At 42.8% G+C, this 144,179-nt stretch overlaps 4 protein-coding genes across 4 annotated transcripts in view; 1 reads left to right on the top strand and 3 right to left on the bottom strand.

Moving 5' to 3' along the window:
* Positions 1 to 32,181: 32,181 nt before the first annotated feature.
* On the bottom strand, positions 32,182 to 40,265 carry nenf (neudesin neurotrophic factor). Its single transcript, XM_007905041.1, has 4 exons — positions 39,963 to 40,265; positions 38,142 to 38,202; positions 36,650 to 36,753; positions 32,182 to 33,483 (listed from the first exon to the last, which is right to left on the bottom strand). Exons 1-4 carry the CDS (start codon positions 40,263 to 40,265, stop codon positions 33,307 to 33,309), a joined length of 645 nt encoding a protein of 214 aa, XP_007903232.1. The 3' UTR covers positions 32,182 to 33,306.
* An 865-nt stretch (positions 40,266 to 41,130) lies between these two features.
* On the top strand, positions 41,131 to 55,635 carry pacc1 (proton activated chloride channel 1). The gene is made up of 8 exons (XM_042333581.1): positions 41,131 to 41,235; positions 44,522 to 44,618; positions 46,072 to 46,278; positions 48,687 to 48,841; positions 50,518 to 50,660; positions 51,424 to 51,568; positions 52,398 to 52,505; positions 53,399 to 55,635. The coding sequence occupies exons 1-8, from the start codon at positions 41,188 to 41,190 to the stop codon at positions 53,558 to 53,560; spliced, it is 1,065 nt and encodes a 354-aa protein (XP_042189515.1). The 5' UTR covers positions 41,131 to 41,187; the 3' UTR covers positions 53,561 to 55,635.
* Positions 55,636 to 58,608: 2,973 nt separating this feature from the next.
* Positions 58,609 to 108,452, bottom strand: ppp2r5a (protein phosphatase 2, regulatory subunit B', alpha isoform). The gene is made up of 13 exons (XM_042333018.1): positions 108,130 to 108,452; positions 81,911 to 82,107; positions 71,466 to 71,567; positions 70,539 to 70,631; positions 68,288 to 68,418; positions 67,843 to 67,902; positions 66,569 to 66,677; positions 64,277 to 64,330; positions 61,758 to 61,808; positions 60,812 to 60,931; positions 60,569 to 60,696; positions 59,915 to 60,016; positions 58,609 to 59,399 (listed from the first exon to the last, which is right to left on the bottom strand). The coding sequence occupies exons 1-13, from the start codon at positions 108,287 to 108,289 to the stop codon at positions 59,249 to 59,251; spliced, it is 1,458 nt and encodes a 485-aa protein (XP_042188952.1). The 5' UTR covers positions 108,290 to 108,452; the 3' UTR covers positions 58,609 to 59,248.
* A 31,422-nt stretch (positions 108,453 to 139,874) lies between these two features.
* Positions 139,875 to 144,179, bottom strand: part of dtl (denticleless E3 ubiquitin protein ligase homolog (Drosophila)) — a 14,892-nt gene continuing 10,587 nt past the window's right edge. The window contains exons 14-15 of the mRNA XM_042333702.1: positions 143,092 to 143,879; positions 139,875 to 141,447 (exon numbers count right to left, since the gene is read on the bottom strand). Of these exons, the coding sequence (XP_042189636.1) occupies positions 141,385 to 141,447; positions 143,092 to 143,879 (851 nt within the window). The 3' untranslated portion in view covers positions 139,875 to 141,384. The remainder of the gene's footprint in view (positions 141,448 to 143,091; positions 143,880 to 144,179) is intronic.

The following is a 144,179-nucleotide window of genomic DNA, read 5'->3' as shown; positions in this document are numbered from 1 at the left end:
CATGGTAGGGCAGGGCAGGCAGGGCAGGGTAGGCAAGGGAGGGGAGGGCAGGGAGGGCAGGCAGGGCAGGGCAGGGAGGGCAGGGTAGGCAAGGGAGGGCAGGGCAGGAGAGGGCAAGGTAGGCAAGGGAGGGCAGGGAGGGCGGGCAGGGCAGGGAGGGCAGGGGAGGGCAGGGAGGGCAGGCAGGGTAGGGAGGGCAGGGTAGGCAAGGGAGGGCAGGCAGGGAGGGCAGGGCAGGAAGGGCAGGGAGAAGCAAGGCAGGGCAGGGTAGGGCAGGGAGAGGCAGGGCAGGGAGAGGCAGGGCAGGGAGAGGCAGGTGGTGTGGGGGGTCTGTGTGTGGGTCTGTGTTTGTGTGTGTGTCTGTGTTTGTGTGTCTGTGTGTGTGTCTGTGTTTGATTCTGTGTTTGATTGTGAGTTTGTTTTAAAATAGACATTCGAGCACTTTCCAGCAACCCCAACTTTTAAAGAAAATGAAGGGGAGGGGGAGTGGGCTGTCCAGGTGTTTTAATTGGCCACATCATAGCAATGCAGATAAGGTGTGTGTGTGAATAGACATATACGTAAATATATAAATATATATATAAAATACCCACCTAATCTAATCGGATATTGATTCGTGAAGGTATATTCTTGGTTTACAGCGGGTTATATAAATCCAATCGCCCTGTTTACGATGTTGGGCAGCAGTAGTATTTATTCCCTAATAAACTGGTGATAGTGTCAGTTGCATTTCGGAATAACACAAATCCATTCAAAAATTGTGTGTGTGGAGGGAAGGGAGGGAGGGAGAGGGAGGGAGGGAGGGAGAGGGAGAGGGACGGAGGGAGGGAGGGAGGGAGAGGGAGGGAGGGAGGGAGGGAGAGGGAGGGAGGGAGGGAGGGAGGGAGGGATGGAGGGAGGGAGAGAGGGAGTGGGGAGGGAGAGAGGGAGAGGGAGGGAGGGAGGGAGAGGGAGGGAGGGAGAGGGAGGGAGGGAGGGAGGGAGGGAGGGGGAGGGAGGGAGGGAGGGAGGGAGGGAGGGAGAGAGGGAGGGAGGGAGGGAGGGAGAGGGAGGGAGGGAGGGAGGGGGAGGGAGGGAGGGAGAGGGAGGGAGGGAGAGAGGGGAATGATCAAAAATTGAAAGCAAACTATTAAAAAAAAAGTTCAGTAAAGTTCCCAAACTCCCAAAGGATCGATCTACTGTATATATATATGTGTATATATGTGTATAGTATCGGGTTCAACTTAACGATAGTTTGTCAGGTTTGTGGGACTCGAGCGGTCAATCAGTCACATTGTTGGGGATTATATTATATTATATTATATTATATTATATTATATTATATTATATTATATTATATTATATTATATTATATTATATTATATTATATTATATCGTGTTTTACTGAATACGATCACCAAAAAAAAAACAACCCCCACAGCCCCAAACAGCGTCAAAACAGTGTTGGATGAATCTCTTTTTTTACACTCACAACACTCACTTACTCACTCACTCACTCACACAGTGATGAGACTCAGATTTATTGATATCGACTCTGTGATGTACCACAGATATCCCACAGTGTGAACAGCAGTCACCGACCACTCTGCCTTCCACCCCAAAGGCACTGCGACTCCCATTGATTTATTTATTGTGGTGTATTTTTTTTAAAATATTTCTCTCTCTCTCTCTCTCTCTATATATATATATATATATCAGAAAAGCTTCTGAAATAGCCGTTGCCTGAGAGAACGAACGAGTTGAGTTGAGTCGAGTCGAGTCGTTGCAGTTAATTGATTGATACAGTCACCACCGACAGAGCCGAATAAAACGTCTGTCGGGAACTGAACGGCGGCGTTTTTTTTTTGGCCGATACATTACTGATCAAACTGCAGCCCCTTCCCCTTCCCAAAGGGTCTGATTCACTCACAGCCACCCACCCCCCCATATACACCCACACCCCCATATACACCCACACACCCATATACACCCACCCACACCCCCATATACACCCACACCCCCATATACACCCACCCACACCCCCATATACACCCACCCACACCCCCATATACACCCACACACCCCCATATACACCCACCCACACCCCCATATACACCCACCCACCCCCCCAATACACCCACCCCCCATATACACCCTACACACCCCCATATACACCCTATACGCCCCCATATACACCCTACACCCCCCCATATACACCCCCACACCCCCATATACACCCCCACCCCCCCCATATACACCCACACACCCCCATATACACCCCCACCCCCCCCATATACACCCCCACCCCCCCATATACACCCCCACCCCCCCATATACACCCACACCCCCCCATATACACCCACCCACACCCCCATATACACCCACCCACACCCCCATATACACCCACACACCCCCATATACACCCACCCCCCCCCATATACACCCCCACCCCCATATACACCCACACCCCCCCATATACACCCCCACCCCCCCATATACACCCACACACCCCCATATACACCCCCACACCCCCATATACACCCACCCACACCCCCATATACACCCACACCCCCCCATATACACCCACACACCCCCATATACACCCACCCACACCCCCATATACACCCCCACCCCCCCTATACACCCACACACCCCCATATACACCCACACACCCCCATATACACCCACCCACACCCCCATATACACCCACACACACCCATATACACCCACCCACACCCCCATATACACCCACACCCCCCATATACACCCACACCCCCCCATATACACCCACACACCCCCATATACACCCACACACCCCCATATACACCCACACACCCCCATATACACCCCCACACCCCCATATACACCCACACACCCCATATACACCCACACACCCCCATATACACCCACCCACACCCCCATATACACCCACCCACACCCCCATATACACCCACCCACCCCCATATACACCCACGCACACCATATACACCCACCCACCCATATACACCCACACACACCCCCATATACACCCACACCCCTGCATTTACACCCACACCCACCATATACACCCACCCCACCCCCCATATACACCCACATCCCCATATACACCCACCCACACCCCCATATACACCCACCCATATACACCCACACCCCCTCATATGCACCCACACACACCATATACACCCACCCATATACACCCACACCCCCATATACACCCACACACCCCCATATACACCCACACCCCCATATACACCCACCCCACCCCCATATACACCCACAACCCCCATATACACCCACACCCCCCCATATACACCCACACCCCCATATACACCCACACCCCCATATACACCCACACCCCCATATACACCCACCCACACACACCCCACCCACACCCCCATATACACCCACACCCCCATATACACCCATCCACCCATATACACCCACACACCCATATACACCCACACCCCCCCATATACACCCACACCCCCATATACACCCACACCCCCATATACACCCACACACCCCACCCACACCCCCATATACACCCACACCCCACCCACCCACACACACCCCACCCACACCCCATATACACCCACCCACACACACACCATACACACCCCCATATACACCCACACCCCCACCCACCCACACCCCCATATACACCCACACCCCACCCACCCACACACACATACAAAAAAGGAACAAATATATATATATATATATATCTGTGTGTCTATATCCAGATATAACCAAACTCGGGGCAAATGACTGCAGGTTCTCGGCATCTGATGATAAAGCCGTGTATTTTGCGATCACTGAGCGAACCTTTTCGGATGACTATAAAACGAGGATTGATTCAGTTCTCCTGAACCGAGCGGTCCCGAGGCTCTGCCCGGGGTCTGTCCTCACTGTTATACACCCCCCACCCACCCACCCACCCACCCACTCACTCAACCACTCACTCACTCACCCACTCACCAACCCACTCACTCACCCACTCACTCACCCACCCACCCCCACCCGTCCTCCAGCAGCCCACCGCCCCCACCCACCCACCCACCCACTCACATCACATCCACTCACCCACTCACTCACTCACTCACATCACATCCACCCACCCACCCACCCACCCACCCACTCACTCACTCACTCACTCACTCACTCACTCACTCACTCACTCACCCACCCACCCACCCACCCACCCGTCCCTCCAGCAGCCCACCGCCCCCACCCACCACCCACCCACCCGTCCCTCCAGCAGCCCACCGCCCCCACCCACTCACTCACTCACTCACTCACTCACCCACCCACCCACTCACTCACTCACTCACTCACATCACATCCACCCACCCACCCACTCACTCACTCACTCACTCACTCACTCACTCACTCACTCACTCACTCACATCACATCCACCCACCCACCCACCCACCCACCCACCCACTCACTCACTCACTCACTCACTCACCCACCCACCCACCCACTCACCCACCCACCCACTCACTCACTCACTCACTCACTCACCCACCCACCCACCCACCCACCCACTCACTCACTCACTCACCCACCCACCCACTCACTCACTCACTCACTCACTCACTCACTCACATCACATCCACCCACCCACCCACTCACTCACTCACTCACATCACATCCACCCACCCACCCACTCACTCACTCACTCACATCACATCCACCCACCCACTCACTCACTCACTCACTCACTCACTCACTCACTCACTCACCCACTCACTCACTCACTCACTCACATCACATCCACTCACCCACTCACTCACTCACTCACTCACATCACATCCACCCACCCACCCACTCACTCACTCACTCACTCACTCACTCACCCACCCACTCACCCACTCACTCACTCACTCACTCACTCACTCACTCACCCACCCACCCACCCACTCACTCACTCACTCACTCACTCACATCACATCCACTCACCCACTCACTCACTCACCCACCCACCCACTCACTCACTCACTCACCCACCCACCCACTCACTCACTCACTCACTCACTCACTCACTCACTCACTCACTCACTCACCCACCCACCCACTCACTCACTCACATCACATCCACTCACCCACTCACTCACTCACATCACATCCACTCACCCACTCACTCACTCACTCACCCACTCACTCACTCACTCCAGGTGTACAGAACCAAAGAGAAAAGCTTTGAAGGTTTTGAGTGGTTTATTTCAGTATTAATATATATTATATTATATATATATATTTCTCTTTTTTTTTGTCTTTCGAAAAATCAATGTGAATTTCTCCACTCTAGAAGTCCCCCCCACTCACCCCCTGTCGCTAATCAATCGGAGGAATTTTTTTATTGACCGCTGGGAAACTGCAATTGACGTCCTGGGTTTGCGTAAGAGACCGTGTGTTTTACACACAAAAAAGGAAACGACATCAGGAACTCAACCTCACAACCTCACTCATGTAAGTTCACTTCTCGATTCGTTCATTACTTGACCCTATTGTGGAAGTGTCCACCAGGTGTGGACTTCTCGCTCCCTCTCTGTTCTTCAGGTAGTTTATTAATGTTAGTGATTTATTAATTGAATTTATTTATTTCATTTATTTCCTTCATTTATTTCATTTATTTTATCAATCAGTTATTTATTAATCAATGTTGTGCAGCAGTAACGACGACACCAAATGACACTTGTACAGCCCAGCGAACCTTCACGTCGGAAAGTCGTCCCAAGGGGTCTTGGACCCCATCTGGGAGTTGGGGTCAGAAGGGGAGGAGGGCGAGAAGGGTGGGGTTGTGTGTGTGTGGGAGGGGTGGGGGGGGAATAAGGTTAAAACAATTTTTATAATAATATTAATAATAATGCTAACATTTGGCATTGCGCCTCGCACCATTGGTGGTTCGCCCACAAAAAAATGCACAGTCCATTCACTTTACGGTATATTGTGTGAAGCGCTTTGAGACGTTTCGAAGTTGCGATAAGGCTCTGTGTCAAATTATTATTATTATTTCACATGGGAAGGTGGTCTCAAAGCACTTCATGGGATTTCCTGTGAAGTGGAGTGTGTCTGTTTCTTCCCTCCAATAGTTTAAATATCTTACTGGTGGAAGTTTGACTTGAGATAGTGTACGTTATATATAACTTTACTTTGGTTCACAGAGATTAGAGATGTTTAACCAAAAAGGAAACAAATATTTGCATGTCATAGCATCTTATTACCTCCTTTACATTAATTGCTGTCAAATGTCACTACTGTTTTGAGGGCAAATGCAACAGCAGTATTACACCCAGCAAAGTTCCCACAAACGGTCATGAGGTGATTGACCCATTGATCTGCAAGAAATTTGCTTCCATTTTTCAAATACTGATCATAGGATCCTTAACATCCACCTGAAGAACAGGGAGAGGGGACCATGATTTAACAACTCCTCCGAAAAATAAGAGATCCAACAACCTAGTGCTGCCCCACTATCAGTTTCATCTTAGTTTTTAAGATTGAATCCCAACATGAATCCTCGACCTTCGGATTCGGAGGCGAGTCTGGTTACAACTGAGCCAGCCTGACACCTCTCCTGTCAGCAATAACAGATTCAACCTTGAGTAACCAACAGGTTAGTTTCTCTAAAATCAATCCAGGTGATAACTAGCCAGTAATACAAAAACAAAGTCAATCCCTTGTTTTTTCAGCAGCTGAATATTTCATAGTAGAATTTTTCTTAGTCTGCAGAAATCTGGAACTGACGACCTCCCACTCTACACACAAAAATATTGGAAACTCAACAGCAATACCAGCACATCTGATTTTATTAAGTCTTAGTTAGGTATTTATATTAGATATGGATCTCCGTGAACTGCTATAGTTTTTAAAAGGTTGTAACATTCATAAGGTAGCAAGAAATTTAAATGAGCTATTTGTCTATTCAGCTAAATGGGAATGAAATACGAGTGGGTGAAACACTCGTACAGAAGACTTGTTTCATATTAGTCACAGTTGTTTTCGTTAACCAGGAAAAACAGCACATTAGTGAATCTCAGAGAAGATTACAGTAAGGAATACTCAGGGTTTATAATTTGTAGTATATCGTTACTGATAAAATGTTATTTGATTATCCTTTCGTTTTACACTCACAGAAGATGGACTTTGTCACAGGCTCGACGATAAGAGTAATCTCATTATGTTACTGTGCAATATCAAATTGAAGCATTGAATGTCTGGGATTAATACTAAAGCTTGTGTTTAGCGTATGGAATATGTCTCATTTTTACTTCATTGTTGTCTTTTATGAAAGTTGTGGGTTCAACCGCACATTGTGTGTCAGCTTGACTCAGTGGTAGTGCTCTCGCCTCTGAGTCAGAAGGTTATGGATTCAAGTCGTATCTTGGGACTTGAACTCACTAAGTCTAAGCTGACACTCTGATTGAGTGCTGCGGTGTGTTGGATTGTCGGAGATCTCGCCCTTCGGATGAGACATTAAACTGAGATCCCGTCTACCTGTTCAGGTGGAAGTTAAGGATCCCGTGGCACTATTCGAAAAGAGAGCAGAGTGTTTCCCAGTGTCCTGGCTAACAATCCCCCAAATAACTTTTAAACATTAATTTCCTGGCTGTTTGTGGGACTTTGCTGTGGTCAATTGTGCTGCCGAGTTTTCCTACAAATACACAGTCATTCCATGTCACAGTAATTCCTGTGAAGCACTTTGAGACGTCCTTCTGACAAGAAAAGGCACTATACAAAATGTAAGGATTATTTATTATTAGGATTTGGGCACCTCGTTCAGGCTGACCCTCCAGGCAAACACTGAATTGTCAGAGGTGTCGTCCTTTGAATGAGATATTAAACTGAGGTCTGCTCTTTTAGGTGAATGTTAACGATCCCAATGGCATTGATAATAATAATCACCATCATAATAATAATAATAATTCTATTATTATTGGATTGATATAACAAAGCAGCGTTCAAGTTTCATGTCTCAAAGCGCTTCATAGGATTTACTGTAAAGTGTAGTGACTATGTACTTGTGGGCGAATGGGGCATTTCTGCAGTACTGTATAGGAGAGTTTTCCTGGACTGCGAGAGTCAAGGCGAGAGGCAAGAGTGTTACCAATTGAGCCAGGCTGACATCTAAATTAAATTGAAAAGAGAAGAGAGTTTCTACCAATGTCCTCGCCAGTACTCCTCCGCATCAATTGATCATTCATTCATTTGATCGCTTTTGGTGGGACAAATTGACTGTCGCATTTGCCTATGAATATGCTTGACAGCAAAAACCTGTGAAGCAGTTTGAGACATTTCAGCACTATAGGTGCCATTCTTGAAGACTACAGGAGACGTCTGACTGCTAAAAGCCAGTTAAAAGCCATTTCAGGAAGTTAGACCAACAGGTTTTAAGCTATCTGATTTTCAGTCATTGAATAGATCATCAATCAAATGTTTATGTCTCACAAATCCAGTTCAACCGGTTTAATTTAATCCAATGGCAAAACTCCTGGTCACGTTGTTGAAACTTTATAAAATTGACATAGATGATCGGAAACATATTCTGAAATTATATGTATTTCGAAACATAAATGAGATAATCTGGATCTTAACTCTGGAAGCTCTCTGATTATTTGCACTGGAGCCTCTCTATTATAATTAATTTTGAAGCCGCAGAAAACGTGCGTTCAAACAGGAGGCATGTTACAGAGAAATCACCCCAATTATAGGGCATATTTATAGTTAAGAGAGACATGGGAGGAGAGGTGGAAATTCCACCTGGCTTTAGATTTATTCAGCATTTTCTTCGAGTTTCAGAGCATTGAGAATTTGGCAGATTTTTAAATTCAGTAATAACTCTGAAGCCGGTTTCCTGTAGAAATTTGCAGAATTTAGTTGCAAAATTAAGTCTTTGGAACCGTAAAACGAAATCGTGGATAAATACAGCACAGAAGGTCATTCAGCCCGTCGTGTCTCAGAGCAAAGTAGCTGCAGTGGTTGCCTACAAAATACACAGTCACTGTCGCAAGCGCCGTGACATAGACTCCTGATGCGAAAAGCGCAATGTGAAATGCAAGATCATCAGGAAATTAGGATTAGGAAGACTCAATAGGTTTCTGTTCCCTAGAACGGAGCATTACATTGTGAAGTACAGAAATCGAAAAGTTATTGCAGTGATTGGAAGTGCTTGGAGCTGTTGTTTATTCTGGCGAGCTAACAGTAACATTCATCCACCTTTAAGTAGCTAAGTCAATAGCGAATGTGTTTTCCCTGCCCTCATGGTGTTTTTGTGCTAGGAAAATCAATTTTGTTCTGTTTTATTTGGCAAACTTTTGTGAGAGATCCTTGTAAGAATGTCAGGTTCTGCATTGCCTTTGGGGAGCAAATGTTTCATGTGTAGCTGCCAGGTGCCAGGTTTTGGTTTCCCAGTTTCATTCCCGTTTCAATGAAGTATATGATAAAATTTGATCAACTAAGTAGTGCTGGACACACTCCCACTGGATTAACACATGCAAATAGGAATCGTTTTGAGAAGACCTTGTCTTATTGTCACATGTGGTAAACTGGACTTCCCCTAAGGAACGCAAACATAGTTGCTCATCCATTAGTAGGATAAGCTTCCAAGAGGAATTGGTTTTCCCGCAAAATCTAAATTTTGGAGCAGCCTTTCTATATTAGGCAGTTTAACAAGAAGGTGCAACCTGTAATGAGGACAAATAAATGCCTCACTAGTTTTAACTTGCTGTTTTCTAAGACCTCAGACAGACTTCAAGAAACTTTACTGAGGTATAATGAACAAGGCACAGGTTTCCCATTGCTTAATAATAATAATAATAATAATAATAATAATCATCCTTGCATTTGATACAGCGCCTTATCATGTCTTCGAGATGTCTCAAAGCGCTTCCCAGAATACACTGTAAAGTGAATTGTCAGCAAAGTCATGTAATTGTAAGAAAGTAATGCAAGCACTAGTAACCCTTGGTTCACTAATTGGAGCTTTCTTGATATTCGTTATCCATTCCTTAGTTATACAGTGCTTTATGTGTTCAAATGAGTTAGTAGTTCATCTTTCCAGTTTTACAATTATTGTTTAAATAACGAAGAATACAGAAAAGAACCTCAAACTCCCTCATATTGATTCCTGATCTTTTAGCAGACTGCGGTAGTTACATTTCAGTTCGTAGGTAGTTATACAGAGTTGGGATGAAGTATAAAAAAACTGGTCAAAGACTAATTTTATATTATTTCCCTATTGTTCTCACATTTAAATGCTTCCATGGCCTTGCACCTCCCTATCTCTGCCACCTCCTGTGACTCTAATTTTCGAATGTCCCACCCATCCTCTCCCCCAAATCCCTATACTTCACTGCTCCCTCTCCCGCTTCAAATCCCTTTCTTTCCATTGCTCTCCGCACTCTCTGGTTTCACGATACGTTTGGAAAGGCGGCATGTGTAGAACTAAAGACTGCTGGGGTTGGGTGCAGGGGTGGGGGTGGGTGGGTAAGAGGGCAGCCATTCTCCCCACCCGTCCGATGACCTCCGCCACTGTATTTGACTGGGCTTTTGGCCACCTTTCCCCGCCCCTCCCTATCTCCTGCCCTCCTCGGGCTCCCACTCTTCATCTTCGAAAATCACTTTCAGATGTTCTCCCAACCTGAAAGGTGCTACTACGTATGAGCAACTTGTTGTAACTGTATTTAGAGTGGTGGGGGGTGGGGGGGTGGGGGAGTGGGGGAGGTTTACCAGAGAAAAACATCCTTCTGGCAGCCTCTCAGTAAAGAAATACTATCTGATGCCTGTTCCCGAATTGCTGTTTGCAACTCTACATCCATCTTCTTTGTTTCCACAGTCTTGGTGCACCCAAAATTATTGAGTTTACTTGTTCAATCCCATTTAACTAAACCACACCAATTGAACATCACCCATAATAAGCCCCATTGAATTGATTAGCTTTAGTCTGCATCCATTTCAACTCCTTGGCAGGACATGGAAGGGCAGACCAGTCACTGGGGCTGTGTCTCCTCGCACTCAGCTCCTTTTAACCCTATAGGGTCGGGTGGTCCTAGCTGGACAAGCAGCAGGAAAGCTTGCAAGACAGTGGTATGAATGGCGATATGTGGTTTCAGCTGGTTAGACTCTAGCAGTTACCCCAACACACACTCATAACTGTCATTGCGAAATATACTTCTCATAATAACATCTATAGATTTGCATTTGCAAAGTAAACACGTATCAAAGGTTGAAGTGGCTAAGAATCTAACCCAAGGAGTTTGGGATTGGTTGGATGGTTGCCATAAATCCTTTGTTTCACTCAAACCAGGCAGTTGGCTCCAAAACAAAAAGTTGTAGCCTGTGGAGATCTGCAAATAGTTTAGATGATGATAAACCTCTGAGCTGAGAGCACGTAGTTCGAAAGGTACCAAGACGGAAGCAGTCAAGAACACAAAAGAAACCTTTAGGTGCTGGTGAAGTCCATTGTAAAACCTGGAGCAGTTTATTTTTGTTTTATTCTGCTTTTCCCTCAGTGAACCAGATAAGAGTTCACCGAGTCAGAGAAGCAAATGCAGTTGACCTAAACATTGATATTTCTAATGAATGTCAGGAAAAGGGCCTTTGGCTTAGCTAAAGTAGTCCTCTTTATGAATTACCTGAAAGGCTGGTGGAAGCCGGTTCGATAACAACTTTTAAGAGAGAAGTAGATAATTATTTGGGGAGGATAAGTTTGCAGGGCTATGGGGAGAGAGAGTGGGAGAGTGGGATCGAATTGGAAGCTCTTTTCAAAGAGAGAACAGACACAATGGGCCGAATGGCCTCCTTCTGTATATTGCTGTATAATTCTATGAACGCCAACTTCAACTAATATCTAGAATACATCCCTCCACCCCTTTGCCCCACCCTACTTCTGTGATCTCCAATGGTCATACTACCCAGTCCATTTCCTCTGCTCTAAAAAAAAGCTCTACTGTACATTATTACCCCACCCAACCCCACCCACCCAATCCTGCACACGCATTTTCTCCGCCCTATCTGTAGTGGGCAAATCTTCAGCCACTTCGCCTCTGCTCTCTGAATTCACTTCTCTAAATCGCTCCACCTTGAACATCCCCTCTCTGCTTTCAAAACCCTTCTCATAAAGTACCTCTATGACATTCATATGGCGGTCTTCAGGCAGGGTAGCTTCCCGGGGCGCTTGACAGTGGCGGAGTCTGACACCGAGCCAGGGGGAGAGGTTTATGTTGCTTCAACTTTATAACACCTGATGTCAAACAGAATCCAACCAGATCAAAAACACGTACTTTCTTAAAGAGCAAATCAGTGACAATCTGTTTTCCAAATGATCCGTCCAGAAATTTCTAACAATGTAAACCAGATGCCCAAAGTCTTAGTTGGCCGATTAGTCCGTTCAGTACATGTTGTGTTCACCCACGTGCATGGTCAGTGCAGATTCTTCCAGAGTCGGTCTCCATTTCAGTGGCAAACATCCCGACCTGCTTTCGGTCATTCAATATGGATAAACACACACATTTACGTTGTTATTTCCTGCTCATTTTCACCCTACTCTACATCAGCCAAAATCAGTGCTCGCCACATTGCCATTTAGCTTTTAAATGTTATTGATTGTAATTTCTGGCTGATAATATTCAGCAATCATCACCAGAGATAATTATGATAGTATGATAATAATCCTTGCATTTGATATAGCGTCTTATCACATCATCGTGTATATTTCGCCCACAAAATATACAGTCAATTCACTTTGCATTATATTCTGTGAAGCGTTTTGAGACGTCTCGAAGACGTGATATGATGCTATATCAAATGCAAGGATTGTTATTATTGAGACGTCTCAAAGCATACTTTACAGAATGTACTGTAAAGTGGATTGACTGTGTATTTTGTGGGTGAAATGTGGCAGACAGTTTGCGCGCATCAATGCCCCACATATTTTATTTGGGGGATTGTTGGCCAGGACACTGGGAGAAACTCCCTTGAGGCTTTCAGCCACTAAAGCATGCAGATCAGTACCATTATAAGTGAAAATCTGCTAAGGTCAGTAAATTACCAACAAGTGGAGAATAACGCCTCGAATCCTTGCTACTTGTTTGTGTTTGTTCCTGGAGGGAAAAGGAAGCTTTATTTTATAGCTAACCAGGATGAGACCTGAGCTAGGAGTACCCAGCAATGATTAGCTTTCACAACACTGACAATCTCCAAATAATAATAATAATGATCTTTGCACTTGATAGAGCGCTTTTCATGTCTTCTCGACGTCTCAAAGCGCTTCACAGAATATACTCAAAAGTGAATTGACTGTATATTTGTGGGCAAAACACGGCAGCCAATTGCGCACAGCAGCGTCCCACACAAACAGTCATGGATTGAGCGGCCAATTTTATTATTGTTTTTCCTCTTGAGGGATTATTATCAGGCGTGTGGAGTAAGGAAACTTGCCCAAGGTTTCTCCCTACCGGGAATCGAACCCAGGTATCTCGATTGCGAGGCGAGTGCTCTAACCACTGAGCTACAGGACTCTTACAATTATTATAATGATTATTATTATGTTATCATGTCCAGCCCTACTGCCATCGGAGGACCTGAATTGACGTAACAGTGCAGCTAAATATATCCATTGGGCAATTTGTAAACACTTTGATATTGACATAAAGACCAACTGGTATGAACATCAACCAGCAAAGGTCACATCAAAAAATAACGTCACAATATTCTAAGACTCATAAGGGCATACAGATAGAACAGTAATCTGTACTAAACCAGACATCATCATTAAAAAAAAAATATTTTGCATGCAGTACCATTGATGTGATCATCCCAAGTGATTACAACGTACAAAATGAGCATGTTGACCTACAAATTGAATGCGGACGCATGTGGCTGTACAAGGTGAGGTTGAGTTCCTCTAATCATTGGTGCAACTGGGACTGTTAATAAGACAATTCAGAAATGGCTTGACAAGACACCCGAAGAACAAAATGTCCACCTCTTAAAGAAAGTAATTATTTTGGGAAGTTCAAATATACTGTGTAACATTCCTTAAAGTGTAACGTGTCAGTGATATGTCAGTGACATAATAATAATAAAAATAAGAATAAGAATAAGAATAAGAATAAGAATAGTTGCATTTGATACAGTACTGGAAGATATCTCAAAGTGCTTCATAGGATTTACAAAGTGTCGTGACTGTATTTTGTGGACAACCTTTAGGAGGGAAAAATCACTCCAGAATATAAATACAAACTTAACTGCCTGCCTGTTGCACTGGATTAGTAGTACCTGACTTATTGCAGGTAGGTGAAACCTTTTATGATCACGTAACTTGTGGTAACGTATTACAGTAGAATGTTATTGGAAGGTTTCAGTGGCTCATCTCCAGCTCATAAAGTAATTTTACTGATTAGGTTTTTTTTAAATAATTAACCTTGTACATTTTGTAGAAAGCTGAGGAACTTACGGTCCCAGACAGTGCTCTCAGTGGCAAGTTATGTGGTTATAGCTGGTTAAACTCCAGCAGTAACCCCAACACACACTGGGGGGTCCCCAAGCCTTGCCTCTTGCCAACCTATGCCAAGCACTCTCCGGAGGCAGTCAAGTGGTGACTGTAAACACTAGATGGGGTCCTGTAGGTTATTGGTTAGAGCACTTGTCTCGCAAAGGAGCGGATCTGGGTTCGATTCCTGGGCAGGGCAAAACCTTAGGCAAGTTTTCTTACTCCACACGCTTCTGTTTACTTAGTAGTAAGTAGGAAGCCGGTTGTTGGTTGATTGGTGGATTGCTTTCCGGTGGTAATAATCCTTCAAAAAAAAATGTTTGCGGGAACACTGCTGTGCGCAATTGGCTGCCGCGTTTCACCCACAAAATACACAGTCAACTCACTTTACGGTGTATCCTGTGAAGCGTTTTGAGACGTCTCGAAGACGTGATAAGGCTCTGTATCAAATGCCGGGATTATTATTATAAGTAGGGTGTGTCCCTCCAGGGAGAGGGTGCGCATTCCATTCTAGACACTGAGAAATTTCCATGTGTAGGTGGCATAGATATGTGGGACTCTCAGTGTGTTCTCCCTCTGGGGATGAGGAATGCAAGGCATGTTGATTAGTAATGTTTTGGCCATTAAGACTTAACTATGTACTATGTGTGCAAAGCATCGACTGAACAGGAATCTCCAAAGAAAACCCTACGGTTCTGGGGCTGGCATTTCAACAGTTTGAGCTAAACGATGTGGGGGTGGGGTGGGGAGGGAACAGTATCAGCTTGCAGTTATTATTTTAATATCCTTTTGCAAAGCAGTTTTATCTGCTCTTGAGTTTCACCGACAATCACATGAGCGGGCAAGTTTCAGGGCTGTGCAGGCAGCTTGCCTCTGAATTATGAAACGTTGCTTTGAAATTTTACATAATGGTGTTAGTCAGCATCAAATCAGCCCAGGAGTGGAGGGGAGGAGGTGGCGTGGGGGGGGGAGACGACAACCACCACAACAACTTGCATTTCGTATTTCGCCCACAGAATATGCAGTCAATTCACTTTACAGTATATTCTGTGAAGCGCTGTGAGACGCCTCAAAGACCTGATAAGGCGCTACATCAAATGCAAGGGATTATTATCATAGTGCCCTTCACTCCGGACAGAGTCTCGGAGTGTTAAAAAACAAGATATAATAAGTCATTTTATTTTTTTTTGCAATTTTTTTACCTCCACCCCCCCCCCCCCAACCCACACACATCCCGAGACGATCACAAAGAAACAGCTGCTGGATGTTAAGTAACTGCTTTGGAGAAGAACTGAAATCAACTTAATTGGAAGTCCTGTAAATCTGCCTGTAAATTGCAGGTTCTGGTTTCCTGGAACAGGGCGAGTTGACTCATATATAGGGGAGGGGGTGGAGTGGGGGGGGTGTTGGGGAGGGGGTGGAGTGGGGGTTGGGGAGGGGGGTCATTACAGTGTGATGCAGCCCCAAATATTTACGATGTAATCATTGTAATCCAAATGAAATGGTGACACTGCGGAAAAAACACAGCCACTCACTCACACACACACACACACAGAGAAACAGCAGCATTCGGTTTCCATTCCCCATCTGTAGATGTCAGTGATTTTCCTGAAGGCTGATTACATTGATTACTCATTCCCCTCTCCTTACACTTGATTGCTTTCTTTCTTTCTTTCTTTCTTTCTTTCTTTCTTTCTTTCTTTCTTTCTTTCTTTCTTTCTTTCTTTCTTTCTTTCTTTCTTTCTTTCTTTCTTTCTTTCTTTCTTCTTCTTTTTTTCTTTCTAGCTTTCTAGCTTTTTTTCTTTCTAGCTTTCTAGCTTTCTTTTTTTCTTTCTAGCTTTCTAGCTTGCTTAATGTTAAGACGGAATAGATTAGGTCGGTGGTGAGGAGAAAGATGATGTCTTCATGTCATTCCCAGCACATAGATCACTGTCAATATTTAACGTGGATCGTTTTATGATATCGATTGGAAGGCAAAGCAAAACCGGGAATGTGTTAGTCAGCAGCCAATCTGATGGTTAGTAATTAGGGTGGATTAACAGTAAATGGTCACCAGACAAGTAATGCAGTGTTACACTGCAAGGTTTACTGTAAATCCTTCTGGCTGGCGAATAAACAGTCCAGAAGGTGTTAAAAAAAGGGCAATGCATTGGAACAAAAGTCAATGGTCACTTCCTAAAGCCCACCTCTGTTCTGACTCAGGTCTACCTGGGTGAAACAAGACTGCAGGTTTCATGAAAGCGAAAGTCTCATGGCTGGCGAGAGCGAAACCGATTTGTTCCAATTCCATTAATCTGCATTATAATCCATCTCTCCTCACACACAGTCATTGAATTGACTCTGAGCCAGAGTGCATTATAAAACGAAAACTAACCCAAAGGTCAGTGTGTGTTACAGTGTGAGGCTGACAGATTGCATCAGAGCCTGCTGACTCACCCTATTTTTGTGCTTTTGTTTTATTTCCACGTGAAATCGTGACACAAACCATGAAATCACTAAAGCATGTCAGGTGGTTGATTGTCTGGCAGCAGAATGACATTCGGGCACTGACGACAGTGCCATTTCTCAGCGAGGTGATTGTATTGATTTCAATCTAATTGACCTGAAGCTGTAAGATAAAAATCTTTTAGTAATAAACATGATAATAATCCTTGCATTTGATACGGCATCTTATCACGTCCTTGAGACGTCTCAAAGACCCTCCACTTAGATCCCGCCTTCGACCGCCCTCCTACCCTTACCTTCCCTGCCCTCCACTCTCTCTGATCCCAACCCCCTGCTCGGGTCCAAATCCCTGACTGTCCAGCGCCATGGGAAGGTGCTGTACGAACGTAACTTGTTTTTGTTGCTGTCTCAAAGCGCTTCACAGAACATACTGTAAAGTGAAGTGACTGAACTTAATTTAATTTAATTCTAAATTAAAAAACAAAGCAAATTGTTTGTGAGGGTAGACATTACGAGGAGTGGTTGACTTGCACTTAGAAGCAATAGATAATCACCTCTCAGATAATAAAGGAGAGATGAAGTCTCGCGCTGTTTTTTTTTGAAGAAAAACTACTGCATCTTAAGAATTGTAAGTGCTTTGCAACCAGGAGTTTTAATTTGCCCCACCACAGTAAATATTTAACCTGTCAGTGCCAAAGGGTGAGTGATCGGACGTAAGTACAGTGAGCGAGAGAGAAAGAACGAGAGAGAGAGAGAGAGAGAGAGACAGAGAAGATAAAGATGACAGGGAGACTCAGAGACTAGCACTGAGTATTTGGGGCAGGTGGGTAGATTTTTGGGGGGTTAGCCAGGTATCTGACATCTGACACGGAAACCCATCACTTGCTTAGGAGTATCCAAACGAAACTGGGAATTCCATGCATCCCACCTACGCACGAAAATCCCAGAGATAAATTGTTGGAACGGAATGTGCTCTCTCTCTCTCTCTCCCTGGAGGGACACATCCTGCTTACATAATCCTGGAAAGTATTAGGCGGAGGTTGGCGAGAGCCAAGCCTTGGGGACCCCAGAGTGTGAGTTGGGGTAACTGCTGGAGTCTAACGAACTAAACCGCATTGATAGAAAGGGGCCTGCACAATATGTTATATGATGACAATATAACTCCTAATGAAAGATGTTTTCTGTTAGTACAGCACTTTGATGAACTGATATCTGCTCTGTTTTATATCCACATCGGATCCCATCCAAACAAATGTAGATATTGAGGATGATGAATGCCTTGTGAGCCACGGAATAGGTAACGTACATCAGCACATGAAACAGTAAATCTGTGCACGATATGAAAGGAGAAAGAAAAAAATATTAGAGTGCGATTAGAAATCGTTCTCTGACGATGTGTAGGCAATGTGAAGCAGCTGTCAAAGAGGTTAATCAAGTGAAAGGGAGAACTTGAGGTTGTTTGATTATGCAGCGAGAGTTCTCTGAAAAGGAGAACTATAAAAGGGGACAGGGAGAAGGTAGGACAGCTAGTCCAAACGGATAACTGTTTCAGAGCCAGCTCAGCCATGATGGGCTGAATAATAATAAATAACAATAATAATCTTTACATTTCTTTGCCTTCTTACGATCCAAACCTTTCATGTCGAGAGAACAAAGTGCTTCACAGGATATAATAATGATAATACAGCACCGTATCACGTCGGAAGGATTCTCAAAGCACTTTACAGGATTTACCGTGATATGGAGTGACTGTGTCTTTGTAGGCCTATGCGGCTGCACAGTTGCACACAGCAATGTCCCATAAACAGCCATGAAACGGGTGAAACAATTTTAATTGGGGGATTGTTAGCCATGAGAAAGTCCCTTCGCTTTTTCGAATAGTGCCATGGGATCTTTAACGACCACCTGAACAGGCAGAGTGGACATGAATCTAATGTCTCATCCAAAGGACAGCTGTAATATGCTGTGAAGTGGAGGGGTTGCCTATTTTGTGGACAAACACGGCAGCCAAGTTGCACACAGCGATGTCCCAGAAGCCGCCATGAACTGGATAACCAATTTTATTTGTGGGGGCTCGTACCCACAACCTTCTCACTCAAAGGAGTGAGTGGGCTACCAGCTGAGCTCGGCTGACCGCTGAGGCCCTCCTGTGTTGTACGTTTCTGTGGTTGTAAAAATCTAAATGAGTTATTCTAACCTTTGGCATATTGATGGCACTTTTGGGCACTGTGCAGTCCAAAAGATACTGATAGTGGACATGTGGAACATACTCTCATCAAACACAGTCGAAGATATGTCAATTACTCCTTCAAAAATAGCTGGTTATCTATCAACTTGGGAACGATGCTGGAAGATACAAGGATATACGTTCAGATTTCATGGGACATAGTGATTTCTGTGCTGCTGGGACTTCAGGAGATGGGAGGGGTGGGGTGGGGGGCGTGGGGGTATATAACAACAACAACAACAAATGACATTTACACAGCACTTTTCACGTAGGAAGGACATCCTAAGGCAGTTAAAGACAGTTAAAGTTTTGCACCCGAGCTGGGGGATGGAATCAAGAGGGTTGGAGAGTAGGGGGAGGTGGGGGGGTGGGATTGTGGCCAAGGGCACGGTCAAAGAAGAAGGTCTTGGGACGGGCCTTGAAGGGGGCGAGGGAGGAGGCGAGGCAGAGGGGTTTGGGGATGTAGTTCCAGTGGGTGGTGGAAAAAAAACTGAAAGCCCGTACGCCAATGTACGTATGTCATGCAGAACAAATGTATATCAGCAGATACAGAGACTGGGGTGGAGTCCTTAGGGAGTAGATTTTGTTTGGTCTGTGGAAGGTGTGAGCGATGCCTGAAATATAAGACACTGATGGAGTTCTGTAGCTCAGTGGTTAGAGCACTCGCTTTGCAAGTGAGAGACCTGAGTTCAATTGCCGGCAGAGGGCGAAACCTTGGGCAAGTTTCCTTACTCCACACAGAGCCTAATAATAATCCCTCCAAAACCAAAAACAATAATAAAAAAATTGGTCATTTTCAATCCACGACTGTTTGTGGGACATTGCTGCGCACAATTGGCTGCCGCGTTCGCCCACAAATATACAGTCAATTCACTTTACAGTGTGTTCTGTGAAGCGCTTTGGGACGTCCTCCCGACGTGAAAAGCGTTATATCAAATGCAAGGATTATTATTATCATTTTACAGCGAGTGAGTGGTAATGGGTCGACTATAGGAATAAAACATTTATAGGGTTGGCTGTGGCTGTTTGGTCCTGTCAGCAGCCAGGCCTGTGCTGAAGGTGTTGGAAATTGCTATCAGCTGTTTGAATACCTTCAGTAAAGGGATGTTTCAGATTAAAAATGAGGATGTGCAGCCCAGGAATGAGGTCATATTGAATGGGTAAATCTCAGAAGAATGTTAAGCATTAAGCATACTGCGTTAAGTGAAAGACAGGGCTTTGCATCTACTCACATTATTATGTTTTGTTCACGGCTTTTCCGAGTGGAATAATTGCAGTCATTACAGATTTATTGCATTCATTTCATGAACGTTATTAAAAGGTTTCACTGTTGTGAGTATATATTCATAAGCAGTTAAAATAACAACAACAAACAACAAAACAACATTACATTTATAGAGCGCCTTTCAAGTCGGGAGGACGTCCCAAAGCGCTGATGTTGGGGCCCGAGCATGTGGGAGGGGTGGGGTAGGGGTGAGGGAAGGCAGAGAGGTGGGAGGGAGACCAAAGGCACGGTCGAAGAGAAGGTTCTTGAGACCGGCCTTGGAGGAGGCGAGGGAGGAAGCGAGGCGAGGGGACTGTGGGATGGAGCTCCAGAGTGTGGGGGCAGAGAGGCTGAAAGCCCGGCCACCGATGAAAGGGCGGGTCGGGCGGGAGACATGGAGCAGGACGGAGCCCGCTGAGCGGAGGGAGCGGGCAGGTCGGTAGGGAAAATAAAATTGTAACGTGGGAGATCTGGCAACTCGTATTAAACCACAATGATGCAGGAGATAAAGCTGCAGCTTACAGCCCAAAGGCTCGCTGCTTCAAATCTCGGTTTGTACTGAGTTTTGCTGGTCTTAGCCAGGGTTGCAATGATAGCCATGAACTTGAAGACAGCACTGAGGTTCACTATAAAAGGTATCATTGACGTATGCTATCAACATGTTTTTTGATTAGCTACTCATGATATTGATGGAAACAACTAGCAGGAAACTAACTAGCCATTAAACGTGTATTCGCATATACACACATGTGTATGTGTGTATTATACATATATAGTATAAGTATATTTTTAAGAGAGTGCAGTCAGACACACATACTCATACATTCCTTTTAAAAGAACACTATAGACTGGAACTCGTTTATATTTAATGTGTAAAACAGGTGCAAAATGTGTAAAATGTGTAAAACTTGTTGATTCGAATCTTGGGTTTGCACTGAGTTTGCTGGTCTTAGCCAGGATTACAACGACGGACAAAACACAAAACACTGCAGATGCTGGAAATCTGAAACAAAAAACAAACGTCGCTGGGAACACTCAGCAGGAAAGGCAGAAATGTCTGTCTGTGTTTCAATCTACATTTCACATTGGATCCTTCGGTTGCAAGCGAAGCTTGTGTAATATATGTATATAGAAAGGAAAATAAATAATACAATGCTAATGGGAAAATGAGCAAAATAGGAAAATATAGCAAACCACCAAATCAAAGCAAGGAATGATCAAATAATAGAATTACGTATGTTTAACGCAGATCCAGATCTGAAAAAGTCTAAAACAAAGAACCTTATTAGGATGAAAATGAAGACAATCAAACGCATACAAATATATTTTTAAAAATTGTTTATGTAACTATTTCATATTGATTCAAAGAATATATATCTTTGAGACGTGGTAAAGGAATGCCAGGAATGATTCTGACAAAGTGAAACTTGACTTGTGTGATATAAAGAAACTGAAAACTTGAAAAAAAATTCCCAAAAATGTACTTATCACTGGCAGGAATAGTTACCAAATGTGCTTGCCAATAATGATAAACATCTGAACTGAAATGATGCAATCATAGAAACTTTGGAAAACAAAGAGCGCCAAGAGCTACACACCCAAACCTGTGTTTCCATCGCTAATCAGCACGTACAGTACTTGGTTAACAAGGAACTGAGCAATGTCGTGGTAGGGTGTAAGCACCTCAGAAAACCTCATCCCAAATGGATGAGTCATCCAGAAAAACTGTGTCTTGTGCACTCATATGGAGTAATAATAATACTTCCATTTGATTATGGCGCCTTATCACATCTTCTGGACATTTCAAAGCGCTTCACAGAATTCACAGAATATACTGTAAAGCGAATTGACTGTATTTTTGGGGGCGAGACAGTATTTTCAAGGCTGAGACTGATAGATTTTTTTAAAAAATAGAGGGATTAGGGGATATGGGGGATAGGGCAGGTAATTAGAGTTAGGTCAGAAGATCAGCCATGATCTTATCGAATGGCGGGGCACAGGCTCGAGGGGCCGAATGGCCGACTCGTGCTCCTAATTCCTTATGTTCTTATGTTCTTATGAAACGCGGCAGCCAATTGCGCACAGCGGTGTCCCACAAGCAGTCGTGGTTTGAGTGACCAAATTATTGTCAAAGTATTATTTTTGAAGCAAAACTAGCAATGTAACCCAAAGAACCCCGAAAATGTTCTGCAATCCTGAACCAACCCTGAAAAAAAAACTAAATGGAAAGTTAGTGAGAAATCAAGAAAATAACTGAATCCAACCCAGAAATAGTAATCTTTCAGGAATTGGAAAAGATGAGAAAACCCTGAAACATCAAGAAAAAATCACGAGGAATGAAAGAAAGTAAAACCTGGACAATAATGGGGTCTAATTTGTAATATTTGTTACTGGATTTCTTAAGAAAAAGCCCTTTAGAATTCCCATTGGGCGTTGAAATTTTGCACAAAAGGGGGTAGTTAGGAGACGTGGTGCTTTGAAAAGGAGACAGAATATCCGTCATATTGGCAGGAAAATGCAGCTGGCGCTCAACTCTAGGCCTGCGTTGATTTTGATTCTCTTGCTTATTACTGCGTGTCTGTCTCGCTTATACCACAGACTTTAAGTCAGTTTGATGTAAAGAATGCCTCAAATCAATGCAACATCTGCAGTAGAGTATAAGCAAACCCCTTGGGAAGCAAACTGTGAAATTATTCATTACAGCATGGTTTAAAAAGTTCCCAGCTGGTGCATTACATGTGGTAATAATAATGATAATAATAATCTTTGCGTTTGATCTAGCGCTTTTCACGTCTTTTAGACGTCTCAAAGCGCTTCACAGAATATAGTGCAAAGTGAACTGACTGCGTATTTGTGGGCGAAACGCGGCAGCCGGTAGCGCACAGCAGCGTCCCCACAAACAGCCGTGGATTGAAATGACCAATTTTATTATTGTTGTTGTTTCTTGAGGGATTATTATCAGGCGTGTGGAGTAAGAAAACTTGCCCAGGGTTTCGTCCTGTCGGGAATCGAACCCAGGTCTCTCGCTTGCGAGGCGAGTGCTCTAACCACTGAGCTGCAGGACTCAGTGGTATACAGCACGTTTGGTATGCATGTGCAGTGGTTCTCTAGGCTCGTGATTGAATGCAATTAGCCAGCACATTGAGCTCTACACATAATAACGATGATAATAAATAATAATGATGATGATAATGATAATAATAATTATGACAATAATAATCCGTTCACTTGATTTAGTGTTTTTTACATTGGGAGGATGTGTTAAAGCACTTCACAGGATACCCTGTAAAGTATAATGACTGTGTATTTTGTAGACGGAGATGGCAGCCAATTTTCATGCAGCAATGTCCCACAAAGAACCAGTTTGATGTGGGGAATTGTTGTCCAGGACGTCAAGAAAAATTCCCCTCTCGGCAACAAAAACAACAACAGATGTGCAGGAGTCTGGAGCCAACTGAGCGAAGACGGTGGGAGGTGGAGTGGGGAGAAAGCAGATTGGAGAGGTATGGAGGTATCTTCTCTTTATGCATTCTGCCACAGGATCTTTAACTTCCACCCGAACAAGCACAGAACCTCAGTTTAACATCATAGGAACATCACCTCTGGCACTGCAGCACATCTCAGCACTGCACTGGATTGTCAGCCTGGTCAGTGCAACAGAGGTGCTGAGGAGGGTTGGGTGGGAGAGGAGGAAGGAATCTTCTGTGAGAGCCACCGGTGAGACAACCAGATGTTTCTTGGCAATTGTGAGCTACCATTTTCATTCAGAGGCAAAACTGCTGACACATGCAGGTGTGGACATATTTGTGAGGGCATATACCCTGGAGTGTAATTCTGCCAGTAATCCAGTACTTGGTGTGAGTGAGTAATCAGCATTTTATGTGGTCAGATGTTATTGGTTTGTTTGTTGAAGTTTGTGGTTCACATTTAGCAATGACCTCATTGGATTACAGATTGACCAGAACTCAATTGCTTATAAACTAATTATATTGCGATTTGAGTCTGGTCTCAGTTGACACATTATTTACAGCGTGGATGTTACCAACAGAAAGTCAGGATCTTTGAAGTCTTGTTATTTCTGGTTTGTGGGATGAACAATCAAAAAGTCAAATTAATTTTCTCACAAATGATGATAGGGCAAAAGGGGGTTAAGTTGCCACCTACAGATTGCGAGCAACTTGCTCAACCACAAAATACACACAGCCGCATCACTTCACAGTAAGTCCTGTGAAGTGCTTTGAGACATCCTGACGACGTGATAAGGCGCTATATTAAATACAAGGGTTATTATTATTATTACAATCGCATCGATCGTTCCCCTTCAAAACACAAGGCAACGGTCATTACAGCATTGGTATGGATTCTTCAGAGCAATACAATTTATCATGTTCCTAGGATATCAGGGGAGTTGGGGGGGTGGAATTGTTGGCCAGGAGATCAGGAGAAACTCTCCCTACTTTTTTCGAATAGTGCAATGCATTCTTCTTAATAAATGATCGAGTAACTCGAGTCCAACCTCCTTAAGTTAGCTTGTTTAGAAGAAACACACTCAAAGTAATGGTCAAGTACACTCTACCAGAAGCAACAGAGTCTTGGGCTACAGAGGAGCTGTTCAGCCATACAATGAACTGGAACGGGGTTAAGCGCAAAGGGATAAAACAAATCTGAAAATAATCCCTTGGATCAGGGTGCACAAGATTTGGCTGAGCCCACGCAACATGGATTCTATTTCCTCCTCCGTGTCATACGATTTCTCCTTGGGTTTCTCCGGAGACGCAAGAGAAAATATCTTGCGTCTTTGGAGGAAGAGCGACGTGCAGTAACATATCATTATTTAGACATTGCGTAACAATTGTTGTGGGGAAGGGGCGGAGGCTGAGGAGAGCAGGTTCGAGTGAACTCAGGTAGCAGCCTCATAGACTGGGGATTTCCCAATTTACAGTCCCAACACAATCCGCAGAGAAATTAGCTCATCATTAGTGGTCATGTGCATTACACTGCAGAGTCTTTACAATTACACCAATTATATGGCTGTTGTGCTCCACGCTCACGGGGGAAAGAGCAACACGCACAATAACGTGACAGGCTTAAGTCTTTCAGCTCCTCGACGTCGAGTGAAGAAACACAAAATGGCTAAATCAATTCTAATCACTAATCATCGTAATAATCCTTGCATTTGTTGTCGCAGCCTCACACCTCATCGAGACTTCTCAAAGCGCTTCACAAGATATATCGTGATGTGGTTTAACAATGTATGTTGTGGGCGAAATGCGGCAGCCAGTCATGGCACAGACAGCCATGGAGTGAGTGGCCAGTTTTATTTGGGGGGTTGGGGGGGGGGAATTGTCGATCAGGACACCGGGAGAGAGAGAGAGAGAGAGAAACTCCCTTCTCTTTTCTAATAGCACCGTGGGATCTTTAACGTCCACCTGAACAGGCAGACGGGACCTTGGTTTAACATCTCATCCCAAGCACGGCACCTCCGACAATGCACCGCCCCCCCCACCCCCTCAGCCCCAGCACTGCACTGGGAGTGTCATCTTAGACTATTGGCTCCCCAGTCCCGACGTGAGGCATGAACCCAAACCTTCTGGCTCAGAGGTGAGAGCGCCACCACCGTGCCAGACTGATACCATTCTAAATAACAAAAGGCAAATATGTTAAAAAGCCTTGAAATTTCACCCCCCTCTGTCGCTGACTCCCCACCGCTACCCCCCCACCACCCCCCCCGTCAACCCCACCAACCCCCAAGCAGTTAATTTCCTCAGTCACGCTTTCTTCACCACTCGAAGATGGACTATTCTATGGTCGTCCTGGTTGAACTCTTCAGTTCCCTCCCCAACTCAAGCTGCTGCAGACCATCCAGAACTCTGCAACCTGTGTCCTCTCCCGTGCCAGGCTCCGCGAGCTCATGGCCTCAGCCCCACTGGCTCGCCCATCCCGAGCAGATTGAATTCCAGGTTTGTGTCCTGCCTGACTGTAACAAGATCACAAGAGAGGTTCAAATGAAGAAAGCCCTTCAATCCCATTTGATTTCATTTTTCCAACCCACCGTCTCCCGTTGCAAAATCAAACCCTTTTTCTTTAAAAAAATTAGTTCAACATCCTGTCTTCAATTATATTGTTTTGAGAAATTTGAAGCCCCTATAAATGTGCCGCTTGTACTTCCTTCATTAGAAGTCATGGATGTAACACATATTTTCCAGGATCCCTTTTATCAATCGGTTCCTTGAGCTTATGTATGACCTTTCTTTTACTGGCATTTACAACATATTGTGCTGTGAATATTTACAAGACCAGTGAGTAAGTCCTCACTCACAAAGACAATGTGAAGCACATTTACCGTCTCAACCATTTCCTGATCCACAATGTGGTCCTCTTCCTTACATCCTCTTAGAGCAGCGAGTTGTTCTTTAATCTGTTTGCCACAAATATAATTGAAACATTATTTTAATGCTTGCTCATTGACCCTCACAGTGGATTCTCTTACTTCCACTTTTATCCTCTTTGTTGGCTGGGGCTGTTATGCAAACCATGTGTTCAGGTAATGGCTCAGCTTGTTCTCTAGATGGCTCTGCGGTTGGAATTAATCCAAGGTCACTGTTTGAGTCAACTTTGAAAGCTTTTTATGCCTTTAAATACTGTAATTGTTGCTCCTCCATACTGTGTTGGTGGAGAGGTTTGGCAGCGATCGTGGCACGACAACAAATTATATTTGTGTAGGGTCGGGAGGACGTCCCAAAGTACTGAAATAAATACAAGGAATACATTATGAAACATTACAAGCTTTACTCTCCCATTTGCTTGAAGACTCACGATTGATCTTTCCTCCGATCATAAATGCAAGAGTCCCTCGTTCTTCCTCGTGTATGATGGACTGTTACACACTAATAGACAGGCAATGGAGCAGGTCAGCATGAGTGTGCGAGTAGCTTACCTTGCTGTCCCACAGATTTCTTGTACTTTATGCCTTTCGCCTTTGAGATGTCTCAATGAGCCAAGGTGCCTATCAAATGCAAGGATTATCATCAGTGTGTGTGTAAAAATGTTGATTTTCAAGTAACGTTCTCCGACTTTCGAACTTGATACACAATCAAACCAAGATCGAGTGTTTTTAAATAATAAAATCTTTACATTTGTTGTAGCACCTTTTACTTCAGGAGGACATCCTCAAGCACTCCACAGGACTTTATCGTGAAGTGCAGTGACTGTCTGTTGTAGGTGAACGCAGCAGAAAATTTATGTGTGGCAATGAACCCACAAACACCATGAAATGAACAATCAAATTTATTTGATCGACCTGATCAACCCCACTCTCTGGAGCTCTATTTTGGAGTCCTTATGACTTGCCCCTTTTCAATCACCTCCTTTACGGTCCACCTCAAGACCATCCTCATTGACTGCGCCTTTGTCCGTATATTTCCTCCACCCCTCTCCCCCACCCTCTCGGGCCCCCCTCCCACCCCACCCCCAGTTCGGGTGCACCCCATGGACCATCCAGTGCCTCGAGACCTCCTCCCAATGTGGAAGGTGCTGTATAAATGTGTAAGACTTTACTAGCTCTCAGAGTTAAGTGCTCCTGTGTGAGGAGCACTGCATAAATGCAAGTTGTTATTGTAAATTTGTTGTTGTTGACCAGGACACCGAGAGAAACTCCCTTCCCTTAATTACAGACAAGAAAAATATTTCAAAGTGATAATTACATAGTTACCATCAAATATAAAATAAAAAGCTATCAGACAAACAGCTCAGTGCATCTCCCAGTCAGGAACAGTCCAGAAACATTGGAAGTTTCCCAGATCACAGTTCAATGCTGCCCCCAACTGCTCTAGAGCAGAACAGGTTACAATAATAATAATACTAATCCTTACATTTGATACAGCGCCTTATCACGTCCTCGAGACGTCTCAAAAGCACTTCACAGGATATACTGCAATGTGTAGTGACTGTATATTTTATGGGTGAAACGCAGCAGACATTTGTGCACAGGGGTGAACCACAAACACAAACCACAAAGTGACCAATTTAGTGTCAAAAGTATTATCGTCGAAGCAAAACTAGCAATGTAATCTAAAGAAACCCGAAAATGTTGTGCAATCCTGAACCAACCCTGAAAAAGTTAAATGGAAGGTTTCCGAGAAATCAATAAAAAAAAATGACTGAATCCAAACCCAAAATAATAAGTAAGGAAACCGGCCTATAGTTCCGCTCTGCTTGGGTGTAAAGCTTAGGCCAGTTTCCTTACTTACTATTTCTGGCTTGACTATGCAAACTCCTTGCTTGTCGGCCTCCCCAGCTCCTCCCTCCATAGGCTGCAGATCATCCAGAACCCATGTCCTCTCCTGCTCCAGGCTCCGCTCCGTGACCCTATCACCCACATCCTCGCCCGACTTCACTGGCTTCCCATCACACAGAGGATACAGTTCATGATCCTGGTCCTCGACTTCAAAGCCCTCCGTGGTCTTGCTCCCCCCTGCCTCGGCGACCTCCACTAATGGCGGGCGGGCCTTCTGCCACTCTGCCCCCACCCACTGGAACTCCAACCCGCAGTCCCTCCACCTCGCCCCCTCCCTCGCCACCTTCAAGACCCATCTCAAGACCCTTCTCGTCGACCATGCTTTATCCCCCACTGCCCTCCACCTTCTCCCACCCCGACCCTCAGCTCGGGTGCAAAACTCTATCTGTCCAGCGCCTTGGGACGTCCTCCCGACGTGAAAGGCGCTTTACACGTGTAATTTTTTTGTTGTTGTTGTTGTTGCCTGGGAATCGAACCAAGGTCCTCTCGCTTGCCAGGCGTGTGCTCCAGCCGCTAAGCTGGAGGATTCCCAATATTGCAGATGCAGTTTTACACTGAAATTGGAGAGGGTACAGAAGGGGAATTTCTAGAGAAAGAAGCGAAACCCATTCAAGTAAAAACAATCTTCCGGAAACTCGTGGAGTCCTGTAGCTCAGTGGTTAGAGCACTCGCTTTGCAAGTGAGAGACCGGAGTTCAATTCCAGGCAGAGGGCGAAACCTTGGGCAAGTTTCCTTACTCCACACAGAGCCTAATAATAATCCTCCAAAACCAAAAACAATAATAAATTGGTCATTTTCAATCTACGACTGTTTGTGGGACATTGCTGTGCGCAATTGGCTGCCGCGTTCGCCCACAAATATACAGTCAATTCACTTTACAGTGTGTTCTGTGAAGCGCTTTGGGACGTCCTCCCGACGTGAAAAGCGCTATATCAAATGCAAGGATTATTATTATTATTATTATAAACGTCAAAGTCATTTTGATGAAGGGTGAGCGGAACGGACATGGAAAGCAAGGGCATACGTTCAAAGCGATCGAAATGACCAACATTTAGAAAATGTTATCATGAAGAACACTGATTTTAAATCACATTTTGTGTCCTTGCCTTTTTGACTCGCGATTAATCATTACATCCTCCCACACCCAGCTCTTCCTCTTATGTTAGCTCTCCTCTTGCTGACTCACAAGGACACATTATACATTCCTTCAGTGGTGTACATTCCTACCAGCTCTCTTTCCGTGTAATTTGTTTTTATTTCACTTGTCATAAATTCCCCTCGATCTTCACCTCCTCTGATTTCACAAAATTCCTTTTCAGATTCTTTTCAGCGGTTCAGATTTTTTTTTAAAAAAGACTTCCTGTACAGATCCAGGAAAGAGTACCCGCGATGGGAACTGAATCCAGGAACAAGGATGTAAAGAATAGGTATGAAGTAAAAATATAATAATGCAAAAAATCCTTGCATAGCCCCTCATCATGTCTTCGAGACGTCTCAAAGCTCTTCACAGAATAATAATAATAATAATAATAATCCTTGCATTTGATATAGCGCTTTTCACGTCAGGAGGACGTCCCAAAGCGCTTCACAGAACACACTGTAAAGTGAATTGACTGTATATTTGTGGGCGAACGCGGCAGCCAATTGCGCACAGCAATGTCCCACAAACAGTCGTGGATTGAAAATGACCAATTTATTATTGTTTTGGGTTTTGGAGGGATTATTATTAGGCTCTGTGTGGAGTAAGGAAACTTGCCCAAGGTTTCGCCCTCTACCTGGAATTGAACTCAGGTCTCTCACTTGCAAAGCGAGTGCTCTAACCACTGAGCTACAGGACTCCAAAGAATACAATTCACAGAATACACTGTAAAGTGAATTGACTGGATATTTTGTGGGTGAAACGCGACAGCCAATTGCGCACAGCAGCGTTCCCCACAAACAGTGGTGGAAGCAGGGAGATCAAGAGTGCTTTTATACACTGTATTCACTGTATTGCTTTATCTTGGATTTTCTGGGAATGTATATTTTTCTTTCTGGGAAGGTTTTCCACGTGTGTACTTATTCCGAAAAATAAAGAGTCAATTGTGTGATTAAATCACGTGTAAGTACAACAACAGCTTGCATTTATATAGGGTTTCTCACGCAGGGTTAGGGTCCCAGAGACCTTGTGTAATAATTGTGCACAGGGGGAGTTAGGGAAGTCATGAATCACATAATTAACAACCAACAAAAGTCATCCTTGTAAACGCGGTTCTTCTTGCAGCCTAATGGGCACACAATCTTTTAGTTTGATAACCGTTAACTGGCGGGGCTGCCGTTCAGCTGCATTTTTACCAATTTGCCCTCGTGTGAGACCGTAGTCTCCAAGCGGCCTTCCGTTCACCTCGACTTAAGAAACGACTTGTCTCTGTCGCATCAATTTTCATTGCATTAAAAACACTCATTCCCTGCTCGTTCGTCCAGTCCTTCTACCCAACACGCATGGAAGTGGCCCTCATGAACAATTTAAAATACATCATTTGCCAATACTATCACTGTGATACATGATTTCTCATTATCAGTGTTAACCGATTGCTATCTATACAATCTGTCTCTATAATAATAATAATATACTGACAGGGGTTCAGTAAAGTGACTTGCAGGTAATAATAATAATAATGATGTAAATGCAGGAGCTGTACATAGAAATGTCCCAGACTACTTTTAGATGGGGGATTGTTGACCATGACACCAAGAGAACCTCCATCCTCTTTTTGAATACCAGTGTCACAGGATCTTTAACACCCACCTACATGGGTTAGACAGGTTTAATGTCTCATACAAAGGATGGCACCCCCGATAGTACAGCACACCCCCAGCATTGCATTGGAGTGTCACATTGGACGACGAGATCAAATGTCTCAGGGATGTGAGTGCAAACCATTCGAGCCAAGACAACACCTATCAAGCCTATTCAAATCAGCAGGATGAGGGCTCGTTTCAATTGCAACATCTCATCAACGGTAGATTTTAAGCTTCTTTAAGATCATATATTCTTTATCCCACCTGGGGGTGAAATTATTACTTCTCTTATTTGCCAGAGCTGCGTTGGGACATTACATCTGTTCCAAGATTTTGGATCTGCCGGTCATTAAGAGTACCCAATGTGCAGTTGTTAAGTGTGGATTGGTTTTATTCCCAGTCCCAGAAGCAAATCTCACTTGACTATCCACCCCCTTTCCACCTGCTCACTGAATGGAGATATTTATGAAGCACTTTGAGGTATTTTCCAACTGTGCTTTGGTCACGATTCCCAACCATCCTCGGCTACACTGAGTCTCAGCTCAGACTCCCAGTCGGCTCTGTGAAGTGTTGGGAGACATCCTGTCGCCATGATAGCACCGTAGAAATGCAAAATTGTTGTTGGAAAGTGCGAATACAACCACAAGGTGCGCAGACATTACACTCGCAACTCAAAATAGCTTTTTCACAAAAGTCCAATTGAAAAGGTAGGTTTATATTGATTCTGGGAACTTACAGAATGCGATTACTAAAGATACTTCCAACTTTTAATTTAAAAAAGAAGTGCTTTAAAATGCACCTTAACATTGGGGAAAACAACAAACTTCAACAAACATAAAACTGTTGGGGAGTGCTGCAGATTGAAGAATTATGTACATCGTCGCTGTGGTAAAAGCCGGGTCTCTTTCTTCCCTCACCTTCTGAAGCCTTCAGCTTCTTTTTCCTTCTGCTACAGTACAGTTCCTTGAGTAACAAGCCCATACTCTGGTACATTGCCCTAATAGCCATCATCAGCCTTGATAAGAGCGATGGAGGCTTATTCAGCTGGGAAGAGAAAGAATTCCCGGTGAACACAATCCTGGCTTCAACGGATGTGCACATATGTGCCCGTCCAACAGAGTAACAAGCCAGAGCTGGACCCTGCGAAGGCCAACTGAAGCTCTACTATCTGAGCTCAGCTAACACAGATCAGGGAAATATCAGACCTGGGACCTTCTTGGCTCGCACCAGAACAGCTCAGTTACTCAGGAGAGGTGCCAAAATGTATATCTGACTGCAGTATTGATTAGCTCTCTCAGACTATCTACCTTTGCAGCCTCTCCAGTGGCAAAACTGCACGTCTCATTTTGAGAGCTTTTGTGACTGCAGACGGCAGTGAAGTCAGAACAGTATCATATGGGTTCACCAGGCAGATTGTTGTTTTAAACCCTGCTTTTCTATTCAGCCATAGAGCAAAATTTCGGGAAAAAAAAGAGGTTCATGGGTTATTAAAATAAAGTCAATACATATGGGAATACCTCGATGAGACAAAGCTTTTTTTAACATTGTTTTTCCCCAAAAGGATAGTAACAGAATACAAATTCAGATCATTGTCTGTTAATTTGTTTTTTTAAAATATTAAATAATAATAATAATCCTCGCATTTGCTACAATGCCTCACCATCACCGCATAAACGCTTACAACCCCTGCCAAGAAGATTCTGTTCTTAATCTGAATGAGAAGGACAAACAATTACAACAGTGTATAACAAACCACTACAAAATTCAGCTCCAATACAAAATGCTGGAGCTTGGTCGAAGGCTTCACTCAGAAAGTGTGTCAAAACTCTTCCTTAATGTTGAAGTGGGGCTGATCTTCGGGCTTGAAGTCAGCGTTGGGAGTGCCGTCCGCATTCAGGATCCGGCGAGATGTGTAGCCAACAATAGGATACTTTGCTTTGTACACGTTGTTGAAGGTGTTGTCAAGAGACTGCAATTCATATTCGCCAAGTCCCCTCTGTCAACACAAAGCGAAGGGGGGAAAGGGGGGGGGGTTGGAGAGAGGGAAGGGGGGTGTGGGGGGAGAGAAGGCAGGAGAAATATTTAAAAGCTATTACAGGAACCGTGACTCAAAAGGAAATAAAACAGCCACGAGATATCCATGCAAAATAGAAGTTATTAAGCGGTGGCTGATTTGCGCTAACAGCTCCCCCCCAACAGTGGCGAGGTCGATGTTCTTTTTTTAATATCATGCGTTCCGATTACTTTTTTTCCCCCCCCACCTCTTAATTTTCTTCTCCTTTGGCACGTGCCTCGCTGCCCCGCCCCCCCCCCCCCACCCCACCCCCACCCGTCTAAGTGGGGTGAAGTTTCCACCAACGGCGTTTGCCATCTGATGCGAGCCTTGGCAGTGAGTGTCGTTAGGGGCACTCAACCAGAAAAAAAGGGGGGGGGGGGAGTCACGGCTCAGACTGTTAAAAAGGGGAATCACAGCTAACACCCAACCGCCACACGGAAGCACAACCAGCAGAGGGGCCTGAAGGGAGACCGCGAGCAGGAGAACCCTGGCTGGCTTTCCATTTCCCTAACTCTGGGGAAGACTCGGGACCATTTAGCCTCCACCGTCCGGCCCCTGTCTGCGACCAGAACGTTCAGCCAGGGAGCTCCGTCCACTAACCCATCAGGCTCGCCTCCCCATATCCCAAATCCAATGGGTGCTGAGGAATTACTCGAAGAGTAGCTCATGACTATCCCTACTGAGTGGATAAATGCTTGAGGTAGTTTCTGAACAGGTTACGTTGTGCTTCGTCCCCGGTAATAATAATAATAATAATCCTTGCATTTGATATAGCGCTTTTCACGTCTTCTCGACGTCTCAAAGCGCTTCACAGAATACACTGTAAAACCAATTGTTTGTATATTTGTGGGCGAAATGCAGCAGCCAATTGCGCACAGCAGTGTCCCACAAACAGTCGTGGATTGAAAATGACCAATTTATTATTGGTTTGTTTTTTGGAGAATTATTAGCCTCTGTGTGGAGTAAGGAAACTTGCCCAAGGTTTCGCCCTCTGCCTGGAATTGAGCCCAGGTGTCTCGCTTGCAAAGCGAGTGCTCTAACCACTGAGCTACAGGACTCCAGTAATAATCATATCTTACAGTAATGATCATATCATACAGTAATAATCATAGTACAGTGATATATATATATATATACTAAATGGGTGAATTCCAACTAGCATTTTAAACACAATAGTCAATTCTCGACAGGAATGAACCTTGTATTAGTACAAGCATCCAACTGATTTTTATACTCGTCTCCTTTGTAATAAGCTGAAAATACATTCATTTAAGTACTTGAATAAAGTATTGGATGACAAAGGATTACTATTTCTCTTCCGTGACGATAACTCGTCAGTACGCTATAGTTTTGGGGCGGACTGGCACTCACCAAGCATATGGTTTAAAAGATTAAAATGACAAAAACGTGAAGCAAGATATACACGTGCGATTGTCCCCACAGACAGCAAGACAGTAAAACGTTTTTCCCCCTGTACAGTCTGTTTGACGACACGACATCGCCTAAAGCCGATTCCGTTTACCACCGATGAACTTGTGCCTTGGATGAAGTTCACCCTCCCGAGTTAAGTTTGATTTTTTTTTAAAAAATGAAGAAAATTGTGATTAAAGAATTCCTTAATACATTGCCCAGAAGACAATTCAGCAGCTTCCACCGATGCTCACAAACACGCTCTCTATTCTCCCACTAAATTCTCTATTCCTCGCTACATTAGGACACAAAGATCAATTGGTCCCACGCTGGCGATTGAGGAGTCAGTACGTGGAACAGACATGGTCTCTCGATGGTGCATGCGAGCTGCGTGGCATCGATACTGCAGGGGTGGGTCAGGCATTAAGAGCCATTTGTCCCCGGGAATGTCATCCGACGGATCACGATGCGACAATTATCGCCCGTGACCGTAAAAAGCTGAGAGTCGGACAACTATTCCCTGATCCGTCTCTCTTTATCCACCTTTAAGTCGCACCTGAAAACCTATCTCTTCCACTACCCCTATGGTCAAGACTTGTGGAGTCCTGTAGCTCAGTGGTTAGAGCACTCGCTTTGCAAGCGAGAGACCTGGGTTCAATTCCAGGCAGAGGGCGAAACCTTGGGCAAGTTTCCTTACTCCACACAGAGCCTAATAATATTCCCTCCAAAACCCAAAACAATAATAAATTGGTCATTTTCAATCTACGACTGTCTGTGGGACATTGCTGTGCGCAATTGGCTGCCGCGTTCGCCCACAAATATACAGTCAATTCACTTTACAGTGTGTTCTGTGAAGCGCTTTGGGAACGTCCTCCCGACGTAAAAAGCGCTAAATCAAATGCAAGGATTATTATTATTATTATTAAGGCACCTCCTCCTAACCCCCTCGTCATTTGCTTGGCATCCAACCCCACCCCTGTACCATACTCCAAGATGTTATTGTACTTGGAAGGCCACTGAGTAAAAAAAACAAGGTGTGGTTGAAATACTGAGATTGGCACAGAAGCAGGATCAAGAGCTCACTTGGGCTGGAGTTTAACCAGGTCTCAGGGTTGCTCGACCGAATGTTAATCCCTACAGCTTTTTTTAAAAAGGATCGAATCATTTAGCACTTCCATATATTCACATTAACATGGCCAAAAAAAAAAATTCTAGAATAAGCGGACACAGACAAGGTTAGAAGAGGAAAAGCCCCAGACACTTGCGGGTGTAATATTTTACCCGGAGCATGGTGAATGTATGGAAATTGATGACCCGTGGAATTGGTGGAGGCAGAATATGTCAGCAGATTCCAGAGAGGGTTAGATAACGATGCGGTGAAGGAATCTATTGAGGTAGGTTTGGGACAAGTAGTACAACATTATTTCAATGGAACCAGACGGGCAGATAATACTAATCCTTGCATTTAATACAGCGCCTTGTCACGTCTTCCGAGACGTCTCAAAGCGCTTCACAGGATATACTGTAAAGTGAATTGACTGTATATTTTATGGGTGATAGGCGGCAGCCAATTGCGCACAGCAGCGTCCCCACAAACAGTCCCTTATAGGACGCAGCTGCCCAATTTCCCAGTACAGGATGTTCAACTCCAAACTATTGAAAGAATGAAAGACAACTGAAGGATTGAAAGACTCACAGTGTCGTGTGTGAGGTCTTTGGCTCGCAGAGACATCTTTGCTACCGCTCGGGTTGAATCCTTCCCTGCCAGCTTATTGTAAGGCGAATCTTTGCCGTAATACTCTGTAGGTCACACACACAAAAAGAACTTTAAACAAAAAAAACAGCCTTTATTGCAATGTCATTATTTTCTAACTCAATTCAGCGCTGGTAGCAAGTGACCCAGTGAAAGAAACTCACCTGACAGAGCAGTAACTGCCCAGGTATTTAGCATTAGTTCCAAGTTCTGTATTTTCACAAAATACATGTAATCTGTGAGCTGTGGCTCTGTCCCCGCCTTTAATACCCTCGTACAATAAAACTCATTTTAATCGAGCCTTCGCTCGCTCACCCCCTTCAAACTCTTGCATCCTTTCCCAACGTGTTCAATGATCCCCACGGCCTTTGTTTAAGGGCTCAGGATATTTACCCCTCGAGGCTAAGAAAGGCCTTTCATCCCATCCAATTTACTCCTTCCATCCCGGAGGTCCTCCGGATCACCCCTTCCCTCTGCCTCCTTCAAGGTCTGCCTCAAAACCCTTCTGCTTTGCCATTTCCCCCCCCGCTCCACCCCACCAATCCCCATCCCCATCCCAAGCTCAGGTGCAAACCTTGGGGTGTCCATTGTCTTGGGACCTCCGTCCAACATGAAAGACAGTGTATAAATGTAAATTTGTTGGTGGAACAATAGTTGGACTTCACACGGCACACGACTATATTACATCTTCCCGGACGGTGTCCTTGAGTTGAGTGCTGCGAGACTTTAGGACTGCACATTTCTACGTTGAATTATTCTCAGTGCATTTCACACATCGATGTTACCTCGAAGCGTAGACGCTGTTTATTATTGACGAGAACCCGACAATCTCTCTCCCACAAACAGCAATTTAGAAACAAATCTAGTTTTATTCGATAACATTTGATGAGGGAATAATGAGTAAGAACTGCGTGCTCTTAGGAATCATTAGAACATTTCAGCGCAGGAGGAGGCCATTCAGCCCATTAAGTCTGTGCAAATCGTGGTATCTTTTAACGATCCCTCTGGACTTACCAGAACAGTCAGCTCTCCAACCCAGCCCACCCCCCCCACCACCACCCACCCAAGCCTCGAGCCTCCTTGTGTCACTGTGTTACACTCAATAGAAAATGGACGGTAAAGGATTTTCTACGGCAAAGAGGAAAACTTCAGGACAATACAAAATGACATTTATATAATTATAGCGCCTTCCACGTCGGGAGGACGTCACAAGGCATTGGACAGTCAGGGATTTGGACCCGAGCTGGGTGGGTGGGGTAGTGGGGGTGGGAACAGGGATAGTGGAGGGCAGGGAGGACAGGAGGGTATCAGCTGGATAACTGGAAACGTTCAGCTTTCATATCAGATTTAACACAATACTTTGCTAACATAGGGTTTGAGAGAGAGAGAGAGAGAGAGAGAGAGGAGAGAGATGTACATCCAAACTAATCCTTACCCTTCCCTGATGTGACGTCAAACACAACTCCCTTCACTGCCATGTAGATGGGTTTACCCTCCTGGAGAGAGCAAGACAAAATATACAGTCAAATCGGCTTTACAGTGTATCCTGCGAAGCGCTTTGAGACGTCTGGAAGACGTGATAAGGGGCTGTATCAAATGCGAGGATTATTATTATTATTATTGTTAAGTCGATGGTTAGCGGCCAAACTGAAAAGCTTTTATTTTATAAACGGATGAATGGACGTTCTGTGAAAAGTTACGATCCTTCGCTGATTGCACTCACGCCCATCGTTTCGGGAAAGACTTTCATAAATGCTTCACATCATCCCGTTGGGAGTCGAAATGTTTGGGTGGTTTTTTTTGGGGGGTGGGGGGTTTCGGGAAGTGTCTCCGGTAGGTTTTTGAACTGGTCGGTGATTTTAAACTGCAGAAAATTCCCCCTTGACCCGAGCTTCGCGGCTTTCGGGTAGTGTTTTCTGTCAATGGGAGGGTATCTAGTTGTCGATAAATGGTACTACAAAAATTAAACAGACAAGCGAGGCGAGTGGGATGAGAGAGCGAGACCCCCACCCCCATCGTATGTCTGTCACACCAGCGGATTTGACCGCAACTCGCTGGATCCCTGGCTGATCTTTGCCCCCGGGGTGGGAGGGTGGGACTGGAGGAAGCTCGAAGATCGGGTCAGACGACCCCACGGTAAGGATAAAGTGCCGACCCACCCGCGCACACACACCCCCACACGCACACACACCCCCCCGCACGCGCGCACACGCGGGACATTAACACGAGGAAGCTGCTGCCACCGCACCGGCCTGCGGAGAACTAACCGGTCACGCGCTTTACTGGTGACCAGCCCGTTCCACGTCCCCGTCTACCCCCCCCACCCATTCCTTTTGCGAAACCGCCCCCTGAAAAAGTTTCGCGACTCGGCGCGGTTTTCGTTGCGTTGTTGGGGGGGGGGGAGAAAACACCCGCAAAAAAAACAGTTCCAATGGAGCCACGGCAGCCCCAGTCCATCACACACCAAAAAAAACACACGTCGACATTCTGGGTGTGTGTGTGGGGGTGCGGGGAGGCTGGGGGGGGGGGGGGTTGGGGGGTAGTGTGTGGGGGTGTAGGGGGGAAGTGGGGGAGAAGGGAATGGAATAGACGCTTCCAACAATGGGAGTGGGAGAGATTGAGAAGAACAACGATCGGAATCCTTTGCCTCATCACGTCTTCGAGACGCCGCGAAAGAATGCACCGCAAACGACCACCGACGACGACAACGACGACAACAACGACGACAACGTGACATTCATAGAGCGCGGCTTTCTCGTCGGGAGGACGTCCCGAGGCGCTGCACTCTTCCTCTTAACCCTCCGCCTTGCGCCCCCCCCCCACCCACTCCTTCCTTCCTTCCTTCCTTCCCCACCTTCGGGTCGCACCCGAACACCTTCTTCTTCTTCTTCTTCTTCTTCTTCGACCTACAAGTGCCTACGGTCAACCTCCCACCCTCACCTCACCCCCCCCCACCCACCCCGGGCTCGGGCATCAGTGCTCCGCCACCCTCAAGCGCCCCTGAGTGAGGGGGCGCTGGGTACGTGCAAGTTATTGTTGAGCAGGGTGGGGGGGGGGGGGTGGGGGGGATGGGATCAGGAGAGTTGGGAGGGTAGGGGTAGGCGAGTTAGGGGGATGGACCGTGGGGGTGGGTAGGGGAAGCCGGGCAGGGGGACTGGACTGCCTGATGGGGGTTCCAGCGAAGACGGTCAGCTCCAGCAGTCGATGACCCCCCTCCCCCCCCCACGCCCTGCTCCGAGGGGGAGGCGGGGCTCACCTCTGCCCCGTTGTACTTGGCCAAGTCCTCGTCGGTGAAGAGCCGCACGGCTTCCCGCGGGGCAGGGCCGGGCTCCGGGCCGGGGCGGTCCTCCTGGCCCCAGGCACTCCAGACAGCCACCGCACCGATCAGGGCCAGGGCCAGGGCACCGCCACCGGCACCGGCACCGCCACTGGCACCGCCACGGGCACCGGCACCGCCACCGGCACCGCCACGGACACCGCCACGGGCACCGCCACCGGCACCGCCACCGCCACCGCCACCGGCACCGGCACCGGCACCGGCACCGCCGCCCCCGGCCATCTGCCTTCTCTTCCCTTCTTCTCTTTCTTCCCTTCCCTTCTCTGAGCGCCTCGGGACGTCCTCCTGACGTGAAAGGCGCTTTATAAATGGAATCTTGTTGTTGTTGTTGTTCTTTCTTTTCTTTTGCTTCTTTTCTTTTCTTTTTATTTACTCCTTCCCCTCCTTTCCCTCTTTGCTGTTTGTTCCTCTTTTTTTTCCTCCCTCACTCACTCCCTCCCTCACTCACTCCCTCACTCCCCCCACACACACACACACACACACAGATACCACCAGGAAGGACCCAGTCAACCTGTCACTCACTCCAACACGGTATCCAATCACAACCCTCCCTCTGGGCGGGGCCGGGGGCGGAGTCAGGGGGCGGGGCTGTGCGGGGGCGGGGCTATGTGGGGCCGGGAGGCGGGGTCAGGGGCGGGGCCAGGGGCGGGGCTGTGCGGGGGCGGGGCTATGTGGGGCCGGGGCTGTGAGGGGGCGGGGCTGTGGTAGTCAGGGGCGGGGCTGTGTGGGGTCAGGGGGCGGGGCTGTGGGGGTCAGGGGCGGGGCTGTGGGAGTCAGGGGGCGGGGCCAGAGGGCGGGGCTGTGGGGTCAGGGGGCGGGGCTGTGGGGGTCAGGGGGCGGGGCTGAGTCTCGGGGTTGGCGGTGATTCAGTGGCAGCGACAACATCGCCTCCCGGGAGTGGGGGGGACGAGGCTCCGTGTCTCGGTCTCTGGTGTGGGCCCCCGGTCCCCGGTCTCCGGTCCCCGGTCGCTGGCCCCCGGTCCCCGGTCTCTGGCCCCCGGTCTCTGGCCCCCGGTCCCCGGTCGCTGGCCCCCGGTCTCCGGTCCCCGGTCTCTGGCCCCCGGTCCCCGGTCTCTGGCCCCCGGTGTGGGCTCCCGGTGGCCTCTCGAATGGCCCCAGAATCACCGACTCCACAACCCGCTCCATGGCCTCAGCGCTGATCAGGAGAGACATCGGCGGAACCTACACTGAGGTCAGGGGGGGGGGGGGGGGGCAGTGAGGGGTGGGCTGTGCTGGTGGGTGGTGGGAGCGGGGGGGGGGCGGTGGGGGGGGGGGGAGGAGAGGGGAGTAATAATCGCTTCAAAAATAATAAATACTAATGATGATGATGATGATGATGATAACGCGGGGCTTCGGTCCGCGGCTGTCTGTGGGGGCGGTGCCGGGGCCGCGATCCGCTGCCAACCTTTCGCTCAGCGCAAAACCCACAGTCACTACACCGTGCAGTGCATCCCGCCAAGCGCTTTGAGAGGCGGCTCGAAGACGCCGTGAGGCGCTGTGTCAAACGCAGGGATTATCGTTATCATTATCATTATTATTATTATTATTATTTTGTGCTTCATCATCTCACCCTCTCTCTTTACTTCGGTCCAGAATCATCCGCTGTCCCGCAAACCGTGGTGTTTTTTTTTTATTATTATTATTATTATTGTCGTCGCCGTCGTTGTGGTGGTCGTTATTTTTTTATTGCGGTGGTTTTTGGTTATTTTTGTTTTTGCGCTTTTATCGTTTTTTTGCCTCTGACGGTTTTGTTATATCTTATGGTTTCGCGGTGACGTTATGCGCTGCAGTGGTACAATACTTATTATTTCATTGCTGTCGTCGACGTTTGTTTTTAGTCTGGCAGATTGCTGGCTGGAACGCTCGGAGAAATGCTCCCTTCTCCCTTTTGTTTTGAATAGTCTAATGAAAGTAATAATAACAACAACAATAATAATAATAACATTAATAATCCCGGCGTTATGATACGGCGCCTGATCACCTCTTCGAGACGTCTCAAAGCGCTTCGCAGGACACACTGTGAATAATAATATACTGTAAATAATAACAGCAGCGGTGTCTGTAAACACAATGATCATAGTAATCATATACTGTAATAATAATAATAATAATCCTTGCATTTGATATAGCGCTTTTCACGTCGGGAGGACGTCCCAAAGCGCTTCACAGAACACACTGTAAAGTGAATTGGCTGTATATTTGTGGGCGAACGCGGCAGCCAATTGCGCACAGCAATGTCCCACAAACAGTCGTAGATTGAAAATGACCAATTTATTATTGTTTTTGGTTTTGGAGGGATTATTATTAGGCTCTGTGTGGAGTAAGGAAACTTGCCCAAGGTTTCGCCCTCTGCCTGGAATTGGACTCAGGTCTCTCACTTGCAAAGCGAGTGCTCTAACAACTGAGCTACAGGACTCCACAATACTGTACTGTAAATAATAATAATAATAATCCTGGCACTTGATACCAGTGCCTGATCACGTCTTCGAGACGTCTCAAAGCGCTTCGCGGAATAGACTGTACAGTGAATTGACTGTATGTTTTTGTGGGCGAAAAAAATATAAGGTCGATGTTGAACACCCGACCCAAAACTGCCTCAACAACGTCCTGACGAGGGGCTTGGTTCCTCGACTCCCCCCTCCCCCCCCCCTCTCTGCGTAATCCTGAGTGAATCCGCGCGGTGATTTCCGGAGGTGGAGGTGGAGACTCGAGTGACTTTATTGCCGGCGACCGCACGTCCCCTCGGATGAATCGGAAGCGTTTTTAAGGTCGCGGAGCGGGGGAAAGAAATTCGAAAGCAGATTATTTTGCGGAGGTGTGTAAAATTGGGGTTGAATCCAGGGAGTGCGTTGTGAATATCCAGGTAGCTCTGATCCGGGGGCGGGTGAGGTGGAGGGGGGGGGTTTATTACAGGATTTTATAGACTGGCGTTTGGCTCGGAGATGGAAATGTACGGTCTAATGCGGAGGCAAAGCCGATTTTGTGCCGCGAGAGGATTTAGAGAGAAAGGAAAACTTTTCGGCTGCTGGAAAGCTCTGCAAAGTAATGGAAAGTTCTGCCGCTGGACGACAGGTTAATGAGGATCGGTGAGCAACAGACGCTTCGGGTGTAACCCTTCTACGGAATTGGAACGATTAGACTGGAGAAACCCCACGTACCGGTCGCGCCTAAAGACCTCCCTCTTCGACCGTGCCTACGTCCGCTTGAGTGGGAGGCCTTGTAACGTGCGTCGTGTTGTTGCTGCTGCTGCTGCTGTTGTGGTGGTGGCGGCGGTGGTGGTGGCTTTTGATTGCTGCGTGTTGTCCCGTTGCCGTGGCGGGAGACCTCTCGAACGCGCTGGCAAGCCGCTCGAGTCCTCCTGGGCTGAAAGGCGCTGTAGGAATGTAAGTTGTTGTTGTTGAGTGGATTGCTTCGGTCCACGTACAGACAGTAACGGCGTTATGTACTGCAGTTGGCGTTGGGGCATTGCCAGTTAACAAGACGGAGCTTTCCTCGTGTCTGGGTACAGCGTGGTTTAGTGGTCACGAGACGAGAGCTTGGATCGCAACACAAAAATAACTCCGCGCTCTCAGGAAGGAAGTCCCGATCCCGTCCTCCTGGGATCACAACTTCACAGTCGACTCGGCACAATTCCTTACAAGGTCTCCGCTTGACCTCAGCTGCGAGCGCTCTGGCCAGCGCTCCTCCCGATTAAAATGTAGTCCTTGGTCTGGAGCGGGAGACCCGGTGCACAAATTGGCCGCTGGGTTTGCCTGCAAAACGCAGTCACCGCACGCGCCGGCAATTCCGTATTGGAGCGCGTGCACTATCTCAGTGTTGCAGGGGCTTTATCAAATGATGAGTAATATCAGTTGTGCTCTCAAATAATCTTCGGGAAGTTTGCTGGAGGGCGCACGTTCAGGTGATTTAAGTAGCTCAGAGCTGCGCAGCTCACTATTGTGAACACTGGCAAAGCTTCGTCCCGCTGTTCGTCCTGCTCGGATCCTCAACTCATTGGAGCTTTGGCTTGCAGCGTTAGTGGGAAGAGTCCTTGCCCCAAAGACTGGTCTGACCCTCCCAAGTCTCGCTGGTCCACGGAACAGTAAGATATTTGGTCCAGCTGGACTACATCATCAGCCCAGATGTCGCATGCTCTGAAACGGAATTCGTTTAAAGTCCCGATATCTCAAACAACTCGATAATAATAATAATAATCATTGCATTTGACACAGCGCCTTATCACGTCTTCCAGACGTCTCAAAGTGCTTCACTGGATACACGGTACAGTGAATCGACTGTATATTTTGCGGGCGAAACCCTGCAGCCGATTGCGCACGGCAGCGTCTGTCCCACACGCAAACAGCCGCGGATTGAAGTGACCGATTTAGTATTTATTATCGATCGCAACCGATCCTTCAATTGCTGGAATGTTCCCTGACGCACGTGGTTGGTTTGTGTTGAGTTGCTAACACCCTGTCACTGTCTCGGGGTTTCTGCAGCTGGCTGAAGATGAAGCAGAAAGAGCAAATATCAGCCCGGAGATCAGGAATGAGCCCGATGTGGAGCAGGAAGATGCCAACGGAGGAGTATTCAGAGGTAATAATAATAATAATAATCCTTGCATTTGATATGGCGCTTTTCACGTCGGGAGGACGTCCCAAAGCGCTTACAGTCGAGAAACAGAAAGAAGAGCTTTAAAATCTTTTCTTTGGCTTTTTTTTTGTGTGTGTGTGTGTGTGTGTCCTGCGGCTAAAATCACGGGGTGCGAACCCGACCTGAGATCAGCTTCATTTATTAATCACCGCCGGGATTAATAATGAATTCGCTCTTATTGCAGAAATTATTCTCTGAAACAATAAGAGAATCCGTTGTTTCTCTACGCTTGCGGGAGGTGCTCTATCGGGCTTTATTGCAGTCCGATCATGGATTATACGATGCAATTATAGTTCAGTTTACATTGATTCAGTGCCTTTCACGTCAAGAGGACATCACTCAACTGTGTTTCACCGGTTTCCATAGTATGAAATGTATAATCAGGAATTAGGATTTTCCATCGAGTGAGGGAGATCTCGGTCATCAAATGTTCTTTATATCTGTCTGTGGCCCCCTCTTCTTTCTTTCCCTTTCCGTCCCCCCTCATTCTGTCTCGTTTACAACCATTATCAAGCACGTGCCTGGGAGGGAGGGTTGTTTTTGTGATCTGGTGGAGAGAGTTCAGTGCAGGGTCCAGGAGCGAGCAGACACTCGTTGCTGCTGGTACCGTTTCTTTTTAGATATCTTTATTTTGTCTGTTACTTCTTGTGTCCTTCGAGGTAAAAACCGTTGTTGTGATTGAGGTGGATTCGCCAAAACAAACGAGAATCTGTCTGAATCGCCCTGTGTGTGTGTGTGTGTGTGTGTGTGTGTGGCAATCTACTTTTCGTGTAGGAATTGTACCCACTTTGAGCACAAAGATTTCCGCCAAGCGAACAGGACGTTATATAGACATATTAAATGATAGTAATCCTCGCCTCCTTATCGTGTCTTCGAGACGTCTCAAAGCGCTTCACGGGATCTACTGAATTGGCTGAATATTTTGTGAGCGAAACACGGCAGCCAATTTTGCGCACAGCAGCGTCCCAGAAACAGCCGTGGATTGAGTGACCAATTTATTATTATTTAAAAAACAATTGAAGGGGCGACTACCGCCTGAAAATCGATCCACCGATTGACTTAGAACCGGATTCCTACTTAACTGCTCGGTGAACAGAGGCGTGTGGAGTAAGGAAACTTGCCCAAGGTTTGGCCCTGCCCAGGAATTGAAACCAGGTCCTCTCGCTTGCGAGACGAGTGTCTAACCACTGAGCTACAGGATCCACATTACTGTATAAGATCTAACGCTCAGCAATAGACAATTCAATAGCCCTTCTCTGAATATCAAGGCTTCTGTTAAGATTATTGACCCTTTCACTGAACGTTTCTTCTCGGGCTGAGGCTCCCGTCAACAAATGAACGCCTAGGTTGTACGTTGAAGGCATTTTGACCTCGAGTTGCTTTGCTTCTTTCCCAGATGACGTGAGTTCTGCCAGTCACTCTTCAATCTTCGGTAAAGCCTGTCTGAAAAATACGTTTGCCGTGATCCTCATCTTCATCTATCTGCTGCTGATGTCTGTGGCGGTATTCCTGGCCTATCAGACAATCACAGACTTCAGGGAGAAGCTCAAACACCCGGTCATGTCCGTCTCCTACCAGGAAGTTGTGACGTTCGATGCTCCGGGTGAGACTTGTCTCTTAATTAACGCTATTGACATAAATTGTTTCAACTGACTGGTCTTATTAGAGGAGTCGAAAGGTTATACGTATCTGGACCTCGGTGTCTCTACGCCAATAACCAAAGCGATGTGAATTTACCACTTGTGTTTTGTAGAGAATTGATTGCCCAGCGGGGCCAGACTCTCTCTTCGTGCTGCCCAGAAACAAAATCACACCCTGCACTTGGGAACATTGCACCATATGATTGTCACCAATACCACAGATTAACTTCACTCCAAAGCAGAGGAGTGGCTTTGCGAATAGTCAGTCAGTGGGCAGTTAAGTGGCGTTCTACAATATTAGCAACTGTAATAATAATAATCCTTGCATTTAACATAGCGCCTTATCACGTCTTCGAGACGTCTCAAAGCGCTTCACAGAATAGGCTGTAAAATGAATTGACTGTATTTTTTGGGCCAAACGATGACTGTGATATGAATGATACCATTTTGACGCCTGATATTTTCTGTGAGGCTCAGGCTACAAGCATTCACTTCTTACATTTCTCAGATTTTAAAGCAGTTGTGTTTTTTTAAAGTACAGCTTCTAGATCCATTACGGTGTCAATTGCTCCTTGATTAGCTCCACAGTCTGGCATTGATGTTTTAGTAGAACGCTAACAACAACAGCAACAAGTACAACAAAATTACATTTGTATAGCGCCTTTCACGTCGGGAGGACGTCCCAAGGCGCTGGACAGACAGAGTTTCAGATCCTTAGCATTAGTCTTAGCTTTAGCTCAGCCTTAGTGACAGTGATTCACGAGTAACGAGGGAAAATAACTGCTGAGATTGCAGTTGCTTGCCTTGGCATTTTAATGCTGACATATTCAGCAGCTTATAATTACAACGCAATTTACTTTAATTGTGGTGCCTTTCACTCCGCGAGGATGTCTCAAGGCATTTCACGTTGTGAGCTGGTGCACAAACAGTCGTGGATTGAGTGACCAAATTATTATTAATTTTTTAAAAGGGATTATTAACTTAATAATAATAATAATAACAATAACAATAAAGCTGTAAACCTTGCCACCTTTGTCACATTTTAAGAAAACTGCTGAAATGTACGTCCCTCATCTCGCGGACATCAGGGAGGTTTTTTTGTTATTGACTCCACTGACTCCTGGGCGACTGCACAAGTGAATAAGCGATGGCACCGTTAACAACCCTGAGATTCCTAAACGTTTCCGGGTTGTTCGTACAAAAATGAAGTGCGAGGTCCGACACTTACACGTCGATAGCTGCCGTATCATCTTAACCGCAGCCGCCTGATATTTAGAGCTGCCCGTACCTGCCAAATATTTGGTGGGGGTGGTGTGTGGGGACGACAGAGTTGCTTTCCGTTTGGTTCGCTGTTATCTAGAGGGAGAGGAAGAGGGGAAAAAAAAGATTTCATAATGTCAGTATAATAATCGCTCCAAGGTCGACTCACGATTGCTGGACCGAGGGAGTCCCTTATCGTTCTGAATTGCGTCTTGCTGTTTGCGGTAATGTGTCCTTGGCTCCGCAGCGATGGGGTAGACAGTCCCATGAGGGTTTGTGCTGATACGTTCGGCTTTCAGTAAACGGTTCGATTAAAACCAATCGTTACCGACCTCTTTACCCGTATGGTCATCTGCAACAACAACCCCTGTTTGGCGCCGGCTGGTGTCTCGGGTTCGGTGAGATTAGGCCACAGACTTGCACCTCTTCCCTCGCTCCCCCCCCCCCCCACCCCACCACCCACACCAAACCCCTCCCTTACTATGAGCGGAGACTTTATCTCAAAAAATCTCTGGCCCATCCTGAGATAGACATCCACAGCACCTTGGGACGTCCTCCCGGCGCGAGAGGGGCTATACAAAGGTCACTTTGTGTTGTGTTTAATTGTGCCACTCGGAGAAAGCAGAATTTGTGTGTAAAATCCGGGCAAACAAGACATTTTTAATAGTGAATCTGATCTTCTCCGGCTGACGGGCTGAATATTGTCCAGCCAGAGGGCTCCAGGCTCTGCCGGGCTGAACCTGAGGGCTTGCGATCCCCTGGGCAGGAAGTTAGGCCCTCAGTTGTTTTGTTTTATCGGCATCCTTTATGCTCAGACGTTTACAGATTGTGCCAGTGACACAGTTTGGCAGGAAATGGTACTGTAAACAGAAGAGAACGCATTCAATTCTGCTTCCACTTGCAGTTTGACACTCGACCCACTTCTATCACCTCTGGCTCCATCACACCTTGCAAAAACTTTCCTCCCCCTCTCTCTCTCTCTCTCTCTCTCTAATAATAATAATAATCCTTGCATTTGAAGCAGTTTGCTTTGAATTTGCAAATGGCTACTCGTTCAAGTTGTAAGCTCTTCTGTAACTGAGAGTCTGTTTGTGTTTGATCCATTTCACAGGCATAGCACTGTACCTAGCTAAGGCAGAGGTCCTCAGTTGTAAGCACTATTACCATGATCACATCCAGCCACTGGCTCATCCAAGCCAGCGAGGAGCAACAGACTGTGTTACGGAACACGTCAACTACACCGATCCTTTCAGCAACAAAACCATGGTAAGGCACCGCATGATTTCTTGCTGTTTTCTTTTTCGGCTGAAGGTATATTAGGGTTCCGGATTCAGCAAAAGGTGTTCGTCTGCAGGTGACGTTCACAATTGTATCAGGAGATGCCCCGAGTTGAATAAGCAGAAGATATCACCTTTGATAAGGTAGAATACGAAAAGGACAGGCAACATACTGCAGATGCTGGAAATCTGAAATAAAAACAGAAGTGGCCGGGGGAACACTCAGCGGGTCAGGCAGCATCTGCGGAGAGAGGAAAGCGAGTCAACCTTTCAGGTTGATGACCCCTTCAACTGAGTTTTCCCAGGAACTTCTGTGTTTTTTATATATAGATTATTAAAGGGCCTGGGAAGCGAACAGGAGAGTGGGAAGTGTCGGTTTGTGCGAATTAAAAACGGGCTGAATCACCTGTTTCTGTGCCATTCTCCAATTGTTATGTTCTTGTTCTTAAGTTTGTGTGAAAGGGCTTGAACAGAGTAATGGATCTTTCCTGTATTGTGCGATCGAGTGAGACAGATCCGGTGGTGCAATAAATGTGCTTCAGTTTTAAGCAGCACAACTCCGCGGTTAAAATGTTCACCACTACGATACCTGAAACTAAATGGAAAAAGTCTCATACAGCAGAAACACCCCCACAGGTAGGTATGTGAGTGTGACAGGATGTGAGTGAGTTTTAAGGAAGTTAATGCAGATTGTAGTTTAGATAGTATCAATAAACTACTCCACATTTACCTTCTGTCTAGACCTTTCACTGTGATATTGGCTGTACAGGAAATACAACTTCTTCCTGTGTTTTCTTTTATACAATGCGAGTTTCAGAACTTCTCATTTTTATGGAGTGGGGACAAGTCTGCAAATACCGGGTGGGAAAGACATTTCAAGCAATTTGTCCTGTTGTAAAGTTCGAAGTCATTTATTATTCTCATAGCCATACACCACAATTTATACTACAATTTATACTTACACAGGGCCTTTCACATCGGGAGGACGTCCCAAAGGGCTTGACAACTCAGGCCGAGGACTGGGGCTGAGAACTAGGTTGCAATACCGGCATCGCTCAGTGTCGTTGCTTCTATACCTGTGTCGTTGAGGAGGCAAATATTTAGGCAGGAAAATGTGATATATATCTGGACATTGATGTTACTGTGTTAAACATTAAAGTAAACCCAGAACAACAATTCCAAATGCAGCAAGAACTGGGAGAAGAGTGTCATGAACAGCGATTGAGGGACAGACACCGGGGAAGGTTTCATTACACAAAGGATCATCGACAGTTGGAATAATAAGTACTTACACTCGACACGGCAGCTTTCGAGTTGGGGGCAAACATCTCAAGCACTTTCAGCAGTTCACAGGATACACGGTTAAACAATCTACCGTGATCTAATAAATTGGCAGAACAGACTCGATGGGCTGAATGGCCTCCTCCTGTTCCTCGGCTTCCCATTATGACAGCGGTGAAGCTTTCAGCTGCACATGAAGGGTTGAGCAGCAGATTCTGCACTCCCTCCACACTGGAGCTGAGTAGCTGCTAAATCAGCAGTGATTGCTGGCGGTGGCGGGGGGGGCCTTTGCAAGTTTAACTCTCGCGGCCACATCTTTTGGAAGATCTTTTGTACGGGATTTAATTAATTAAATAATTACTTTCCTTTTTTTTGTCGCCGTAGAAATACGCTCTGGTCGTCCGTGGCCCACGAGACGTGAGGAAGAGGGAGGTTGTCTTCTTGCAGTTTCGCCTGAATGAAACGGAACAAGACTTTAGTGCCATCGACTATCTTTTGTTCTCATCATTCGAGGAATTTCAAGAGAGGTGAGACAGAGATTCTGACCGGGCTTCTCCCCCCCCACCCCCCTCCGCCCCAGTGTGTACTTCATATTTATGGGGGTGGGGGGAAGAGTTCGAGGCGGGAGGAGAACTATTTTGTTGCTGTCGGTCCAGCCGAGTGTGGATGACTGCTTCTCGAGCGAGGAACTTTTTTTTTATATGAAAAAAATCGCTTCGTTTAATTTTCACCGGACTTTGTAAGTGGTTCTCTCTTCCGCAGTAGGCCTGCTGGCAACGGTTATCGTGTGGGATCAGAAAGGTGTAAACGTCTGTCGGATTGCCAGGCGTTTTAGAAATGCAGTGAATTTCAGATATTAGGTTCTGATGAAAATTCATGGTTGGTCCCGGTGAAGGATTTATACAGTTGTGATCTACAGGGATTCTTTTCCGATGATTAATGTCATTGGTGGCTCCGAGATCAGCTGAGACCAGGCTGGATGAAACCGTAACGTGGAGAGGGCTCTGGCAGCTTTCCCTGGGTTTAGCGCTGCATAATAATAATAATCCGTGCATTTGATACAGCGCCTCATCACATCTTCAAGACGTCTCAAAGCGCTTCACAGAATACACTGTGAAGTGAATTGACTATATCTTGTGGGTGAAATGCAGCAGCCAATTGTGCACAGCAGCGTCTGTCCCACAAACAGGCGTGGATTGGTAACAATTATCATAACATTGATAAAAATAATTCAAATAATAACCAAGCATTTGTCTTAACTGAACCGAGAGTTTTGTGGCTGTTTTTCAGTCCTGACAAAGTGCTGTTCATGAAGAACTGCGAACTCTCCTATTCCATCTGGACCTTTTCCGGTGGTTTTCGGACTTGGGTCAAAATGTCTCTCGTAAAAACCACTGAAGAAGATGGAAGTCAATCAGTGGAATTCAGACAAGAGGTAACAGGAGACTGTCTCTGATGATAGATGTTTGCAATAAAAGATCGACTCCAATGGCTAATTGGTTCCAAGTCAGTAAATTATTGTTGGGCTCAGTGACCTCTAAAATTTGGATCAAAGCTTCTTGGGGGTGATGTAATTATGAAGTAAATATAATTTGAAGTTAGCTGATGTGCCTTCCTGGTTTTCCTCTTTAGGTCTGCTTCCTTATGATATTAGTTTTGACAAAAGATAGATGTTTGGAATATCTTAACTCAAGTCTTTTACTTGTAAACACCCTTGAAATGGGTGCCCAACAGGAAAGGATTTCAAAGGGTGGGGAGGGGGGGTGGGGGGAATGCGTTACGCCACATGATAATTATCACCCACAACCTTCTGACTCCAGAGATTGCTACAAACTGAACCCGACTGACACTCAATGTAATTTTAGCGTAATTCAATAAATCCACGAAGACGATCATTGTTCTCTTCTGGGACACTTCAAAGCCCCGAAACTCTGGAACTACCCCCCACCCCCACCCCACCCCACCCCGCTTGGCCCCCTCATCTCCACCTTCAAATCCCGCCTAAAGACCTCCCATTTTGATGGTGCTTACAGTCACCTCCCTCCCTCCCTCCCTCTCCCCGTCTCAGGCTGGGTATCAGACTCCGCCACTGTCGAGCGCTCCAGGACCGTTACCCTACCCTCCGGAAGATGGCTCCGCAGCAGATTATAAATGAAGCTTCAGTAATATCTGATCCCGGAACAAGTCGTTTGATGTCTCCTTCGGTTCCAAATCGTTTAAACTCTGAATCGCTCTTTTGATTTTGCTTTTTGCTGTTCACATAGTCCAGTGTCGTGAAATACAACGACCGGAGGCCCACTGCTGAACGGACTGACCAGTTGTTCTTTGTTGTGTTTGAGTGGAAGGACCCTTTCATTCAGGAAGTCCGAGATGTAAGTGTGTTTCAACTCTCGTGGTTAGTTTCTCAGGCTCTAACTGTCTGAGATCACAATTCACCGAGACAGTCGGTTGTACGTGTAGTTATGTCTTCGGGGGTTGTGGGGGGAGTGGGAGTAAAGGTGAACCGTGAGTGTAATTGCCATCTGTGGTTCAGTCTCCCACATTTCTCATCCAAAGTCACTCATCCGTTTCTTTCCATCCGGCGTGTGAATATTTTTATGGTCCAATGAAATAAATACGCAGAAATAATATCACCAGACATTATCTATGACGCATCAGAATACTCTACATACCCAGAAATAATAATAATCCTTGCAATTGATAGAGCGCTTTTCACATCTTTGTGACCTCTCAAAGCGCTTCACAGAATAGACTAAACTGAATTGACTGTGTATTTTGTGGGCGAAACGCGGCAGCCAATTGCGCACAGCAGCGTCCCCGCAAACAGTAGTGGATGGAGTGACCAAAAAAAATTATTTTATTTGTTTTCCTTGAGGGATTATTATCAGACGTGTGGAGTAAGGAAACGTGCCCAAGGTTTCGCCCCCTGCCAGGAACCAAACCCAGGTCTCTCGCTTGAGAGGCGAGTGCTCTAACCACTGAGCTACAGGACTCCACTTGAGACGGACACTGATACCAGTGATGGGCTAAGAACCAGCATTTAACTCAGATTTGATTGCTCTTTTGCAGCGTTGAAGTGCTGAACTCCGTGTGTCAGTGAACATTTGTCCGTGTGTCCAGTGTATTCTTTCACAAAATGCTTTGCTAACTGTACAATGAGCAGATTCAATTATTTCCCAAAGTAGGTCTATATAATCTTAAAATAAAAATGAGATGCAAAACGAGCTACATAGTTTAATAATTCTATTTGTCTGAATGTTTGCAGATAGTCACGGCTAACCAGTGGAACACGATTGCCATCCTCTGTGGCGTCTTCTTGGCTTTGTTCAAGGCAGCAGAGTTCGCAAAACTCAGCGTCAAGTGGATGATCAAAATAAAAAGGCGACAGCAAAAGATAAAGACTCAGGAACTCAACCAGATGAGTTGAACAGGGGAACAAATTTCAATTCCTTTTAGGAAGCAGTTTTATACTACTCCTAACCCTTCACTTAGCTGTTAACCCTTTGGTGTGGATGATCCGTGTTCCCAAGTCAGCTACAAACTTCAGGTCATTAAGATGCCTTTTTACAGTAGAATAATGGTAGGAGTTTAGAGCTGTTGCTCTGTGCAACAACCCTGAGTTTCTGGTAAAACTGCTGCTGCATCATTAGAACATTTCAATTCGTGTCTTGACATTTGTTTTTTTTTCTCTCATTTCATTGACGTGGAAAAGACCTTCTCTCTCAGACCACATCTCTGAGACTTGGTAGTTTCTCGTCCGTGTATTTTGAATACGCAGAGGGGGTTGAGACATTCCTTGTGTCTGAGATCCGGGAGTCACACGTGTATTGAGTTTGTTTCTCATTAAAGCAGCTGCTAGTCTCACAGGCCCGTGCCCTTCGTTGGTTCAAGGTGGCACCCGGTCTGTGGTGAAATCCATGGCTTCTTCACAGTAAGACCAGCTTTCTGGTCTTCGAAGACATGTGGACGCACGAGGTTAGATATTCCACGTGACCATAACTGCACAACTATTTTTCCTTTATCATTTAAGATCGCACGGAATTTTGGAACATCGCTAAACTTAACGATGTTTCAGTTGGAGTTTTGAGTTTTCTGTTCTGAAAAAAATAACTTGCTCCCAAACCGATTGAATTTTAACTAAAAAAAAATTCTGCACGATCTTAAATTTTAGGACACACGCTGACGTATGCTGACTGGAATTTCAACCCTTCAGTGGTTTCGATAAGGGTTTTATAAACTGACAAACACGTGTGTGTGTGTGTGTATATGAAAAACCTTTTTAACTGGACGCACAAGATAGTTTAATCACAAAAAAATGAATGCTTCTAACATTTTGGATCTGTTTTGCAATGAAGTCTGCCGATTGGTGCAGCTTCATTTGCAGGTAATGCACTTAAATGAAAACTGTGTATCAGTCACTGTGCACTGGGTTAGTATTATCTGAAGGATTTGATCTTTAACCTGAAATTATATTTACTGGACTCTATTGGTGGACAGAATTCTCTTGTCAGATTTGCTTTAAAAGCATATTTTATTCACTACAATCAAACGTTTGCAGCCTTTTTTGTGTGATGCCTCGTTTAATGTATGCAGGAAGGAAATCAAAGTGCTGAGATAATAGTCAACTCCCTGATTGTGAGTTTATATAATCTAAAAGTTCATGCGCACCAGTACATTGAATCTCTAGCTCATTTCTGCAGAGAAAATGGGGCTGTCTTATCAGATATTTTGACAAGGAATGGCAAGTTACTTTATTGGAGCTGTGGACTGGTAGACTACATACACACAGCAATGCTCAGATTTAACTGCGCAAAGGGTCTCGAAGGCCGCACACAGAAGAGGAAATTGGGAGTTTGTCGCTCATGCACCTGATAGTGTCTGCTGGAGGCCACGGGAAGAGATCCGGGTCGAGTGCTCCAGCACCTCTTCAGTGGCAGGGAAAAGACTACACAGTCGGGTAAATTGAAGAGCAAAAGTATAAGCTCCCATTTTAAAATGCACCCACAGCCGGTCTTGGGCAGTTAGACTGACCTCATTGACTACCTTTCCCAGTGATATGATTAAAACATCAGGTTACATATTCACTGTCAGTTGAGTTGATTTGTGTGAAAGTCCGCCTCTGAGCTTCCTTTAGCAAATGAACAGAACAGTACTTAATGGTGTGAATGAAAATGGAAGCTTTGTTTGCTTTAACCATTGTTTATTGGGAAACTAAATTCCCTATGAATATTTCAGGTCAGATTCAATAGCCCCTTTTGTGTAAACACCTAAAATATAAACTAACCAGTTAATATCCTGCTGTCTATTAGGTACAGCGCAATCCTTTGCTGTGTCTCTTTAAATTTGTGTAGTCAGGTTTGGGCTTCAGATATGTACACTTACAGTAGTTTGAAATGAGCATTTAACTCCACTAAACCCCAATGCATTAGGTTACAATATGTCCTTAAACAAAACTTAAACCTTGTTACAGCTTGTAAGAATAAATATTTTTGTATAACTGGGTACAAATGTGACCAACCTGTGTGCTTATTTGTTGTGCGTTTGCCATGACGTTTTACTCAAGAATGTTATTGATCGGGAGGACATCCTCTCACTTTAATGCACCCACAAGACACATATCAGGCACTTGCAAATCTAACTGTGATTCAGAATCCTTTCAAATCCCCACAAGGTCTTGACCAACTTCAAAAGTACTGCAGTTACCTTTAATACTTCAACTGAGTGAAATTATACAATTCCTCCCAAATGATAGTTTCTTATTGTTTGATCTAATTAATGTTATCAGAGGGGATTAAAATATTTGAAATTGTTTTGGAAGCGAAAGGGCAATCTGTTACCTAAAACAATCCTTGTATCGTATTTCAAAACATCTCAGCATTTAAGGTGACTGTAGTTTTAGCCATTATTATTAGTTTTGATGTTTTATTTGTCCTTTTCACACTCCCCACATTCTCCAGGGGAGTATGAGCAGAAATAGATTATGCATCTTTATACAGCAAGTGGAAAACTTGCCTAATTAAATCACCATTTAGAATTTTGCACTCAAAATAATCCTGTATTACATTTCATACTAAAACCACTTGAGGCAATGCACTAGATTGTTCGGTACACATTTTTCCTTGACTCAAATTCTCAGCCAATGAATACCTTACTGTTGATTTTTTTTCTTCTTAAAACAGTATTGACGTTTCCCTTGCATTTCTTTTTAAAACAGTTTTAACAGCCTTTCACAGGTGAAAACAGACACAAAAGTTCTTCAAGTATAACAATGGGGGAAAAAAAACAATTCACAAGGTTTGGGGTTTACATTAACTGTAGTGGCCTCAGTCAACTCAGTGTAATAAGGAAACCTTTACACGTCTTTGTTCAATTATTAAAGCGAAAATCAAATCTGCTCAGGATAACAAATCTTATTCAGTAAAACGGGCAAACAGGTCTCAAATGCAGTACTTCTAATCTTTAAACTTCCCTACATTAATTTTGTCAGTCTATTCAGATAATAGACCCGACTCTATTGATCTGAATTAGCTACAATCTACAATCTCTTATGGTTTTAAATAAACCACAACAGGATAGTTAGCAGCGTTCATTTCACAATCCAAAGATTTGCTGTTTCCAACAACTGAAAATTAATATAGTCAATGGCTCACATTGCATTCTCTCTCCAAACACTTATCCATAAGATGAATTTGCATGGAATCTACAGATGCTAATTGACAAACTTCAATAAACCTTTAATGCAACTTGTGAAACATTTATAATTTTCATATAGCATAAATAGTCAATTCACTGTACAGTGTATTCTGTGAAGCGCTTTGAGACATCTCGAAGACGTGATAAGGCGCTGTATCAAACACAAGGGTTATTATTGTTATCTCAGCGCATGATACCTTTGGTTGGATGCTGAAGGGGTGAAGCAAGAAGAGATGATGGAAAGGTAAGCGACTATATCTTGGTCAAAGAGGGAGGTTTTAATGATTTAAATACAAAAACAGAGAGCAGAAGACAGAAGATTGGAGGCAGGGAGTTCTAGATGTTAAGGCTAGTAGTAGCTGACAGCTTGACCACAAGAAAATTGCAGATATTTCAAACACATCTGGCAACTTCCATAAAATATTTAATCTGCATAAAGTACATCAACACCCATGTAAGACCAACATTTTATTCAGCAAGTCAAAATGGATAAAATTTAATAGACATTACTTTAGAATATACATTCAATATTACTGTTTTTTTTAAAAAAAGATAAATTCAATAGCACTTTTGATTTAAGTTATGGGGTTCAATGGCAAGAGCCAGCTGTTCATATCTGACACAAAAAAGTAGTTATATTTTAGATAAAACCTAGAAACTCCCCATATAAAGGTGCTCAGGCACACATTTAGAACTATAACAAGATTTCAATTAACATGAATAGATCACGTAATGGTTTGTGGTGCAATTTGATCTTTAACTGCCTTGAAAGCTCGCCTGTCAATTTCCTGTTTCTAACACTGTTTTCGCCACAATCCGCTGTAAATGTACAATGCTTTTACTGCTTAAATTTTATCAACCATCATACTCTTAAATTCCTAATGCTTATTGAGCATAAGAGTGCCTTAACATTTCATTGTTCTGCATAGCAGTTACCATTAGGAACGTTAAGCAGCCTATCTAGAGTGCTTCTAATCATTCATTCCTTATCACACAGCTTTTTCCCCCACAAGTTATAGCCCTTGCCTTTCAACTCCTGCTCCTCAAATGGTCTCTCTAATTTTACAATATAAATCCTAAGGAGCGAGCCCAGAGGGAGGTGCGTTTCAGGCCCAAAATGTTTTTGATATGGTTCAGTGATAACATATTGAACCATGCCCCATTTACTGGGTATAACACAAATTACTAGTCTGTCATATTTTGACCCAAGAAATTTCAGGATGACGAGTGTGTCGTACTGGTATTCCTTGCACATTCTCCAGCATTGGACAGAGGCAGATTGTCCTGTTCCAAGACATCATGAAGGGATGTTACTGCCAGAGCATTGAACACTCTTCTCCACTTTTGTTAAGGTGCCTCACGTCCAGTGCAAAATGAAGCTCAATTCTCCCTAAGCAATACGAATGTTTCCAACTTGGAACTGTAGCAGTCGTCTCAAGCAAGAACCTCGAACTTCACCAATTTGTGCACGTGGTGTTCTGTGGTCCTGTGCCGACCAGCAACATGGCTCAAGATCAACTCCGTTTACTTCTTGGCGGTTCGTTGCAGTCAGCGGGGAGAGGAGACTTCCATCATCTGAATGGCGTTGTTCTGAACCCAAGTTGAGCAGCGACGGGTTATGTGCCAACCCATTGTACAACTTCCTAGTTTCCAGGATTTCCAGAAACTGAACATACAGACATCAATGCTTACAACATGTGGTCATTGATTTATACAATGCTATTAAAAATGTGTTAATAGATAGGCTTTACAGGCTTCATTACATAGAATAAAACATTGAGATCCAAGTACAAACATTATGTAGGCTTTATTGAATGCTGCTCAAAACCCCTCAAAGGTGTCTCATTACAAAACAGTTCCACACGGTCCTAAGGGTTACAGAATGGAATGGTACTCTGACAAGGTATCAGAAAGACTAGTTGAAGAAAAAAACATACAATATTTTGTGCTCAACTTTCTAGTTATGATTTCTGTGTACATATAATTCACTCTTCATGGTCATTACTCGAGTTTTGCAGCATTGTGAGAAGCACATATAAAATAGGGAAAAATCTGTATTTAAATAGCTGACTAATTTTCTATATGCAGCACAATCAAAAAATTCTTTCAAGTCATAATTTCACCACTCAATTATTCTCACTCTGGTCACAAATGATAAATTCATTTATTTTCTGTGAACTCTAAAAAGTGACATAATAAACTCATGATCAGACAAAATTACAAACATGTGGGTCACACAGTAATGTTCAAAGTCCGTATTGTTTTCCTTTCAACATAATTTACAGCTTGCCAAAAAAAATTGGCCTTTTAATTTTGGAAGTATACTGAAGTTTTTGTTTTATCTTGTGTTTGTCCAGTATGTTCCAAAACACGTGAAGAAAAATACTCCATTACTCCTAGCCAGCAGCTGGAAATCAACGGTTCATTGCCATTTGGCACTTGGATTATTGTTGTGAGCAATTTGTGCATTGTAGGTGTTGGTCTGCTTTTCAACAAGTTCCTGATCATTCTTCAGCTGCAACTCTTCAAGCTTCTTCCAAAGCTCCTCACGCTCCTGTTCTTTCTTCTTTTCACTAAAAAATGAAACATATTCAGGATAGGATGTTGGTTGTGCTGTGAAGTAACTGCAGCACATTAAAAAGCAGGACATTACTTATTTGCCTCTTAACTTTTCTAACTCATTTGCCATCTTATTTATTATATACCAAAAGCATCTTGGAAATAAAGACTTGTACACAAATTGTCAGATAAGCTATTTTCTAGAATCGATTAATTTAAAATATAAAACAGATTTCACAAATGCAAGAACAATTAAATGATTTTACATAGAACACACTTTCTGGTTATCTTATGAATTCAAAGAACCATAGAAAACCTTTTTCATCATAAAGGTGGCTTCTGTTGACAGCATTATACAATGTAAGCATTAACAATGATTTTTGTTCTTACAGATACCCCACACATTTTTTTAAACTGCATTGCAGATGATTCCACATCTCTAGACATCTAAAATAATCATATTGATAGAAAAATAATCCTTGCAATACATTAAAAAATGGGGAAAGAGAAACAAAATGTTATCACATACCGCTGTCTTTCTGTTTTGTATGATACTGTGAGTTCATCAAACAGTGCCCCATTCATCTCCATTAACGTTTTTAATACATTGTAAACAAGTGCTACAATGGTGCTGTAAAAGAAGAATTTTTTCACAAATTTATAAGAGTTTGCCGCAAGATGGATGTACACAAGATCAGAGCGATACAAAGGTTATACTGGAGCTTTTTTTAAAACAACATTTAAAATTTTACGATTGCAAATGGTAACCCCATTTGATCATCTTCCCCCTCATCACCCCAAGCTCAGGTGCCCGCCAGCAGCGTCAAATGCTTCAAGACGTCCTCTTGACGTGCAAGGCGCTATTTAAACGTAAATTGTAGGATAATGTACTGGTTGGGTCCATTACCTCAGAGGCTGCAATATAATGTGTGAAAAAAATGGTTGACTTTACGGTCATCAGGGCACCCAGTGTGGGAGCCAGTAAGTCAGTGCTGGGAAGCTGGGCGTTACCTGTGAGTGCAGATCCACAGGACATCAGCACTATAAGCAAAGCCGCATTAAATCGGGGACGTTATAATGGGGTTGCCCCATATAAATACAAAGCTGTCACTGAACTGTTGAAAGATGCAAACTAATGACAACATAAAAATTCATAATACATTTTGAAAAACAGGATACATACGGATTCCAGTGCTCCTTGGAGATTCTGTATAAGCTACCAAACATAATTGGTAGGATTTTGTCAGTGTTCTCTTCAATCAGACTAAGAATATACTCATTATTCCAGAAATATAAAGCTCTTTCTGCAACCTAGAGACAAACAAATTCACTTAAAATCTCAAAAAGTAATGAATACTTACTCAATGTATAGTGAAATCATACAATTTTTACACCTTTGCTAAAGAGTCACAGGCTGGTTGCTTACCTGGAAATGTGGGTTTGATACACACTTGGCTATTTGCTTGAATAAAGGCTCTTGGATCTTTTTAAACTGAGAAGGTTCTATCACATCCAAAATTTCTTCTACTTCACCCAGATACATGACCTAGGAGCAGACATTTAGTATTACAACACAATTTACATTCACACAGTACTATTAATCAAGGGAGGACAGCTCCAAGCTCTTACTGTTGGATGGATTATTGCACTAATTAATAGATAAAATATAAAGAAAAAACATTTTCTTTTGCACATTGTAAAATCACACTTACTAATGAAGCCAAAAATATGCCTACAATTCTTATTGAAACAAACTTTTTTAAAAAAAATCTTTGGTTGGTGCATCACCATAAAGTTTCCATTGACATCCAAATAAGGCAATCCAAATGCGCATATTCCAGACAAGACCCGCTATTCCGCAATGTCTCAAGGCAGTATCTCATGGCCAGATACAGTTTCACAGGTAATGAAGCCTGAACAGTGAGCGATGGAAGATTTATATACACGATTACATCCAACAGAGTTCCCTGTTGGATCGTGATTAGGAGCAAAAATTGTAACCAATTTTTTCCTTGCCCTGGAGACACTGGAGACTATTTTTGGATCACCACCATCAACGTGGGTGAGTGGAAACAAGATAACTGCAGAGATTAGGGATCAAACAAGAGATCTTTCTTCATCACTATAGCTCTGGATCATAGTGCATTTAACCATTGAATTATGGGAGCACTGGTTAAAAAAAAATTCTCTTGAATAGATGCATTCAGATTTGAGGTAGTCATAAGAACATCATCTTACAAAGTACTGTTTTTACTATTTATGGGAAACAAAACTGATTTACAAAAACCATTGCAAATAATGGAAGGACTCAACACTGTATAGCACAGAAATATATATTTATGTGATCCACTTGAATACCAGTATAAACCTACCTCTTTTTGACTAACTGTCTTGGGCCAAAATTTTAGTAATCCTCTAATAACCTAGGAAGAAAAATAAATAGAATAAAGCACACAAAAAATTGAAAAACTCTGAATACTGCAATTTGTAGACTGTGGTATCAACATATAATTTACAAATCATTGCTTTTACAAACTACCTAATTGGGGGAAAAGTATTATAGTATGGAGAAGACTGAATAATAATGTTTTTGATCATCAAGTGCAGATATATTTGAATCTTGATCAAGCAATTATACAATAATGGTAAAACATTTGAAAGGTATGGTTTCCTTTCCTAAAATTCATGTAGAATTACACAGAAATCAAAAGCATTCCTGATTGCAAAAACAAAAACAAAATGTTATTACTGCAATAAAATAATTGGATGAACGACCTTCTGTGCTGTAAATCTTCTATTTCAGGGCATTCCACTTATTAAATACCTCTCTAAAGCACAAACTCGCCCTGTGGCTACCGGAAGTATAATGAACTTTTAACAGACTATCCGACTTCCTGTGCTAAAAAATGCTAATTTCTAGGTCATTGGGATGACATCATGTCCTGCAACATGTGCTATGTCCATGAAGTATTGGTAAACAGTGCTCCAAGGCGCACGCCACACACCTTGACCTTCTCTACAGATCAAACCTGTTCTTAACGATACAAGTTGTAGAAAACATTTTCCTCCTCCTTCAATTTTTTGCTCAAAATTGATCAAATCTATTCTTGGCAAAGGTGGAGAGGGGAGGAAAATATTTTCTGTAACTTTATAGTTATATTTCACTGGTTTCCACTATCCTCTCCAGCCTTATTGCGTACTCTGATATACAATAAATAATCCTTATAGGGATATAGCACATTATCACGTCTTCGAGAAGTCTCAAAGCGCTTCTCAGATGTACTGTAAAGTGAATTGACTGTACATTTTGTGGGCGAAACGTAGCAGCCAATTGCGCACAGCAGCGTCCCACAAACAGTCATGGACTGAAATGACCATTTTTTTTAAAGGAATTATTACCCCTGGAAACGCAAACCCCCCATCGACTCACAACTGGGTTCCTACTTACTGCTCGGTAAACAGAGGCGTGTGGAGTAAGGAAACTTGCCAACATTGCGCCCTGACAGGAACTGAACCCAGATCTCTGGCTTGCGAGGCGAGTGCTCTAACCGCTGAGCTACAGGACTCCACTTGAGACTTGATACCAGTGATGGGCTAAAACCTAGCATTTAACTCCGTTCTGATTGCTCTTTTGCAGCGTTAAGTGCTGAACACTCATGAGAGATTTGCTCTCAGACATAATTCAAGTGCTTATGGCCCCACACGGATTCTCTCTAGCTTCAGCTATCATCACTGAACCCTACTCTTACCTGAGTCTAACTCATCCCTCATCTTGATCCTCAGCGTTTGCACTCCTTTCATAGTGGATTTCTACTGCACCTTTTAATTATGGTCTCTTGACTATGTTATGACACAAGCCCAAATTTATTGGGAGAGAGAATAATGCTTAAAAATTATTCCTGGAGTTGTTCGAATGCTACATGGCGTCTCAATTCTGCAGGAACTTCAGAAATGGCTCGGTTTTGTTCCAGATCTGTAACTCATTTGAAAGAAAGCAACACACTAAGCAAAGTTACTCAACTCTATTCATTCAATTATTCTGGAAGAAAACTTGCTTGTTCAAAATTTAAGCAAACAAAGCTAATTAAAACAAAATGCAGTTCAGGCTGAAAGTAAGCTACAAGTACAAAGTAGTTAATAATGTAAACTCTACCCTACAGATAAAATGGATTAATTTGCCTTAAAATTGGAAGGGAAGAAATTCCTCCCTATTTGGAGGAAATTTTTTTTTGTGGTTTAGGAGCGCACAACTGTGAGCCAATAAATCTTGGGAAAATATTAACTGTTTTGGAATTGCATAAATTTTACCTCTATAATAATGCATAATTAGAATAGCAAAGCCTTCAATGAGACGCAAGTTTGAGGGGAATAGTAAATAGTTCTCTCATTTTGCGATTGAATCTAGCCCAGATTCATGTGACGACCATCTCTTCTATTCAGAACTGTGTTGCATAAAAGCACTAATGGGGATTCTCAATCCAGTTTCCAATGATTGTGGTCACACAGATGGAAAGTGTGCTTTCCCTCCCCAGAGGGGCACACCCTGCCTAGCAAATTCTACAAAATAATAGGCAAGATCTAAGGTTTGGGAACCCAAAAGGTACATTTAAGTCCTGCTGCAATTTAACTAGCACCATCTGCCAAGCTATCCTTTGCTTGTCCAGCAAGGATCACCTATCCATCGTGGTCGGGCTTATGTGTTTAACAGGAGTCAGGTGGGAAGATACCCTGCCCCAGTAACTGGTCTGCCTCTCCATGTCCTGCCAATGAGCTAAGTTGGTAATACGACATATGACAAACATGGTTTTGAGACTTTGATAGGTGCACAGCAGGCAACACAAATGTTGCAATATTAATATTGGAATTATTAGAAGTTGATGTCAAAACCTACCGGTTCTGTGAGTGTTGCATCTTTTTCCAAGAACTGTACCACACAATAAGCCAGCTGAAAAAAAAAGTGAAAGAAATGAATCACATCCATCCTTCCTAGCTCTAAATACCAATGGAAAGAAAGAAAAATCACTGGTGTTAATGCAGCCACTTTTATGTACAATGGTCAACAGAAATCTCAGGCATGGATTTTCAGTGCATCTTAAGTGAATAAAGTTGCAGAATTCAATGTATTCAAAACGTTAAAAGAAGTAATGTAATATTTGAATTTTATCTGACTGAAAACCATTTGTTGTTCCAGCACTGTATTGACATCATATCGCTATTCAGATTCAACTGAATCACTCCTGCATGAAATTCAAAACAGTCTATACAGCAGAATTTCAGGTCCATTGCTCCGTCTTAAATATTTCAAGAACAATAATAAAATAATTCAATACAACACTGTCAGTGAGACAATCTCAATTCAGGATTTCTTACAGCATTTTTCCAGTGTCAACAATTTCAGAAGATTGACTGGATAGGCAAAACACATCCAATCCTCTACAACCAAGCACAATATTCAAACATTGCTCAACATGCAGAGTAATAACCTGTGATGATGGTCGTATTCATCAATATGTCACTTCTGCTGAAACAAGCCAGTCATATTCGAAATGCCAACTCAGGAAACTTGAGTTTGTTGACATCTCAGCATTTTAAATGCACAAACAGATTGACAAACAGTGCAATGCTATTCAACAACAACAACTTGCATTTATATAGCACCCCCTCACACAGGGTAGGGTCCCAGAGCAAACGTATTCAATTTTTGTTCAGCAGGCACTACACTAGGTTCAGTCACCTAACTTCCAAAATGCACTTTCACTAACATAAGGGAATTTGCATCAAGTATCCCTATCCTCTATCTCAGTCTGTCTACAAGAGATGCTTAGGTAAGATGCTTCAGTAAAAGCCAAAAGCTGTCTAAATGGTCTAAATGTCTAAATGAAAACTGAACTAAAAGCTAATTTGATCCGCCCACAGAAGTAGTAAAACCGGACTTACCGACAAAAAGTACGCAGCAAGTGTACACTTCTATATGATACTGGAAGTTCTAATCACCAGTAGAGGGCAGCCTCGATCATTTAAAAACAAATCCAATCAAGCACGTGGTATCTTTAAACTTATAATAAATACCCACAACAAGAGATGCCCTGCCACTGAAAACCACTATACTCCTATATATTCATTCTGGACACAGCGCCCATAAATGCACCCAAGTTCCACAAGTGTGGATGTGTTAATAATCTGTTCTTACACACATTCTGTTGCCAGTCCCACATGGCTGTATTTTTTTTATCCCAGGTCCTTATAAGAATCTGGGGTGAGTCGCTTCCTGGCTACTTTCTTGAAAGCTCACCCTACAGCCGATTTTCCATCTCCTGAACAGAATATATATCCCCCAGTAACCCGCATTAAGTACTAAATGTACTGAACAAATAATAATCCTTGCATATGATATAGAGCCTTATCAGGTCTTTGAGACGACTCAAAGCGCTTCACAGAATATACTGTAAAGGGAATTGACTGTATATTTTGTGAGCAAATCTTTCCTATAGATTAAATAAACGTTAAATTAATGTCTGAATGCAAAATATTGATAAATTACAATGGAGTCTCGTTATAGCATGGTGCTCAATATATAAAATCTCAATCTGCACTAATAAGCACAATAGCCAGTTTTACTGCACGTGCACACAGCTGGAAGGCTTGTTGCCTGCATGCAAGCCAGTCCTCATACTAAAATTCCAGATCAGCAGGCCACTGCCAATATCACTTCCTGCTTGTTGCTGCACGTGTGCAAATATTGGAGCTGACCTGATGACTCGGAAACCTGCCTTCTTTTTAAGCGCAGGAAGCTAAAATGGTCAACTTCTGGGTATCAGATTTTACTTCCTGCTAGTACATTCGTGAAATAGGTAGTCCAAATATATATTTTTTTAATAGGTGTGCTGCAAAAGCAATCGTTAACAAAGTTTGGACAAATAACAAAACTTTACTTATGTTTCAGGAATGCAGAGGTTCAATGCCTGTTTATTCAATTTTTCAAAAGCTCTGCAAAATAAAAGTGTTTTAATGAAGGATCACTCCCAAAATGTTAACCGTGTTTCTATCATCAGATGCAAATTGAACTGCTATGATTCTTCTGTTTCTATTTCAGATAATTAGTATGTAGTCTTTAATTACTCAAATATATTAAAGTAGGTTTTGGTACCAGATTAGTTTGAAACTGATAGAAACTATGGCATACCTGTGCATGAAAGAGAGCTAAGCCTCTCGCGGTGTGAAGAGGGATGAGGACCTTCATTAGAAACTGTTTGTGTTCTGCTTTCAATGGCAGTGCAAAGCCATTAATAATACTGAAAACAAATATGGAAGTTAGTATTTCACTAGAGCTCAATTAAATCTTGTACAATAATAGATCAATATTTTTCTGCAGAAATATTTATTTTTGCAAAATTTCTTCACAATTTACCCAAGCTTAATATATTATTTATTCTGAGATTTTTTTAGAAAAAAAATTCTCAATGTGTGTCTCATTTTTTTCTTGTGGGATGGGAATGGACTATTAAGACTTCAATCAAAGCTGGGGAAAAATTTTAGTCTTGCAATGTGCCTGGAATTTCAGTTGTCAGAATGGGAAATGCAGGAATTTGCAGGACGGGAAAAGATTGCATGGTTCAAAGTATAGCCTTCAAAGAAAGAAGTATTATTCTGTATCCATGTTCCACCAAATAAGGATAACTTCAACAAGGCAATAAGGCACCACCACCTGTGCAGCTGTTGCCGAATGCAACAGCTGGCTTTTGGATAAGTACAATTTCAGAATACTAAGTCAGTTTACTGTCCAATGGTACTACTCACTCAGGTGAGAGCATTAAAATGCTGACCATGAATGAAGGCTTTTTGAACATTATAGCAAAATATTTCAGATACAGATTAGATAACTACATAAAACATGTAGGTGGTTTTTTTTGAAGTTTCAAGCAAGTGACTTGTCAAGACTGAATAAATGCAGATGCTTTCTAACTACCCAAAAGGCTTTACATTTGCAGTGTGATCAATACTGGTTTACAGAAAAGAAAATAATTATTCAAGGAATCAGATGGGGGAGGGGAGGAGACATTCAATAAATTAACTATGAGAAGACTCTTTGTGTTAGAAATGGTCATTAATAATAACCAGAGAAGAATACCAAAAATATCTAACCTACAATTCAAATATCTGGCTCTTCATTTTAGTTAGCAGGAAGTAGGAATATGCCAATAAAGTAAACATATGAGAAAGAAAAGGAAAAAATTAAGAATAAGAAACGCAAGAGAGACTGACACCATAAAAACCCTTCATTAAGCATGAACATTCAATGAAGAAAAGTTAACCAAAGGAGAATACCTTTTTTGTGGGCAGCACGGATCAGCTTGGTTCAATGATTAAGCAGATTCACTTTCTCACAAAAGTCATACCAGCGTTAATTACATAGATGCAATATAATTTATCTGCTATTAAATGGAAATTATTACTTACCTTCCTAATATCTCGAGCAGTTCTGCAACCCCATTGAAGTGATCAGTTTCATATATAAACCTTTAGAAATGGATGTCAGAAAAATATTAATTCCACTATGTAAACAAATTCCAACGAGACTGAAGATATAAGAAATGCATTTCAATAGTTGAGTGAACTGCATTTGATTCTCCAAAGTAAATTAATAAATTGATTGTAATAATTTGAGTGAGTCTGATAAAATAACATGGAAATTGCTATGTAGTATATATATATATATATACCGTCAATTTTAATGCAAAGGATCCAGTTCTCAGTAAACTTTCACATCATTCCTAAAGTACGTACCCAGAACTGGACAATACTTCAAATGCAGCTTGAACAACGATTTCCACATGTCTACCATTATATCCTCACTTTTATATTAAAGCCTTATTCATGATAGAAAAAAAGTATCGTAGAATACCGTATAAAAATGTTATTGATCTGCTTCCTGATGAATGCCCGAAGTCCAAGGAATTTTCCATAAATACGGTGTAGAACAGTCTTCAAGAAATCCCGCTCCCGTGGATCTTCACTATCAAACAACTCCAAAAGCTAGGAGGAATTGGGATTGGAAAAAGGAAGCAAATGACTGATTAAAGATTGTACTTGATGCCTTGAAAATATTGCAATCACTATTCAATTCTGGCTTACAAAACACTGTAAAATTATCAATTCATAAAATTTTACTGCTTAGACATTATAGACACAAATGTACTGTTTAAACATAATCAGGACAAATCTGTGTTAATTTACTGCACTTCCCAAATACTCCAGGAGTTGAACCTAGCTCTTAAGAAAAAACACAGTGGCTGAAATTTAAAGATTTGGGGTTTGACCTATAATAGTTCTCTTGAATAATCCCTTAATTCTGCTGTCGATCAATGTCCTAAATTAGTCTGTTGAGGCATATAGCTCGTTGCTGCTCTACTGTCACATGTCTAATTCTCAACCAGACTACGTAATACAAGTCCTGCTTCTACTAACCACTTATTCAATTTCCCACCTCATCACACACAGAATAAAGGAAAATACTTTTGCAGTAATTAAAATCCATGGGGACATTGTTCTGCATGAACATTCATAGCAAAAAAGTTTTTTTTGTATAAAGCCCAATTTACAGTCATACCGTTTCAACTATCAAGCACAAACCAGTTATATTATGCCACCAGACAATAGCAAATAAAACTCAAATATAATTAAGCTGTTATTTATATATTTCCATGGGACCACACAAGCTTGATCCAATCTTACTTGACCAATCACCTCCATTTTGTCTCCAACGGCTACTCCTCCTATCCTTTATGACCACCTAGAGTGTACCTCAGGGCTCAGTCCTCTCCTTTTCCTGATCTACATGAACCCTCTCGGTAACTTCTTCCCCAAACGTAGGGCAAGTTTCTACATGTACACTTCTGATACTCAAATCTACCTCTTTACATCTACTCTTGATTCCAAGTCCAATGATGATCTGATCGCTTTTCTGTCAGATCTCCAAGGCCTGCATGGGCATCAACTTCCTTCAGATCAGTGTGGATACACCACAGAAGTCATCCTCCCCAGCTCATGCCAAGATCTCATTTAGCCTTCCCATCTCTCTTGCTGATCAATGAGCAACCTTGGTGCTTGTTTCACCCCTCAGATCTGGTCCACTTTTCTGCATCTTCGTCACATCGCCAGCCTCACTCCCTATTTCACATCAGATGCAGCCAAAAACCTGAGTTCCACCTTCATGAACTCCAGACGAAACTTTTCGAAATGCTCTCCTCCCTGGCCTTCCGAGGTCTACCATCCACAAACACCAGTTCATCCAAAACTCAGACATGTGCATCCTCATCCTCACAAAGTGTTATGTGCCTATCACGCCTATCCTCACCAGGCTCCAGTGCCTTCCAACGGATTGATTTCAAGAACCTAATTCTCACCTACAAATGCAACCATAAATTTACACCTCCCCATCCCTGTGATTTTCTCCAGTTTCATTCTTCTCGCTCAACTCTGCTAACTCATCCCTACTGAGTGCTAATGCCCCACCATTGGCGACAGCCTTCAGCCATTATAATCACACCCACTGGAAATTCCTCCTTCATCTTCCATACCTATCTTCAAAAGTCACTCAACAGCAACCTCCCTCTTCCTTGTTCAGTATCTGGAACCATCTATGTAAAATGTTTTGAGATGTCACTATGTTAAGGGTACTATATAAATAGAAGTTGTTACTGTGGTTTCCAAAATATCAATTCCTGTACAAGATGACTGTACAGGAATTACACACCCTTCTTCAGTTTCACCAACAAAATATTCATTGTCCTGTGCTGCTAATAAAGGAATTAAAACAGCTACTGTAATTTGCACTTTTTTTACAGCACAAACATCTAGAAATGTTTAAAAGCTTGCTTTCACATTATACAAAATACCATAAAATAGTACAGTGACAATTCAGTTTGGCAACTTGCATGGCATAAAGGGCCGCTAACAATTACATTCAAAACTAATATACTACAGCAGCAAAGCCTGCTTGTTCTAAGGTTGGTCAATTCAGGCTAATTTTATCCTGCTCTAATCCAGACTATACTTGACAGAGCAGATCTTGATGCTGAAAACTGTAATAATGTGCTGTTACATTTCACCTTAATAAACACAAAATTTACCAAATAAAATTACAATGAACTCACCTGTAGCACAAATTTCTGATCGATGAACCTCTTTGCAATACTAGGCTGGAAGTCCGGACACTCGAGAAACCGCAGGAAAAATTCATACACAAGCTTGAACAAAATTAAATTGGGAGACAATTAATAGATGTATAGTGCACCCATCACTACACACATTTTCATGAGCACTGCTTTTCACATCAAGAACACCATGGTTGAAGTTTGTTTAGAGGATGAAGATTCTTTAAGATCTATTTTTACCACTCATTTTGTGGATATGATCAGAGGCCTCCATTTAAGATGCCCTAAAAAAAAACTGGGTCTATAAGAGCAAACCTCCGATTGTGGAGAAACATCAGGACTCTCTGCTCAACACCGTCCTGGAGCAATATGACAGTGACCGAAAACTTAATGTGGAATGTGGTTAGAGCACTTGCCTCGCAAGCAGGAGGACCTGGGTTTGATCCCAGGCAGGGCGAAACTTTGGGCACGTTTCCTTACTCCACACACACTGTTTACCTAGACGGAAGCAGGAACCTGGTTGTTGGTTGATTGGCGGATCGCTTTTCCGAGGGAAATAATTCTTTCAAAATAAATAAAAATAATTTGGTCACTCAATCCACGACTTTTTGTGGGACACTGCTGTGCGAATTGGCTGCTGAGTTTCACCCACAAAGTATACAGTCACTGCGCTTTGAAAATTCTCAAAGACGTGATAAGGCAAGGTGCAAGGATTATTATTATTTGTGAAAACCGCTAAAGAGCCCCCAAATGTTTTGAAAAGTAATTGTAGGTTATTCAATTAGGTTTGGATTATGGCAGCTTTGACTGGAGAGCATATGTGAACTAGATATGGAACCTTTAAGAACCTTTTAAAACGTTGAGGTTTTTAAATTTGCAAACTGTGTACTATTAAGTGAATTTGTTTTTAGAAAAAGGTTCCATTACCTGCATGTGGGGCCACGCTGCTTCCAAGGACGGCTCATCCTCTTCTGGATCAAAGTCTGGATTGTCACTGGGAGGAAGGGTCCTGAAAATGTTGTTGGTAATCTGGTAACAAAAGCACTGACATTTTACAAAAAAGCAATTCGAAAATTGATAATTGTCATAATTTCATGAGTGGTCTAATATTATTTTTTTAAATAAAAAGCAAATTGGAAAGTAAACCATGCACTTTATTCTGTTTCCAGATGGATCAGCGGCATGGATTTTAAGTGGATTCAAAATACATTTAGTTGTGCAGCACCTCATTTGTTAAGCAATGACGTGATCTTCAACTTGCATTTATACAGCACCCTTCACATGGAGTAGAATCCTGGAGTGCTTAAACAGGTTCTACATCATGTAGTGCTCTAATACTGCACATCCTGATTTTAAACAACCTCACAATTTTCCTTTTAATAAGCTTAATACTGTGTTTTTCCATCAGGGTGCCATTCTAGCAAAGTGCAGTGTCATGGCAACTTGTGTGGATGACCATTGCACCAAAATATGAATATTGTTGCAACTGACTTAAACAGTTAACATTATACAACTATTTACAGTGGTTTAAAGTAATCTGGTTCTTCATTTATTTTCATTCCAAGGTTGAAAATCTTCAGAACTATTTCATAGAATTGAAGCAGTTTACAGTAATTGAAATTTTTCAATAGAAATTTTTAAAACTGAGGTTGATATATTTGTGTTAGGTATGGGTATCAAGGGATATGATGCAAAGGTAGGTAAATGGAACTGAAGTACAGATCAGCCACATTCTAATAGAATGGCAGAACAGGCTTGAGGGGCTGAATGGCCTACTGCCATCTTGATGCTCCTATGTAAAGGACAAAAGATATCCTCAGTACCAGGTTCATTGTGTTGTTGGACCTAGGTGTGGGTCTGCATTCAAAACTGCGATAAGAGGAAATAAAGTGCATCAGTAGTGTCGAGCTTGGCAAACTAACCACTGGCATTATAGTAAGGTAGTACTAGGGATTAAATAATGCCAGAAATGAGAAAATGATTGCTACAGCTTGACTGCAATGTTACTGTTAAGTGCTAGGAATATAACAGTGCCTCGACAGCAGAGCCTGATTCATGGCAGTTCAACAGTTCTGAGTTCACTGCCTCTCCTTATATAGCAGAAATGTCAAAAACCAATTCTCTTTCATCGAAAGAGATTGCTAACGTAGGCAGGTAGACTCAGCTTCTCCTCTCTTCCTCCCCTCCTGAGGCAATTAGTCATCACAAGAGCTCTACTTCCAATAATGGTAGGTCCTAAGAAATGGGGAGGTTATTCGACAAGTAACCCGAGTGCAACAAGAGAAAGCAGCAGGCGAGGAGCAGCACATGGTGCTCGAGGGGGGCAGGAAACCCTGGCCAACAAACAATCAGTGGGAAAGCAGACTCAGAGAGTGCAGAAACAAGTGACCGACAGTGGGATAGCTCTCAGTGAAAGATACAAGCCAGCTGCTAATTGGTATCAAAGTTGGAACAGCAAGAAATTGATGAGAGAGAAAAGCCTGATTAACACTTCGTTTTATAAGTCTTTCAAAATGCAGTGTTGATCTTGACAAGTCTGCTATGAATTACAAAACATCACAAGGAGGTAGGAAACCATTTTATCAAAATATTTTTCTTTACCATAACTTGTACAGGGCATCCTAATTGTTACAATTCATTCATTGGTCTGAGGACTTTGAAATACTTTGAATATTTTGACCCAGAGGTTTTTCAATTTAATGCAATGAGCACAACACTCATATGACAGATCCACATTATGAAATGTTGCATATTTGCCAAGTTAACCTACCAAGTAAATATCCTAACAAATTAATGAACAGTGGTATATCGTTTTCTGGATACGGACAGAGTGGTTATTTGAAGTTTACTTTCAGCTTCGTAAAGGCAAAAATGTAACCTTGACATTAAAAAAATAAAAATCTTGGGTACACATATTAGGAGAATGTGGATCCTCTTTATACACATTTTCTTATGCAAAAAGGTCAGAATACAATTTAAAACGTAGATAAGTGCTACACAAATGTCAACTTAATATAATGCAATCATTTAATTTTCAAATATAAACATGCTTTAGTGCATCAGACCATAATTAAGGATATCCATCTGAATTCTTTTAAAAAAATGTTCCAATGGAAATAGATACGTCAAGCACAGTTGCTTCAATATTTGTGAATGTATATAAGTAACAAACACATTTCTGTTCATTTGGTGTTGGAAAATCAGATTGGAAGATTATATGGTTGATTTTAACCTTTTTTTAAGATCCCCATTATACGCAAACTTATTATTGCTTCATTAAAAAATCCACTATACTATAAGGTGGACTTTAAGCAATAATATTATAAATATACAATATTAAAATATATTGCAAACATACATTTTTAAAGCAACAATATGCTTACACTTGTATAACTTTACATAAGCTAGAGAGGCAACATTGATCAAATACACATTATTCTTCATTTATTTTTCATTATTCTTCATTGTTGTCTCATTTGTTAGATTGCACAACCAGATTTAATAAACTGATTAGTTTTTCAGTTTCCGAAACTGCCAACATCCATAAAGTGGTAGGTCTTTATTGCAAAATGTTAGCTACTTCTAATTTACAAATACAGAATCTTAAGCCAATAAATTTAAAGCACCAAAGTACAATTCAAAATGGAAAAGGCTGGATGTTCCAGTAATTATTAGGCTACTTATCACAAATCTTTGTAATTTGTATATGGTTTATTGCATTTGAATGGAACATGAATTCCTATTGAGCATAATGTAAATAGTTTTAAACTTAAGTTCGGCATGTTTTCGCTTTAACCTGGATTTAAGAAACTGCCAAAATAGTGCAACACAACAGTGAAGTGCACAGGGTTATTCCATACGGAAAAACTTAATCTTTGAAAAGCGACTGTTGCTCCGAGTGCACATTTTCAGCACATCTTTTCCAACCAATGGTTTCACTGGAGACAATCCAAAGGTGGAAAACTGAAGATGGAGCCTCTCATCATACACAAGAGTGCAAATGTGAATACCATGCAAAATCTCAGAAGCTAAATCGGTTTGAAATCTCCAAGTATTTTTGAAACTAATGCAAAAGAAAATTTTGATCTTAAATGTAGGCACACATTGTAAAAGTTATGTGAAAATAGGTCACTTATAGTGACAAAACATAAATCCCTCAGCTTCTGTGGTGCTTATATAATGAATGAACATTAATTGTTCAATACAAGAAGTTACATAAAGTGGTTTCTTCTACATCTAACTCTAATATAACGACTGTGATTAAATATATATGCTCATTTCACACATTCTTCATCCAGGTATAACAACACTAAATTGGAAATTGTGCATTGCCTTGTGCCCAACTCTTCGATGCCTGTTTAAAACATGCCCCCCAAAAGTATAAACTTCTGAAATTAATACAAGTTAAAATTACCCCTCCTTAAACTATCTCTTATTCAAAGAATCTCAGCAGTGAAATGACAATTTTTGTTATAGATTTACAGTTTATGGGTAAAGTAACAATGTGCACCATATTAACTTGATTGTTATCTGTAGCTTAAGTGTGTCCACTATCCTGGTCACAATCACCTTTCCACCCATCTGTATTAGGTTGTGTCCTTACCTAATTTCAGTACTGAAATTGCCTTCAGTAGACTGACCCCGTTTGTCCTCCTCCCCACTGCAGATCTAAAATACTTTGTCCTAAAAATTCCAAAAGGTTTACTATCTCCTGTTCATCCTCTTAATCTCCTTCAGGATGTCAATTTTTGTAAGGAAACTCCACAAGCCTGTTTACCTAGCAGTAGCTAGGAATCCCGTTGGTAGTCGATTGGCGGATCGTTTTTCCGGGTGCAATAATCTATTCAAAAAATAATAATAATTTGGTCACTCAATCCATGACTGTTTATGGGACACTGCTGTGCACAATTGGCAGCCACGTTGCACCCACAAAATATAGTCAATTCACTTTACAGTATATTCTGTGGAGCACTTTGTGACGTCTCGAAGATGTGATAAGGCGCTATATCAAATAAAAGGATTATGATTATATTATAATTTTTCATCAGTTTTTTTAAACTTAAAAAATTATATAATAAGCAAACTAAAAGTGATTGTGCAAATCAAGTAGATTGCTGGTGAGATTTTTTTTAAAAATTTTTGAAGACATTTTCAAACAAGTACTACTATTGCCTATCTTCTTACAGTATGCATTAAATAAGATCTATTTCATGCCAGAAATTATGTTCAAGTTAAACAAGCTTAAACAGCTTTCAATGTTTAATAATCCTTAAGAGATCTTCTTTTACCTTGCGTATTTAATATTGTCTTATTAGCTCCCAACAGACTTCTGCACCCACAAAATTCAATTTAAATTCAGTTATACACACATTGCTTCAAGGCAGGCCATGGGCGTGACAACAGTTAAGTTTATTTTTAGCAAAATAACTTATCAAAACCAGCAATGGATAAGCCTTCTGGCTTGCAAGAACTTTACAATTGAAGTTCCTAAACTTCAGAACTACTATATCGATCAATCAGAAAACATTCTTCCTAGAAACAAGTCTTTTATGTTTTAACATGTTCTGAATTAGTCTTCACCCATGAAGTATCATTGTTTACCAACATTCATATATAGTACAGATTAAACTCCATCACTTTCTAAGGGAAGCAGTATTACTGGGCTACTAAATTTCAAGCACCTTGGTCTGCGTTTATGGAATGTTGTGCAGAAACATTTATACTTGAAGCTTCGGATTTTCAGTTTTTTCATTAGTAATAATAATAATCCCTGCATTTGATATAGCGCCTTATTAAGTCTGAGACATTTCAAAGCGCTTCACAGAATATACTGAAAAATTAATTGACTGTATATTTTGTGGGCAAAATGTGGCAGCCAATTACGCACAGCAGTATCCCACAAGTAGTGAACTGTGTGACCAAATTATTATAATATACATTTTTAAGCAATTATTATGCCCGGAAAAGCGATTACCAATCGATCAACAAACGGACTCCTATTTTACTGCTTAAGTAAACAGAGGTGTGTGTAGAGGTAAACATTTCGCCCTGCCTGGGAATCGAATCCAGGTCTTCTCACTTGCGAGGTGAGTGCTCTAACCAATACGCTACTCCACAATTTCATTTTTTGGGCTTTGCTTTTAGCAATTTTTTAGGACTGTCGTTGCTGTACTGAGAAGATGCACCTGCTCACATGGAGGGGAGCGAGGCGCCCTCACACATATGCAATGTCTCGGCTCAAACGCTTCACCAGATGCGCCTGCGGACAGAGGAGGGGGGAGAGGGGGAAGTGAAGCATGAGCAGTTGGCCCAGCAGGTCACCGCTGAGAGTGAGCGAGAGAGAAAACCTCACCTCGGAGAAACACGTATTTCTGGTGTTGATTGGATAAACACAGATTTAATTTTTTTTTTGCATCAGGAGGTGTTCAATCGGGATTTATCGGTTATACCAAAGATCAGAAGATTTATTTATCCTGTATACAAGACCTGTAATGGGAATGTGAGGTGCCAATCTAAAGAAAACTTCAAAACCAGAAAAATACATTGTTACTCCTTAAATATTCTGAAGTGTAATTATTTTAAACACAAGAAAAACCTTACTTTTTTTTTGAAGAGTCACCCTCTTGAATGGTGTAAGCTGTTGCCCTACCGGTTCAAAAACCCTACGCACTTTTTAAAAAGTAGAAATGTTGCAAGATTTTGTCATAATAGATTGCAAAAAAAAAACGCACCCTCAATTTCTTTCCTCACCCCAAGAAAATACTTTGCAGTGAAGCAGTTAAACCGCATACATCTGTTGCTTTATGTTGCTGCTGGTACAAAAACTGGCAACCACATGTAGAGAGTTTCATCGGTTCTTTGCACAGCTGTCAGATGAGACCTGACAAAGACAGTCTGGAAAGATATTTCTCACAGAAAACAACCAAGCCGAAATCAACACTGAGAGTGGAAGGTATGCAGAAATGCTGCCTCTCAATCCATCCCCACATAAATCAGCACATTTCACGTGGAAATGTCTATTGGTTTCAGGTTGCACCTCAGCAAAAACTGGAAACAAAAAATCAGCAAAGATAAGTCAGCATAAAAGTTTGCAAAAACATTAGTCAAAACAAATCTAAACCATCCCCAAAGCCATGGAAAAGCATTTATAAATAAATACCTAGCTTGCGTTCAGGTATTGAGTGCACAAAGATTCAAGGACTAAAGTAAAGGGTAAAGACAGCATAAAGCATCTGAGGAGTGCTCCTAAATTGCATTACATAAAATAAAATGGTCTTGGGAGACTGCATTAGTATAATTTTACACACAACATGCAGTAAACTGTTATTAGTATTACTGGCCACATCTTCCTCCTCCACCCCTACCCTGCACACATTAGAGTCCTGTAGCTCAGTGGTTAGAGCACTCGCTTTGCAAGAGAGAGGCCTGAGTTCAATTCCAGGCAGAGCGAAACCTTGGGCAAGTTTCCTTACTCCACACAGAGCCTAATAATAATCCCTCCAAAACCAAAAACAATAATAAATTGGTCATTTTCAATCTACGACTGTTTGTGGGACATTGCTGTGCGCAATTGGCTGCCGCGTTCGCCCACAAATATACAGTCAATTCACTTTACAGTGGATTCTGTGAAGCGCTTTGGGACGTCCTCCCGACGCGAAAAGCGCTGTATCAAATGCAAGATTATTATTATTATTTGCCTCCATGTTTCTTTGATCCTCTTTACCCTCATCACCCACATGAAATCGACCTCCTGCTCCTTTAATCCCTCCCAGGCTCACCAATCAACTGTCTCTCCGTTGCTCTATGCTGGCAGGCAACCCTCTTTTCCAGCAATGACTATTCCCTTCAAAACAGCTATCATCACCCCCTGCAATTACCAGGGGATTCTTTGTCCACTGCAGGTCAACATTTAACTGACTGAAGAGCTTGTGACATTCCTCCTGAGGAGACCATGAACTACCTGCCTGTAAAGAGACACTGAAAGAAGCCTGCCTGTAAGAAACATGAACACTGAAACATCAACAGTGAAAGCAGTAGATCCAGAACTTATCAGGAGGCACACAACTTTGTCTAAAAAGAACCTCTCACTGATAGCAGTCCCTTGAAAAACATTCAAAGCCTATTTTAAAAAAAATACTCTGCTTATTTACTAAATGTTGTTGCTGAAGGAATCCAAACATTTTTAGGAAAATCCAGTTCTCATGCATTTACAGGTCAGGTTCACTTGCCTTTTTCCCCAAATAAAATGTTCATTTTTAGAAAGTTAGACATTGATTTATGAATAACCAGCCACAAGATTCCCTGCATCCTAGCATCAGTGACATCAATAAAAAAGGTGATGTGAAAGGACAGACAGATTTTTCCTTTTGAGGTTATAAATTCAGAATGGTCCAATGATTTGCATGGTGCATTTTTGTAGACATGTGTTTTTCTATTTAAGATTGTACTATTGTCTTTATCATCAGTAGAGACGGAAGCCATTACATAAACAATGACGCTGATGAGGGAATAAGTATCACAGGGTTCTGTGTTTCAGCAATACTTCAGCAATATTTCAGCAACGTTCAATAGAAAAGAAATGGAAAAGAAAATGATGTGGTATCACACATAAGTGATGACTGTTGGACGTTGGTCATTTTAAAAGCATTACTTCCACACAGTAATGAACAATTTGGAATTTTGAGAGATGCAATATTAACCCAAACACTGTTAAAATAGGATTCAACAATTATTCATTTTCACTGAAGTAAAACACTGGCTAGACTAGTTATTGCTCAGTCAGTAAGCCTTCGTCATATAGTTACCAACATAATCAAACAAGATATATTCCAAATTATGTGAAGAATGGCATTCTACATCCTCCCAGGTTTTGGGGAGATAGAAGTGAGTCAGTAATACTACCAGAAAAGTAGATAAAATGCCTTAAAGTATCAGTTCAAACTTCAGCTTGGCAGAACCGTAACTTTACAATGTTGTTTATTTTGGTAATAGGTCACATTTTTCTGAGTTACAAACCAAAAGAACCACTCAAAAAATACAACAGTTCTTGATCGCTGATGCTGATAAGTCAGTCAACAATTTACAGGGAACCCCGTTCCTAGTACTAGACTTCAATTCCAGATATCTCACATACATATATATATGTATATATTTATGTGTATATGTATCATAGAATCCCTTCAAGTACATAAATGTTTTGGAATGTAAACTGGTGGCAGAATATGTAACACACAAGCAATTGCTGAATATAGTTGCGCAAAATTCAAAACATTCACTTTTAGTTCATAGACTGCTAATGTTTGGGAAAGGAATCCGAAAGCCAATAAAATTACTACATCAATGGCTTGCATGAGCAGCTGAAAACGTATCTGGCAACCCTGTGGCAAGAAACATCGTCTATCTTTGAAATGTTCACATTGCTACTTCTGGAGGCTCAAAAAAAACACTGCCTTACACAGAAGCAAAGTATACAGACAAACCTTGTGATTACATGATCATTTTGGTCCAATATCAGTAACCTGGTTATATTTAGCATACACAACTTGCAGGAAGCTACACTAACAGCATTTCGGGTGCATAGTACGCAATGCAAGAATTCACAACATGGGAAGCCAAGTATTAACGCTGGAAGCCTAATATACTGCGCTTCTCGTTATCGCTGGTCCACAGTAGCCTAATGCTACAAGCACTATAACAGGGTAACTGCATACATTACAGACCGATGACCTGGGCCAATAGAAGAGCGGGTGCACCTTTTCCACTAGAATGGCCCTCATCCGCTACAAACAGCCCCTTGGGTACTAACCGGTGCACACAGCGCGCTAGACCCCAGGCCTCTGACACTGTTTGCTCGATGCCGCTACTATGGCCGGAGCGGCTCTGATCGCACATGCGCGGAGCAATGGATTTGGGGATCGCGGAAACAGCACGTGTGGAAAATCGACGCCGCTGGTGAACAAACCTCGAGAGGAAAAGCAGCTGCGTCACACTTCTGCGACAAATTCTCGGTAAGTGCTGTGCTATGCAAATTAAAATATTTAGTATTTTAAACATAACTACATTTTCAGAAAATGTATACCTATAGTTTTAATCAGGATTGTTTCACTTTTTAAGGTTGTAGAATATAAAAATGGCCAAACGTTTTTGTAAATCCTTTGAGGAAGCCAAGGGGCAGCACATCTCACTTTCCATCTGTCCCTCAGATAGAATTGTACTCTATCCAGATGACCTTTATGAAGGGGGGGGGGCAGTTGTTTTGTTGCGTTTGCTGTCACACAATTGACCGTGTTCGCAAGAACACCATTGATGAGCACATGAAATCTAGAAAACAATGTGAACGCAAGGCAGCGGCAATAAAGAAAAAAGGAAGGTAAAATACTTTTGATATATATGTGTAATAATATTAAATAAAAATGTATCATTATTTGCTTTCACTTTAATTTTGAAAGAAAATCTTAATTTGTACGATTACAATAGCTAATCTCGTTCCTTTTTGATTGAATTTTAAGGGCACATAAAACAACCACAGCAACAAAAACAAATAGACAAAGCATTTCTAATGACAAATGCATTTTGAAGATCAATTTTTATTTTTCCTTTCTAGGTGGATCTGGACCTCAGAGACAACTTGCTTTGACAACTTGCTTCTCTAAAGCCACTGAATCATCTACGGAGAGGAAATCATTCATGTTGGACTTTGTGTGGTGTTTGACTAGAGCAGATATACTGCTTGAAAAAGCTCCTGCCTTTCAAAAAACTACACAAAACCGGGAAGGACTATTCCAACACCATCACTGCTTTGTAATACATACTTGAAGGAGCTTATTCTTGAGCATGAAGCATTTTTGCAGAAACATGTTGAGCACACGGATGTAGGCTAGCACAAAATGTCTCTCAGTGGCACCAATTAATGTAAAATGTAAACATTTTCTCTGCAATGCCCCCAAAATTTGTAAAGAGCTCCATAATTTTTTGCAAATATTTCTGCACTTTTCTATTGGCCCAACCGATGACTTATAGCATCGTACCAATTCATAAAGTATATGGTGGTACTTTGCGAGAACTATCACTAGATTTAAGTTACACAAATATTGCTGTAAAGTATCAATCCTGTATACAAAACTCTCATATTCAGAAGACAGAGAGCATGAAGGCATGATTTCTACATTAGCATAATTTTAATTAACTTTAACTCTTTCTGCAATAGAGGACATTATGCTAATTAAAGTATTCTTGCTGCCTTGTACCTTATGAACAAGCCCCATTTCAACATAGGAACTGTTCAATCTACACTGAGGAGCTAGTAACAGTTATGCAATAAGAGGGTACAAAAATAAACAGATGAAGAAAAATCTATCATGCATATCACGTACCATTTTTACTATTTCAGGATACGCCTGCTCAAGCAGCACACCTCGATTTGTGGTGAGGAAATCCACCAATTCGTTAAGAGTGGCTCTTTTGACCTCTTTGCTCTTTAGGTCTGAAACAGAATCCATGAAATCAAATATCACACAGCACTGCTGGAGCTTCTGGCAGAAAAGGTCATGTTGCTCAGTATTTGGAACATCTGTGAAAAGAGGGGAAAAGATACTAATTTAGTCATTAAGTATGTATATCACTATGCATTAAAAACCTTTAAATATCAAAAAGAGGCCCATCAGAAAACTAATTCTAGGACAAAAAAAAACGCGGTACAATGGGCAGACAAGCCTCTACCCATTCTGAAAATTCTACATTCTACAATATTAAATATAAACTCACTATATTAAATAAATTTAAGCTACTGTTGCAAATACTATTATTAATATTTACATCTGATCCAGAGACCTATATTAAAACCTGTCTGTGAGCAACATGGCAGCCAATGCATTACTCAAAAACAATAAAATTAATAATTAATTTTGGGGGTTGAATTTTAAATGAGAGATTGTTAACAAAGACATTGGAAAAATTCCCTGCACTTCTTCAGCTCTCCTCCCAGACTACCCAGGGAAATAAGGTTTATACTTGTCCCTGGAATCTAGCAGTTGTGTACTATAATAGCCACTTGACAGTGTACTATTTACCAAATTGTTCCAGTACTAATCAACTTTATTCAGAAACAACTTTGATGTCCATATAATGCAAGATGAACACTAGCTCATTCAAGTCAACTCAGAGCAGAACTCAATTCGGAAACTTGAGGCATTTGCCTAAAGACATTTTTGCCTTGGTCATTGATCTCCCTTCAGTTATGCTACTGAAATCTTGATGACAACATAAAAGTGGGAGGGGAGAGCTACCACCAGAATGTCTTGTGATAAAGCAACAGAATATGAAAATCCAGGTTTATTTTCCACTTAGGAAAAAAGAGGATCGAAACAAGGTTTGCAAAAATCAGATGGTGGAGATGGGAGACTGGAAAAGTAAGCATTTGACATGTCGAGTCTGGCATTAGGAAGGAAGGTTTCTGCAGCATTGGGGGTGAGATGGGGATGAATAATGCGACAGGTCAGTACTTGGGTAAATTCACCAATTCAGAATTATACTTTTGTGTAATCAGAACCAAGTTTGATCCATATTCCCAAAATGCAAATATTGAAATACCATGAAAGAAGTAACAGTACTGTAACACTAAATGCAAATATATTTGAAAAGAACCACGACACAAATTAATTACACAAAGCCTTAGCTGACAAGATTCAATCATGGGTATATAATTATTTTTGGACACTCATTTAATACAGTTACAGAACAGAGGAAAGCTTGTAAAAAGCCTTCATAAAGCACATCAAAGTGAAACCAAAAATCAGTCATTCAGATATATTTTCAAAAAAAGTCAGTCACTTTATGTTTAACAGTCACAAGTTTCCACTAACAACTACAAGACCAAATTTATTTTCATACACAAATAAAGATTGATAGCTTCTAAAGACTGTGGCCAATTCATCCACTACCTTCTCCATGATCTCCTTCAATATTCTGGGAAACGTACCCTGTTGATTTTTCTACTTGGCCCTCCCCTCTCCCCCAAAAGCTCTAAGAAGTTCCATCTTTTCTCTGACAATTCTCTAAGATATTAAGAAGCCTTTGCTATTATTCTTACGTTGACTGCCAGGCTTTAGAACACAACTTCTCTATTCAATCGCATCATTTTTGTTCTCAACTTGCTAATTAATCATATGCTGGATTTCTCACAGCAGGATTGCTTAATAGAGTTCTCACCAATGATAATGATGCATATATTTTACATAGGAGAGTGCGAGTTAGCTAATCATCCGAGTCTCCTGTGGACCAGTAGTACACTTCTGATTTCCAGCCAGAAAGAGAGATGTCAGTAGTGGCCTGACAACCTGAAAGAGCCAGACATTTTTCTGTGGACCAGTTTTAATATGGAGTCTATTTTTTTATCTGAAGCACTGAGTTGCAAATCGGTTGCCCTGCATCAAAACATATAAAGAGGAATAGGCCTATTCACCATTTTGTTAGAATTTAATCATTATTCAAAAATGAGAAGTCTTTTTATCTAAATGGCAATTTGAAATTTTCACTATTTCACTAATATTGCAACAAGCATCTTTCACATCCTGAGGATGTCTCAAAGTGCATTACTCAGCTGACTTGGAGCCTGAGCTAGGTGGGTGGGAGGGGAGCTGGGGGCCAAAAGCAAGGTCAAAAGCTAGGGCTCAAGGTCTCATGATCAAATCCTCAAACAGAAATAGACATGTTACTAAACTGGGGTTCATACTCATTACCTGTCACTGAAATCAAACACAATTTTCAATGCACGTAAATATACAACATCAACAAAATTACATTTATAGAGCACATTTCACGTCAAGAGGACGTCCCAAAGCGCTACATAAACACAAATATGCAATTTCGTGGAACAGGACAAGCCAATCAGGCAGCCATGGCTGTTTTACCAATTTATCAAATCATGCCAGATCTTTTAAACCCATTTTCTTCTCAAATCTTAATATCTTTCCCAAGTGCATCTATCCCTATCAATTCAGAATATACAGCCATCTAGGGCAGTACATATCGTATCCACACTCCCACCTACAAATCCTTGCACACCCTTACACGGCCCTATTTCTGTAATCTTTTCCACCATCACCCGTCCGTCTGCCCAGTGCATTTGGCAAATACTTGCCTGCTACATGTCTTCATCATCAGCAAGACCTTCAGGCAATAAGCCCTCATTCTCTGGGCCTCACTCCCTTGCTATCAATGTACGAAATCTGTCTTTCTCATGATCTTGTGTGTAAAAATATTTGCTGATCTCAATTCTGATTGGTTTAATTTGGGTTGACGCTCCAATGCGGTGCTTGGGTTGTGCTGCATTATTGGAGGTACCAGCTTTTGGAAGAGATGTTGAACTGAGATCCCATCTGCCTGTTTAGGCGAACATTAAATGATGTCCATTCGTTTTGGATCCTTCTACCAGCTTGTCAATTAGCTTCATTATTTTTACTCACCTCAAGCAATTTTGAAGCAATAATTTCCTACAATATATAGTGAAATGAACCCAATATTGCTAAAGTCTACGTGACCTAATCAAGGGAGTCTGCTGCTACTGCCTTGTGTTTAGCATGATGTTTATCAGCGAAGACACAACACAAATTATTCCTCAGAATACAAGGACTTTATTTTGTATCTTAACCACAGTTTTGGGAGAATTTTAAAAGACAGCATAATTCATGGTTGAGACAATCTTGATCATCATCATTATTGCCTTACAAAACACATCAAACTGTTTATCTCGCGTGTGTGCCCGAAGGATAACTGCTCGATTCAGATTCTTTATTTATTTCTACTGCATATTCAGAAGTATCAGAAGAGGTCCACATAGCAGGTAGTTTGGCAAACCAGGAGGAGGCTGAAGAGAATGCAATTCTTTTCCTTCTTTTATACAACAATCGGCGCCTCTATCGGCGGGCAGGCCTTCCACCATTCTGACCCACCCTCTGGAATTCCATCCCACAGTCCATCCGTCTCAGGCCCTCCCTCGTAAGTTTCAAGACCCGCCTCAAGACCCTCCTCTTCGACTGTGCTTTCAATCTCCCAGCCGTCCCCCACCCCAATCTTCAGCTCGGGTCTGTAACTCTGTCTGTCCAGCGTCTTCAGACGTCCTCACAACGTGAAAAGCGCTATATAAATGTAATTTTGTTGTTGTCGGTTGGAGGAGGGGCAGCGCAGCTGGCCAAAATGGCAGAATAGAGAAAGTGGATGCGAGAGTGGTTTACTTAAGTGCCACTTGAATGTTAAAGCAACTTTCACAATGACTAGGTCGGTTGCTGAACAGGGGAAAGAAGCGGGAGGCAACCATTGAAGTATTCAAAGAGGTATGTTTAAAGTGAGTCAAGAAACACCAATACAATAAAATGAGCCACTCCAAAAGATAAACCACTCCCTTTGAAAAATAACTGTTTCATACAAGTCCTTTTGAAGACAACTCTGAAATTCCAGATAAAAACAAAGCAGTTTATTCATTCTATTAAAATGGAACTGGAGTTGTTACCCAATATATTTTGCGAAGATAGAAAACCTCTAGTGTTTATTTTCTGTTTACCAAATTATCAACCGTATCTTGGAAATAAAAGTCTACGCTTAAAAACCACAATAAGTCTGCTGACTATCACACTCCTTCCCCATGATCCACACCAGCAGGATGACCATGCCACGCTGTCCCCCACCCTGTCCGCTCTTAGTCTCAGAGTGCCCATTTTGGCTGCCACCACCGACTCCACTACTCCCACTCGATTCTTCTCTCTCACCGCCTCCTATCCCTGCTCGACCGACCCACAGCCTATGATCCTCTGTCGCACTCACCGTGGCAATCCACAGCAGCAACCATGATTGCTCTATCCTCCATCCTTTTCCTGTCCACTATACAAGAGCATTAAGGACAACAATGTTATTTTGTTCCCTTCAATTTTTGTTTCTATCTATGCCTGGTTAAAATCTCCAAAGGGGTTTTAAGCAGGCATAGATAGAAACAAAAATCACTTTACCAGAAGTAAAATTAGTTCAAAGAGAAAAATTAAACCACCCAATTATTTTATGGCAAAATTTGCAATCTTATTTAGTCAGGGGAAAACATAGAAATTTTCTTCAAGATTTATCTAATGATATTTAAACATATATTCCAAGGTTTGATTTGTACTCAAGTATCTGAAAAGAACCCTAGCATAATTTAAGGTCTGTTACCCGCCACAAAAACAAATGCAATAATAATTCTGGAATAGGTGGAAAGCAGCAAATCCTCCCAACTTAGGTCCTCAAAACCAGAAGGGAGTGGATGTAGACTCCAACGCAAAAAAAAGGCTCGGAAAAACACTGAGAAAAAANCATTAAAAAAAAANCCTGTGAAGCGCTTTGTGATGTCCTCCCAAAGTGAAAGGCACTACACTAAGCAAAGGATTTTTTATTATTAATAAACTAAATTCATATTCTATGATAGAAAATCATTCATATTACAATCAGATCTCATATAAAAAGTTGTACAAACCTAAAAATGATTTATCAGTTCTTAAAATAAAGCTAAACAGCATCCAAGTGGTGCTCATTGCCTACATTCTGTTTTGTAGGTAATAGTACTTCAGAGATTTTAGTGTTTAATTAGACTAATTCAAATTCAATCAGTGCAAATGGGATTCCACTGGATGAAGACAATTCAATCATCAGAAAACAAGTCCTGCATAAACCATTTTCAAGACATGGATCACAGCTTTTGGCAATGCAATTTACCATATATACCATAGAGAGCAACTTTTGATTGTATAAGAGCCACGCTATTGGGATAAATATTGATTAAGCAAGGAGTTTCTAAACTATTATCCTCCAAAGGTGATCTCCTTGGAGCTGAACTGACTCCAAGGTGATATGTTCGCCAACGGAATGTCAGAATCAAGTCATCCCTCTGTGGTGGATTCTCGCTAGTCTGGTTTCTGTACCAGGCAGGTCCACAGTACTCCACGGTACTGCTGACGACACCTTGGCTCATTGGTGAAAGTTGGAAGGGCAGACAAGTCACTGGGAGCAGGGATTCTTCACACTCAGCTCCCGCTAATCCTGTAAACCAAAGCACCAATGGGTGGACAAGCAGTGGAAAAGCTTGCCAGATATTGCTTTCAATGGCAAGTTATGTGATGTTAGCTGGTTAGACTCCAGGAGTCTTGAGCACCCCCAAAGGATAGGGAGGCCCAGTTGACCAGAAAAAAAAGTTTTGTGCAGGATAAAAAGAGAATTCAAATGGCAGATATTTCATTGAATGCTTGATACTAATTATATAGTGGCTTTGAAGAACCAAAGTATTAATTTACAAGAATATGTGTTTTGCTCAAACCAGGCAATAAAGGCATGTACATCCAATATTGATGCAGTCAGTATATTTGGTTCTAGCAAAAACTAATTTCATTGATTTTTTCATTGAATACATGCATTCACCATTAACTAGTGGATGGTCAATTTTTCTTTACAAGTAGCAAAATATAAAATAGACCTGGAGAGAATATATCAAATGCCAGGTGCTGTATCAGTTATATTTCGGCAAGCCATGAGTAAATAATGTTTTTAGGACATCATCCAACCATTGGCGACCGAGCCTTCAGCCACTATATCTTTGCTTACTAGAATGACATAATTATACAAAATAAAAACATTCCCCTAAACAAAAATCTAATTTGCTACCAGCATCAAATACTCTATAACCACAGAAAGCTTAAATCTTCATCCTTCAGTTTAGGCAAAATAAAAGCACAACGGATGAATATTTAATTATCACAAATTCCACTTTATATTAAGCACCCACATGAAAAATTAATCAGAAGCTGAAAATACACGTCAGTGAATTTCGTGGTCAACATGTGCAGTGATCATATAACAAATCCTTCTACGGATCAGTTGCACAGGGCACTGTGGCCATCAGTTTCAACACCTATTATTGATTCAAATTTGAAAACAGTAACTGCCTCCCACTCAATGATCTTAGTTACTTTGCATTATCAACATTGCATGACATCAAAATATCTAATCTAATTTTGGGGTCTGAACAACTAATCTAAAAACTCTCAAACTTCAGATTATAGAGTATGGTACTTTCACAACAAAACTGCTGTAGCTCAAACTATGCAATGTAAAACTCATCGTTATCTGCCATGACACCTGCCTCAAGTGTGGGGGGGGGAGGGGGGAGGTGGAAGAAATGAGAAGCACACTTCAGATCACCAGATTGAAGCTGCTTTCAATGCCATACCACATCAGTATTGAGTGACCACGTTTTTTTTTTTGAAGGGATTATTATTGCTTGAAAAGCAATCCGCCAAAATTTGCCTAACTGGGTCCCTACTTACTGCTAGATAAACAAAGGTGTGTCGAATAAGGAAACGTGCCCAGCGTTTTGCCCTGCCCAGGAATCAAATCTAGGTCCTCTCGCTTTGAGGCGAGTGCGCTAACCACTGAGGAAGTACTTGGTTTTCACTCAGCACTTCTCCCATTGATGGCACTACATACGAACAGTATAACTCATTTTAAAATCGGATAATATTAGGATGCCATATCGCATTTACACTTTAAATTTTGAGCATTTGTCTTACAGTTGCACTCCCACCATTTAAGAATTTGTGTCCACAGGGTTGTAACACCACCTATATTAATAATAAGTAACTGTTTTACCGTACTGATATCTATATAATAATAATAATCCTTGCATTTGATATAGCGCTTTTCACGTCAGGAGGACGTCCCAAAGCGCTTCACAGAACACACTGTAAAGTGAATTGACTGTATATTTGTGGGCGAACGCGGCAGCCAATTGCGCACAACAATGTCCCACAAACAGTCGTAGATTGAAAATGACCAATTTATTATTGTTTTGGGTTTTGGAGGGATTATTATTAGGCTCTGTGTGGAGTAAGGAAACTTGCCCAAGGTTTCGCCCTCTGCCTGGAATTGAACTCAGGTCTCTCACTTGCAAAGCGAGTGCTCTAACCACTGAGCTACAGGACTCCACGATGATGGAGTTTTAACCTTAACCTTAAAAGATGATGTAAGAGACTATTTCTACACCTATTAAGACTTCAAAGGTTACGAGGAGACCTAATAGAGGACTTCAAAATCATTTGGGGATTTGATAAGTTAGAAAGGGAAAAACTGTTTACACTGGTGGGTGTGTCGGTGACTCGAGGTCACAGATTCAAAATAGTCTCTAAAAGAAGCCGAGGGGAGGTGAGAAGAAATTTTTTCACGCAGTGAGTTGTTTAAATCTGGAACGCATTGCCTGAAAGGGTGGTCGAGGCCGATTCGATAACTACTTTTAAAAACACGCTGGACCGGTATTTGAGGAGGACGGGTTTGCAGGGTTATGGGGAAAGGGCTGGGGAGTGGGATTGACATTAACTGCTCTATTCAAAGAGCCAGCACAAACTCGATGGGCCAAATGGCCTCTTTTTGTGCTGTACGATTCAAAAAAAATTATCCTCTATTTCTGTGTTTTGTGGTTGGTGAAACAGAGAAGTTATAGATTCCACCCCAGTGAATTGGATTACTAGGAGTTGCTCAACATGTTCAACTGTCCTTCACAAGGTTAACAAGCCAGAATTTCTACATGGAGCGGAATCCAATTCAAAACTGACCCTCCACTCAACAGCCTACCATGGTGCCTCAGGCTTTTCTTTGCATTAGTAAGCACACTATGCCTCCAACCTATGAAAATGCTTCAGCCTTTCCATCTTCTGAATAGCACAGAGCACAATTTAAAAGCAAATATAAAACTGTTGATTTCTAAATTTGGGTTATATTATTGGGTTTGAATTATTACAAGTGTATTTGCATTATTTAAAGTGTCCAAATTTCCTTATTTTAGACAGACCAATCCAGTCAGTGGAGTTTGCAGATTCCTCTGCAGACTTAGAACAAAAGGATGACATAGGGAGTTGATGGTTAAAAGGACAATCTATTTGAAAAGCATAATGGGGAGAATGGGTCTAAATAGCAAGATGAGCTGAAAAGGCTTTCTGTGTTTGGTTCAATGTGGAGACACATGAGACAAATGCAACCTCATACAATTCTGCATCCAGAGGATCCAAATATATTAAAGCATTTCTATGAGCAGAAGCAGATGCAAAATGAATAGGACACAATGACGTTCTGCAAAAGAAGTTTAATATTAACTTGATATAGAGAAACCTTAGTATTGTTACAAGTTTTAGTTTATAAAAAGCAATGTTTTTTGGGTTATATAGAAGACTTTAGTTGATGCACCCAACTTAAATTTATCTTTTTAATAAAAGCACCAATAAAAAAATAGCTATCCAAATTCGCAAAAAAACAGAAGTCACTTTAAAAAAAATCAAATGCAAGATTTTTTTCCCCATGGCTCTGAAACTCAAACCTCTGAAGTCAAAGGAAGCACATTTACAATCAGATGACCACCGAGCTCAAGTGGCAGCATTTTCACCTCGTCAGAAGGTTGAGGATTTAGACCCACGCAGAGAATTTAAACTTGTGGTCTAGTGGCTAGCCTCCAGTTTAGGGAAATGCTGCAGATGTTGGAGGTGCCACCCTTCAGATGAGGCGTTAAACTGAGGTCTTCTCTGCTCAGGTAGAGGAAAAAGGAAAGGAAGGAAACTTCAGGCAAGGAAACTTGTCGAATGTTTCACCCTGCCGGAATATGAACCCAGGTATCTCGCTTGCGAGACGAGCGCTCAAACTACTGAGCTGCAGGACCACAAACAGAGTCACTAAACTTCAGTGAAATCCTCTGAAGCATTTGAGACGAATCGACGATGTGATGAGGTACTGCATCAGATGCAGGGATTATTTAGTATCTTTTGCCTACAAGACTAGATTACCCAAGTTTACTGAACACTGTTTCAGGTCTGCAATGTGTGGAATTTTCAATGAATTAAGTTATGAAGGGCATTCGCCCTAACAGAAGATTTTGACTTGGATACACAGCAGCATTTTAAACAAAGTATATTTACATTTCTCTTAAGCATGACACCAACTCTTTTGCCAAACTATGAGGATAAACAATTTATGCTCTTCCTCTTATAGAGTTGAGGAGAGAGTACATCTTTGATGTGGGTTAGTTTTTATTCCAAAATTAAATCAACAAATTCACTGGAATGAAATATGTAGTACAAACAAGAGCTAAAAGGAAACTGCCTGAGTTATATCAAGTTAATGTGACAAGTTTTGGAAGCGAACATGAAGAGGTATAAAAACAAAGTACGTGAATGAGCCTTTTTGAGCACTATATTTTGCTATAATAAAATTGCAGGTACAAAACCTGCATTGCCAGGTACAAAATTACAAACATAACAAGCAAGCATTCACATTTTAAACACAGAATTATAAAATACTGTTGAAACTGATCCTCACTGTTTAAGTTGGTGCAACATCTGCATTTCAGTAGAGCTAATGAGCTGATGATGATAAAGAACCAAAATATCTACAACCAGAAAACCTGTGCAAACAAATGATAAGCAAGCATATTTTTCAGGACAAATTAAAAACAGACTGGAGAGTAGCACTATACTAATGGAAAATTCCACCCAGTGTACTTTGAACTGTACAAAGAGCAAATGGTCAAATCATTTATCCAAAATATGTGCTTGATCCCTTGGAACTTGAACTTAATTATTAGCAATAACGATGGGAATATGTTAAGGTTTTAACATTTCACTTAAGATCTTGCAAACACAATATAGTTTAAAGGGAAACTATTAAGAAGTTAGAATATTATAAAGGTTCATCTAAACTATAGAAATGACATCCGAGGACTGTTTACAAATAGATGTTTGTCAATTGGTAGGGGGAAAAAAATTATAAAACAGCATTTAAAAGTGTAATTTGCATACACACTCAGGGAATGTACTATTACAATTAGCAAACCATTTATCTTTGGGGGAAAATCATCAAAATATGTAAACATAAAGTTCAAACAGCAGTGTATCATTCAATCTGCCATGCCACAATTGATGATAACTGCAATTCCGTATCGTGAGAGTATTGACCTTGGCTTTTTATCAGGACAGGTACAAGTGAGCACTGGTTGATTTCCCAGCAAAATCAGAGGGAAAATCATTCCGAGCTGCATCTGTGTGCCTGGTACAGAGAAATGCATTGGGAGGCTGAATAGGGTACAAACTCTTAAGCTTCAGAAATGGTGAGGCATTTAAGACTAAATGGGGATACAAATGCAATTTTTATATATAGAACCAAAACTCACTTCAAAACTTGCCCAAGGTTTGCCCTGCCTGGAATTGAACCCAGGTGTCTCGCTTGCAAGGTGAGTGCTCTAACCACTGAGCTACAGGACTCCATAATATAACTACAGGATTCCAAAATATAAAATGAGGGTGAAGGTGACATATTTAAGTTAAAAGTTTGAGGGTCCCAAGAACATTATTATATTTTTTCAAACCTAAGTAGCATATGTAGAAACATTTGTGTAGTTTGGATATTCGTAAGCATGACTGAATTTCCACATGTCAGACTGATTTAATTCATGTCATCTGATCTTTCCATGATTAATTAACCATAAAAGCAATTTGTTTTAAAGAAACCTCCAAGTGCAATCACTGTGTGGAAAATACTTAAGAAAAACTAGTGTCCTATGAAAAAGTTTATAAATGTGTTTGAGCATTTTTTTCAAAATGACTGCCTATAAAAAATAAAGTGCATCATGCCCCTTTCAATTGGTTAAAATTTAGCTTTTATTCCAGTTACGTAAATTGGATAGGTTGGGCCTTTTTTTCACTAGAGAAGACACATTTAAGGGAGAACTTAAAGATGCGTTTAAAATTATAAACGTGTTCGATAAGGTGAACATAAATAAGCTATTTCCGTTGGTTGAGGAGTTCAAAACCAGAGCACACAAATATTAAATCATGACCAAAAAGAGAATTTAGCAGGAACTACTTCACACAGAGGATAGTGATTGTGGAACTCGCTGCCTGAAGGGGTTGAACGAGATAGTATAGATGCATCTAGGAGGAAGCTGGACCATCACAGGAGGGAGAGGGGAATAGAAGGAGTAAAGGACTCGTACGCAGTATAAACACCAGCAAGGACTGGTTGAGCCGAGTGGCCAGTTTCTTTATAAATCATCATCACTACCTTTTTTCCAGTCCTTCTCTCACCTCTTCATCAACTATTTGCAAACACCGCCTTGCCCCAAATCATCATTCTTGTCAAGACATAACCCTAAATACCCTGTCACATAGGGAGCCCCAATTACATAGAGCAAGGGTAAATTCAGGTCAATGCTGGAAACACAAATTGCTTAGAAGAATAAACCACTCCAATTGGTAGAGTGACATCTTGTGTTGGCAGCATTTAAGATGGATCTTTGGCAGAAGCCATGCAGGATTCAGACTGTCAAATTAAGCCAGAGTCAGTCACACTATCCCAGCAACCCCTACTAGAAAAAAAGTGGATGTTGGGAGAGGATAAATGAGGTTCAGCTGTATTGCTCCTTCAAACAGACTGTGAACACTCACCAAGACTCAATTGGAAGGGAAACAACACCATAAAAGCAAACCTATGACATGCAAAAGATTTAAGACAACCAACCACTAACTGGGAGACTGTTCAGCAAACTGCCTTTCTGCTGCCAGTACAGTCAAGATGGCAAACTCTCAATTCACGGGAATCTCACAGAACAAATGTGGCCTACAACATCAGGTTTGTTGTCTAGACTGAATTCTTTACCAGTCACACATTGTAATCTATGCTCATACACACGCACACAGAAGCATGTTCCAAGTATTTTGCATACTTATCCTTTAAAGAGTTTTGATAATAACAGACCTCTGAATTTTCCCCCCACGTGTGCTGGGCTGCATTGCACTGGTCAAAAACAAAGCATAAAACACCCATAAAACGTTAGTTTCAAATGGATCCAATTTATCATAGCAAGCCTGGTTTAAGTACAAAATTGCACATTGATGTTATTTTTGGCTGAAAGCATCAATAGAATAGGGTCATTGCCAAACACGAGTTACTATTACCTCCACTTACAAAGATAACCACAAACCTCTTGACTTTATCACTCACAAATTATTGCTCAGCTCACAAGTGACATTACTTTAGCCAATGACCATCTTGCAATGCTTTAACTAAAAGCAATTGTTCACTGAAACTTTAAGGTGCAAGTGTGTCATTCCTTCAAAATCTCCATAAATTAAATATAAAATACAATTGAATACTTTGAAGTCTACACAACTTTTGCAGCACAAGACAATATGATGCATTCTTTTCACATAAATGGAATACAAGATTTGTCCCACCCATAACCACCCAACCAGAATGACTTTCTCACAACCACTGGCAGTTTAAAAATATATTAAAAGGTTTGCACTTCCTCTTGTCATCATCAAGTTCTAACTGTAACCACAGCAACTCCCTCACCATGAATGCCACTGGCATTCTGAATCATCAGCAATGGAGAAACAAGATTCACTTTTGTTACATTGCTTACTAAAACATATCCAATCCCCAAAATAAGAGCATGTAAGCTTCCCTGCAAAGATTGTTTTAATTACCGGGACATACCTTAATTCCATCATTGTATCCATACCCCAAATATCTGGGAAGGGTAGCGGTAGCTGGACAAGCATCATGAAGCTTGCCAAGCTGCGAGAAGTTTGCCAAGACAGTGCTCACAATAACCCAATGTGCACACTGGGATCCCCAAGCCTTGGCTCTTTCTGGGATGAGGTAAGCAGGTTGCTTCCCCTCCAATGAGATGTATACTCCATTGCAGACAAAGGAACATTTTCATGCACATGTGGACATGTCTAGTTTGGTTACCCTCAAGTGTGGTGATAGGTTTCCATGTGTGTCAGACACCTGGTCAATCGAAATAACATTGTTCAACCACAAAAGGACAAGTGGTTAATATTATCAAAATTAAACTGAGAAGTGACAATACGTAAACTTAACAAAAAAAACTTAAACCAAACCTGTTCTCTTCAATTGTGCACAACTATTCAAACATCTTAGTCAAGAGAATTTTTACTTAAAATATTCTTTCAGATAATCAGTTCACTCACAAAATACAGTTGAACCACTTTACAGTAAATCCTTTTGAGATGCTTTTACAACGTGACATGGCAATATATCAAATGTAAGGATTATTATTTAATTAGTTTATTATTAGAAGTAAAGATTTCTAAATATGACTTTTTTTATTATTTGAACCTCCAAAGCAGTCTTTTGGTAACTTATTTCTGGCTACCTAGCTGAAAAGATCTGCACAGCTGATGGAAGTTGCCCAAGTGAAATCTTGCATATTAAGCACCAGAATTACCTCTCAGTTAACTATAAAGAATATTGCCAGATGCACCATTTTATCAGGTCTCTTCCAGCTAGAAAATGTAACCCAGCAGAATCCCTGAGATTGCTTCTAACTGCATAATATTGTTTTTGTAGAACTCATATCCAAAATGCTTTTTGGGGTAAGGGAACACTTTACATTGCAAGGACTGCTTCCCTTCCTTCCTGCAGCATTCCCCTTTAACAGAACATTTAAAAAAGATGTTGATTTAAAAAAGGCAATGATTTCACAAATCAAAAAACTAAATAAGAACAAGTTAGATCTTAAAATTGCTTTCACAATACTATGATATCCATATAATAGAAGCTTATTTACATTAAAATGAGTGCCAAAAAAGGACCTGGAGCACATCTAAATTCTCCAAAAATTGCAAAGTATAAATATGCGCAATTTCCTTTTCTGTTCCCTGTAGGAACCTATTCTTGAAAATAAGTGGGCACTTCAGTTACTAGATTTGCATCCTTAAAACATTGTTGCTCTCCCACCCATTCCCAAATGGAGTTCATTAGAATCACAGAATTATACAGCACAGAAGGAGGTCATTCGACCCATCGTGTCTGTGCCGGCTCCCACTCCCCCTTTATAGTACTGCAAACTTGTCCTCCCCAAATAATTATCTACTTCTCTCTTAAAAGTTGTTATCGAACCGGCTTCCACTACCCTTTCAGGCAATGTATTCCAGGCAAATATATTACAAACCTATTTGTCTACCAAAAAAACAAGTTCATCAGATCAAAACCATTCCAAAGCACTTCACATAATGAATTCCTTTAAAGTGCATTGGCTGTTATCTGGGTAAAGGTAACAGCAAATTTACACCAACAATGTCCAACAAACTGGAAAAAGGCTAAATTGGCCATTTTTTAAGGTAAATTTGAACGAGGAAGTTATAGCAGCAATTTCAAAAACTGAACACTTGCGTAAGACAAATTATATGCTTGAACCCAAAATGTCGGGCCTAATAATATTCTGAAAAGCTTTAAATTTATAACAACTTTAACAGCTAATTTTTGAATGCTGGGAAGTAAGAGATTTCTATGTACAGTATTTTCATAGGAATGTATGTTCACTGATCAGCACTGCTTATAACAAAAAACAAATCTCAGTCAACTAATCAAGTTGGGAGAGGGGCAAGAGAAACAACCTGCATTTATATAGCGCCTTTACAAAGGACAACATCTTGGAAAGCTGCAGTTGGATGCCCAGCAAGGGAGAAGATGACTGTAGGTGCTATGAGATAGATTTTCGGGTAGATTTAAAGATAAAAAGGGTGCGAGAAGGAGGGACTGAGGCAAGGAGTTCCAAAAGTGTGGGGTTTAGAAAGAAGAGAAATGCTACTTTGTAAAATTAGGCTGCTTTTTTTTAATTTTACCACCATCCATTGTTATGTGCTTGCATATCTGAAGTATTTATATATTGCCCTCTCAAGGGAAAGGGTCTATTTAGGTTTCAAACATCAGATAATTACTGCATAATTATGCTTTGCATTCCCTAAACAAGAATGCTAGAGTTATCCCCACCGGGAACACTCATTGGATGGAAAACGCACAAAGTCATGACACACTGAATTCAGGAACACATTGTTTGTAATGGATGAACAGAAAATGTAATGAGTTACAGCATTATTACAGCCTTCATCTATTTTTTCTAACAGCAATACATCCTTCTAACGGGTTGCAGATCCAAGAGTTTGCAACTTCATTTGGGGATCCATTCAGCAAGACTGGCCTTGAATAAAACATATTTGGTTAAGAAATAATATTCACACAGGAGTGTGGATACAAGAAAAAGACAGACAGGTCATAAGGTGGTGCTTCAAATAAAGCAAAGCAATGAAAGGTTTTATACAAAATCCATATCCTAGCCCTTTAGCTGATGGACATCTGAAAACTGCAGGGATCTTTCAGTCTTTAAATGGCAGATCAGTACTCTGAAGAACAGCAGATATGATTGTCTATCAGGTTGGTGTTGGGTGCTCTTATCAGATTTATGACAAATGGCACCTGTGATATGTACCTAAATCAACAACAAAATTACATTTATATAGTGCCTTGGGAAGGACATCCCAAGGAGCTGAAAGGAAGGGAAAAAAAGGGTTAAAAACAGCTTTGGAAGAGAAAGGAAATAAAAACTTCCCTTCCATTCACCAAAAAAAGTCATCACTGGACAAAACCAACTGCCAGAATTCATTTTTTCCCCTCGATGACATAGTGCCACTGCGCTACTCTGAAAAAACATTTTGATAGCCTTCGTTTTTGACGAGAACTGAAAACGCATTTTGAAAGCCTGATTTACACTCTTAAACATCCACACTCAGGATGTCACTACGCATTACAGCAGAGTTGCAGCCATTACAGTATGCTGGCTTTGTCCAAAAAAAACAATCATTGAAACAGCAACAGTTGACAGTCTGCCTAGAACTCCTGCTTCGACTCAAGTCAATTGGTCACTTACTTCATGGCTGGTTTTCGGACATTACTGTGCACAGATTGCATTGGTCTATAAAATACATCATGACACTTTACAGTAGATCCCGTGCGTCAGCCTGGCACAGTGGTAGCACTCTAGCCTGAGTCAGAAGGTTGTGGATTCAAGCCTCATGTCAGATGACAATCCAATGCAGTGCTGAGGGGGCGGGGGATGCATTGTCGGAGGTCCGTCCTTTGGAATGAGACGTTAGACTGATGTTCCATCTGCCCGTTCAGGTCGATGTTAAAATATCCCATGGCACTATTCAAAAAGAGAGTTTCTCTCCCCCGTATCCTGGCCAACAATGCCGCGTTTCACCCACAAAATACAACCAATTCACTTTATGGTATATCCTGTGAAGCGCTTTGAGACGTCTCAACAACATGATAAAGCGCTATATCAAATGTTCGTTGCTACAACAGGTGGCACCTTTTATTTGAAACCTTATTACTGCGATTCAAAACATACATTTTAACAAGTATCAAAATCCTTCAACATAAGTTAATTTTGTTAAGTAGAATATTAAAGTCTCAATTTGTGCATTGATTCATGAAACAGCTCTGGCAGTCCTATTTAAGCAACGAGGAGAAAAAGCCCTGAGATTTTCTTAAATAGTTGTTTTTCAAGTTTGTAGCACTCCATAAAATAAAAATGCCATTCTGGTTCTGCCATATTTTGTCACACTGATCATAATATGCTCGAGGCAAATGTACTTTTTTGATGGTAACGGTGCTACAGTATTTTGTGTTTTGTTTCCTCTCCTTAAGGCACTACTCGAAAAGAGAAAGGGAGGTTCTCTCTTATGTCCAGACATTTCTTTTGGGTGTAAATGTGGAATAATGTATACTTTATTTAAAAGTACGAGACTCTCAGTGTTAATGTAAACTAGGGTCTCTGCTATCATTGTTTTCCCACACCCTTTGCCTTCTCTCACGGAGGAATCCTGTAGCATAGTTGTTAGAGCACTCGCCTCACAAGTGAGAGGACCCAGGTTCGATTACCAGGCAGGGCAAAACCATAGGTAAGTTTCCTTACTCCACACCACTGTTGACTGTCTGAGGGACACTGCTGTCGCGTTTCGCCCACAAAATACAGTCACTACACTTTACAGTATATTCTGTGAAGCACTTTGAGATGCATCAACGGCGTGATATCAAATGCAAGGATTAGTATTATTATTATTATAGTATATGTTAACATACCAAAATAAATTACAAGCAACACTGAATTTAGGAAAATCAGAAGGCCCAATAAAAATTTACATTTAAAAAATTCATTCTACATTCTTCAAGGTTGCATCGAGTGTTGGATAATCAACAATTAATCATCTCCAGTAAAAATTAAAACAATGACTTAGGTCAAGCTCTGAAATACTAATGGATACTATCATTACATCAAAAGTATAATCTGGCATTGAAAGGCAGATTAGTATTAAAAGATTATTACATTTTGTTTTTAAAAAACATTACTTGACTGTTTAAAGCACTTCAAATAGGAAAACATAATGGACTATGTGTGCATATTCTCCTGCATTTTCTAAAACATTCACCTTGAAGGCATTTCTACAATCCTGTTTAGGTCAACTTTTCCTACACATCTTGAGCTTCACTATGCGTCTGTTCTCCCAATGCTAAAGACCTCTCAGCTCCAGTATAAGCCACATCAGAAACACACCTTAGAAATTACTTATGACTTAAAGAGTGACAGTGACAATCACTCAATTACTTTTTTTCAACAAAATCAGGATTACAAATACAGGCAATGCAGCTCCTCAGAATTGTGCCACCATATGGTACATTTGTCACCCAACATTACTGTCGCTTTCAACCCTTCAAAATGTCAGGCAAATTTCAGAAAATAATCCAGCTCTGCAATTCGTTTTATTTTCGTCCAAACCCACAAATTGAATTCAATTTGGAATCGGCTGTATAACTTTTCTTTCAAAATAGGGCTATATAATGAATGTTTTCAGACAAGTGAACCACAGGTATAAATATTAGAGCAGACATTTCAATCAGCCAGTCTTAATAGAGATTTTGTTAATTCCTGGCCAAACTATTAAGCGATGCAACTAATATTACTTCATGCAGCAAGGGTTAGAGAGAACAAAAAGTTGCTTTTTATTTTAAAAAAGGTGCTTTTCATGTAAAAAGTGCTTTAAAGAATGCACGTAATAAAGTAAAGTCGTTAAGAAGGTATATGTGGCAGTTATTCTGGGCCAGCAGAATGCCACAAATGATGAGCAGCTTATTAATTTGAATTAGGAAGCAATATAAGTAAAATTAATAAGGAGAAAAATTCCAGCTTCATTTGAAATAGCAGCAGAGCAGGGGTGGATGAAGAGGTCCCTTAACATGCTTCTGAATCACAAAACAGATGGGATCTAAATTAAGGATTCAATTTAAAAAAAGTTGATCTGGATATAAATAAGCCATTATATTTACCACTTATGCATTATAGGCAAAGATGGCAGCCAATTTGCACCACAGACAACTGGATGAATAGTCTATTTTTTTAAGACCATAGGACTCATCTTGCTGAGTAAGTGTGTACAGGAATGAATCCAAGAAATTAAATGCTACATTGAAGAACACAATATTGGTCAACATTATTCTAGTACTTGACCTCTTTTTTATTGCAAAACAGACTTTCTTTGTCCCAGTAAAAGACATTAGTTTTCAAAATGAGGAATCAAACAAATAGATGAGGTGCACATTATTACAGTTCAACATCAAAAGACAAAAGCCATTTTGTTTAGCTCTCGACTTGATTCTATTAACAATAACTTGCTGAACCTAGCCGTACATAATGTCAGCATTCAACCCGAAGCTAAGTCTCCAACTTAAAATTAGATCACCAGGATTGACAAGTGGACCATCACAAATACAACTTAACCACTCCTTCATCAAAGCTCTCAACATTCTTTACACACCAACTCTACAAGTTCCATCGCACCCAATGTTCATTTCTCCTTTATTAGCCATATTTATCTGGCTCCATTTCCCTTAGGAGTTTAAAATCAATGGCCCATTTTTTTCAGCTTCTACATCCTAATCTCTATCCACATTATCTGGTTTCTGACCCCAATTTGCTGCTCATTTTCTCTACTCCCATGTCAGAGACCAAGACCTTGTCCTATGTAACTCAGTTTTCACAAAATACAACAGTTCTCATGCTACCCTGCTCACCGATTTTAACAAATCTCTCAATTCCTCCAACTTCTGGCTCCATGTCCGCTGTTTGAAATGTGACTCAATAAAGTTGTTTTATAACATTTAAAAGAAGTCCCACCTGCCTGGAAGAATGACACTAATCAAAAAGGGAGTTTCTTCCGCTGTCCTGATCAACCATCGTCCAGATAAAATAGGTCATTCACTGTTTGTTTGTGAAATATTGTGTGCAAATAAGCTGCCAAATTCATCACACTTTACAGAAAAACCTATGAACTTTGAGACAGTTTGTCGAGATGAGTGCTATTCCAAATGCAAAGATTATGATCCTGGAAGTGTTTAGATATGTTGTATATCGATATATAAAAAATGTAATAAACTTAACCTATGAATTCAAGTTCCAATTTGGGACTTGAAGCAACTACTCTCTGATCCAGAGTTAGTTACCAATTGAGCCAATATAATTGTTGCTGTTTGTGGGGACATAGCTGTGCGTAGTTGACTGCTATCATCGCCCACAAACCACATAATCACTCCACTTTACAGTACTGTGAAGCTTTGGGGCATTCTCTTTGACCGTGCCTTCAGCTCCCCTCTCGACTCTCTACCCCCTCCTCGCTTCTTCCCTTCCCTCACCCTGACCATTTCCCCCCTGCTCGGGTCCTGACCCAACTGTACAGCGCCTTGGGACGTCCTCCCGACGTGAAAGGCGCTCTATAAATGGGATCTTGTTGTGTTGTTCTCCTTAAGTGAAAGACACTATACTAAATATGAAGATTATTTTTATATTATATATTATCTACTTTGACACTTCAGTTCAGTACTGGAGGAGCACTATATTGTTATGCTGTCCTTCTGGTGAAATGCTTAAAAAATCCAGAATTTGTTTTGGGAATGTTCAAGTGGACACGCACAGCAAATATTACTTCTATATTTTCACGTTTCCTCTCAAGATCTTTTAACCACATACATCCTCTGTTACATAAACAGTAGGCTAGGATCTCTCCAAGAACAATTGCCTGTATCAATGCCTGTATCAGCTGACATCTGTAATTGCTCTGAACAAAACTACCCCACAACAACAACAAAATTACATTTGTATAGCACCTTTCAAGTCGAGAGGACATCCCAAGGCGCTGGACTGTCAAGAGTTTCGGATGCAAGCTGGGGGTCAGGATCAGGATGGGTGGAGGGCAGGAGGGGTGAAGCAGGGTGATCAAAAGCACGGTCAAAGAGGAGGGTCTTGAAGGAGGCAAGGAAGGGGACAAGGCGGAGGGACTGCGGGATGGAGTTCCAGACGGTGGGGGCAAGATTGCCAGAAGGCCTGACCGCCAATGGTGGGGCAAGCGAGGCGGGTCCATGAAGCAGGCCGGAGCCCGCTGAACAGAGGGAGCAGACAGGATGGTAGGAGGTTAGGAGGTCACTGAGGTAGGGGGAGCAAGACCATGGAGGGTTTTGAAGGCAAGAACCAGGATCATGAACGGGAAGCAAGTGAAGTCGGGCGAGGATGTGGGTGATAGGGTCACGGAGCGGAGCCTGGAGCAGGAGAAGACCCGGGCTGCAGAGTTCTGGATGATCTGCAGCCTATGGAGGGAGGAGTTGGGGAGGCCGACAAGCAAGGAGTTTGAACAACCACAGAGAAGTATTCCATCAACACTAAGTGATTAACCAAAGGACAATGAAATTCAGAACAACCTGCATTTGGCAGATTTGAGAATTAACCAACACTCATTCTGGAATCCACAAGGAGATAATAATAATAAATTATTTTGGTATGCCACCTTTCATGTTGGGAGGACATCCCAAAGCACTTCACAAGATTTACTGTGAAGTGGAGTTACTGGAATGGAGTTAGAAATAGTATTTGTTGATAAACATGATAGCCCAATTGCGCACAGCAATGTCCCACAAACAGCCATGAAACAACAAAAATGCAGGGGGAAAAAAACACAGCTTTCTTACCCTGCCACCTACATCAATCTTTAACTGAGACAGTTGACAGCAACATGTACAGAGGCCTCCAACTGTAACTCAACGTACCCACTTGTAACAAGTACTCAAAACATATTTCCTCTAAACTGCTGCAACATTTCTATAATTTACCACAAATTATAATAAGCATTTTTGACTCAGTTCATTTGTTCAAGCACAGAAAGTAAAGCATTGCAAATTCTCAATACCCAAAGCTAAACATGAATTTACTCTGTGCCCGTTGTAAGCCTCTTAATACTAGCTAGTAAAACAATAAATGTATACAAGCAGGACAGATGATCAGCCAGATATTTTGTTTTCATCAACAGCGCATTTCTTAATTTTTAAATCTTTTAACATCTGCACAGTAAATTCAAAAAACAATTTTAAAAACTCTTTCCAATACATATACAAGCAATTTCTCACTTCAAAATTCCCAACCTGCTTTTCCATTAAATCCACACATAGTAAGAAACTCCTTGTCATCAGAATATTTTATCAAAATACAAAATTTAAAAAAATCAAAATGTAAATCCCATAGAAAAAAAATAGAAAAAATAAGCTATCATTTGACTATCCAAAATACTCAAATAGATTAAGGTATGAAAGCAAATGCATCATTCTGAGGGCAACTGACAATGATTCCCATTAGACTCCAAAACATCTGAGCATCGCATCATTCAGTTGTGCACTCAAGCCAGTTCAACCGAAAATATGTGCACTGCAAAGAACTGACAGTCCAACCTAATTAGGACCTTGTTGAAGAACTCTATTGCCATGTTCACACTCAATTAAAAGAATCTGACTGTATGAACACATCAATCTCCAAGTAGAAACGCCCATCAAGGTTTTGTTATTCTATCCAAACAACCAATAACAAAAAAACTACTGAACACAAAAAAAATTAATAATGCATATGTTATGGCATTGGGAGTTTTTAAACAAAATTATATTTCCAGTAACCTCTCTATATTAAAGATTAACATCTCGCCTAACTTTCTTTCATTCCCTCTTTTCTCCTCTCCCCCCACACCCCATACTTTTTTTTAATCCAGATTACATTGCATGCATTGTCAGAGGAGCCGTCCTTCAGAAGAAATGTTGCACCATGATCCCGTCTGCCTGTTCAGGTGGATATTAAAGATCCAATGGCACTATTCGAAAATAGAACGGCATTTCAACCAGTGCCCTGGCCAACAATCTCCCAAATAAAATTGGTCATTCACCTCATGGTTGTTTGTGGGACATTGCTGTGGGTAAACTGGCTGTCCCACGAACCTACAAAATAGTCACCACAGCTCATAATAAACACTGATTGTCCAGCGCCTTGGGACGTCCTCCCGACGTGAAAGGAGCTATACAAATGTAATTTTGTTGTTGTAAATCCCATGAATCACTTCAAGATGTCCTGTTAACGTGAAAGGCACTATAGCAAATGAAAGGATTATTATCACTGATACTCAGATTCACTTAACCTAAAAATCTACAAAGCAAGATGACTTCCAAAATTCATTCCTTAAATTATGTTAATTTGGGATTGCTGGGAAAGGGCTGCAATGTCGGAGGTGCTCTACTGCAGTTGAGACAAAGGTCCCATCTGCTTGTTCTGATGGCATTAGTTTCATGGTGGTATTGGAAAAGAAAAAGGATCTTATCGAGGTTTCCCCTCGATATCCTGACCAACAAGTATACAAATAAAATTGGCCATTCCCCTCAGGGCTGCTTGTGGAACTTGGATGCTGCTTTCATCCTCAAATACACAACCATTGCACTTAAAGCAATTCCTGTGAAGGATTTTAAAACAGTGATGACATGATAACACGCTATGTCAAATGCAGTAATCATTAATATCTTTCTACAGCCTCTGTAACCAATATCTTACTTTAAAAAAATTGCATGGTGATTTATAAATATATAAATCATACCAGACAACACACAGTTTTCTTTTAAAAACTGAAACAAAATATCTGAAAATTAGCAACCCCCAAAAAAGTAAAATTCTGAACAAACGGGTAGACATAAAACTTGGGTAAAACGTTTTCAGTGAAGGCTTATATCTTGTTATTTTTGTCAAGACTACAATGTCACAATGAGAAGTCACTATAGCACATATGTATACAATGTACTCTGAAGCATTTGCACAACTTTTCAAAAGGCAACTATACTGTATCGCTAACAGTCCAATTTATTCTCTTTGTTGCAGATGAAGTTTATAAACACCTATTAATAACTGCACTCTGTGGGCCCTCGTGTAGGCTCCTACCAGCCCAACTCTCCAAGGGTGCACCAACACCGCACTGTGATGGCCAGCTTTCACAGTATCCGCATGTAGGCCTGCTTTGGTGAATGAGCAGGAGATAGTGATGTTTAAGATACAGTAGCTTTGAGCAGAAAAAACTGCCAAAAAACGCCAGTAAATGGATTCCAGGTATTAATTACACAACTAGAAATTCCGGCCAGCCAAAGCGTCTCTCTCTCTCTCGCGCAACCACCACCCCCCCCACCCCCCACCCTCCCCCATTAGTAGGGCTAGCCAAGGTTTAAGTGTAATTACATTTTTTCTCACTGTCAGGATTTAGATTGTTCAATACAAACAGCAATACCTGTAGTTTATTAAGGCACACTTATCACTGATACTACATCCATGATTCATAATTGGTTATATAAAGCATTTCCTGATATGCAATATATGGATGGCTACAGTAATACAACATTTGAATTCATATTTAAACACTTTACTATAACCATCTAAAATAAACAAAGGGATATTTTCTTCCACAATTGTTTCTTTTGATAAACATTCTCTTGTGCTGTTGACATAAACAATTTCAATGCAAGCACCAAGTACCAAAGAAGAGGGGATAATTTCATCCCAAGTGGAAGACCGTCAAGAAAAAAAAGGAAAAAGTAATATACACATTTTTTTAAAAAAAGAAAGGACTGCACTCTAAAACGTTTCTTTCACAAATAGATATATGGAGGTGGGGGAAGGGGAGTTACGAAATTAAAATAACTATTTGTATAATTTGAAACCAGAAGAGAAAAGGTTATTTACTATATATCCATCATGTGACTTTGGAACTATAAATGTTTTTACAACATTCCTAAAGGGCAACAGATTGAAGCATCAGGAAAGAGATGTCTTTCAGCATCATGAAATAGCAACTGGTTATCACTGCATTCATTCCATTGAATATTATTAAAAGTATTAAAAGCTGTTCTGAAGTCTGATATTTATGTAATAATTCACTGTTATGGTTTAGTTCCATTGCATTCAACAGTTATGACTGGTTTGTGAAATTATTAATATTTGCTATGAAACAAAGTACAGTAACGTCTAAAACATTCAGACAAATTAGTGCATGTCAAATTGTGGTGAAAGAACAATGCAACATTTTCAAAATAATGTATGTACATCAAATGTATTGTCATCATTTTGAAGCATTTGAAACACTGCAATGATTGTTCAAACCCAATGTTTGCAAATGTGACAGTTGCTAAATTATCAAAATAGTCAATCCTCTTTACAGTACATCCTGAAACACTCTGAGACATCCCAACGACATGATAAGGTGTTATATCAAATGAAGGATTATTATCAACTCTTCCTTTCCAAAAAAAATTGTCATCTTAGAAACTTAAGAAAGAAACAGATAAAAGGCAAAACCTCACTACTTTACTGGAAAGGGAAATTAAATTTGGGAATCTATTTTACCTTTATTTCTTAATGAACATCTTCAAATAAGGAATTAATTACGCAATATGAACTCTTCCTATTTGCCAAGGGAAATACGTCACAATAACCTGAGGGAACTCCAGTCTGATATGATCTCCGATGTGAGTTTCTGCTCATCCCGTAGGAAGTATAACAGGACCTCATGAATAAATCTTAAGAAATACTGCAAATTGGACTCTCCCAGTGTCTGAGCCCCAGTACCTTTCAGAGAATGTAAGTGAGGGATAAAATCTCTGAACTTCAACATTTTTCAGAGGGGAAAATGTACTTTTGAAATGGGGGCAAGAGCTCCAAATCTCTGTACCTTTGAGGAGAGAAAGAGGGTAAAAGTTCTGAATGCCTGTTACTTCTGAGATGAAGGGAAATGGTGGGTGGGTGGGGGGGGGGGGGGTGGAGGGTAAAAGCTCTAAATTTTGAAATCTTCGAAGGGAGGCAAGCAAAAGCTCTGAATTTCCACATCGCTGGAGGGGAGAGTGAACGGGGGGATGAAGTATAGTCAATTCACTTGACAGTATATTCTGCGAAGCGCTTCCGGACATCTCAACGACGTGATAATAATAATAATAATAAGCCGCTTTATCAAATGCAAGGATTATTATCATTATAGCAGCTCTGTATTTCCACATCTCTGAGAGAAAGAGTGAATGTGTGCATGTGTGTGTGTGTGTGTGTGGTGGTGGGGGGGTACAAGCTCTGGATTTTCATCATCTCTGAGGGGAGGGGAAGAGTGAGTGAGTGAGTGTGTGTGTGGTGGGGGGGTACAAGCTCTGGATTTTCATCATCTCTGAGGGGAGGGGAAGAGTGAGTGAGTGAGTGAGTGAGTGAGTGTGTGTGTGTGGTGGTGGGGGGGGGTACAAGCTCTGGATTCCCACACCTTTGAGGAGGTGGGGGTGCGAATGGTAAAGCTGTGCCTACCTTTGAAGGGCGGGAGAGGCAGGATCTCGATGGGGCTGCTCCGGCTCCTGAACTGCGACGATCCCTGCGATCTCTTCTGCTTGGCCGCCTTCCGCACCGATTTCTTGGTGAAGCCGTCCACCTTTTCCGCCGCCGTCACCACGGCGGTGGGCGACGACATCTTCTTGTGCTTCCCCTTCCTCCCCTTCCTTCCTTCCTTCCTTCCCCTCGTCCTCCTCCTCTTCTCCTCCTCGAGAGAGAGAGAGAGAGAGAAAAAAAAGCGGCGCGGCTTCAGCGACCGCACCGACAAACCGAGTCCCAGCAGCAGCGACGGCGGCGGCGACGACGACGGCGGCTCCTCCCGTTAAAAGCGGCCCCAACGAAGGAGTGAAGAGCAGCCGCCGCTCACTCTCTCTCTCTCTTTCTTTCTCACTCACTCACTCCTTCCTTCACTTCGACGCGGCCCTCGCCGGCCCCGAGTGAGTGGCCCCCCAATAATAAACGCCCGGGGCCCGGGGGGTGGGGGGGGGGCCGGTAAAAAAATAATAATAATAAAAACAAGTCCACTGTCAAAGACGAGGGGAAAGGAAGGGAGGAAGGAAGGGAGGAGGGAGGGAGAGAGAGAGAGAGAGGGAATAATAATAATAATATTTTTTTTGAGAAAGTGATACTGAAATTTTTTTTAAAAAAAAAAGTAAATGTGACGAGCTCGACCTTCCCTTCCCTCCTCCCTTCCCTCTCTCTCTGTCTACCTACCTACCCCCGGGGCCGAGACCTGACCCCCCCGCCCCCCCCAACCCCCTTTTTTTCCCACTCTTCACCCCACCCCCCCCCAACAGCTTAAGCCGACACTCGCTTCTCCACAGGGCCGACGAGCCCTCTCTCTCTCCCCCCCCTCCCCTTCGCTCGGCTCTCTCGCCGACACTAACACGGCGCTGTCAGCCCCCGCCACCCGTCGCCTCTGCTCACCGCTGCCGACTGCTTGTCCATGGACAGCCTTTTGTGTTTTATTTTTCTCTCTCTCTCACCCCCCCACCACCCCAACCACCTCACACCCGCTCACCACCTCCACCCCTTCCCCCACTCACCCGCTTCTCCCCTCACAACAACAACAACAATAAATAAATAAATAATAATAATAAACCACACCAACCTGAGAGAGAGAGGGAGGGAGAGAGGGAGGGTGGGTGGGAGGGAGGGGAAGGAGAGCGGGGGGGGGGGGGGTTAGTTGCTCGGGGTGGGGGGGGGGAGGGTTTTTGCTGTACGATGGCCGGGATGGGACGGGACGGGATGGCCTCCCGTTCCCTCTCCTCTCTTCTCCTGTGCCCTTCTCGTTATTCGGGACGGAGCCCCCAACCGCGACCGGTTTTTTTTTTTTGGGGGGGGGGAATAATAAACGAGAAGCGGGAAGGAGGAGCGTGAGAAAGAGAGAGAGAGACGGGGTGGGTGGGGGGGGGAGAGGAGGAAGGTGTGAGGGGGGGGGGGGTTTAAAAAAAACCGTCACCGAGCGTTGTCGTCGCCTCACTCACTCACTCACTCGCTCGCTCACTGACTGACTGCATTAGACGCGCATGCGCGCGATTCCTCCCGCGCGGGCGCGCTCGCTCGCTCACTGACTGACGGCATTAGACGCGCATGCGCGCGATTCCTCCCGCGCAGGCGCGCTCGCTCGCTCCCCCCCCCTTTCACCGACCTGAAGGAAGGGCGGGGCGGAGACACCTCCGATTGACGGCTCCCGACACCCAATCGCCAAAGCAGGGGACGGCAGCCCGCGCTGACGTCACCGGCCCGATCCGGCCAATCAGAGACGGGCGATGGGCGGGGCACCCGGGAGGCGGGCGGCGGCGGAGGAGGAGGAGGAGGAGGAGGGGCCCCAAGTCTGACGTCGGGCTTCCCGCAGGCGGGAGGGGCGCCGTCATTCATGAAGAGCCCCACGTGACGCAGCGGGTTGGTGTGATTGACAGGTCGGGAAATAGGATACACAAGGGGGGCGGGGCGAGGGGGGGGGGTCGTAGAGGCAATGTGGGGGCCATGAGGATAGGCTGCACAGTGCTGCAATAACAACAACAACAACAACAATAATAATAATCCCTGCCTTTGACCCGGCGCCTGATCACGTCTTCGCTACGTCTCAAAGCGCTTCACGGGATGCACTGTAAAGTGTAGTGACTGTGTGTTTTGCGGGCGCTTTCGCGCGGCGATCGTCCCCCACAAACAAGTCGTGGATCGAAGCGACCGATTTAAAAGCGATCCGCCCATCGACTTAACGACCCCGGGGGTTCCTGTTTCCCGCCCGGTGAACGGAGGCGTGTACTGGGGTGTGGGGAAGCCGAGATGGAAGTCGTGCAGCCTCTAAATCGTCGTTTCCTCCCAACGTCTTGGCAAATAAATGGGCTGCTTGCACTACTGGCCAATGTAGTACCGCACATACTGCACAGTCACTACACTCGGCACTACAATTACCTCCGAAGTCAGCCTGGCTCAGCTGCGAGCACTCTCGCCTCTGGACGCTGAAAGGTGCAGATAAAATTGGCCATTCACTTCAAGGCTGTTTGTGTAACATTGCTGCGCACAAGTTGGCTGCCACATTTGCCCTCAAAACACAGTCATTGCACTTCACAGTATATCCTGTGAAGTCTGTTGAGATGTGAAAGTAAGGATTATTATTAAGTGCTTTGCCATGTATTTGATGCATTCGTCCACAAAATACAGTCACTATGTTTTACAGTATACCCTGTGAAGATCTTTAAGACATCCTGACATGAAAGACCCTATACCAAATGCAAGGATTATTAGTATATGATATAGCACTTTTCATGTCTGGAGGACGTGTCAAAGTGCTTCGCAAGATACATTGAAATGGACTGATATATGGGCTTTTATCAAATGCCAACCTTGTTATTACTGGGTTTTGGGAAAAATCTGTAAATTATAGGCTATTTAAGCTTCAACTAATACAAGATCAAATCAGCAAACATTTAGATAGGCGTGGGTTAATCTGGAAGAGCAAACATGGTTTTGTAAAAGTCTGCTTGTGCTTGATTAACTTGATATTTCTTGAGGAACGAAAAGAATGAATAGATAAAGATAATGCAGTGGGTGCTGTGCATATAAATTTTTGGAAGATGTTTTAAAAATGTTCCACGTGGTATATTAAGCTATATCTCTTTTGCTTTTGTTCCACATTCTTAACCTCCCTTCTTCCTGCTTAGTGCACCCTACTATATCTGCCAACTGTTAAATGCCCTGATAATTAACAATAATAATAATTCTTGCATTTTTAATGGTGCCTTTCACGTTGGTAGGATGTCTCAGAGGATTCACTGGAAAGTATAGTGACTATATTTGTATAGGCAAAATACAACAGCCAATTTCAGGTGCAGCAATATCCTATAGCTATGAAGTGAATGACCAATCTTATCTGGGGGATTGCTCACCAGGAAACTGGGAGAAAGTCTGTTTTCTTTTCAAAATATGTCATGGGATCTTTAATAGCCACCTGAACAGGCAAACAGGGCCTCAGTTTTAATGTCTAGTCCAATGAACGGCACCTTGAACAATGTCAAGATCTCCCAGCACTGTATTGGAGTGTCAGCTATGCTATATGAGTTCAAAGTTTCGATCTGTGCTTTGAATACACAACCTTCTGACTTAGAGGTGAGAGTGCTCCCAACTGAAGCAGAGGCGATTAAGGCACAATCATCTTTATTTGTGGGGGAAGAGGAAAGCGATGAAGAAGAACTGAGAGCTTTATTATTTTTAGCAGAGTATTTCAAAGAGCTTCATTTTGAGAAGGTGCGCTCTGCGGGGTTTTTTAAAAGGACTGATTCATCAGCCATTGCTCACCGTTGAAGTGGCAGATCTATCCTAACACGTTATTCACCAGTTCCTCAGAGTTGTGAGCAGAGTGGTTACATCAGAATCTGATTCGCATTTAATTTAAATTCCAAGGGGATAGTTTGACTTTTCCTCTCCTGAAGTACAGTGATAGAGAAGGAGAAATATTATCATACAAAGATAAACATATTGCCTGGTAAAGATCACAATTACATTGAACAGTCTTTCCTGCATAAAATACATCTTTCACATTTACATTCTTCAAAAGTCATTTACTTCATATCTCTTGTGGTTACATTGCTGTGCGCAACTTGGCTGCTGCGGTCACCTACAAATACGTAGTCACTACACTTCACAATGAATCTAGGGAAGCGCTATGAGACGACCTCTGCATGTAAAAGGCACTATATCAAATTCAAGGATTATAAAAGGGAGTTAGCAACATAAACCCGAAGACGTTCAAATCAAAGGAATTGTGTGGAATTGGCACAAATAAACCAGTCTTAGGCAGATTTGTCTCTGAGTTCAAGATCCTCGTCCTCACTTTTAAATCCCGCCACAGTTTCCCCAACCTGCCTTTGTGACCTTCTAAAACCTTAACACACCCCACTCCCCGGGTTTGGCAGTCACCAGCCTGCTTGATATCCCCCACTCTGCCTGCCCCACTGTTGGAGGTCAGGTTTTCAGCCTTTCTACCTTTCTGCCCCCACTCTCTGGAATTCCATTCCGGAGATCCTTAGCCTCTCCCCTTCCCTTGCCTCCTTCGAAATACATCCCAAGGCCTCTTTAATCGCGCCTCCAGCTATCTTCCCCTGCTCACCCCCACAAACCTTGGCCCCCACCCTCCCAAATCCAGCCCCCAGCTCGGATGCAAACCTGCAACTGTCCAAGGACATCTTCCTGACATGAAAGGTACTGTATAAATACAATATGTTGTTTTTGTTGTAATGTGAGGCTTTCACTGAAGCATCTTAGCCAGAGGTGGAAGGGTACAATCTTTTTTCCCTTAGATCTTCCATTCCAAGTGGGCAAATTAACTCACCGTTGTGGTCTTACACTAATAGTAATCGCTGGAGTTATCTTTGTACTCCTTAGAGACATCAATACTGCTGCCTGCATGGCTGACCTTTGCTTGCGGAGGTCATTAACCTTATCAATGGAATTGGCACAGAGATTAAAAGACAAGAACCTTTCATAAGCATTGAGAGTTTAGTGCACAGATGATGTAATGCATCAATATGATATAGAGCAACCATTAGTGGATGGTTAATGTGGAGCTAAAACAAAAAGGACACAGTGATTTCCAAAGATATTTTAGCTACCAAAGTAAAAACAGTCCCGATATTATATCCACAGAATTAATCGGAAAATAATAATAGTAATCCTTCTATTTGATATAGCAGCAATGTCGCACAATCAGCCTTGAAGTGAATGGTCAATAAATGTTCTTTTCTACTATACACAGTTCAGTTCTGCCACTGTTAAGCGCTCCGAGACACTACGCTGTGTGAAAGGCGCTATATAAATGCAAATTGGTATTGTTGTACTTGAGAAACCTCCCTGGTTTTTAAGGCAGGCTATCTTTATATATAAAAAATGCTTGAGCGAACAAACCTTTTTTTTTGTTGGCAACAAATATGCAGTGACTGTTCATTAAGTGTAGTCAATTTACTGGTCCATGCTTATATGGTAATACTGTACTTTTTTATCGATCAGCTGGGTGTCTGGCATAGGCGGAAACCCATCACCATGTTTAAGAGTACGCAAACCAGAATGAGAATTCCATGAATACCACCTACAGATGGAAATTCCGGTGTTTGGAATGGATCTCACTCACTCTCTGCTTACCTAATTTCAGAGAGCATTAGGCGGAGGTTGGCAAGAACCAAGACTTGGAGACCCCAGAATGTCCATTGGGATACTCCAGGAGTTTAACCACCGCCACCACCAACAACAACAACTTGGATTTATATAGCGCCCTCCACGCCAGACGGCGTCTCAGAGCGCTTCACAGTAACGGATCCCAGGGCCGAGCCAGGGGGAGGGGGAGGAAGGTGACCAAAGGCGCAGTTGAAGAGAAAGGTCTTCAGCAGAGACCTGACAATAGGAACCAGCTAAAAACAGAGAGTTTCCCATTGACTGCTGTTTAGTATTCTTTAATATTCATTGATACTCTTTTAGATGTCTTCATTTCCTAGAGTTCCTGTGATTACAAGTGTGTTCTGCATGTCATCATTATGAACCTGTATTGCTAAATTATGTCAATCACATATAATATCACTAATGCTAATGAATATTCAGCTTCCCTATTACCGATGATGTGGTTCTGGATTGCAAAAGCAATTTAGAGTGAAAACAGTATTTTTTTTCCCCACAAGGATGTTAACAGCTGCATTGGGCTTGAAAAGATAGTTCAGTCCAGGACTCGAGTTATTTAAGAAACAGCTTGATTGCTGGAATGAGAAGAGTGTACAGTAGGTTTTCTGAAAGAATGAGATCAAACAGACAGAAGGACCTTCTTCATCTGAATCTCTGGTAATTTATGATATTGCAAACACAGTCTAATTATGGTTGATGCATGTGTCACACACATGTTACATATAAGGACGTTGGTTGTAAGGACACATATAAGGGCGCTTTTAGCAAGTACAATTGTGTGGATGAATTGGAAATTGTTATCCTAAGGATCCCTTTTATTACGATTTGTTCTCCCTTTTCAGGGCAGATTACAAACAGTTGGATTATTTTACTTATTGGCCAATACAGCAATCACTTTTTTCTTCATTGGACTGAAAGTCATTTCCTTTGCAGGAGACAATTCCAAATTTTAGGTAATTGTTCTCGAGTCTCGATGGCCTACTGGTTCCAAAACCTGCTCCTAAACTATCAGACTATCATGCAAGTTGGGGGCAGATTTACTTCAAGTCATTAAGCATTATTGTGATATGATGTTGTGATATGATCACAATATAGACTCTTCCTATTATGTTACCTGAGTTGAATCGCATTTACTGCTTCTAGTATAATTGTATTTCCTAAACGCCAATATTCAATCTTATCTGTTGACATTTCCATTATCCTTCTCTACAAGGTTGTCTCTACAGTTAATCATTATCAGAATAAACAAGCAATCTAGTAACTGTATTAGGTTAAGTTCCCAGGAGCTTCAATCTGAGAGCAGGAGGGCAGATGCACAGACTGACTTTGGTACATCAGCTTTGGGATTATTGTGGTGGGGGGGGAGAGTGGGAGAGAATGGAGTTCCATCTCTCACCCAGCAGTGTGGTTTGTGTTCAAGGCTTGAAGAATTTAATGGTTTTGACTATAAAAGTAGACCCCCATTATTGAATTGGCAAAATGATGACATAAACTGAACAGAAGCTTAAAGGGGAACATTAGGAGAAATTAAGATTTGAAATGCATGACCGCAAATAGCTGTTGAAGCTGAGTTTCCATCTAAAAACGGAATGAGATAAGATATAAAAGAGGATGGAGAAAAAGCTGGGGAATGGGGTTGAAGCAGAGAGCTGCAGTTGGGAGCTAGCACAGCCCAGGAGCTATGGACCCAACCATTTCCTTCTGTGCTGCGAATTGCTTGCTATTATTCTATGATTTATACTTTCTTTATCATCATTAGTCATGATTGCTAATATTGTGTGTACTTGTGAAGACTTCTGCTTGAAGGACAACCTCTGTGTCAATTACTCTCTTTGCTTCCTTTAATAATTCTCGTTCAATTAAGCTTTCGAGAAATTCAAAGAAAGCTTCAGTAAGATTAAACAAAAGATACATTCTACTTGACTTGCCCGAGGTTTCGGCCTGCCGGGAGTCGAACGCAGGTCTCTCGCTTGCGAGACGAGTGCTCGAACCACTGAGCTACAGGACTCCACGAAATAATAATAATTATTATATATTATAGAAGAATCACTCAAGCAACTATGACATGTCTCCGAGCAGCAGCCATAAAGTGGTACGGGCAGCTCTACCAGCCCTAGCCGAGCATTGCTGGACCTGCAGATTTCAGCGAGGTCTGTTTGAAGTTTGTTCAGACGGAAAGTGGACTCTCTGGATTTATTGCCTTTTTCATTTGTGGAATACTTCCCTATCCCAGATAAAGATTAGCTCGGATAGGCCATTGTTTAGAGCTTGAAAACGTTACCTCTAAACAAGATGCCAGGACCAAGGGATTTTCAGTCAGGTGTGGGCGCTGCTATTTTTCAGGTTTGGAGGGATTTCCAACTATTTCTTTAAAACACCAAATGGAACGTGTTTGATTCTAACGCAATTTCCATTCCATTGTGATTGAGGGCGAGGGAATGACAGTGTTTAACAAACTGCAGACTCCGATTTAATTAGGATTCAATCAGAAGAGGGTTACTGCAACAACGTGAGTCCCAGAACTAGGGAGTGACTAACTACCCACTTCACAGAGCTCATAGAAAAAGATACCCATGAATGTTATGCTGACTAATTATGCAGTATTTTGCCTTTTATTTACCCAGGAATATTGCCTGCATTAATACTCTCGTTTCTTTTTTGTAGTTTAATTGCTCGTTTGTTTCCCCCTGGGCCGTTAAATAATAGATGGCAGCAGTAGTGAGAGGAAAATATCCTGGTTGACAGGGAGCCAAGGTAAAGGAGAAGTGTGCAGCGAGCACCCAGCCTTGCACAGAGCAGCAACAATGCTTAGCATCTGCACTGTCAAGGCTGTTTTTCAAAGCAATGCCACTAAAGCCATTATAAATCAGCAATCGGCCAATCGCATTGCTGACTTTTCTGTCACAAGAAACCGAGCTTTCACACGTTTCCATCAAACATTAACTAAAGTCAGACTCCACAGGTTGCTGCTTGAGCGCACCATCAGAAAATATTTTCTTTTCTCGGCCAATTTTTTTCTCACCTTCTCCTCTCCTGAAAAGGTGTTTGACTTTTGCTGAGTGAAGTTTCACGAGAGAAACTGCTGACTGGCAATTGTACCTGGCAGGTATTGGCAGGTTGTTTGACTTTGGAGGTGGCAGTGGGGTTGGGGTGGGGGGAGGTCGGAGGAAAGTAATGAACATCCAACACTGATCTCATCCTCACCTGACATTCACAAGCATGTACTTTCCATCATGGATCACTGGGTAACAATGCAATGTTGCCCTTTCTACTCCTGGGACACTGAGCCCAATAGAGGTACCAACCCTCTCCTCCTATTGCTATCCTGGCTGAGGTTGTGTGGCTCAGTGCCACACAATGTGAACACACTGAGCTGCCGGAGTAGCTGCCTTTATGAGGCTTTCTTGGAGGTTCACTTACAAAATAAACAGTCACTACATTTTACAATAAACCCTGCGAGGTGGTTAGAATCACCCCCGCAGTGTGCAAGGTGCTAGGTCAAATGCAAGGTTTATTGTTATAATTTTTAAAAAATGTACATGAGTAGACATTGGGGAAGCACAGTACGGGGTTCATTTGTGATAGACGCTCCCCCCACCCCTTCCCACAACTGAATAGCCTGCGGACTAGCCTAATATATTCAGATTGGGCACTTGGGCAAGGAAACACTGTCTCAGCAAATATCAGCTGAGTCAGGAAAGAATGCTAAGCACCTCAACGCACACTCAGGGGTTCCAAGCCTTGGCTCTTGCCAACCCGTGCCCATTACCCCCCGGAATTAGGTAAAACGTGTGTCCCTCCAAGTAGCGACTGTGCATTCTGTTCCAGAGATAGGGACATTTTTCCATGTGTGGGAATTATCAAACTGGTTTGAAACTCTTAAAACAGTGATGGGTTTCTGCATGTATCAGACACCCAGTTGACCATGTCAAAAGTCAGGAAAGGAGGGTGGGTGGAAGTGGGATTAGGGGCAATGAGGGGATGTGGAAAAGAATGACGTAAAACTTTTTTTAATGGAAAACTTGCGATTTCATTAAAACTTCAGCTGCCAAACACGATCAACATGTGTAACGTTATAAACCAGCAAATAATGTGGCATCTCAAGTAGCTCAACGTGCCATTCACTGACACTTCCATCAAGATCTTCACAGCATCTATTGTCAGGCTGTGCAGCACCAGTTCCTGCAATGGAACAGCTAACAGCGGAGATATTGGTGTGACTTAAAGAAAAGCAAGATAGTATTTTTTTGTGGAGGAGGGGTGGTGGGGGGGGGGGGGGGGGAACGTTGGAGGTTCAACATCCAGTCAGAAATACCATTACAACAAAATAAAAATCACAAAATCTTCTTGCCATCAGTGTCAAACTGTTTTTACCCCCCACCACCCCAACTCCCCCCGTGTCTGTATCTGCACCAAAAATAAATTGATAGCCGCTTCAGGTTAGAAATCTGTCTATTCGTGCCATTTCCTGGAAATGTTGTTGCTAGGCAGTGTCAGCTCAAGCTCCAGAGATGTTCCAGGCACCCATCCCACTGCTAAACAGACTGTCTAATGGGAGGAGAATGTGCGACATTCTCCACTCTGGGTTCAACAGCAAACCCAAGTGTTAGCTACCAATAATGCTGATTTTCTCCTGAAGAGGTTAGCCATTGAGAGCTTACAGTATCTCTTCCCTGAGTATTCCTTAAGTCTATGTTAAGTGATTGAATGAATGCAGATTGCACCGGTCTGAAATTGCTCATCGCTGTAGGTATTAATCTAAGATAGCAGGTAGTTTCAGAGGAACTTCTTCTTCAAGCAGAAAGTGGTGTGAATGAGGAACTCACTGACGGAAGCTGTGGTTGAAGCGAAAAGCAACAAATATGTTTAAGATAAAACTTGATGCATATGTGAGGGAGAAGAGAATAAATGAGGGAAAGCGGAAAGTCGAGGTCTCCTGTGGAATAAAACTTGAACTAGTTGAGCCATGGCCAGTTTCCATGCCGTGTTACTCTGTATAATTCTATGTACAGGTATAAAGGCTTGTTTAGCCACTCCTGGCACATAACATTTTATTTTTCTTAAATTGCCCTTATTAGGACGTTAAGGGAATCCCAGCAACTATTTCAAAAAAAATCATAGTTATTATTCTGTCTTATATTCCGTACTCATCCAATTTAGCCCCAAGTTCAAATTAATTGGCTACTCGTCTCATTGTTATTTACAGGACATTGCCGGTGCAGTATAACAAGCACGTTTGCCTGTGTAGCATTCACTTCATTTCTAATCAGTCTTGTTTTGGTAAAAAAGGGTTTGAGGCAATTGCTTTACTTGAAAAGTGCTTTCTATGTGAATGCAGTTATTGTTGTAGCTGCACTCATTGACGAGCTGACTGTGTGAGTAGACAGAGTGATACACAGATGTGATACAGCACGGAAACAGGCCTAGCATTGCCAACCAATCCATACCGAACAGGAATTCAACTCCACAGTGACTTCCCCAAGATACCTCTACATTCTTGAGGAGATGTCTATGCAAACTTCACTCCAAGGTCTACCAAGGTCTGCTTCGAGGCTGTGAATGGATTGATTCTTTTTTTTATTTGTAATTATACAGAGTAAATTTAGGTCATTCGGCAAATGAATAGTCTATTGTCATATAGTACACTGGTTTCTTTGATACCTTTCTGAAGACTAATGTAGATTGCAAGGTGCAGACGCAAGCTTTCACAGAGGAGTCTTCATCAGGTGTGCAATAGAAATTAAAATAAGGTTTTGTTTATTGTCAAACTGCAGAGATTAGATCACTATTGGTTGAAAGGAACCAACCCCGCACCAAAAAGGACGATTATAGGAACTGTGATATTACATCATCTCTTTCACCTTGTGCATCCCTCCCCCACATTTGGGGGATAATCAATCCAGATGTTTGAAATTATAATATAGCTATATTTCTGATGTCACCACGTTGTGAAAAACCTTTACTGTATCAATAATAAGACTGCTCAGAAGATGGACATTTTTGTGGGAAATTTTTAATTCTGAGGATGTGATGCTGGACTAATACATAGGGAATTTAAAAAATGAGGTCACTCAATCCACAGCTGTTTGTGGGACACTGCTGTGCGCAAATAGCTGCCGAATTTCACCCACAAATACACAATCAATTCACTTTACAATACATTCTGTGAAGCGTTTTGAGACGTCTCACCGACATGATCGGGGCTGTATCAGATGCCAGGACTCTCATTATTAATAAGCGTACAAGAGGTGAAGTTGCCACTTGAGTGTTGTGGCATTCAGAAACAGGAGGGCATGTGTCTCAGTCGTACTCCTCCCTGAAAGACACTACTTGAGGAAATTAATTGGCATTTCATACAGGTGGACCAAGGTAGCAGGAGCCAGCCTGCATAGGCTACAGTGTTCATTTTTTTGTATTATTTCCTTTTAGCTGTTTAATTGGGAAACATTACAACAGTCACACTCGGCAATATTCTACTCATTACCACCCACAGCATGGGCCCAAGCTGCAGCATTAACGTTAAACATGTCCAGTACATGCTTAGTTAATTCCTTTATTTGCTACCCAGCATGACTCATCAATGGACGTAATTGTCTACGCAAAAAGCAACATTATGCAAATCCAATTCATGCTGCGCCCGTTAACAATGTGAAGTGAAAGGCGTTTGCAGGATAGCTCGATGAATTCCGGAATTGGTGAGCAAGGTACATTTTGAAGACCGGCAACAGAAAAAAAATCGCTGTCATGCATTTTGCATTTCAAGAGACTTTTCTGTTGCTGGGGGTCAAAATTGTGCTATTCGTAAACATGGAATTTTGCACAGAAGCGTTTGAAAATAACTTCGGAATAATGCGAGCTCCCAAACTCAGCTGAAACCCATCTTGGATTCACGCTGAACAGGAATCATTTCGAAGCAGGACGAAGGCTCTTTCTGAGGCAAACCACAGTACACAAGGCTGTTTTTTGTAATTTCAAATGGCAACATAGGCCTCTCCAAAATCTTTGGGTCCAACAGAGCAAACATTTTGAGCCTCTAAGCTTTTTTTTACAAAGTTGTATAGTGTTACAAGGGTCCACCTGTCCACCTTGCAAAGGATGGATAAAATGCAGTTGAGTGAAGTGTTTAATAACTGGGTGAAGCTGGTTTGTTTAATTCCAAACCCCTGACTGCTCAGTGCCTTGTGTCGTCCTCTCGACGTGAAAGGCGCTATATAAATGTAATTTGTCGTTGTTGTTTGAACGACCAAAACACTTTTCTTTTGCTAGTTTTCTCCCCCTTTCTCACGTGCCTCTCCTTTTGGTGCCTCATGCTGGGTTATAGTTCTATCAGCACCACCAGCCCTCCGCTACCTCACCAACAGGTTTGTGAGGCTGGATGGTGATTGCAGGTAGATCTCATTGCCACCAGAGCTGCTCAGTCTCACTGTCTCCAGAAGATCAACTTCAGGATCCTCATCCTAATCTTCAGGGGCTTTCTTGCTTCAGGGGCTGGACTTGGGTATAGGGAGCACAATTTCCAAGTTTGCAGATGATACTAAGCTGGAAAAGTAGTAAACAGTGAAGAGGATAGTAGCAGACTGCAAATGGACATAGACAGACTGGTAACATGGGCAGACACGGGGCAAGATGAAGTTTAATGTGGAGAAATACGAAGTGATGCAATTTGTGAGGAAGAATGAGGAGAGGCAATATCAGCTGATGGTACAATCTTAAAGGGGGTGAAGGGACAGAGAGACCCGGGGGTTCATATAGTAAATCTTTGAAGGTGGCAGGACAGGGAGATAAAGCTGTTAAAAAGCATACGGGATACTAGGCTTTATAAATAGGGGCACAGAGTACACAAGTCAGGAAGTTATGATGAACCTTTATAAGCACTCAGCTAGAGACTGTATTCAGTTCTGTGCTGTATAATTCTACGATTGATTTAATCCTACTTGGAAGTAACACTGAAAGGTGAGACCTTCTTCGGTGCAAGGCGGGACCTTCCTGAAGGTGGGATCTTCCTAATTGAAAGTGGGTGCTCATTGTTGGTAGTCTGTATATCTGTGGAGGCATCACAGGCAAACCCAATTATGTTCTCACCCAGCCTTCAGGACACTCCAAGCATCCATCACTGAACAATAATCAGGTATCTTGGCAAACAACCCTGTGGATTTCTTAATCATTCATATCATTGCTATTTTCTGTGAAGCACTTTGAGACTTTCTGACGTGTCACGGCACTTTAAAAGCTACAAGTTCTTTCTAGTTCGAGAGATGTTGAAATGTACTCAACCATTTGTACTATTGGGCCTTGGGTCTATTAAAATGCTTCATCAGCAGTGAAAAATAAACTCCTCAACCTGCAGGAGAGGAGAAGTCAAACTTAGCGCCTGGTTCAAACTGGTTAACTCAGGTAAACACCCAACTCAAGTAAGAAACTTCCTCACGCCTGAAAATTCCTCTTGGGACAAGTCCAAACCAGTTTGAACTTTGATTTTTGGACATTTTGAGATTGTATTTTTGTTACTATTAAACAAGAGTCCGATGGCAACTCCTTTGATGACTCAACTTGCAAAGCCTCTGCCAAGAAGCGTACAGGTACAGAAGCTCCCAACTTCAAACTTCCAGCTGTGAAGTTTTAACATTAGGATAATGTTAGCCTTCAGTGTCCCTGGCTGGGATGGACAAGCCACCTAGATATCTACTTCTGATCACTTTTAGAGGATCCGTGTAGGAGTCCTGCAGCTCAGTGGTTACAGCACTCATCTTGGAGATGAGAAGACCTGGATTTGATTCCCGGGCAGGGCGAAATGTTGGGTAAGTTTGTTTACTCCACACGCCTCTGTTTTCCAACCCAGCTGTTAGTCGATTGGCAAATCGCTTATCTGGGGGTAATAATTCCTTCAAAAAGTAAATAAATAATAATAATTTGGTTACTCTTTCCACAGCTATTTGTGACACTGCTGTGCGCAATGGCTGCAGTGTTTCACCCACAAAATGTACAGTCAATTCACTTTTCAGTATATTCTGTGAAGCGCTTTGAGACGTCTTGAAGTTGGGATAAAGCGCTATATCAAATGTAAGATTCATTATGATTATTCCACTGGAAAGTCCAGTGTGTGAACATTTACTGAAAATAGAATAGATCTCAACTTTGTTTTCATTCCCCACCCACTCCACCCCCCCATTCTAAAGGCATCGAATTTGCTGCCAATTCACTTTCCTGGCCTTGAGCAAGGTACTGGGAGGGCTGTTCACACCGTTCGAACTGTAACCAGCGAAGTAATCCAGCAACGACAGAAAAGAAAAAGGAGGGAAAAATATCGAAGCGGGATCAATACTTGTACAAACTCATAAAGGTCACATTTGGGATGGTTTTACCCCGCTGATGTCAATCTGCTTACAACAAGGAAGTGCAAAGCCACATGTTTGATGTATTTGCTGTACAAGTAACCAAGGAGCCAGTGGTTGAAAGCTACAGTCTTTAGGATTACGATTTAACGCCTCTAAATCAGAATACTTCCCTATACTTCAGTTCAGGTCCCGAGAGTCTGAACTGAATCCGATTTGCTTAACTTCTGATTCTTGTGGACCAGAGAGGAGCGAAATTCCCAAAATGAAATCCTATGAGATTATTTGGAATAACGGATGAAGCCAATTCCCCTACCTCATGCTTACCTTATTAACAACCGTTTGTTAAATCACTGTGCACATAGTTTATTGGGATGTTTGCGTCATGAAACAGGTGAATCTTATACCTTTTCAAAAGAAAATCTATTGCAATACTTTTGCCGGGAAAATGTGATGTTTCGGAATAGATTAAATGTGATCAGCGCAAAAATACATAGCTGTGGGTCAAGGTTGAATTTGGCCAGCCACATGCATAACACAGCATTTATGGATTTAAAAGTCAATGTGAATTTAGGAATACAGTACTCAGCGAAATTGAAAAAAAAAGCACAGCAAACAAGGAATTACTACTGGGAACAAACCTACACTTACGGGGTGGAACATGTAACTGAGTAGTACGATAAGATGGAAATCTGTGAAGAAGTACTAAAAAAATTGCTATGCAATGGTCAAGAGATCAGCTTCACGATAAAAATAATCATCCTTGCATTTGGTTTAGCACCGTTCACATCAAGAGGACGTCTCGAAGCCTAGCACAGGATTCACAGTCATGAGTAGGGAACCTGCTTCCAAATTAAGACTGCGTCAAAAAATGTTGTGAAATCACAGGATGCACAGCAGATGTCTCATTTTCCATCTTGTTATTTCAGGAGAGAGGTTGAGGCGCCTTGGTCATTGCAGGTCAACTTACAGCAGCCTGCAAGAAGAGCAGATGGCCTGGCTGTGACACGCGGAGCACACAGCAATCTAACAGAGACTATTTCACAAGATCGCAAGAGAGATTCGGCTGAATTTGATCTCATCTTTCAAGAAAATCCTCCCAACAATCTCCCCATCAGAGCATAACAGGGTTTTTTCAATGATCTGGTGTCCAAGCCTCAATCACCTTTCCTGGTAATCAGTTCCAGCTGTTGATTCCTCGCTGTCCAAAAAAAATGCTTTCTGGCGTGTGCCCTAATTTTGTATCTCACACCCCTTCAAACCTGCAAACTCTTGTCCTGCTCCCTTGGTGCGTGTAATGGTTCTGATTCACTGTCGATGGCAGGAGAGTCTAAGCACCCTGTGAAACGTGTTCACTCACACCCTGCAGAGTGTGAGCTCGCGGAGTTCAAAAAAACAACAGAAACTAGCAACACCAACTCTCACGACTACCGCAGAATGAAGGTTACCATATACCCCATCGTCAAATTCTTACCAGCATCAATATCATCATCCAAGATGAATTCGGACAAACTGTCTTGAAATCCAACATATTCATTTAGGTGGAAATAAATGATATATATTTTATATCAAATAGATGCATTTATGTACATATACAGTATAACATAGGCACAGTATGGAAGAGAAAACCATAGGCAATAATATTTTGTGATACTGCATCTGCTTTGCAAAATGTTTGTGCGTAACAAATCCCATGTGTCGTATTAAGCACAATTACCGTGTGAGGTACAGTACAGTACTTCTTATTCTGTGCTTGGTGGCTTGTATTTGAGACCCCCTTGTGTGTTATGAGGCTCGGCGCAGACAGAGGAGGAACCAGACATGTGCCTTGCCGCGTGGCAACATTGGGAACCGGAGCTGACAGATGGGAAGAGTTGCCACAGGAGGATAGGCTAATTTCTGCTGATGCTTCAGACAATGAATGGCTCGCATCGGATGCCACCAGAAGGCACGATACTGATGCCTTCGTGCCTCCTACCTGGTTCTACGTCAAACTGTACAGGCGTTTGCAGAGCTGCCAGGAGGACAGAACTGGAAAGGGACCAGCGATTGACTTACTGAGTGTTAATTAACCCTTGGAATGCTGCCATTGAGTTTTCATGTTGGGACACAGTGGTTGAATCATTCGACTCTTGTTATTTAACTTGCAGAGACATCAAGGGTTGACCTGCTTGTGCCTGTTGCAGAAACAAGTCAACCTTTCAAGTCCTGAGTTGCCATTGGTTGGAAAAGGCTCTGGATCTAGATTTTAACCAAACGGGAGCCAACTTTGAACAATCTGGGACCTATCTCAACAGTGGACTATATAATCTGGAGACTCAGCCTGCGTAAAGGGCAGTCAAGTGAAAGTAGCAAAATAATCAGTTAGAAATAAAAAGTTAATGTAAGAAAAACAGAATGGGGGGAATTGGAAATAATAATAATAATCCTTTCATTTGATATAGCACCTTATGATTCAGACGTCTCAAAGTGCTTCACAGAATATACTGTAAAGTGAATTGACTGTGTGTTTTGTGGGCAAAACGAAATGGGCAAAAGTGGAAGCCACGTTGAGGAGAACTAGCACGTTTTAAACGTTTTTGTGCATTATTTCAGCAGAATGGGGTAAATATTAAAATAAACTAAGGATATTTCTGACATGGCTAACTTTGTTTTACTATAATACTATATATTACAAGTTTTTTCAACAAGTATAAATAAAAAAACTTTTGAAATAACTATCCCGACAGGTCTTGAATAACCAAGAGTCAAATACTGAAGAAGCTGCTTTGCTCCCAGTAATACTATACAGTTATATAACCAGAAAGATGTGTATATATATATATATATATATTATGTTTTGCGATGCACAACGACAAAACTAAACATTGGGTAGAGAATCTCTGCGATTCACCACCAAACTCTCTGTATGAATGAATTAATCCTCCATGCTGCATAGATTCCAAGTCATCCTTGATATTAGCAAGACACCCACTGCAGAAAAGATTGTACATTAGTCGCAGTGACTGAGAAAATTATTGTCTGGCGTAGATTACATTCCAGCACTTAGACAAGTCAAGACAATATTGGGGGCTGGTTGTGAATCAGCCATATGTTAGTTGCACTAACCTGTATAGCAGATTGCAACGCTGCTCTGTATCATAGACACTAATTTGCATAGCCAACTGACTCCCTGCCAAGTACGTTTCCAATGGCTCATACAAATCTATATGTGGTTTTGCCTGCACTTTCTGCACCTGATCATGTCATTGAACAAGGCGGAGAGGAGAAACTCCACTGAAGATCATACACCTACTCATACGTCCTGTTGATCCAATACAATTCTTCATATTGAAGGAGCAGACAAAACATCTTAAACCTTACCGCAGCCTATATTGATATGTTATCAGTACAGCAGCCCAGCAGATGCTCCCTCCAATACACAGTCAAATACAAATATACAGCCTGTGAATATGCTAACTTTGACAACAATTCCCTGTGAAGCTTTGAAATAATTTGATATTATTGGGGCTGTAACGTTGTTTGATCTTGTATTTAATATGCATTACGTTGAATACTAAATTAAGATTAATTGGACAATTGACGAGGAGCCAATGAGAGGAAGTATGAAAGGTAACTGGGGGTTGGGGCAGAGGGTGGGTGATGTAGAACGGTGCTTTATGGAGAGTTGGGAAAGACAAAGTAAAGAAGCTACCAACAGACCAGTGACTTGGAGTGAGTTATATTACACATTACGTTATATTAAAGGAGCCACTTAGAAGCAGAGTTTTCATCCCAACAATTCCATCCATTTCATAGAAGAATTCGGTTTACCCCTCCACGGTTGTTACTATCTAAGGTTGGGCAACCCTTCTTGTACAGCTGTGAGAGCAAGTTAGCTATTTGCAAACTTCCCTTAACCAGGTTCACTGTCCCTTCCCCCAAAATGCTTTGTGATATCCATCTAAGTTCTGCTGATTCTGTGGTTTCCACTCAAGTGTAAATATAGAATTACTTTGAAACTAAGGAGAGCATTTTACAATAAAAATTGCCCTTCCCTGGAGTTTCCTTTCACATTCAAGGCAATTATTGAAACGATGTTCAAATTTGCTGCTTTGTGGTACCACGATCAGTGAATTACAGTAAACTCTGCGGGAATCCAGACAAAATCTTGTAACAGATCAGAAATGAATGGTCGTTTTTCATGAATATTTAAGATCAAAAGTGCTTTACTATCCCCATAGCGAATGATACCCTCAGGAGACCCTGCAGTACTGACAAAGAGGACATTAAAGGATCAACCTGTCACATCTGCTAAGTTTTCCTTCTAATATTAGTCAAGGATTTGGATCAGGTGTTTAACGCTGTCGGATGTGAGACTCTTCCACTTTACAGCTGTTAGTTCCAGTGACGCTATGTTGATGCTAATATTTTGAACTCATAACCTAAATTGAGGCTCCAGTGCAGTACGGGGAGCGTTACATTGTTGGAGGTGCTGACATTCAGATGAAATGTTAGATTGAGGCATCGTCTGCCTGTTCAGATCGATGGTAAAGATCCTATGACACAATTTGAAAGGAGAAATATCTCTCAGGGTCAAGGCCAATAATCTGGAGGGAATGGCTACAGGATATTTGGGGCAGAAATAATTTTGTGACTTTTGTTAATCGTGTGTCCTGCGTATGTATTGTTTTAACCGATGTGAATGTATATCCTTAAATTTTTGGATTTACTGTGGTTTAAGATCAATTCCAATGTAAGAAAGAGACATTTCCTTTGCACTTTTTTTTGTTTTTCATTTACTGCAGATTCTCTTTTGATTTAATCTCTTCTGTCAAGGACTCATACTTGAAAAATGATCTATGATTGGAATTTAGGAAATATGAGGACAATTTCTGCAAGATAAGGATCGGTTTCTGTTTGAGCGATTTGTCAAGTTTAGTCTTGCAACGATTGTGATTCAAACGTGTTAGGGAGGCCACTTGTCCAACCAACTGAAGTTAGACCTGTTATTAGAGACGTCTTTATTTGAATTGTGCATGCCCACATTGATTTGAAAATAGCTTGAGGCGACTGGCTGACTCAGTGGGTTACAATCTTGTTATTTGCAATGGAGTCCTGCAGCTTAGTGGTTAGAGCACTCGCCTCCCGAGCGAGAAGACCTGGGTTCGATTCCCAGCCTGGGCGAAACTTTATAAACAACATATACCAGTCAATTCACTTTACAGTATATTCTGTGAAGCGCTTTGAGACGACTCGAATTACGTTATACAGCGCTGTATCAAATGCAAGGATTATAATTATTATAACTCAGGGACTAAGATTTGAACCTAGTACCAGGCCCAGGCATGAAAGCCTCTCCAGTGACGGGATTGGAGGACGCTATGAGCCACTGGTAAACGCTCTGAGTCACTAGCCTGCGTGGAGAGCGTGATATAAGTGCAAGTTGTTGTTGCTGTTGTCGTCGATCTGCTTACCCCTCCCCCCCAACTCCGCCACCTCTGCTCGGCTTGCTCCAGCTTCCTGTTTGTCCCTCATCCCCTCCGTACCACCATCGGCGGCCATGCCTAAAGCCACTGCGCCCCGAAACTCTGGAACTCTCGCCCTCAATCCCTCCGCCTTCCCCCCTCCCTCCCCACTGTCAAATCTCGCCTAAAGACCTTCCTTTTTGATGGTGCTCACGGTCGCCTCCCCCCCCCTGCCTCTCCCCGTAGCTCAGTGTCAACCTCCGCCACTGTCAAGCGCTCCGGGACCCTAGCCCGCATGGCGAGCGCTACACAAATTCAAGTTGCTGTTGTTGTTGTTGTACCATTAGGGTGTACATAATTGACCTAATGCTTGATGACTGCATGTACTTTATCTCGTAACTCCTGTGTTCATGACAAAATTTTGAAGTAAACATTTTTAGATGCAGAAAAAGAGGGTAATTTGATGCGGAATATTTTCAGAGCAGCGATCCCATGCTTGACAGACATCGAGTTACCAGAAGTAGGATCCAGTTAAATTTCTTATTCAGGAATTCCATTGGGAGTCACTGCTTATTGGACCCGTCATTGATGGATTCCATTATTGTTGCTGCTACCCTGATTCTAGAGAAGAAAGGATGTACCCCTTAAAAAACAGGGATTGTATGCTAATTATTTGTACGCCCTTGCTTTATGGATTGAAACTTTTGTCAGTTTATTGGAAAAAAAATTGTAACTGTTGGGAGTTTGGAGTCACATTGGATCTGCCTTTAAAATACTGCAGCAATGCTGTCGTTCTGCAGTCTCTTTTGTGTTCATGCCTTTACAATGACTTACCTTTACAGGCAACCTCACAGGGGGAAGATAAAGGCCAATGGCAGTAAATTAGGCTGATTAAACCAGGAGGGAATGTGCGAACGCAGAACTCAAGCTCAACCAGACTGTTCTCTGAGGTATGCAGTCATGGACCACTGAGCATTCGGGAGTCAATCATGTCAAAGTCAGCCTGCAGGTGATTGAGAGAGAGTCTGCCAAGGAGGAGCGATGGCTATGAGGGCGAAACCAATCACACAGAAGACAGGGGTCAGAGACAACCCACTCGAATGGAGAAAGACTGAGGTGTAGCAGTGGAAATCCAGGAAGAGCGAATTCATCTCTTGCAGTTCTTCTGTGTATGTTTGCCCACACTTACAGAGGATGTGGCTGCACTGTCTGCACTAGAATACAAAGCCCGGTTGAAAAATTCACTGCTTCACACTTTGCTGAGTCAATGTTCCTGTTGTTAGATGTGGTTCTACCTGCATGTCTGTAGCCAGGACACGTTAGGTTGCGAACCTGAGGTGTCCTATTCTGTGGATGAACTTGTCGGTTTGTATGAGCAAACTGCACTGTGCCTTATCCGCAACAACAACTTGCATTGATATAGTTCCCTCCACGCGGTATAAGCGTGTCCCCGAGAGCTTATTTCTTCCACCAGTTACTATTAAAGTACACACAACAGAAAAATTAGGGGTGGGGGAGGGCGAATTAAGGGAAGGTTGCGGCTTAAATGAAAAACCCTTTTTTGATTGTTGCCTCGGCTCAGAATAAAGTGAATTCGATCATGCAGGCCAGAGATCCACGTTGCTATCCGGCAGTAACGTGATATTTCATCTCGCTCTGTGTGAGAATGCAAGTTCACGCAGTTGCCGAGTCTAACAGTCTAACCTCGCATTGACAAGGACGACAGTCAAAGCTATATTTGAGAGCGAGAAGCAAGAGAGAAAGAGAGAGAAAATAAAGCCAATGGGATTTATAAATGGCTTTGAACCCTAAGATAATGATATTTGCATTTGATACAGGTTCTTATCGTGTTGTTGAGACGTCTCAAAGCGAATTACAGAATATACTGTAAAGTGAATTGACTGTGTATTTTCTGGGCTGGAGGTGTTTTAAAAGGACTGCACTGTGTTTAATCAGTAAATTTGTCTGGCATAAAGACATTCATTTTGATTCTATAATATATTGCCATTTCGCCCACAAAATGCACGTCCGCTGCACTTTACAGTATATCCTGTGAAGCGCTTTGAAACGTGATAAGGCAACTTTAGAAAATGCAAGCTTTTTTATTATTATTATTATTATATTGAGCTGACGGTTTATTTTAATATTTATTCTGTGTAGCAGCGACCGTAATTCTTTGAGAGCAAGAGGGAGAGAGAGATCGATAGCTCGGAACGGGGCAACGTAAAATCCAATCTGCAGCGTTAGCTTGGGTCGGTTTAAACCTTTCAGATGTGGACACAACCAGAGTTGATAAGCACATGGGCAGGTTCCAACAATGTGGGGATAAACATGTTCACATAACCTGCTTTACTGTTCCGTTGTGACGGGTGACAGCTCAGCTCCAAGGGAGGCAAACTCCGAGCTTACGTAATAGGTGTTTCCTTCAGTGACCAACCAACTCCTCCCAATCACCCCCCTCCGAAAGTTTGCCAAAGGTTGAACGCTTTTGCAATCGTTAAAAATGCTCTAGATTTTTATATAAACAAAAAGAACCCTAACCCTAAGATTTTCTCTGCTCCCCTCAAGATGGTTTGCTTGATTTGCGCCTTGGGCCGCCCTCCCGACGTGAAAGGCGCGATACAAAATGTAATCTTGTGGTTGTTGTTGTTGTGGTTGTTGATCTTAATGGGTTTGGAAATTCAGCAGCAATCGCGGATTCTTCTCACGTTTGTCGTTCTTGTTCACCTCGACTATTTCAATTGTTCAGCTTAAGGTGGAGACAAACACACCCTTTGGACTCATTTATCACCCGGTCGTGCTGGTGGGAGGAATTGGCATCGCTGGCTATTTTAATGCAACAAATTGCGTAAGAGTTGAACTCATTCCCTAACTCTCTTTCCCCCCCAACCCCCGCTTTTTCCAACTTAACCCTCTTAATACTGTTTCGCTTCCAATGCTTGTCCTTTTCCCTGTTGTGGAGTACTCGCTATATGACACAGCACTAAAAGTGCATCGTAGTTGATCTGGGCAGTTCCAGCTGTTATCTACCCTGGGATCATATAATCTACAATGAAAGGGTGTGGTGGATACAGACAATTACCAGGAAGGTTAATCCTTTCGGCCACTCTTCAGGCACTTTCGGGAAATATTTTACGAATCAGTTAAAGTGACAGATCAGCAAATTGACAGGAATTTGAATTACAGGAGTTCTGTGTGTGAATTCGCATTTAAATGGTGAGAATGAAACTTGCATTTTTAAAGCACCTTGTCGTGTGAACGCCCCACAGGTAATTATTTGTTAAAGTGTAGTGATTGTTCTCGTAGGTAAACCCAGTATCTATTTGCATCAGCAAGGTCCTGCCAGCAGCTCGGACACCTGGAGAAACTCCCCTTTTCGTTCCAAATGCTGTGATGAAATCTTTAACTTTTAAAAATGTATTTATTTAATTTTTGAAGGGATTATTTCCTCCAGAGGAGCGCTCCGCCAATCGGCTGACAACCGGGTTCCTACTTACTGCTCGGCAAACAGAGGCGTGTGGAGAAACTTGCCGAGGATTGAACCCAGGTCTCTCGCTTGCGAGGCTAATGCCTGACAACAACAACAACAAAATTACATGTGTATAGCACCCTTCATGTTGGGAGGACGTCCCAAGCCTCTGGACAGTCAGTGTTTTGGACCGAGCTGGGGGTGAAGGCTCTACCCGCTGAACAACAGGACTCCAGGTGAAGGAATCTTTAACAATCTGAAACTTGGGTATTCAGAATAAGTAAACTATGAAATAAATGCTTAACGTTGGGTGGCTTTAAGGCACACCGGAAGCTGCAAAGAAGATGCCCAGCTTAGCGTCTATCACATTTCCAGCATTAAAAAAAACGTTCATTCAGAATAACTGCCGGGGTTGGAGGGCGGGGGGTGGAGGGTGGTGGGGGGGAGAAGGAAGGGGATCAGATTTAACAAGATAATTGCTCATTTTTCTCTACATTTCCTAGTCTTTCCTCTTGTCTCTTTTCTCTCTCTTCCTTCTGTCCCCGAGCGCGCTTGCTTTTTTTCAGTAGAGTGTACACTCTAGCGAGCATAACCTTTTGGTCTCTGCCTCCTTTGCCAGCGTAGCGCTGGTCACCGGGTCAAGCAGAGCTCATGTGACGGGTCAACCAGCCATCTGTGTGTGGGGACGCTGCCGTGCGCAAATGGCTGCCAGCGTTTGCCCACAAAATACACAGTCAATCCACTGTGAAGGCAAGTCCTGTAGCTCAGCGGTTAGAGCACTCGCATCAAAAGTGAGAGACCTGGTTTCGATTCCTGACAGGGCGAAACATTGAGCAAGTTTCCATACTCCACACACCCCTCTGTGGATTGCTTTTATGGGGGTAATAATTCCTTCAAAAATTAAGAATAAATCGGTTACTGCACGACTGTTTGCGGGGCACTGCTGTGCACAAATTGGCTGCGATTCTCAAGCCCCGGTTGTGTTAACCTTCTCTTTCCTCTCTCACAGATCAAGTTGTGCCGCAGCTGATGCTGCCACGCATCACTGTGGCGCTGTTTGGCTCAGCTTATTACTGCTCTGGTCAGGAAAGAGATTCACAGGAAGAAATCAATGATTAATTCACAAGTTAGACCTCTGGGCACCGGTACATTTTGAGGAGGTCGGTTATAATTTAATAAGCTGTTTCTCAAGCTCCCCTCCCACCCCACATACACATGCTTGTTCTTAATGTGTTTCAGAATTGTTACCGCAATAATAATTTGAAATGAGTATCTGCCCTAAAATATAATTCCCACCCCTTGTCTAGGGTTGGTCAACCGCTTCCGAACGTTCCCATGGGCACCGGCTTTTAACGTGGAGGGTTTGAAGAGCCTACATTCTGAGGGTAGCATTTTAATGAAGACAGAAAAGAATCACGGTTTACAGGGGAAAAATGTGGAAGCTCCTGACTGTGAAATTAGACAGACACGAGCTTGGGGAAGAACATGTCACAGGTCTCTGCAGTGACAAAGCAATCACGTCAATGCAAATTTAGGCAGAATGTGTGGGGAATGTCAACAGATCTGGCTCATCGTTTTTTTTCTCTGGAGCTAGTCCTGTGACTTGAGTCGTCATGGTGACACTGTATTAACAAAGCTCTGTTAATTTTCACTCTCGCTGTCGAAAAAAAGTGAGTCTTACGTTAATAGCCACATGTGAAAGGGAACAAGGAACAAGCATTGGAAGAGAAACGATATTAATAAAGGTAACTGGAAAAAAATCAAGAAATTGGGATTTGAGTCCTGTGGAGTCCTGTAGCGTATTGGTCAGAGCACTCGCCTCACAAGCGAGAGGACCCGGGTTGACAGAATATCATAGAATCATACAGTACAAAAAGAGGCCATTCGGCCCATCAAGTCTGTGCGGCTCTTTGAATAGAGCAGTTAATGTCAATCCCACTCCCCAGCCCTTTCCCCATCACCCTGCAAACCCGTCCTCCTCAAATACCCGTCCACCTCGTTTTTAAAAGTTGTTATCGAATCGGCCTCGACCGCCCTTTCATACGGTAAAGTGAATTTGACTGTATATTTTGTGGGCAAAGTGCAGCAGCCAATTGCACAAAGCACAAAGCAAAGGGGTAATAATCCCTTCAAAAATAACTTGGTCACTCGATCCACGACTGTTTGTGGGATAATGCTGTGTGCAATTGGTTGCTGAGTTTTGCCCACAAAATGTACAGTCCATTCCGTTAAAATATATTCTGTGATGCGCTTTGATGTGATTAGGCACTATAGCAAGAATTATTATTACTGAAGTTAACTTTTGTGGAGAAGCGAGCACCAGCGGAGCCGAGGTGAATTCCGATATCTGTGATTCTCTTTTGTTAATTAAAGATACATTAATTGACCAGCCACATCCCAATGGGAAAGTCAACTGTCGTCTCCGCACCTCACTCTCTGAAAATAACCCATCACAGGTGATCACAGCGGGCAGATGTAACGGTTGGTTTGCTTTCAGCCCAGGATGGATGGCCTGAGAATAATTCATTCATCTGTCTCAGTCCACCAGCTGCAAACGTGTGATTAAAGAGGCAGTTGCCATGGTTGCTATACTTTCAACATCCTGCCATGAATAGTATTAGTCCCTGTGCTCCTTGATGGGAGAGATGAACTCTTGAGTGGCATTGGAACTCACTCCTTTGAACCGTAGGAGTGAGATACGTGGCATAGAGGTCACCCCACAACAGGACTTTACACCGCTGCAAGGCTTAATAATATTAATCATAATAATTCTCACATTGGATATTGCGCCTTTCATGTCGGGAGGACGTCTTGAAGCGCTTTACGGGAATTACAACAAGTACACAGTCTCTACAATTCACAGCAAATCCTGTGACACGCTTTGAGACTCAATAAGGCAGCGTGGCAAGTGCCAGGATTATTATGATCAATGTACTCTGCCCCGATAAGACTGTTTCAACGCCAGCAGCCGTCTGATACTCCACCCGAGCCATCACGCCACATTTTCCAAGGGAGGTAGCTACGGATATTAAGTCACTAAATATAAACCTTGGTGATGATTCACCAATGACTGTCACAGGAAAATCAGAAGTGTTGCTGGCAGGTGGTGGAGACAGTGAGAGTTGATACTGTGCAGTGGAGTGTTTCTTTCTATTCCCCATTGGGTAAGGAAGCTCCTAATCTCAGGCTAATGGTCGTGGGGCGGTGGGGGGGGGGAGGGGGGGGGGGGAGTGTGGGGGGAGATAGGCACAGTTCGTGTGGGGAGGGGGCTGGTGCTGCTGGGGAGAAGAGCAGTATTGACTGGAGACTGAAAGCAGATTCGCCTGAGCACTCCCACAAAGTGGTAACGGAAAAAAAAAAGGGCCCCCGAGAAAGGGACATCAAATGTTGCAACTCCCCCCCACCCCCCCCAAAAAAAACATGCGCCACAACGGCTCCAGCGAAAACTGCCAAATTCCACGACCACGTGAACAGCGGCCATCAGCTCCGATTAAGCCAAGAAAGTAGGAACAAAGGACATAAATGGAAGTTTGCGAGAAGAAAATTTAGAACAGATGTCAGGGAAAATGTCTTTTACTCAAAACAAAGCCAGAATAATCTGCCAAAGCGATTAGAACGGAAGCGAGAGAAAAAAAAGTTTATTCAAAATAAAAGTTAAGACGTTACCGCAGGGAGTGTTAATGTACTGGAGGGAAGGAACTTCACTTGGACGAATGAGACCCCCTCTTGTTTTCGTACCTGACTTTTCTTAAGTTATTTTGGCACAGACGGGTTATAATCAGGATTTTAATGAGCTCAATTCGTACGAACCCCCACTCCACCCCAAAAAACATAGATCCAATGGTAGACACTTGTCGTAACTAAATGTGAAAGCACTGACCATTAAAGCTGGCTCAACGCTGGTTGATCATCCTCATGTATCTGAACTGAGCCTGGATTAAATGGGTCTCGAAAGAGGGGTGTGTGTGTGTGTGTGTGTGTGCGCGCACACTCGGGGGGTGGGGGGGGTTATTGTTATTCAATTGTTTGCATTAAAGTAATAATCTTTGAGTTTGACAGAGCCACCCAGTCAAAACATCTCAAAGTGCTCCACAGGATTTGCTGTAAAGTGCAATGGCTCCCTCCGTGTTTGGTTACAAGTCCTTCACAGTTTCTACAGAAGGGGAAGCGCTGTTGCTGCCGTCCTGATTTGGAGCTGCGAAACACAGCCACATGTAAGCCCGGCTGTGTGCTCTTCACCATTTCCTTCTCTGACGGTGCAAATAATAATAATCCTGGCATTTGATATAGCGCTTTTTATGACTTTGAGACCTTCTCAGAATATCGTGTAAAGTGAATTGACCCGTGTATTTTGTCGGCGAAACGCGGCAGCCGATTGCGCACAGCAGCGTCCCCCGCAAACAGTCGAGGATTGGAGTGACCAAATTATTATTGTTTTTTTTCTTGAAGGATTATTATCAGGCGTGTGGAGTAAGGAAACTTGCCCAAGGTTTCGCCCCCTGCCGGGAATCAAACCCGGGTCTCTCGCTTGCGAGGCGAGCGCCTCTAACCACTGAGCCACTGAGTCTATTCTGCGAAGCGCTGTTGAGACGCCGAGAAAGACGTGAAAAGCGCTATATCAAATGCAGGGATTATTATTATTATTATAGGACTCCAAATGATCTGTTATGAATTAGTTATGAAATTTGTTTGACTCAACCAACTAATTTGCTGCTCTCGTATGTAAGCGTGCTGAAACCTGACAAATAGCCACCTCGAGCCAACATTGCAGCCGCCCATTACCAGAAAAAGGGAAGCTGCAAAAAGCTTTCCGACATTTTTCACCTCCCAAAGACTTAGAACAAATCCCATGTCCTTTACGGACTGCGAGAACCACGTCAAAATCAGACCATCTTCTGGCAGGAGACATCCATCCGTGGAAAGAGTGCGCATTCCGTTGCAGATGCGGGGATAATTCCCAATGTGCGGGTGCCATAGATACAGTAAGTGGAGCTCTCACCCTGTTTTGGATACTCTTGAGCCGGATAATAATAACGATGATAATCTTTGCATCCTGATAGAACGCCTTAAAGCGCTTTGAGACGCCTCGAAGACGTGATAAGGCGCTCTACTGAATGCAAGGATTATTATTGTTATTATTATTGTCACGTCTTTGAGACGTCTCAAAGCGCTTAACAGAATTACACAGTGAAGGGAATTTACTGCATATTTAGTGGGCGAAACGCGGCAGCCAATTTGCGCACAGCAGCGTCCCCACAAACAGTCGTGGAATTGAGTGACCAAATTATTATTGTTATTCTTTCCCCCGGCCGATCCAAAAAAAATCTTCACCTCGGCTGCCAGGAAAGCATTATCCAATCTGTGTGTGAAGCCCTGAGGCTAACGATTAAAAAAAAAAAAATCGTCATTCTGAGGACTTGGGAGCACAGATCGCTTAATGATGAGTAAACGCTGCTGGGTAAAGGGTGCGTGGGTGGAGCGTTAGGTGGGGAAAGAGGGTAAGAACATTATTTTGCCGCTTTTCTAACCAGCCAATTAACCAATGAGCACGATCAGAAGATCAATGAATGCTTTCCCACCTTCTGCTGAAGGAAACAAACCTGGCCGACCTGCCGCGCTCAGCCCTAATCGGTTGCATTCCGGAGACAACATTCCCACGGTCCCATAAGGATTGCAGCAGGGAGGAATTTCATCACTGCTGCCCATACTTGTTCCTGTAACCCGCAACCTTCCCTTCGTAAGCCGAGCGAGTCAAAACCTCTTTCAAAAGCAGCCATTCGATCTCTGTATGCATCACCCAGGCTGGGGGCGGGGCGGGGGTCAGGGCACCCCACCGGGCCCCTCTGGGGATGATATAACTTGGACCCAGCAACCAAGACTTGTCTACGTTGCCACTCAAGTTCTTGGTAGCACGTGTCTAACTAACCTCCTCTCCAGCGAAGGGCATCACAGTGAAAAGCGCTATATCAAATGCAAGGATTATTATTATTATTATTTCTTTGCTCAATGGGGTGGGATGTAAGATGTGATTTTTGTCCAGTCTTCCTGCCCTCTCGCTTTCAGAATCCGCACTGATGAATGCAGTTGATCAGCGGCACTTTGTCGAGTTAAAACCTCGGCAGTTTATTGCAGGCGGCGGGGGCGGGTGGGGGTGCAAGAGAAGGATCGGAGGGATTCTACCATCTGAGGCAGCGATTCTTAATTTTTTTTTAAAATATACCAACACGCACGAGAGTCGCTCATAAAAGTTATGAAAATCCTCTCTCCGTCTCTTCCCCCTTCCCCAACCAATCGTAGACACTGGTCAGACACAGAGAGTATGAAGGCCTAACCTCACAAGTACTACGCCGGATAAATACAGATGACGGTCCCCCCAAAAATAAATCATTTCAAACAACCGCGAACGCAATGAATTCAATTTCTAAAGGCGTCTGTTCATTACATTTACACCTAAAGGGAAATAATGAAAGAAAGCCACAAGAGGGGGCACTTTCTACTTTTTTTTTTGGGGGGGGGGGCGTCAGAAAAGGAAGAAACCATACGGTCCTGATCGTCTCTTAATAAAAATAAATACATAGCCCCCACATTCGAGGCAGCACCTCTCACAACCGATAAGACACCTCAGAGCGATTCACAGGCTGCCTCGCAAAGTGTAGCGACTGCGTGTATTGTAGGTGAACATGTAGTGACTGTGCGTCGTTGTCTGCACAGGACCCAATTTGGACGCCACGAGGCAGGCTTGAAGTGATTATTGATGGACGGGACTGAAGTCCAGTTTCTTTGCTATGAGAAGCGACTGTGAGTCGAGGCTGCAAGTCCTTCTCCTCCCAATTCTGCTAAAAGGAGTAAGTCACTCTGCTCCTCGGCCTTTGTAAACAGCCGAATCAAAGGCCACGTTGGGACTTTACGAGATCAGACCGGGCTTGAGGAGCACTGCCCGCTCTGCAGACCTCTGGATGAGACATTAACCTGAGGATTTCTCCAGATCCCCAGGGCCAAGAATGCCAGACTGTGGTCCAGGGTTCGTTATCACCTCCAATTGAGTACAAGGCAGAAATAATAATCCTTGCATTTGATATAGCGCTGTTCACGTCGGGAGGACGTCCCAAAGGGCTTCACAGAACACACTGTAAAGTGAATTGACTGTATATTTGTGGGCGAACGCGGCAGCCAATGTCCCACAAACAGTCATGGATTGAAAATGACCAATTTATTATTGTTTTGGAGGGATTATTATTAGGCGTTATTATTAGAAAACCTAAACATCTTCCACGCCTGCGCTGGTTGAGGAACGAGAGCCCTGTAAGCTCAGCGGTTCGAGCCCTCGCCTCGCCAGCGAGAGACCCACGATAATGAGAATCCGTCTCATATCAACCGCCAAGGAACGGACAAAACCCACCCTGCCCCGAGCAAGGAGACTTCAAACGCAGCCAAGATCTGTGCTTTTACATCAAGTCTCCACCACCGATATATCAACGTGTGCTTGGAGTAGACATAAAAACAGTAAAAAAAAATTTAATCAAGGTGAAAGTAAAATTCAAGGCTACATTTGTCCTTTACGAACAAATAAACATTTACAGACGGTCACAGCACAATTCGGAAGCTTAGCTCGAGAGACTCGATGCTGGAAGAAAAAAAAAAACTGGGTGAAATCTTACAATACCATCGCATGTGAAAAGATTACCGGGTGAAATTTGCGACTTTCTTTTTTTTTTTAAGTGTTCTTTATAATAATGCGCGATAAAACACGCCAGCGTTAAGCGACACAATGACAGAATTTATATATTTTTTTAAGAGGGCGGGCGGGCGGGGGGGATATTTTTAAAAATGAAGGAAGCATTATTGCGTAGTGTAACCCGTGCAACTAAATGTTCGCACGTCAAGGTTTGTCCTAGCGAAGAGGACGAAGACTGCACTCTTTCCAGCCAAACACCCTCTCGCCCACCACCCACCCCCACCTCCCCAATTATCTCAGAGGTCACAACGAGATGGCAAATCTCACTCCGAACAGAGAAAGGCCCCTGCGATCTGATCCCGATGCCTGGCTCAGTCCCACTTCTTCGCCGAATCCAAATTACATAACGCCATTAATGTACCCGAACATCCTGACAGCTGAGCGAGTTACCACAACATTCACTTTATGTCGAGACAATAACAAGCGACAGCTACAATAATTCGGTGGCTTTGCTCTCGTGTTAATTCGGCGACTGCTGGAATCATTAGGGCGACTGGAACCTGATCTACGTTTACCAACCCCCTGCCGTGGCCAATCAGTCATTCTGGAATGAATTCTCGGGGTTTAATCTGCAGTGGTTCCTACTGAGGAATCCCGTTCAATTTCCGTCGACCCGCGGGAATCGTGTTGTTTCGGGAAGTAGATGGCAGGGGACGCGCCTCGCTTACCAGGAGTTCCATTTGCATCACGGATTCCTCATTAAGAAATCCAGTTGAGAAATACCGCAAATTAAACCCCAGTTATGTAAACAGGAAATTGGATCTTCGCACCCGTCCCTGTGACGACAGGGAGTCTTTTTAAGTTTGTGTGTGTGTGTTTTTTTTTTCTTCGAAGTTCAAGTTGAGATGCGAAATAAATTAGTCCTAAGCTGCGGAAATTTGGAGACGGAAAAAAAACAAAGCTGACTGGTTCAACGCGTGGTTAAAAAGTCGAACTTTTTTATACTACGACAGACGAAAGCAGCTTAAAAGTCCATTAGTGGAGCGTCTATTTACAGTTTATACATGGATGTGGTCTGAGGTTTCAATGTAGGATCTTCTTTATGTTCAGACGTTCAGAAGCAAACTGCTGTACGTCGAAAAGAACTGGGGCTTGAGCACTCAAAGCCTTTGGTTACTGCATCATAAACATTTCATCCTCAGGACTCGTTCCTCCTTCACTCCCATTGCTCTAGCAGTCGGTTTCGAGTAGTTGTTCTTGTGTAATATTTTTCGATGCGCAGAAAGGCTTTGCCTCCTCCTTGGCTTCCTCCCCCACCTCGTACTTGGATCAACCAGCACAGCTCAGGCCCAGCTTTTGAACAGTCGGCTGAAATTGGAATAGGAGGCTCAGAGGCAGGTGCGGAGGACGAAGGAAGCATTGAATAATATTTTAAAGAAGTTCAAAATGAGCCCTATTTTTTTTAAAAAAAGAAAAAAAAACCAGTTCATCAGGTTTCACTGGAGCCAACGTCATCATCAGAGACCGACAGCGAAGACAAGACCCGCTTGATTTCTGTGCAGCAACGAATGCGGGCACACAACAGAGCAAAGGGCTCACAGCGGCGACGTGGGAGAACGATCTCTGCGTTGACGTCAGTTACGCCGCTCGCTCGTCGTTCAACTTCCTCTGAAAGTACGAGGAGATCTTGCGCATCGACGGCTGTAAGACCACAGAAAGGGAATTGGCTTTTTTTTATTTTAAAAGAAAAAAGTGCAACATGAAAGTGGACTCCTTGCTGCACCCGCAAATATGCTGACTTGGGAACAGACACAACGCACTAAAAACAGCACCACCAGGATTTAGTTGCTTGGTTTTTTTTCTCTCTCCCCCACACCAGAGTTCCACCTGTGTACGCCACCTACACTGCCCCGCCTTGAACAGAATGTGCTGAGAATATTAGGTGGGGGGGGGGGCCCCCCCAAGAGCCAACGCTCGGGGACCCCAGAGCATGCATTGGGTGGTGGTGGGGGGGTGTACCGCGGGAGTTCAATCAGCTGAAACTGCCCAGCTTGCCATCGAGAGCAACGCAGGGCGCGCTTTCCTGACGCTTGTCCAGCGCGGACCAGTATCGGTTCACGCGCAGGGTTAACAGGGAGCGAGCGGCACGAGCCCCTGCCACCAGTGACCCTAACTGGCTCCCAAATAAGAGGCGGAAGTTCACGTATTTGCCAGAATTCTGCACCAACTTATTGTAAGAACCAACAAGTCTCGCAGGTTAAAAACCAGGCACCGCGTCTGACCTGCAAGACTTTTTTTTTTTTCCCCCGTGTGCTAATAATAAGAACCTGAAAGCAAGCGCGGCTCTGGGTGCAGAGATGCAGAACTCTCCTCAGTTACCAGGGACTTCACAACAACAACAACATGCATTCAGATAGCGTCACTTACACCAATATAAATGCCGGTTCCCAATCTCTATTCCTGTCACTACTGTGTCTTACTCGCTCCCCACGTGGACAGAGAGGACATTTCCAAATAGAAACAGCGCGATCAACCTCTTTCTTAACTATGGAGGTTCACGTCTGTTGATATTTTCAAACGGCAAATGTGAACCAGAGCCAAGAGCTGACACGGAGGGGAGGTCAAGTGTGTGTGGGAACCAGCGGAGATAGTTGCTGCTTCTTCCCCTGGATGAGGGATTTTTTTATATATAAAGCTGAAGAGGCTAAACTGGAAATAGCCCACGGTGAAGCCCGACCAGCCTGCGATATGTGCCAATTGCTCAAAGACCTCACAGGAATTTTCCAAAGGGTCGTGGAAATCTGGAACCCTCTCCTCCCCCAAAGGCCTGCGATTTCTGGATCCATTCAACTTTTCAAGGCCGAGGTGGCGAGATGTTTGTTGGGTCAGGGTATCAAGGGCGGGTAACTGGAGCCGAGGTACAGATCAGCCGTGAATGGCGGATCAAGCTCGAGGGTTCCTATGAGCGACCACGCAAGGAACAGTCACTTTGGCTCGGATACCCTGAAGTATAGCGATGGGTGTCTGTCTGCAAACACCCACCCCTGCCCTCCCCCCAAAAAAACAATAGGGTTAAGGATATGTATCGTGTTCTGTGGGCAGCACGCGGCAATATTACACTCGAAACAAGAGGCCACGAGTTGTGCTCACGAGCACAAGCCTGGTGCTGGAGGCAGACCGAACGCACAGCTAACACCTCTCCCTCTCCCCGGCAAAATCCATTAACATCCCAATCGTCATTCCTCCAGCGACGCCAAAAAAAAAACCCACTCCGAATCTCGAAAACCCACTCATTACCGCCAGCCCCGGAGCGAAACAGCACGACGATCCCTGCCGGTAACTTACCGGTGAGCCCCCGGCACTCCTCTCCTCCTGTCTCCTCCCGGGCGGGCTCTGCGAGGCGGGGGGGCTGCTGGACAACCTCCCGGCCCGGTTGCCCACGTCCACCCTCTGCTTCTCCCCCAGGGCCGCCAGCCAGTTGGACTTGTGGGGCCAGCTGTTCTCTTTGTCCGGCGACTCGGGCCCGGGCTTGTGCTGCTGGAGCTTGGTGGCGGAGGAGGACAGGAGGGGGGATCCCGGACCTGGGTCAGTGGAAGGGGAGCAGCCTCCGTCGCCGGAGGGCACGGGACGCCTCGACCCCGCCTCCCCCTCGCCCTCGGAGTGAGAGCTCCTCCCACGAGCCTCCGGCTTGGACCGCTTGAGAACGGGCCCAGCTTCTCCCGCTCCGCGATCCGCAGCCGAGTCCCCCCCGCCGGCCTCCAGCCTCCTCTTAGCCTTCCTGTCGGGGATGGGGTCGGCCGCGCCACTCCTCGCCCGGCTCTGCCCAACCGGGCCCAGCACCGTCCTGGCGGAGTGGGGACCAAGTGGCCCGGGGGGAGGGCTGCGGGCCCGGGGTCTCTGAATCACCCACGTCTTGATGGACGGGGCGGGCTGCGAGAAGGCCGGGCCGGAGCGAGGGGACACGCAATCCCCGGCGAAGCGAGCCGGAGAGGCGGAGGCTGAAGTGTTGGACGCCAGGGGCAGATCTCCGCCGTGGCTGGGGACGCACGCCGCCGGCCTGGGGGACGACAGGGAGGGGGACGGCGTCTTGGGTGCCCTGGGAGGGGTTCGGTGAACGGGTCCCTCCGCAGCTTCTGCTCGGAAACAAACAAGGAAACGCAAGGATTATTGGCGTACGTCAAGGAGCTGACTCGCCAACCCTATAACTGACGCGCTGTGCCTTACAATCGGCGCGGGCGAAACCGGCTTCACCGGTCCCCCCCCTACAAGACTCAGCGAACACGGCCTCGGCCTTTTGAGACGACTTGACCTCCTGACTTGAAAGGCGCTGTTATCGGAGGCAAAGATTCTCTTCTTGTTAAAAAAATATGAAACAGATTTACATCTACAAACTGCGGACGCTCTGACCAGAGCCCCCCCCCCCCCCACCCACT

This window comes from Callorhinchus milii, unplaced genomic scaffold, assembly GCF_018977255.1.
Source record: "Callorhinchus milii isolate IMCB2004 unplaced genomic scaffold, IMCB_Cmil_1.0 Scaffold3, whole genome shotgun sequence".
NCBI lineage: Eukaryota > Metazoa > Chordata > Chondrichthyes > Chimaeriformes > Callorhinchidae > Callorhinchus > Callorhinchus milii.
Note: the sequence above shows the minus strand (reverse complement) of the source record. Positions and strands in the feature narration are given on the sequence as shown.

What these genes read in the sequence shown, in the direction of transcription:
- ppp2r5a (XM_042333018.1), bottom strand. Translation starts at nt 108,289, where the DNA reads ATGTCGTCGCCCACCGCCGTGGTGACGGCGGCGGAAAAGGTGGACGGC. An exon ending in ATCAGAAATTTGTGCTACAG is followed by an intron (nt 68,419 to 70,538) that starts GTGAGTTCATTG and finishes AATTCCTCCTAG; the next exon opens with CTTTTGGAGTTGTTTGATAG. An exon ending in TAGCTCTCTTTCATGCACAG is followed by an intron (nt 64,331 to 66,568) that starts GTATGCCATAGT and finishes TTTTTTTTTCAG; the next exon opens with CTGGCTTATTGTGTGGTACA.
- nenf (XM_007905041.1), bottom strand. Translation starts at nt 40,265, where the DNA reads ATGGCCGGGGGCGGCGGTGCCGGTGCCGGTGCCGGTGCCGGTGGCGGT. An exon ending in TGACGTCACATCAGGGAAGG is followed by an intron (nt 36,754 to 38,141) that starts GTAAGGATTAGT and finishes TGTGACCTACAG; the next exon opens with AGTATTACGGCAAAGATTCG. An exon ending in AAGACCTCACACACGACACT is followed by an intron (nt 33,484 to 36,649) that starts GTGAGTCTTTCA and finishes TTGTGTTGACAG; the next exon opens with AGGGGACTTGGCGAATATGA.
- pacc1 (XM_042333581.1), top strand. Translation starts at nt 41,188, where the DNA reads ATGGCCTCAGCGCTGATCAGGAGAGACATCGGCGGAACCTACACTGAG. An exon ending in TGTGACGTTCGATGCTCCGG is followed by an intron (nt 46,279 to 48,686) that starts GTGAGACTTGTC and finishes TCCATTTCACAG; the next exon opens with GCATAGCACTGTACCTAGCT. An exon ending in TTCGAGGAATTTCAAGAGAG is followed by an intron (nt 50,661 to 51,423) that starts GTGAGACAGAGA and finishes GCTGTTTTTCAG; the next exon opens with TCCTGACAAAGTGCTGTTCA.